At 38.6% G+C, this 143540-nt stretch overlaps 9 protein-coding genes, 2 long non-coding RNA genes, 1 other non-coding gene and 1 pseudogene across 23 annotated transcripts; 7 read left to right on the forward strand and 6 right to left on the reverse strand.

Moving 5' to 3' along the window:
- Positions 1-2946: 2946 nt before the first annotated feature.
- On the reverse strand, positions 2947-3827 carry LOC112172738 (CLAVATA3/ESR (CLE)-related protein 41). The gene has a single exon (XM_024310208.2). It carries the CDS (start codon positions 3646-3648, stop codon positions 3289-3291), a length of 360 nt encoding a protein of 119 aa, XP_024165976.1. The 5' UTR covers positions 3649-3827; the 3' UTR covers positions 2947-3288.
- A 5587-nt stretch (positions 3828-9414) lies between these two features.
- Positions 9415-18204, reverse strand: LOC112174525. 6 transcript variants are annotated; one of them, XR_002926045.2, is made up of 12 exons: positions 18045-18204; positions 17706-17842; positions 17037-17348; positions 16503-16722; positions 15835-15978; positions 15619-15743; positions 13140-13344; positions 12368-12621; positions 11375-11550; positions 11123-11181; positions 10366-10486; positions 9415-9824 (listed from the first exon to the last, which is right to left on the reverse strand). XR_002926045.2 is itself a non-coding variant. In XM_024312307.2 (10 exons), the coding sequence occupies exons 2-9, from the start codon at positions 17810-17812 to the stop codon at positions 11382-11384; spliced, it is 1536 nt and encodes a 511-aa protein (XP_024168075.1). In that variant the 5' UTR covers positions 17813-17842; positions 18045-18204; the 3' UTR covers positions 9415-9824; positions 11375-11381. The 6 variants fall into 6 exon arrangements, 3 of the variants coding, with proteins under 3 accessions (XP_024168075.1, XP_024168074.1, XP_024168076.1); XR_002926044.2 differs by lacking the exon at positions 11123-11181; XR_002926046.2 differs by lacking the exon at positions 10366-10486.
- Positions 18205-31039: 12835 nt separating this feature from the next.
- On the forward strand, positions 31040-31124 carry TRNAM-CAU. The gene is given in 2 exon segments: positions 31040-31077; positions 31089-31124. It is a non-coding gene; the product is annotated as a tRNA-Met (tRNA).
- Positions 31125-31179: 55 nt separating this feature from the next.
- On the forward strand, positions 31180-36260 carry LOC112173946 (guanine nucleotide-binding protein-like NSN1). The gene is made up of 9 exons (XM_024311636.2): positions 31180-31339; positions 31548-31789; positions 31983-32103; positions 32230-32403; positions 33907-34124; positions 34248-34512; positions 34706-34885; positions 35006-35217; positions 35681-36260. Exons 1-9 carry the CDS (start codon positions 31321-31323, stop codon positions 36062-36064), a joined length of 1815 nt encoding a protein of 604 aa, XP_024167404.1. The 5' UTR covers positions 31180-31320; the 3' UTR covers positions 36065-36260.
- Positions 36261-50009: 13749 nt separating this feature from the next.
- LOC112174804 lies at positions 50010-53482 on the forward strand (annotated as a pseudogene).
- A 6583-nt stretch (positions 53483-60065) lies between these two features.
- LOC112174721 lies at positions 60066-63857 on the reverse strand. 4 transcript variants are annotated; one of them, XR_005802330.1, is made up of 6 exons: positions 63428-63857; positions 63070-63220; positions 62530-62610; positions 62269-62393; positions 61827-61944; positions 60066-61735 (listed from the first exon to the last, which is right to left on the reverse strand). It is a non-coding gene; the product is annotated as an uncharacterized LOC112174721 (long non-coding RNA). The 4 variants fall into 4 exon arrangements; XR_005802332.1 differs by lacking the exon at positions 63070-63220; XR_005802331.1 differs by lacking the exon at positions 62269-62393.
- A 1205-nt stretch (positions 63858-65062) lies between these two features.
- Positions 65063-67174, reverse strand: LOC112174775 (uncharacterized protein At4g13200, chloroplastic). Its single transcript, XM_024312585.2, has 3 exons — positions 66871-67174; positions 66325-66479; positions 65063-65592 (listed from the first exon to the last, which is right to left on the reverse strand). Exons 1-3 carry the CDS (start codon positions 67085-67087, stop codon positions 65320-65322), a joined length of 645 nt encoding a protein of 214 aa, XP_024168353.1. The 5' UTR covers positions 67088-67174; the 3' UTR covers positions 65063-65319.
- A 15987-nt stretch (positions 67175-83161) lies between these two features.
- LOC112172513 (vesicle-associated membrane protein 722) lies at positions 83162-86133 on the forward strand. The gene is made up of 5 exons (XM_024309889.2): positions 83162-83558; positions 84936-85077; positions 85173-85293; positions 85377-85439; positions 85712-86133. Exons 1-5 carry the CDS (start codon positions 83369-83371, stop codon positions 85859-85861), a joined length of 666 nt encoding a protein of 221 aa, XP_024165657.1. The 5' UTR covers positions 83162-83368; the 3' UTR covers positions 85862-86133.
- A 2303-nt stretch (positions 86134-88436) lies between these two features.
- Positions 88437-90775, forward strand: LOC112174631. Of its 2 annotated transcripts, none has more exons than XM_040509383.1 (2): positions 88437-89424; positions 89614-90775. In XM_040509383.1, exons 1-2 carry the CDS (start codon positions 88473-88475, stop codon positions 90675-90677), a joined length of 2016 nt encoding a protein of 671 aa, XP_040365317.1. In that variant the 5' UTR covers positions 88437-88472; the 3' UTR covers positions 90678-90775. The 2 variants fall into 2 exon arrangements, with proteins under 2 accessions (XP_040365317.1, XP_024168200.2); XM_024312432.2 differs by having other exon boundaries at positions 89617-90774.
- A 1972-nt stretch (positions 90776-92747) lies between these two features.
- LOC121049831 lies at positions 92748-93283 on the reverse strand. The gene is made up of 3 exons (XR_005801429.1): positions 93144-93283; positions 92927-93058; positions 92748-92823 (listed from the first exon to the last, which is right to left on the reverse strand). It is a non-coding gene; the product is annotated as an uncharacterized LOC121049831 (long non-coding RNA).
- A 4370-nt stretch (positions 93284-97653) lies between these two features.
- On the forward strand, positions 97654-99920 carry LOC112174055 (vesicle-associated membrane protein 721). 2 transcript variants are annotated; one of them, XM_040509557.1, is made up of 5 exons: positions 97654-97690; positions 98627-98768; positions 98863-98983; positions 99087-99149; positions 99406-99920. In XM_040509557.1, exons 1-5 carry the CDS (start codon positions 97669-97671, stop codon positions 99547-99549), a joined length of 492 nt encoding a protein of 163 aa, XP_040365491.1. In that variant the 5' UTR covers positions 97654-97668; the 3' UTR covers positions 99550-99920. The 2 variants fall into 2 exon arrangements, with proteins under 2 accessions (XP_040365491.1, XP_024167523.1); XM_024311755.2 differs by lacking the exon at positions 97654-97690 and adding an exon at positions 98312-98464.
- Positions 99921-116173: 16253 nt separating this feature from the next.
- LOC112172645 (disease resistance protein RPV1) lies at positions 116174-117946 on the forward strand. Its single transcript, XM_024310065.2, has 2 exons — positions 116174-116933; positions 117175-117946. The coding sequence occupies exons 1-2, from the start codon at positions 116443-116445 to the stop codon at positions 117761-117763; spliced, it is 1080 nt and encodes a 359-aa protein (XP_024165833.1). The 5' UTR covers positions 116174-116442; the 3' UTR covers positions 117764-117946.
- A 14670-nt stretch (positions 117947-132616) lies between these two features.
- LOC112172361 (pantoate--beta-alanine ligase) lies at positions 132617-135211 on the reverse strand. Of its 2 annotated transcripts, none has more exons than XM_024309669.2 (4): positions 134488-135202; positions 133932-134045; positions 133051-133182; positions 132617-132926 (listed from the first exon to the last, which is right to left on the reverse strand). In XM_024309669.2, exons 1-4 carry the CDS (start codon positions 135055-135057, stop codon positions 132810-132812), a joined length of 933 nt encoding a protein of 310 aa, XP_024165437.1. In that variant the 5' UTR covers positions 135058-135202; the 3' UTR covers positions 132617-132809. The 2 variants fall into 2 exon arrangements, with proteins under 2 accessions (XP_024165437.1, XP_024165438.1); XM_024309670.2 differs by lacking the exon at positions 132617-132926 and adding an exon at positions 133463-133555 and having other exon boundaries at positions 134488-135211.
- Between the last annotated feature and the right edge of the window lie 8329 nt (positions 135212-143540).

The following is a 143540-nucleotide window of genomic DNA, read 5'->3' on the forward strand; positions in this document are numbered from 1 at the left end:
AAAACAAATCATATTATGACCTAAATCTAAGTTTATCCATTATATTTACAAAAAAAAATGAGCTAGCAATTTATATTTAAATAATTAATCATGAAGTACATAAAATAAACATTAAGAAAAAATTATTAATCTTCATATTTTTTTGCAGAGCTAAAACAGAAAAAAAAAATTAAAAAAAACCACAAAATTCTTGTTGATTAGAAATTAATTTTTAAAACTCAATAGCTTGTGTTTAATTTTTATTATTGAAAAAAAAATTATGCTGTCTGATTAAGGAATGGATATGTAATTAAGATTTATAGAGTAATTAATTCATTGAATTAACTAAGTTTTTTATTTTAAAGATAATAGTTTGTTTGCAAATTATATGAGTGAGGTTATTTGAGAAAATTCAATGAGGTTTAGTGAGTAAATTTAGGATTAGAAAATTTGGTAGGAGGTGTAAAAAGTATAGGAGGTCAAGTGAGTAAATTTGGAGGTTCTAATAGAAAAACTTTTTTTTTTTTAATAAAGGGCTGGTGCAGCTGCCCTCAAGCCTTGATTAATGAAACTACCGAATACAAGGGCGGTACATTGAGCCTAAACTCTTGATTACAATAAGCATCTAGAGTATTTTTCTGAAATAATATCAGAAAGCTCTACAAGAGACTTGTATTCTAACAAATACCAACTAGCAAAGAGTGCACAAGTAGCTACTCCATTTGCTTTAACATTGCAGTGACATAGAGGAAAGATAACTCGATATGTAACCCGATTACAACATAGCATAATTACCAGCTTTAGCACAGCTTTCCTCCTATGTTGCTGCCGAAAATTAAATCTGACGACACTTAGTCTCATCCTGCCACTAGGCGGCAACGTCCATTTGACGAAGCAAATAACTCGCCACCAACCTAGAGCAGACAAGGCACACAGAGTATATGCATACCGGGACAAAGCCAATGTCGTACCACCTAATAGTGGTAGGGACTTATTGCCGGTATAGAGCCACATTTTACTAAAAGCAAATAACAATAAAACAAAGTAGAAAAACAAGTTGGGTCAAGGGTCAAAGCCCAGACCCAAAGTTCACCAGGCCCACTTTGAAGTAATTAGTTGCAGATGTAGCGACCCAACCCTCTCGACGGCGCCTCACCAGCAACAGCTGTGCCACCGTCTCCTACTTCCGCCAGCAAGCCACGCCGTCCTTCCTTAGGTCGAAACCGAAGCACTCAACCCAGATCGGGATCAACCGATCCGATCTAAACACAGTGGGCATCGGCGCTGCTCCCACGCTACCGTCAACAATCAGCGACCTCCGAGCCAGCATAAGCACCTCGAAACACCGAGCAGGCCCTAGCCTCCATGCTCCTCCCAAGGGCAAGGCGACATTGGCTTCACCCTCCTACCATCTTCCCTCCTCTGCCTTACGCCGTCCGGCTCTCTGGTGTGCATCTCCGTCACCCCGCAACCACTACTCCGACCGAACCGCTCTCCTGACACAAGGTCCATTCTGTCCCGTCCGGCAACGACGCCGGGAGGGCGCGCCGCTGGACAGAGATAACTCCCACACGGCGTTTCTCTTTTTTCGGCTAGGGTTTTTCCTCTCTTCTACCCTCTTTTTTTTTTTACCTCTCTTCTACATAGAAAAACTCTTTTAAGGTGTGCAAAATGCTACATAAACAATAATTTTTATTGCAAACTTTATGTTTATTTATGCCATGCAAAAAAGTGAAAAACATGGGGGTAAATGAGAAATGTCACATATGACATTGTGTTTGATGCGTGTATGTGTATTTTTATACCGTACATTATCATCAACAGCCATCCCCACGTGTCATAAAGGACCATTTTTCTTGTAATGCTACATTAATTCGTTGAGTTAAGTATGCTTAATTGCGCAGGTCCTCAACTCGGCCTCCACTATGTATTGCCCCTTTCCTTGAGCTTCCCATACTGCTTGATTCACAATTTGGTACTAAAATAACGGAAAAGTTAACTAATCCTCACAAAATTTGATCGATTGTGCTTTGTTAATTAGGGTTAGACCTAATTGTTTTTTTGGGTGAAAGAACATGTAGCTAGGGTTTACATTTACCTCCACGCTAATGAATGTATAAATTTTGGTCCCTCCACTTCATACACCCACACACACTGATGCGCAAAAACGACATGGGCCCTGATGCAATTGTCCCATCTGCATGCTAAAAGTTGAATGACAATATATGCAGAAATAAATGATGTTGCAGCAGCCTCGATCAGTCTCTCAGTGCATATATATATTTTTAATATACAGACGCAGAGGAATTAGATTAGGAATTTCTTTCGTTTTTTGTTATAGTTTTCAAAAGCAGCATGATAAAGCAAATGATTGATGACGTGCATTTTATTCAACAACAGGCAAATGATACTGTTATGATTATCAAAATCATGACCACCGCTGCAGTAGCTCTGGTTGTTATCAGCTTAGCTTGCTTTCTCGGAATATGTATTTTGACAAGACAAAAGGGAAAGTCCAAATATTAAAAGCTAGCCGATGATGGATCAATGATGCTGGCTCGCTCTCATATAATTTTCCAATCAATACAATTCTCTCAGGCAAAACAAAAGGTCCTCCCTCGCTGGCTGATTAAATGGCCTTCGCTGTATCTATCGCAGTGATAATCTGACAACCACTGCTTCCATTTCATCAGACTAGACTCATCTCTCTCTCTCTCTCTCTCTCTCTCTCTCTCTCTCTCTCTCCATTCATGACCTACCTAGCTAGCTTTTAAGCCCACATGCCAACGTTTCCTTTTCTGATCTTGTATCCATTTCTTTCTTCAATTTGAAGCAGTACTATGTAAACTCTCTTTCAATGCTGTATACTAGTACTATCATGTAATTAAGCTCATCAAAAATTAAGACAGAGATTTGCTGAAGTAAAACATAATTAGACCAAGCAAACAAACATTAATAAAATCCATATAAGAAACAAAAACAAATCCATATATACCACCCAATGAAGTCATATATAGTACCATCATCATCTATATGTGAAACTATATAGATAGATGGATATTACATAATATAATAAAAAGTGTCTCTTGCTATACATGATCTCTAGCCAGAAAAAACAAAAGAGGGGGTAATGCTAATTAATATGATGACCATAACAACAAAGGTAACAAATCTCTCATGAGTGATGGGACAAGGCAGTTTTAACGGCAAACTCAAACAATTAACAACCAGAAAGATCTTGACAAACCATAATAAACTCTTGCCGTTAGGATCTTCATCGAGTCGTGGTAGTCTATCATCTTTGTCTAGCTAGTTTGATATGGGGTTTGGACCACTAGGAACTTCATGAGCTTCAGCTCCAAACTCTGATCTTGCTCTAGTCGAAGTTGAAGAAGTACTCGTGTGCGAGTTCTTGGCTTTCTTTGGCTGCAAATTTGTGGTAGTAGTAGTAGTAGTATCGGCCAAGAGAAGCCTTTTCGATGCCATTGATGATGGGTTTGATAATGGAGTGACAAGAAGGAGCAAAATGAAAACAACGGTAAGAGAGAGAATCAAAGGGTGTAACTTTGTTGATGTTGTGTGGGATTCAGAGATGGATTTAGGTGCTGAGGCCATGCAATTTGGAAGAAGAAACCACCCCCCAAGAGCCCACAAGGGTTCAATATCCATGAACCGGCTCCAGGGCTAGCTAGCTATGAAGGCAGAGAGAGATGAGAGAGACAAAGAGACAGTGATAATGTTCAGAGAGGAAGAGAGAAAGCGAGACAAGGGAAGCTTCAGCAAAAGTGACTGTAAAGTGGGTTTTGAAATATGGAGAAACCAAAGTGAAGGAGAGAGGGGCAAGGCTGCTTAACATGGAAGTATATATGAAACAAATTTAAGGGGTGCTAATTAAGCTTAGCTGAAATGGGTTGATGAATGTACAGAAATATCCTCGTATAATTACATTTAGACAAGGACAGTTTAGTCAGGAGCACAAATCAAATATTAAAGAATATAATTTTTGAAAGGAAAAGGCCAAAGGCACCACCTGTTTCTTCTTTCACTGTGGTGGCTTTTTCTTGTTTGGCGGGTTCCTCAAGAAATCTTTCTTTGACTTGGAGAACCCTAGGAAAGGAAAAATATACTTATTTTGTTCTTTGCATAATATTTCTTTTCAAAGGAGAGAATACAATTCACTCTCTTCCATTCTTGCGTGACCTGCACACTCGAATCCTAGCATGGGCGACTATGAAGCACCATACGTCATAATTTGGAACCCATATGTACTTTTAGGCTAGGAGTCCATATAAGTTCAACTGCAGAAATAAAAAACTGAACATAACACACTAGGGCCAAAGTAAACCTGAAATGGCCTTAAATTTCTTGTGGATACTTTACATGACGACAATGCTTAATTTACGGTGACTTATGGTCACATATTTCATTTCTCTTATTGTGTTTATTGCTTATGTTTAGCTTTCATGGTTAGAGAAAATAAAACTAAATTATAGTGCATTCATAATCATACATCAGGCTAAAACTTAAAATATATCTCTTTATTCTAGGTACAATATGGTAATGCGCGCTTAATGGTATCATTAATTTGATAGATTGTTGATATGACATGTGCCTAATGGTTTATGTATGTTGTCACATTGATTTCTAGCTTTGGCTCGCCCTGGCCTAATCCTTAGAGCTACTCGAAACTAATGCTCTGCAATTTTGTGAAAATGGACAAGGAAGTAAATCAAAGGAGCTCTCCCATCACAGAACCCTAGCAAGAATCTCACATTAATTGATCATGAACTCGCCTCTCTCTTTTGAAAAGACCTCTCCAACCTTACAAATAAACTCTTATTGAAGCAGGTTTTCAACATTAGTAAGCTCTTCCAAAGTTAGAGATTCTTATAGACCTAATGCAATTTAAAGCCAATTAACCTTTGTGCCCTATATGACAATGTGTTCGATGTAATTTTCCAATAATTATGACATCAATATCACAGTGCGCGCATTTACATTGAGATAGCTAGCAAAGGGCTGAGAGTGAGTGGTTTCTTGCGTTGGTGTGAAACAAATTAGGGAAAAGTACACGGAAAGCAAAGCATCGTATTCGATCTCTCTCTTTCTCATATTCATATACGTATTGCTTTGCTAGCTTTCTCTCATGACTACTATGCAATGAGCCAATGAGTCCATGAGTCAGGTATCTATTTCTGTCATTGTGTGCATATATATATTTTATATATGGAGGAGGATCATACTGTAACATTTCAATGGAGGACTGAAAGCGGCCAAAGAGACATGTATGTCTCCCATTATGGGTATTGCATGGGTCCCCATTAGAGAGGGATGGTACGTTAAGGTTTTCTTCGTAATTTTCTGTACATATACATCATCGATCACTGTATATACGTGCCCTAGCTACATTCCCCTTCGGGGACCTAATGAAGTCTGATTGTTTAATCCATGGCCCTTAATTGCTCCATGAAAGAAGCAACCTACTAATTAATTGATCTATAAACATGACATTAATCTAGTTCAAATCCCTAAGCAATGGTGGTTATAAGCGTTAAGACTTAAGACCCGCGATTCATCCCTTTGTGAAACTGTAGTCTCCGCCTTCATTCGTTAATGAAGTTGCCTAATATCAAGTTTAAATCTCTCATTCTCCAATCTCCACTGATATCGGTTATGACATGGTTCATGGTTGATCATCTCATAAAGCCGCCGGAAGGAGGTTCGGCGTATGCTTCATTCGCTGAGCTATTGAGTTTGCAGTTCGAATATCGATCTCCTTCACCAAATGATTTATGAGGTGATCGATGATCCTTAGAGGACAATTCACGTCTCATGCATGCATGGTTCATATAGTCAGTCTAATTGAAAACATATATAATCACGTCAAATTCATGATGTCGTGTCATAGTTGCGGCCTAAATAATTGAATGGTGCAAGCATAGACAATTATTAGGGTAAGCATGTAATGGGAATGACAAAAGCTACTTTTCAAAACCACAATTCTGGCACCAGCAAAGATTGATTGAAATATGAGGATACAAACTTCTCACCCACCTCAATGATCAGTGTAAGTCAAATTTCCAGCTTCTATTGTTTAAGCAAATAAGGAAAAAGAAAAGAGCTAGCTAGCTAGCTAGGAGATAATTGCTTCATCATTTGAGAAAGTAATCCTCAATTTATTTGCTTAATTGGTAAGATTAGGATACATAACACATTGTGATCATGAAGCACCTCATGCTTAATTTCCACAAGGGAAAGTCCAGGTAACTCATGCTTAATCTTAACAAACAAAAATCGGAAGATATTTTATTATTGAAGATGAAAACAACAATTTTATCTCCATCCTTTATACGAAGCAACTCAAATGAGTCAAATATAACCCATGTGCTAATTAGCTGGTGTGTCTAATTATGTATGTACATAACTATGTATATGCTTCCATAACATCTGGGGCCAAAACCCTAAAGTCAATTGGGTGGACCTTTGAAACATTGTTTTAGCATTTAGCTGATGCAAGTTTAAGAACAACCATAAATCTCTGCAAGAATTCCTCTCAATATCTTCAAGGAGAGTAGGAGACAGAGACAAGACAGCCTCTATATATTATTGCAAACTCTTTTCTTTGGGTTAGGTCATAGTAAGATAGCAGCAAACCCAAGACATACCCATACTATTATTTCCTCATGTCAACAAATTGAGGTGCTAACTTATTAGCTCAAAACCCTAATCTAATATCATCTTGTGGACTGTCTTTTTTATATGTTTTTCTAAAGGTAGATATATTACGTAGGCAGTGCCATTTTCGATATTGTTGTCTTCCCTTACCAATAAAGAAGACCCTTCAAGAAATCATTCATCTTATTAACAATAAAAAATGATGAGCTGACTGCTGACCCAAGGAACAACTATGGAAATGCTTAATAAGAAGTCTCTCTTCCTCTTTTTGGCATGAAAAGTCATAATTTAGAGAAAGAGTTTTCTCCAAGCGCTATATGAAGATGGAAAGATTCATAATGTGTGTGGCACCTAGTATATATAATGGCATATAATATGAAGGCAGTCTGCATATAATATGGTAGGGATGTCCGTTTTTATGGATGTGACCCAATTGAAATCACATGCTAAAGCAAAGAATATGAAGGCAGTCTGCATATAATTTTAATATGCTAGCACAAGCTTTATGTATTTGATACTTGGATTAATCTCAACCTTTCTTTACCAATGCCAAATAGTCAAAATATAATTCCCATTTTCAGGTGCGAAGGGATCGAATGTCCAAAGTAACCACTCCTTGATGTAAGGAATCTCTTTTGAAACATATAACTATTAGTTTCTAACATTTATATTTCTAGCTTTTAGCTTATTCTTTTCCCACTTATTTGCAGAGTTGCAGTATGGAATTACTCGCTTATTTCAGATTGAAGGTTCTTAAAAAGACTAATGAATATGACCTGACCTATAATGTGAATCATGCATGTAGTTGCCACTATGTAAAAAAAAACAGTTGTAATGTCATCTATTCAAGTCAGATTAGGTTCTGTATAATGTCAGAACCAGAAACCCTACCCACCATTGCACCATATGTGTTTCAAGCTTTTGATCAGTTTTTTGTTTGTTCAGTTTGGTCCACTTGACTGGTATCCAGTTATCCACTACCCAGCTGTGGGGAATAAGAATCACCGATATTAAATATCAAGTCTTTCACACATTTCTATTAATAATGTCTTCTGTGATAAGTTTTTCAAACCCTCAGGATCGAGTAGAGAGCTCTGAGAAGCCAAGAAATTGGTTGTTCTTTCATCTATCTTTGATCAGGAGCATTTTCAGTTTGGTGCTACATTAGAGTTTGCACTGGTCCTCCCCACCGATCAGAGTCTAGATGATATGAAAAGTCATATTTGAAACGTCTGTTGATCGAAATTGTTTTTACTTTTTTAAAATTTAGCGAGAAATTATTAGATTGTCAGACAAACCTAGTTGTTTAATACTCTCTTTATCTATAAAAAAATAATAATAATAAATAAATAAATAAAAATGGCCTCCATAAAGGAAAAGAAATTGCATAATATCCCTTTGGGAATTGATTCATGAGAGTGCATAGTAAGACGCACATCTTTAAAGAAAAACTAATCAATAGACTAGTTCATCAACTATTCTTTATCTTTAGATTTAGTCGCAAGCGTTATTTGTAGATAATTAAGAAGTGACTAGACCATGAGATGTTGCCATGTAGGTTTTTTTTTTCTATGGCTAAACTCTATAACCAAATAGTACTGGACTGCTGGGTGGTCAATTCAACATTTGAAGGCAGAAGTAATTCAATAACACTTTCTGCCTCCCAAACAGTTGCCCTCATAGTATTTACAGAACTAGTGGAATCCCTTTTTCCAAACTTTAATTTCATAGATAGTGTGTGCATGCTGCTCCCTGATTGCTACTGCTACTTTTTTTTTTTGGATTCAGTTTACTGCCAACCTCATATACTATTGCCTTTAGCTTTTGGATCACAGTCAAACAACTATAGTCAAATATGCAGGGGTTTCTTTTATGGTAGAGATTGGTTAGGTGTAGATGAAGAGCATATGATATAAAATGGCCATTACTTGTTGGAGTCTGCTCACTCTCCATGCAAATAATTATAATATCAGTGATTTTTGCGTATGTAATGCATATTCAATTTGTTCATGGCTATATGGGGTATTTTGGTTCCAATTCCCTCTTTGCCATAAATTTTTTCCTGTTCTCTCCGTCATTGGTAGAAAATGGGAAAATGGGTAAATTTCCGTATATGGGGCATAAACAGAAGTCCTCATTTGCCCATATATTATGCGGGATTAAGAGATTTAGAAACTCCATTTATTGCAAATCAGGTGTGGAGATTCAATATCTTTTTCAGATATTTTAAATAAAATTCTCCACGGGTGATTTTTTCTATTTCAGAAGCTCAAAATGTGGAAAAAACGAAAAATCAAATTTTTATTCTCGGGATTCTCAGGAAAAATGTTTCCTGGCCTTGAGTATATTTTTGAAGGTGCCTTTTCCTAGTTTAGGGTTTAGGACATTAGGATGACATGATCATCGTTGATGATGGACTATTTGGCTAATGGAACTTCTCGAGACTTGTAACGATGTTTGGTTGTGCAACACTCTTCTCCTACCTAGGGTTTATTCCATGTGGTTTACATAAAAAAGCCTAACGAGGCCACTGTTTATACAACTAGAATATTTGATGGGGTTTTCTCCATCTTTCCATAATATTCATCATTTTATCAAAAAATAAAGGTGAACGAAGTAGCTAAACAAAAGTAGGATTCTCATAGTAGAAGAGTGTTATTTGTGTTCCCCTCTTGCATTCTCACCGCTTCTCAGCAAGTGTGCAAATAATAATCACAATAAATAATAGTGCTAGAGATTTGAATAACGGTGTTCATATAATTTAGCCTAGTTTTTGAACATCTCTCCACAATTTCAATCAGATCACTTGCATATCAAGATTCGTAATATACATCAAATCATTGCAGTTCCATTTGCCTGACTAGAGTCTCATGTAAGGTTCTTTTCACCAGGCAACCACACATTAAAGGTTGCAAAGAAGCAAAAGCCAGTGTGGTCCACAGACACATAATGATATCAAATTCCTTTATCATTGTCTAATCATAGCTAATAAAAGGTATTGCCCTATCAAATTCCAAGATAAATAATGGCTCTCCAATCTCTAAACTGTTTTGGTTAGTCATGCTTCCTCAACCCTTTAATCATGCCTCTCTTTCCTCCTCTTGTTTCTTCAACTTCTCTGCCTGCCTTGTCGACTTGGGTACCCATTGCGGGATTTTGTACATCAGGAACTGCATCAGCAGAGGTAAATATGAACACCTACTAAACCCTTTTATGAGGAGACAAAAAGAGAAATCAAAGGGCAGAGGGGAGAAAATTTGAGTACACCCAATCCACACTGTGCCAACACTCACAAAGAATGGATATGAGACCCCATTCAAGTGTGAGAGCACCACAGTGTGTGTTAGGTGACGCAAGTTTTTTGTGAAAAGCTGGATACACGTCACTTCAAAACCATAGTGTATCTGGAACTCAAATGGAGATCCTCTACAAACACCAAATGTGCTAGAGATCCAGAAATCAAGCCAACAAATGCATTGAGTGATGGAGTAGTTCCATTATGCAAGTTTCTAAGACCTGAAATACATTTAATTTGTGCACAGTAACTCTACTAATTCGGCAACAACTAAACAAGTTTTCTCAATAATGTGCCTCCTAATTAGGTCAGTTAAATGGTAAAGGCTCAAAGTGGGAACCATGCTTTATAAAAAGGTGTGGACACAATGAATTGATTAGTGCTAATAAGAAGTTTCTTAGCAAAGAAAAGATTACGGTGTAAAGACGGTAGGGCACAGAGATTATCTTCTGAAAGGAACTTTTGCTTTTGTGATCTTCTGAAAAGTAATATCCTTGTGTGCCCGTCATTTTCTCATGTTCTTCTTCCCACCATTTTCTTCAAACATTAAGGGAGAAATCACACGCAAGTTTAGACATAATATAATATGGTATATATGGAATATAAAGACAGAAACCTTTGAGTTAGATGTATTAGAGAAATTTGTTAATCTTCCAATCTCTATCTAAACTATGATAGTTTTGTACTCAACTATTCACCAACAAACTTTATCTGGAATAGGCGTGTCCTTTCACCAACTATACTGGCAGTAAGTACTGGCTGGCTTATTTAGTAAAATCTATCAACTATTTGCTGTTTTTAAACAGAGACTAAATCCAACCACATACTTGCCACCACATCCGGTTATCTATGATGATGGAGAGGGATTTCAAGATATGCTGAGAAAAAAGATTACTTGCTCTATTCTATTATTCTTTGCTTAAAAGATTTAACAGATCTTAGAACATCAAATGGACTAAAACATAGATGTAAACAAGACAAAAGTAATTCTACATCCAGACAAAGCTAGCATCTCCAATTCCCCCACCCTTTCCCAATATAAAATAGCAAAAAGCACAAGAAAAAATGAGGGTAGAGGGTTGAAGGTAAAGCACGAGTCTGTTACTGAAAGACATATGAAACTCTGCTATTCCAGAATTGCAAGAGTAGTTGCCTGCTTCAATGTATACTTACCAATACATGATATCATACTCTTAAATATCCCACCATATAATTTGCACTTGGGAACAAAGCTGTACCAAAATTAATACTAATTATTATTATAATTTCTCGGATTGTTAATCAATGGGTATAAAGGGTTGCGTCAAATGGCCCAAATAAGAGTACTTCAATATAGCATATGAAATTTACATTCTTAAAATCAAATTGGCCACAGCAAAGAAAAATGATATTATGGGATATTGCAATAAACAATGAAAGAAATACCCGTCAATCACTTCCATCGCAGAGACTGCCTAATTCCAGTATAAATGAGTCCTAATGACCTCCCAATCAAGCAGACTAGAAAAAATGACATAGCCTTGCTGACTTTATCAATGACTGCTCTGACCAATGGCATGCTAATGTCAGATAACTCGAGGAATAGACTGAAGTAGTACCTCCTGCAATAGAAATGAATGTGAAGGCAACTCGGATCAGATATTATTTTGCGAAATATGGCAAAGCAGAATCATATTTGCAAAGCAACTTTTGCATTTTTCCAAATTCAGAGGAGAAATGGTTCATAGATGCAATGAATTGATAGTACCACCAATGGAAAAAAAAAAAAAAAAACTAACTTTTTATTTGTTCATATATTTCTCATGTCTCTGGCCCGAAGTCACCCCCATGGTTTAATAAGGTGTGCTTTTAACATTATCTATATGGTGGGGGAAATATAAGCTGCGATCATCTGTTCTTAGTCAAGGTGACTAAATGAACACACTACCTCAGGTCAACACTCATGGGAAAACAGAAACTATGCTCCCTCAAGCAGTCAACGCCATACATCCTGAAAATGCATAAGCATTAATTCTACAGCACCAAGTTTATCAAGTCATTGACCTTTCTCAAGCACCTAGAAAAACCAACTCAAGTGCGCACTATTATGCTATAATTTTATACATGATCAACCTTTGTAAACTTCTTCACCTAAAGAATTTCTGAATGCTCATTTCTTATAAGCTTTTCTATCCATTTCATAAATGTATCCCAGTAAGTATTCACTAAAGTGATTCACATGACACTAATAAAAATCTGCTCAGTATCCACCTATGTCTAGCCTTATGAAAGCTAGCCAGCTCAATAGTTCTCTCATGGAGGGAATATAGATCAATATTATCTGATTCACATCCCTTTTAACAGGTGAAAGTGAAAGTAAAGTTTTAGGAATGAAAGAAAAGATGAGAAAATTTTGAGATAATGGCAAGAAGATCATACCAGCCTGTAAGGGCTCTCAATTCCTTCGTTCGCTTTACAGGCATAGAAAAGTTACTTATCAAAACATGGTCTAATGTTGATGATGCAGTGTCAGATTTTTTATGGATAAGTCTCTTCCACCAACTGTACTTTTGATTCCAGCTATTGTCTACTTTCTCTATGAGTTGACTCTCAAATGTCCATAAGTCAAATCGATCCTCATACATTGATGCAACTGCTTCCAAATTTTGATACAACCATTGGTACAAAGCCACCTGACAAAAGGGCACGTCTGGGTGAAAAAAAAAAAAAAAACAACAACAACAACTCTGAATTTTATTCCTTTCCGTTAGTCCAAACATCAAATTGAACTATAATAACCACACAACAAGTTACTAAAGGAAGCCTAAGAAACCCAATGAATAACTTCCTCATATGTGACCAGATGAGATTTAGAATAAAGTTCCAGGTAAATAGATGTTATGATCCAATCCATCAGCGTAGCATCGAGATGCAAGAAAATAATAAAACCAAAAACCAACTTAATGTGATAATATTAGCAGTCCAATCGTTCAGTGTTCAGTTAAACAATGTTCTTCGTTTCTCTGTGTGTGTCTGTGCATGTTGGGGGAGAAAATGAGAAAACGCATTAAATGGGAATAATGAAAACTAAAGACCTAAGAATCAATGATCACGCTACCCTGAGGGAATGAGATGACGCATTAAATGGGAAAAAAATAAAACAATCAATGATCACGCTACTAGGCTATATAAATGAATTGTCAGATTGTACCTCATTACGTAATCTTTGTAGTGCTCGTGTTGACAAAGTACACAATGCCAAAGACAAGCCATCCATTTCATCTGAGAAATTGCTGTCAACAGAAATAAGCTCCAAATATATGCTTACTATCCCATCTGACAAAGTTATCACCAAATCTTCCAGTATGGAAACTGCATGCATCATAAACAGGCCACTGTCATAAGAGCAACCCTCCCTGATAAGACAAGTAATGGTAAGTATCTCAATACAAACAAATTACGCAGATTACTTGGAAAATGCAGTGCATAAGAAAGCTGTGATGTTATGTAAATCATATACATCTATTGTCAAACTGTACACAAAAATCATTAACTATTCATCACCGAAGTACCATCATGGTAACTAAAGTAAGGAGATAACCATTCTTTTTAACTAGTTTTCAAATTTCACAATGAGTCTCTTCTTTCTGTGGGAAACTGGGAATCGACATGTAGCTCAGCTAAAAACTTTGTATCCAAATATGGTAAAACAAGTAAACAGTAGTGCTCCTTTTCTGCAACGAAGCTAGTTATATTGTAGGAAGCTGGAGAATCTAACACTAAGATGAGTACTCAATCTTCGAAACATAGCGGAACTCTGATGATTACTTAGCCAGTTCTGAAGAAACATAGCCAAGATCATAGCTAACACAAGGACATCCGAAACTAGTAGAGAGAACCAAAAATATCCTTGTTAACTTACATTAAACAAGAAATTTTGTCATGCATAAATCAAATTGACATCAAAGACTTGAAAGGAGAATATCTTTCCAAAGAAATTGACTCGACTCTTGTCAGTTGTCACATTGTTGGAATTCCATCCATTTTCATTTCAATGTAGACCCTATCGACTTTTGGTGACAGCCTACCAAATGGAATCTCTCTCTTACTGGAAATGACACCAATCAAATTGACATCAAAGATTTGAAAGGAGAATATCTTTCCAAAGAAATTGACTTGACTCTTGTCAGTTGTCACATTGTTGGAATTCCATCCATTTTCATTTCAATGTAGACCCTATCGACTTTTGGTGACAGCCTACCAAATGGAATCTCTCTCTTACTGGACATGCCACCACTTTTCAAGTAAAGCTTCATACCTCTTTAGCAAATTTCCCACATCTAAATCCCATCCCCGCATTAGCTTGTTATCTGCAAAAGCACTAAACTAGATAATCCCTTTCACCTCCAACTCCTTCTGACTATCCTTTTCTTTAACAGATATAGGAATGCAGAAAAGAGACATTGCATATTGGCATGCTGCTTAAGATCAGCTGAATAAAAGTTGGCCTTTCCCCACCCCCACCCTCAGATCTTTACTTCATCTTCCTATCTCTTCTTCTCCAAGACCCAGAAAAGCATCCCTAGAATCTCAACCCCCCGAGACAACCCTAGATACCTCAAAGGCCACTCACACCCAAAAATCTCTACCATTGTTTCTCGGGTATATATCATTCCAACCAAACATATAGCTCTATGTATCTTCAGCCCGGGAATCGATCTAAAATCTTCTAAAACCATCACTAAATGATAGCTGACTAAAGTTACTGGAGTTTGAAGGTTATGAATCAACTAGTTAAAAGGCTGATTGAATAAGACATGTGAACCCTGTAGTTGCCAATGATGTTTCAGCTTATTGGTAATTTTGGTATGAACAGATCTAATATATATATATATATATATATATATATATATATATATATTGTGCCTAGCCTATTATATAGCCTTACATGTACTTACCTAGTTGTACTCCACAGATTAGAATTGGGTGTGTCTAATGCCAGAAAAGAACCTTGCCCACTATGTTTCAAGCTTTTGATTAGTTTTCATTGTTCAGTATCCACTTGACTGATCGTATTTCTAATATTGTATCCACCTGTAGGGATCACCAATATTATATAATAACTTTATTAAGTTTCAAATGTTTCTACTCCACACCCTCTAGGCTACACTTGGAGTATTAAGAATCCCCAAACTTGTTATTTTCTCAGTTTTTGGGGGTAAGCTCTCAACCTGATCTAGTATCATTTTTGGGATGGTCATTAACATATGCTTTAAAGGTAAATATTATAGTTCAGCCAAAAGAAAAAAGGTAAATACTACAGAGATCATATAACCCATGTTCACTCATACCTAGCGAGGCTCCATTCCGGAGTCTATTCTTTGTGTGGAATTGCTTTACTAAAATGATTATTTCATCAAATTACTAGGATGCATTTCCATACCCCATCAATTTCAACCAAAACTTTTGAGCTCAAATGTACTAAAACTAGTAAGCTGTTACTGTTGGTCGATTCAATCGACTGCAACTAAATATTTTGCAAAGCTAGAGAATCTGATTTTGCAGAAAAATGCAGAAACACCAAGATGAGAACCATGGTCATATTTGCAAACATGGCGAGAAGGTGATAATTAGTTAGCCAATTCTGAAGAAACACGACCAAGAGAAAAAACCATTACAACTGAATTTACCTGAGAGAACCAAAACTAAGAAAACACAGCAATTCTGCATAAAGATCTTCCTTGCCAGAATTCCTGATGTTCTGTAAAATAGCGTTGTCTCCATTTAACTTTGCATCCATCAGCAAAACAAGTGCCTGAACAACATAGACAGCAGAATAAGAACACTTTATCTAGAAGTGTAAGATGCAAAAAAATAGGGAGGGAAATATTCACTACCCAAATTACCTTGTTAGGTCTGCTGTTTAAAAGTCCAAGTTCTGTTTCTAGCCAGCTCGTGCATACAGGGAGACAGGATTTTTGTATAATACCGGAAAAATTCTTCAAGCAATAATCCGAGTTAAAAGTTTTAGAATTGGAGATAGTTTTGACCTATAAAACCAATTTTAGAGGAGTATAATCAGCACATCATACTGTAATTGAAGCAACTCAAGAACTATTTGATTCTAATATGTTCATAATCAGCATCCAATAGGGATATGTACGAAAATAGCTCCTTTGTAGAAGTATCTCTTGACTTAGATAGACCCATGCAAACAAAACTTATAAAGGAAATTAGCTTTATTTCTTATCCATTGAATATTGGACAATAAATTATGTTGACGTGAGGACCAACATATTTACTAGTTACATCCCTTCTCTAATGGGGGAAAGTACAGACCACATATAGGAGTGCCAATCTTCAGATTATACATAAAAGAGAGAGAATAGATCTCTTATCCATCTTGCAAGTTCAATGAGAATATGGAAAAGAACAAAAAAAATTCTAGATAGTAATGCCAAATCTCAAGACTGGTTTTGCAATTAAGTGGAAATATATCTCTTAGAAAAGGAAGGGGAAAGAGACAAAGTATAGGAAAGTAACCATAGAAAAGCAGGACAACAGAGGTGCTTACCTCTTCCTCAATTCGCTGCAATGATGCCCATAGCAATCGTAGTCGCGGACCATTAGCAATAGCATTCAAACTTAAGGGTCTCTTTGCATAATACCCTTCAGGTTCAAGGACCCTATTTCCCAGATTGCCTCCTAGTTCAAGAGCTTCAAGAGAATCTAGAAGTTTCTTTTTCACTGCATCCACGGCATAACCTGAATCTGGATCATTGTTCTTTGTAGCACTGCAATTAGAGAAAATGCACTTTGACAAACTGAAACAAACGCACAAACCAACAACATGAAAAAGAAAATAATAATAATAAAAATCAGAAGCAATAACCCTTATTTCTAAGAAAAATGTATCCTCAATTATAAGAAAAAAGAGTTCCATGCCAAAAGATTTTGCACTCGATGGGCACTTACACCCCTTGAGAACAAAGCTGAAGGGTGCGTTCCAGGGGTGCATACCCAGTGGGCCTGTGGGCACTTATTAATCTACCCAGAGAGACATTAGAAATGACAAAAACCTTCAAAATTTTGACATGCTTACCCTTACCTACCAGAAGCGTTTGAGGTCTTAGGAACCGCGTTGTCATTCTGAGAAGGTGGAATAGAGTTGTAACCAGGAATTACTCCAGCCATATATGTGAGAAACACACTGGCCGTCAGGAGTAGTTGATCAACAAGAGGAATCCAATCAGAGGCCGTTGCACCATCAGAGCCTACCAAAGTCCCCAAGCAAGCACATTTTAAAGCAACCTCCCTGGGAAGAGGATTAACTTTCAAATTTGAGAAGCCAGGTGCAGTGAAGTCACACATTTTCCACATTGGAACCAGAACAGTTTTGCAACTTCCATAGGAATGCTTCCTACAGTCACAAATGTATAATAGAATAATGAGAATCCATAAATGTAAGATTAACCATAAGGTGTTAACCTTTAATTGGACATTACTTTTCTGGAAGATATTACTGAATAAGGTGCACGTTAAGAATCCCACTGCCAACTAAACTGCAGCGTCAATTCGCTAGTAGAATCATAACTTCCCCTCTATTAAAAAGTTTACATAGTAATATAAGACAATTGTCGACAACCAACATCAGCATTAGCCCACAATTCGCATTCTTTTTCTCGGTGCATTAATCCCTCTCTTCGGTATAACCTTATACAAATTACAATACTACAACCATAACAAAAAGAAGCAAATAGAAACACAAATAGTCAACCTTTGCAAGATCTTCGAATGTGAACTCCGGGGCTTCCCTGTGGCAAAACTCCTCTGCATTTGCAGCTTCATACATAGTGGTGATACCACACATTCTGCCATTAGCATGAAACCTTCTCACCCCACAATCAGCACATTCTACACACAACATGAGCACATATAATCACTTTTCCAAACACCCAAAACAACAGAGAATCAAAATCAAGAACGCAGTTACTACTAAACACTATCTGCAAAACAAAATCGGAGGAGGTGAGACCACTGTGAACCTAAATCCCAACAATTACATTTCAGATTATGCAATCGAATATGAGAAGAGAGAGAGATATATGAAACGCACCTCAAGAGATTATGCAATCGAATATGAGAATGGGGCAGTGTGAGAGAGTTAGGGTTGTAGTTTTGGGGATTAGAGAGTTGAGGAATTGGACTAATAAGAAAGGGAGTGGAATATGCCAAGATGGTGAAATTGGCCTGGATATATTATTAACGGCTAAAATTCCGAGGGAGCCAACGAAACAAAACAAATATCAATGTATATATGCACTCAAATTTTATTTTATTTTATTTTTATTATTTTTTTTTACAAAATAAGAATTTCATTAATAACTAGATGGATGGATACAACATAAGAGCAATTTTTGGCCTCATTACAAACTTTACTTGATCAGAGCATTGGTAATAAAGATTATCACGCCCTTTGCGTCAATTACACATATTATCTAATAAAATCATATAAATCCAAAATCTCAAACCTAAATCCGTCTCATTCCATTTGTGGCGGTGCAGGTTGAGTTCATAATTATTTTTCAGTGATCGGGATGGCTGCGTCCCGTCCCGAATATAATGGGATCAAAATAATATTGTAATTTTAATCCCGAGATGATCTCGTCCCATCCTGGAATTATTATATTTTTGTAATTTAAATTAAATTTTTAAGTGGTGTGGTAAAGATTCCTACTGTTGTGATACTATGTGGGGTACCTGTATCCATTATTGATCGAGGTAAGTTGTACTTTGAGATGAAGACGTTTCTTGGTTGTTCGAGCATGTCTATCCAAAGTTCAATCTGTAATAAAATTATACTTCGAATGATCAATGATGCTAAATTACATTATACAGTTTATAATTGGATTATTTAGAAACTAGCTGAACCTGAAACTGAAAGAAAAGATCTGAGACGTGATCAATTTTCCAAAAAACCAATCTCATCTCTTCTCGTTGTTAGATCGGGTTTGAGTTTGGTATCATGCCCATCCTGGCCCGTGCCACCCTTAACTAAGAAATGGTTGCCCAAAAGACGTTCCAAGAAAGTCATAGAGCATGTGTATAGAAAAATTGATTTTAGCTATGAATGTTTACCAAGCGAGTAAGCCAAATCATGTTTTTGGCTATTTTGCCAATGGCCACAAAGTGGAAGATATGTCAATTGAACTTTTAGTTATATATGAGCTTGGTCTTAATTATATATGAGCAATGACCACTGCGTAAAAACATTTGTTGACACACTTAAAGGTCGTTCCCCGAGAGTATACACCATCTCGTTCTTGCTGAACATTAGATTTGTAACCGCAAAATCACTTTGAAAGATAATATAACCTAGACCGGGCTCTATCAGAGTCATGTGCTTGATGCGAAATCCCGAGCTGCAGTCTGATAATCTCATAGAAATATTTCAACTCATCATTGTTTGGTACATTAGCTTTTTGACTTTCAGTAAACATTCTATATTAACTTCTATAGAATCAGCCAAATTATTATTTGGCCTATTTTGCCTGTGCATCTTTTCTTCCGACAATATCTAACAAATGCCGAAGTCATTTACCTCAAACTTAGCAGTAATCACCTCCGAGCTTATCAGTCATTCTACCTCATTTATGGATCTAGATAAAATTTGCAATATTATTCAAGCACTGGTCGTATAGAATGCCTACTAGACACAATGCGTCATGTGAGGCGCACCTCATCCACACTCTCCTTCATGAAGAGATAATCTCCACCCAAGAACAGTTTATTGCCTCATCCACACTCTCCTTCATGTTCCTTGGATTATTTACAAGCGGTATTCAAGCTCTTATTTTTGCAACCCTAGTTGCGGCTTATATAGGCGAATCCATGGAAGGTCATCATTGACTAGTTTTAACCCTTAACCCAAGTATTGTATTTGGTTATTTACTCAAATCCCCTTTTGGCGGAGAAGGGTGGATCATTAGTGTGGACGATTTGGAAGATATAATCGGAGGGCATGTGTGGTTAGGTTCCATTTGTATACTTGGTGGAATCTGGCATATCTTAACCAAACCTTTTGCATGGGCTCGTCGTGCACTTGTATGGTCTGGAGAGGCTTACCTGTCTTATAGTTTAGCCGCTTTATCTGTTTTTGGTTTTATTGCTTGTTGCTTTGTTTGGTTCAATAATACCGCCTATCCCAGTGAGTTTTACGGGCCCATTGGACCCGAAGCTTCTCAAGCTCAAGCATTTACTTTTTTGGTTAGAGACCAATGTAGGATCTGCTCAAGGACCTACCAGTTTAGGTAAATATCTAATGCGCTCTCCAACTGGGGAAGTTATTTTTGGAGGAGAAACTATGCGTTTCCGGGACTCTAGGAGATTCCATCTTTGAAAGCTGCGGCTTCTTTTGCCCAATTAGGACAAAGCCTCGGCGAAACAAACGTCACTTCTCCCTAAAAATGGACTTTGCTTTTGCTATTGCCGGTTTGGCAGTTTCTATTGTTTCTTCTTAAGATTGCAACACTACGGCTTGTTAGCCTCAATCACTGATTCAATTTTTCAGGATTTCTCGTAAGACTCACTTCTACTTTGTGTAGTTAGTCCAATCATTAGTTTTCCATTTTTACAATGCATCATAAACATTTTGGGATTACGTTATTCTATATGGCTGTCATTTGGTTTGGTTATTATCGAACCGACCGAATACCAACTGATTTTTTAGATTTGGTAAACCGACTTTTTGGTAATCGAAACCGATAAAACCGAAATCGAATATTACCAAAAAAGTTGATTTGATTTTTGGTAAATACCGAATTTACCGATTATTTAAATATTAACTATATATAGTTATATACTCAATTTTCATAATAGGAAAAAAAATTATTTTCATAAGAGTATATATAGTTAATATTTATGTATTGAAAACTAGAATCTTAGGAAATATATATATATATATATATATATATATATACACTACTAATCTAGTATTAACTATATATACTCTAATTTTCAATACATATATCGACTTTTTGGAAATATAATTATTTTCATAATAGTATTAATAATAGTATTAACATTATTACTAATACTAGATTAGTAGTACATGATTTTAAGTAACTTGGTAAAAAATTCTTAAATAATTGATTTGATTGAATATGACTAAAATTTGATGTCATATATACATAAAAGAGCTATAATCGGATAAGGGAGATGAATACAAAGTTTTCGACAATATATCAAATTAAAAGATTTTTTTTTTTTTGAATAATTAAAAGATATATTTGATAGACTGGGATTTTTGAATTAATTGACCCATTTCGAAAGCATTGAAGGATTGGAACGACTTTTTGAATTAATTGACTCCCATTATGTGCTTGCAACGACTTCAGATTGCAAGCACATAATTCAATTACAAGTTTGGTGCTTTTGTGCTGGTTGATCCTTGTCCACCCAGTCTCCTGCTCAACTTAGGTGACATAGCGAAGGCATGGAGCAATGGGAGGCTCTGTAATGTAAAGCACATAGTCGTATGCAAAGAAACGATGATGGCGAAGGCACAAAAGTCCGGTGCTTTTGTGCCGGTTGATCCTAGGTGACATGGTGAGGACATGGAGCAATGGAAGGCTCAATGTAAAGCACAGAGTCATATGTAAAGAAGCAATGATCGATGCGTATATCAATAGCTTCCTTTTTGTTGGGACCAAAGAAGGAACAAGTTGAAACCCCTCCGGTATTTGTTGATGAAGAGCATCCAAGGCTATACGCCCCAATCAAATATGGTCCCTATAAAGAGCTCAGGCTCTCCAAAGAGATGCAGGTGGGTGATGCTCTAGAGCTGATGAAGCTGTGAGAAGAATTAGATTGGAGCTATAGTTGGCATATGTTTTGCTTTTGTATGTTTTTGTTGTTAGTATTAATTTAATGGTTTTATGTAATTTAACTGCTGAAATTTTAAAAATATGAATTAATTCTGTATATACTAGAATTCAGATTCTTTCTTCTACAACCTTCTTCTTTGAAGTCAAGACAATCTCTCTCTTCTCATCTCAACACCAACCCACACTCTCATACACAAGAAGAAAGAAAACCCCTCAACAATTACAGTGGTTATTGTTACTCGTTTGTAATCAAATGGCTAGCCAATAAGTGACGAAGGCTGTTATACAACAATTCTTAAATTTGCAATTTTCTTTCGATCTTAAACATTTTTTTTTTTGTCTTTTTGTCTTTTTTTTTTTAGAAAATTCATGGATCCTCAACAATGATAATTGTTCTAGAATGATTGTTATGCCTAAGCAATTGTGTTATTAGATTTAATAAAAGCAATCTAAATTTTGACTCTCCTAAAAGAATTTATGGCTACACCATTGCTTCCAGCATTTCGTTCCAATGATAGATAAAACTTCATTTTTTCCAAACCACACTTTTCCATGTGCATATTCATTGGGAAATTATTGAAGGAGGGGGATGTAGTTTGTAATAAAGGGTGCTAATTTCAATCCCCTAGGATATTCTACATTCTTCATTGTGTAGAGACCATTCTAATTTTATTAGTATTGTTCTAGTTTTATCAGAGTTTCTAAGGAACAACCATGTTCCTCATTAGTCCCCAGTTTTTTTTCTTTTTATACACTAAAGAAACTTAGAAAATAAAACCATAATACAACCTTTCCCAGGCAATCCAAATAGGACTCTAGGGACACAGGGAAAAGGAGACAATTGAACCACACCAAAACTTATCTTTCTTCATGACCAAGATCAGTCCCTCGTTCATCTACTTTTTTGACATGTTCCTTATATTGCTGACATGACTCAGACGGGAACCACTTTTCTATGACATGGAATGTATGTGCTGATATGACCGTTGGGACTTGTTCACTGACATGTCACTATTTGATTTGATGAGCAAATCCCACTCATATCTTAATAAGAAAAAATATATAAGAAAACAACTCATTGCCCATATAGTGAATCAAACTTCTTACCAGTTAGGTTAGAAGATATGTGATTAACCATTCCTGCTAAGTGGGTATTGATGCCTATATTATAACAACAACAAAATGGTCATTGACCCACAAGTCCAATTTTAGGAAAAATTTTCCTCATCAACCTACTAAGAGCAACTCTAACAGCTTCCCTATAATTTCTGTATAATAGGGAAGCAAAAGTCAAAACTTTAGCATCTTTTTCTTCTCCAACTCCAACAGATTCTCTATTTTACAGCAATCTTTAAAATCTCCATATTCTTCCTTAAATTTTAGAGATTGCTGTAAATATAGGGAATTTAGTTTTCTCTTTCCTCACTTTCTCTAAAATAGAGATAATTATAGAGAATCTGTTGGAGCAAAAGAGGCTCATTTTTCCCCAAAGTAGAGAAAAATGAAAATATAGGGAAGCTGTTGGAGTTGCTCTAACAAAATTAACTTCTCCATTAGCCCATTTAACCAAAAAAAAAAAAAAAGAGTCAAATGACCATTTTGTAATAAGCTCAATTAATAAATTACAAGACTGTCACTCCCTCATGAGCCAAATGTGAAATGACAGTGTATTTCCTCTACTCCTTCATTAGCTCAGTCGGCAAACCCTCCTCTAATGCTTTGCTCTTTTCAATCTTTGGCTCTTCTTTTTCTGCTCGTGCTGGGGTATATATTTAGCTTTATGAGTTGACAGTGAACTAGTGGATGTATGAGAAGGCTATTTGTGCTAAGTCTTAAGGGAAAGATCTATAGCTGTACGCATTGTCGAACCCATCTGGCTTTTTGTGTAGACATAGTTTCCAAGATTGTCGATCAATTAAAGATTTAAACTTTGACATTTTTTTTTTGTGGTAGTCTCTTGGAATTTCATTTGGATAGTAATGAATTTTTGCCTTCTTTTGGATTTTGTGTTTGGTTTTGGTTTTCTAGTTAGTTGGTATACATGCTATTAGTTTTATGGAATCATGAATAAGATGGATTAGTTTATCTGCTTTTGTGATTGCAAAACAATGTTTTTTTTGCTTGTTTTTGACAACCTTTTTTTTTCCTAACTTTTTTTTTTGAAGGGAAATGATCGTCATATATTCATAAGCTTAATGGGTACAAAAAGAAGCTAAAAAGGTTCGTATAAAAGGAGGGACAAAACCACTCCAACTAGATCAAAATCAAAAGTGAGAGCCGCTAACTTAATTACTCAAATTATGAGCAACTGAATTTACCTCTCTATAAACATGAGAAAGAGAGGAACAAGGCAGGGAAGCCAATAAGTACCCAATGTCTTCAAAAACACGGCCTAGAGGTGAGGAGTCAACTCCTCCAGAGCCAACAGCTGATACCAAAAGGATGACACGCATAAATCAAGAAATGGTCCGAATCTTTTTCTAACTTAAAAGTAAAGGAAGTTAAGTGTGTGTTTTAAATTTTTTTATTAACAGTCAATAATTTTTTTTTATTGAGGGTTGATAAAATTTTTATCAAGGAAGAAGATGAGAAGAAATCACATGTAGAGGTGATTTTGGGGCTTTGGTTATTGACCTTAACAAAAAAAAAATTATTGACGTCCCTCAATAAAGTTGCCTACAACTCTTGCACTTATTATTGACTTTCAATAAAACTCCATACAACTCATAAAAGCAAGATAATGGTTATTTTTTTCCAACAAAAAAAGGAAAGACAATGGTAATTTTGCACTCATTATTGACCCTCAATGAAACTGCATACCACTCTTGACAGTAAGAAAATAATAATTTTGCACTCATTTTGAGTCTCATTAGAACTGTTATAACTCAAAAAAGCTTTCAAATCTACAGTTTGCTCTCATTATCGACTCTCAACAAAACTGACAACAACTCACCAAAACTTTTTTTTTGGGAAAGAAGATGAGAATAAATTAAATTTAGAGCTAATTTTGGGAATTTGGTTATTCACACTCAATAATTTGTTTTTATTGAGGGTCAATTTTAAAATATTTTTTATTAAGTGTTAATAAAAATTTTGGTGAGATCTCCAGGGAAAAGTGTCATTTTTAAGCCCCGTCAGCAACTCAACAGCTAAGTTAACATATTGACTAAGTGCAACTCCAACAACTTCCCCATATTTTGATTTTTTTCTATTTTAGGGGAAAATATGCCTATTTTGCTCCAACAGATTCTCTATTTTAGGGATAGTGAGGAAAGAGAAAATAAAATTACTTGAATTTACAGCAATCTCTAAAATTTTAAGGAAAAATTATGGAGATTTTAAAAATTGCTGTAAAATAGGGAATTTGTTGGAGCTTGAGAAGAAAAAGGGCTAAACCTTTGATTTTTGCTTCCATATAATACAAAAATTATAGGGAATCTGTTGGAGTTTCTCTAACAACTAAAACAAATTTGATTGTTTTTGTAAGCATATGAATGTTAGGGCCAGTTTGGCCTCAAGGTTTAGGCAGCTTAAGCTACTTATTTATTAATTTAAGTCAGATTGGGTGTTTGGTAAAACAATAGGTTGCTGATTATAATTCAATCTCCCACTTCCCAATGTATATTCACAAGCCGCTATATTCCTACTTCTAGATTAAGAGATTTCAGAAGTTGAGATCACTTCTTGGCTTTATCTATATTGCCCTCATCCAATTCCATCAACTTCACAGTTCAACTGGTCTCTTCTTTGGGAAAAATGATGAAGGTTATATTGGCTTTCCAGAAGATTAGGGATAGCCAAACTTTAACAAGAGCATAGCTTTCCTTGAATCTAATTAAGGGTGTAGTCCTAGATCTTCTCTTCGTCTAGAGGAAGGACATCACATAAATTAAGATATTGCACTCATATATATATATATATATATATATATATATATATATATATATATATATATATATATATTGGAATAGGGGTTTGGAACCTAACCTAGCTGGGAGGCTCAGCCCCACGCCCGGTTCCATTTATTGAATTAGACATATGCAACGGGCGGGGAGGACATAAAACTTGAACCCCGTGCTACATAAGAAATACTACAATAATCCTCATAGAGAACATCCGCAATAATAGCAGGAGTCTCATCTAACCAAACATCATCAATATAAAACAGGCTAGCAAGGTGTGCAAGTCTATTTGCAACGCCATTTGCTTCATGGAAAATATGTTGAATCCTAACTGATTGAAAAGCAGTCAAATAATCTTTACAATCATCTAAAATTCGACTTACCTCCGAGAAATTTTCCTCCCCATTCTGAAGTGCAGCAACTAGAAGGGCAGAGTCGCTTTCAATATCTACTTTTGTCCAACCTTGATGAATATCAAGAAGAAGGCCAGCTCTACATGCCTCGGCCTCCATATTAATAGCCGAGTGAGCATGTACAAAAGGCCTAGCAATAGTAGCTATACTCGTGCCCATATCGTCTCTGACTACAACACCAATACCCCCACAACCACTATCAGCTCTGAAAGCCCCATCAACATTAATTTTCAGTCTCCCCCGCAGAGGGTTCTGCCATTTCGTCATAGGCCTCTTCTTTTGCTTACTCACCTTCGGATTGAATTTTTGGTACTCCTCCAAATGTCTAAAGGCCCACTAAATCATATGCATCGGCTGAAAATAGGCACTCCTCCACACCATATTATTCCTCTCCGTCCATATAGTCCACAGGCACATCAACACTAGATCAATCTGGGCTTTGTCCAACATGTCCATCAATTCAAAAATCCACTCCTTCACACATCTTGCTGGATGACTTTTAGCCTGCAATTTCAAAAGCCCCATTTCCCAAAAGCATTGTAAGGCAGAACAATTTTTAAAGACATGTGTACCTGTCTCAATCTCCTTGCAGCAGAAAATACATCTCAAATCAGGAAGGGACACATGGCGCTGTGCTAGTGCAGCTCTAGTGGGAATTATGCCATTCAATAGCCGCCATGCAAAGCTACGTACTTTAGGAGACACCCATGCGGACCAAACCATGTTCCAATATTTTCGTAGTCCATTACCATCTCCATCATTAGAGGACAACGCCCTTTCATTACACTTCAAGGAGTAGAGGTAAACATGATAACCACTTCGAACCGTAAACACACCCTTAGGATTATGGTGCCATATTAATCTGTCTGCAGCACCTCTAATGCTCAAAGGGGTACATGCAATTCTCTTCACCTCCTCATCAGTAAACAACTCTATTAGAATATCAATAAGCCATTCTTTGTTCTCATCATCTATTAGTTCTGCCACAACCATGTCCTCTGTTCCCTCCATCATGGGTGAAAAAGGTTTGAAAGAATAAGGTAGACTGAGCCATGGATCCCTCCAAACAGAAATGTCGCATCCATCCCCAACCTGAAAACGGACACCTTTTTTCAAAACCTCTCTTCCAGCAATGATACTACGCCAAGTATATGAAACTCCATTCTTAAGTTCAGCCTCCATGAACGAGCAATTTGGGAAATATTTCGCCTTCAAAAGTTGTGCAATTAGGGAGTCTGGATGTTGTATCAATCTCCAGCCTTGTTTAGCCAAAAGAGCTAGATTAAAGCAATGCATATTTCTGAACCCCAAACCTCCTTCACTCTTAGGGCGACACATCTTTTCCCATGAAAGCCAATGTATTTTCCTATCCTCCTCAGTCCCACCCCACCAATAACGAGCCATTAATTGCTCCATTGTATTGCACAAGTGCTTCGGTAATTCGAAACATCCCATAACATATAACGGAATAGCCTGAGCCATAGCCTTAATTACCACTTCATTTCCGGCACCACTTAGAGTCTTCTCCCTCCAACCTTGAGTCTGCTCTCTAATCTTTTCGTTCACAAACTCAAACGCTTCCTCCTTCGAGTAACTGATCTCAATGGGCAAACCCAAGGTACTTTTCATGTTTCTCCACTCTAGTCACACCCAGAATACCAGCCAACTCCTCTTGAAACACTAAGCTCACATTTTTGCTAAAAGAAATACTACTCTTCTGATAATTAACCTGCTGCCCTGAGAACTTCTCATACTCTAGTAAAATATTTTTTAATGCTAAACAATCTGGTACCTCAGCCTTGCAGAATATAAAAGAGTCGTTGGCAAAGAACAAATGACTGATCCTTGGAGCTCCCCTACAAATCTCCACCCCATGTAGTGTATCCAACCTTTCAGCCCGTGAAATGAGTCGGGATAAAACCTCGGCACAAATAAGAAACAAGTAAGGTGAGATAGATTTCCCTTGCCTCAGACCTCTCGATGGCAAAATTTTACCTCTAGGTACCCCATTAATAATGAAAGAGTAGGTGACAGTACGAACACACCCCATTATCCACCGAACTCATCCATCACAAAACCCCATTTTTAGCATAACATCCTTTAAGAATGTCCACTCAACTCGATCATATGCCTTACTCATATCCAACTTTAATGCACAATAGCCTTTCTTCCCACCTCTACGTCTTTTTAAACAATGAGCTATCTCGAATGCCATTAATGAATTATCCGAAATCAACCGCCCGGGCAGAAATGCACTCTGAAAAGGAGAGATTAATGAATTAAGAAGAGGCTTCACACAGTTGGCCAAGACCTTCGATCCAATCTTGTAAATCACATTGCAAGGCTTATCGGTCGCAATTGAGACATATACTGCGGAGTTTTCACTTTCGGTACCAACGTAACAAAAGTATCATTCACTAATCTAAAATAGTCTTCAGACCCAACAAAACTTCTCACCGCTGCCACTACATTATTACCCACCAAATCCCAGAAAGAGTGGTAAAAACAGGGAGCAAACCCATTAGGCCCAGGTGCCTTTGATGGGTGCATGTTCTTCACAGCTGCAAACACCTCCTCCTGATCAATGCTGCGCGTCAACATCTAGTTCTCTTCCTCAGTTATAACACATGGTATTGCTTCTAGAATATTTTGGAAGCATATGGGTTGTGAGGACATAAATAACTCCATGAAGTATGACACCACAACCTGCTCTAACTCCTTGTCATCCGTACACCACTTCCCTTCACTATTGAAAAGCCTTTCAATCGAATTCTTCTTTTTTCTGTTTTTGGCTCTCTGATGGAAGAATTTGGTGTTTAAGTCACCATCTGAGAGCCCGAAGATCTTAGCTCTCTACTTCTAAAAGGCTTACTCTTTCTGCAACAATGCATGAAGTTTCAATTCGAGCTCAACTCTAGTAACATCAGGGGGAGCAAAGCACGAGATATCATAGAAGACGGCTAATTTAGCTCTAGTGTTATCAATCTCCTTCTTAAGGCTACCAAAATGCTCCTCACTCCAATCCTCTAAAGCACGTCTAGTAGCATTAATTTTTTTACACAACGTGCTAAAAGGCTCCAACCCAGTAATACTTTCCCAACCCTTCTTAACAACCTCCCTACACTTCTCATCCTGTAACCAAAACTCCTCAAACTTAAATCTCTTCCTCCTTTTTTTTTGCTCTCTCACTACTAATAGGATAGGCAGATGATCAGATGTGCTTGGGATTAAATGTCTCACACATGACGCCGGGTACAGATCCTTCCAACTACCATTCCAAGTAAAACGATCCAATCTGATCTTCACCCCCCTCCCCCCCCCCCCCCCAATACCCCTCCATGTAAACTTCTGGCCTAGAAATTTAATATCCCCAAGATCACAAAACTCAAGAGCAACCTGCATACCCTTCATTTGCGATGCACATCTCATAACACCCCCCAACTTATCTGAGTTTGAAACAATCTCATTGTAATCATCCCTAACTACCCACGACATATTTCCTTGCAAGCTTAACTGACGTAACAAGTTCCATGTACGATACCTTTCCTCTAACTTGGGTTTACCATACAGCCCCGTGAATCTCCACCTCTTAGGATCCCCAACCTCCCTAACTATGACATCAATATGATTATCAGAAAAGGATTGCAATGCTACCACTGTATCATCACTCCAAAAAATACCAAGTCCCCCAGCCCTACTGACGCCCTTACCCTCCTTTTTAACGAATTTACAACTAACTGCAAATGCATTTTTCCAACCCAACTGAGATCTAATATTAGAGACTTCTTCTGTCGTGCACTTAGTTTCACTCAGAAATATTAATTTGGGATGATTGAGGGATAATATCCTTTTAAGCCCTGTAACTGTCCAAGGGTTCCCAATCCCTTGGCAATTCCAATATAAAGCATTCATTGCTCGTGATGGGTCAAAGTCGGACCCATCACGAATGAACAGTTTCGAGCTCGTCCCAAGCTCATTACCTCTTTCTTCAGAGATTTTCACTTCCAGCAGCCCCTTTATACCTACTGCCACCCACTGGGAAACCCTTCTTCATTGCATAACCCTTCGTATTGGTAGGCCTCTGGAATCCCGGGGCCAACCCGGCCAGCTGCTGACCCCTTTCATCAGTCCCCGACGACCCCGTTCCACTAGACCCAGACTTCCCTACACTTTGGGGTTGAAGCGGGGAGGAGTCTCATATATTTGATAGGTGAGTTTGTCTTATTTGGTTATCAGCTCACTATTTGGTCTTTTGTATTAGTGAACATGAACATATTTGGCATTGTATGTTTTTCACTCTTTTAGTCAGTGAGGATTCGGGTGATGAAACAAAAGGTCAAGATCGCACCCGCAATTATTTCTTTTATTCAAAATAAAAAATGTATTTCCCGAACATACAAAATTCATAATAAATAGCTTTAACATCCGAAAGATTTCACGGATATTACTATGGATTGGTTGTGACGCATACTTCTTGAGTCAATAAATTGAAGATTCACTTAAATATAATTAAAAAAAAAAAAAAATCTCAAATGTCGTTACTACTTATCGAGAAATAAAATTAATCTCATCTTAATTCCTTAATTTTTTTCATGTCTTTCTGGTCATTGACTAAACTCACAACACTTTTATACCAAGGTTCACCAAACACTTAAACACTGTTTTTGTACTCACAGCACTGTTAAAAGCAGAATTTACCAAACTAAACAGCTGATTATTTTCACAACACAGCTAAAGTTGCTTTAAAATTAATCACCTCAGGGCTAAACTAGGCCTTAGTGATAAAATTTGAAGAGTAAGGACTAAACTTCTCTTCGGTCCACAGTTAATTTTTTTTTTTTTTAAAGAAAAGAAAATTATAATAAATATTAATATAATAAATATTAATGAAGGGCGGGGTAGTACAACATCGGGGTGGTGGCGCAGTTGGCTAGCGCGTAGGTCTCATAGCTTCTGAGTGATCCTGAGGTCGAGAGTTCGAGCCTCTCTCACCCCAATTGTTTTTGGTTTTTTTTTTTTGCTCTTTCCAGCCTTGCGAAATTCCAAATCTACCCCCTCTACCCTCAACTAGTCTCAGCTCTCCTTAAACCCTAATTCTCCCAAAACCCAGAAGAGCGGCTACTCACTCTGTTTTGCATATGAACCTAAAGCTCATACCCAATTCTGAATCTGAATAGCCAGCACCAGCGAAGATGGTAAAGAGAAGCAAAAGTAAGCCAAACCTGAATTTCACTGCAAAGCATTCATCTTTTTTTGGATTGCTTGGGAATTGGGTTCCTTAATTTCAATGCAAAGCATTCATCTTTTTTTTGTTTTTTGATTGATTGGGAATTGGGTTCCTTAATTTCAATGCAAAGCATTCATCTTTTTTTGTTTTGTGATTGATTGATTGATTGATTTGGGAACTGGGTGATTGCAGAGAGCAAAAGCAAGAGAGTGCCTCTGAAGAAGAAGTACAAGGTGATAAGGAAGGTGAAGGAGCACCACAAGAAGAAGGCCAAGGACGCCAAGAAGCTCGGCTTCCAGCGCAAGAAGGTCGAGAAGGACCCAGGTATCCCTAACGACTGGCCCTTCAAGGAGCAGGAGCTCAAGGCCCTCGAAGCTCGCCGCGCTCGTGTCATCGATGAAATCGAGCAGAAGAAAGCTGCCCGCAAAGAAAGGGTATTCCTTTTTAGCTTTCCTAATTTCTTTTGCCTATTCACATTAGGTCTGAAACTCAAGTTTCTATCATGTGTGTTTGCATTTGATTGTGAGCTTGCGAAACTTTAACTGTTTAGATGGAACAGCTTACCCTGGTTTTAGTACATGGTTGCAGTTTTTATGGTGATAGTGATAATTCTTTGTGCTTATTCAGGCTCAGAAGAGGAAGCTGGGAGAGTTAGAGGAGGACGATGATGAGGACGAGGACTCCAAGTTGGATGAAATACTAGAGGAAAAGAGTACTGATGATTCCATTGGGTTTGCTAAGAATAGGGGTATGTTATTACTTAGTTGTTTCCTGAAGATGCCTTACTGATGGTGAAACTGAGAATTCAGCTTCAGTTTATTGTTACCTTTTCTATATTATAATTGGTGGTTGTTTGGTTTTTCCCTACATACAGATAGCTCAGATAGGGCTTTCTACAAGGAGTTGGTTAAAGTTATTGAAGCATCAGATGTCATTTTGGAGGTTCTTGATGCTCGAGATCCCCTGGGTACACGATGTGTTGATATGGAAAAGATGGTGAGGAAGTCGGGTCCTAATAAGCATCTTGTGTTACTTCTTAACAAAATCGGTAATGCCCTTCTCTCTCTCTCCACACACACACATGTAAAGTGTGCTTTGTCTGTGTGAGCTGATACTCTAATACACAATATATGTGCCTGGTTTCTCTCAGTCTGTAGATACAATAAGTTTCTTATATCCCTACTTTCCTAATTTCTCGGTATATCCTCAGGAACACAAAACCTGGAATTTTCATTTTATTATTTTTTGCACAAAACCAGGACAGTGACAACAAGTCTTTTCAGATGAGAGATTCCATATATCTTTTAGATTTAGTCAAACTTCTTCAAAGGATTATGAAAAAGAACATGGAAACTACTTCAAAGGATTATGAAAAAGAACACGGAAGCTATCATGCTTGAATTTTTCAAGAAGAACCAGGTTTCACCATTTAGAAAAGCCTTTATGAGCAAGAAGCACACTTCTCAAATAGCTTATTATTTATTTATGAAACATAAGTAGTTTAATTTTGGACTTTTTACTCAGTTTAAATGGTTTGCTAAAAATTTTTAGCTTCCTAAATATGAGGAATATTGTTTTGGTCATGAAGGAAAGCATGTTGTCAATCTTTTGACCAGAAATGGTTCATTCTATAGGGTTCAAAGCAAGACCTTAGATTCTTAGAAGCAGGATGCAGAAGGGAATTGGTGCAGGATCAAGTTATAGGGGCCTGTTTAAGCCACCTTAGCTGGCCAAAGGGAAAAGGATAAACAGTTTATGGATGGCCATATGAGCTTATTACTTAAACCCATCTGAGCTTCTTAATAGTAGGTATGATAGATATGAGCTTCTTAATAGTAGGTATGATAGATGAATTAGCTATGTCAGTTTATGTATGAGTTAGTGGTTGAGCTTGAAAAGCTCTCTTAGGACTTGTCTTACAACATGGAAGGAAATTAAAAAACAGGAAGATGTGGTCAACAACCTCCACACTCGAGAGTTACTCGTGAATCTTAGGTGCCTAACCTTATCCAGTTTTAAGTGGTATAAGGATAGTTTTTTAAGTGCGTTTAACAACCTTACCTACAGAAAAAGTTAGAAATAGGCTAAAAGCTAAGCACAGAGGCCAGATACCTTTCTCCCAATGCACCTCTGTAGACACCTTTATCCAATATGGAGGACTGTCCTTTGAAGGTTGTGCAGTAGGAATCGCACTATGCACTATACATATGTGTGTGTGTGTGGTTACATCTGTATTGTATGTACGCACTAACTTAGCTGCAAAAATTATGAGAAAGATGGTAATGGATTTTCTACTTTGAGCAAAATTATTCGGTATGAAGTAATAGGGATGTCTAACACAGGTGTAATGGAAAGTGAAAGTAGGAGAAATTTTAGTGCTCTCAACATGAAATCCACCTTCCCTTATCATCCTCGTATAGACTTTTTGAATGATACAAAACATTAGTTGTGGAGATGGATCTTTATGATCAACCACTATATGATTTTTCAAATGTTTTCCTGCATCTCAACTCGAATCCTTTATTGATTATTATGGTTTCTTGAATCTCAGATCTTATCCCGCGTGAAGCTGTTGAGAAGTGGCTCACTTATCTTAGGGAGGAGTTGCCAGCTGTTGCCTTCAAATGCAGCACCCAAGAACAAAAATCAAACTTAGGGTGGAAATCGTCCTCTAAAAAATCAAAACCTAGCAACCTTTTGCAGACTAGTGACTGTCTAGGAGCTGAAACTCTTCTTAAGTTGTTGAAGAACTATTCAAGAAGTCATGAGGTATATCATTGGTTTCTAATGATTTTCACATCTCTATCTACAATTTGGGCATTTGTCACTTGAACTTGAGTTTTAAAGTTTCAAATTATTTTAAGTATAAATGTGATCCTTTGTCTTTGGCAGATCAAGAAGTCGATTACAGTGGGTATTATTGGCCTACCTAATGTTGGTAAGAGTAGTCTCATTAACAGTTTGAAGAGATGCCGTGTCGTCAATGTTGGTTCCACTCCAGGGTTAACAAGATCACTACAAGAAGTCCAGTTGGATAATAATGTCAAATTGATAGATTGCCCTGGTGTTGTAATGCTCAAATCTACAGAAAATGATGCCTCTATAGCTCTTCGAAATTGCAAAAGAATTGAGAAGTTAGAGGATCCAATTGGTCCAGGTATCTAGCTATTGCCCCATTTTTCATTTAAGCGTATTTAAAAACTTGCTCGAGTTCCATTTGCTGCATATTGCAACCCTCTAGGATTTGGTTTTGCTGCTGCATATTACAAGGCTGTAACCCAGTTGATGCTATGCCTGACAATGCATTTTTATTTTTTTAAAGTTAACACACTGTCACCTTTCTTGAGCAGTGAGGGAAATTTTGAAGCTCTGCCCAGCCAGATTGTTAGTATCTATATACAAGCTCCCAAGCTTTGATACCGTTGATGACTTTCTGCAGAAGGTGGCTACTGTTAGGGGTAAGCTGAAAAAGGGTGGTGTTGTAGATATTGGAGCTGCAGCCAGAATTGTTCTGCACGACTGGAATGAGGGTATGTATTTGTATTCCCTTCATATAGGTGTTAAGGACAAGAGTGACTGGAAATACTAAATTGTAGATAAAAAATATACTGAAACGTCAAATTTGATGCGACATATTCGTCATGTTTCAGGTAAAATTCCGTACTACACTATGCCCCCAGCTAGGAGTCAAGAAGAACCTTCAGAGGCGAAAATTGTTTCGAAGCTGGGCAAAGAGTTGAACATTGACGAAGTATACAATGGAGAATCTTCATTCATTGGAAGCCTCAAATCTGTTAATGATTTCCATCCTGTTGAAGTTCCTCCCAGTTGCCCACTCAGTTTTGATGAGGATATGGAAGAGGTTTGTGATCTGTACTGATGATACCATAAGCTTTGGAATCCTTTTTTAATGACCTGTTCTTGTTTTTTGACAAGAACAGGGCTGCCTTGAACTTCCCAAATAATAGATAGGTTGATCAATGAAAACTGTTTTAAAAGCTACTCCTGTTTTGGACCACTGTTTTGTGGTTATCATATGCTCATCACTGTGCCTTGGAGATATGAGAACACACGGGATGGTAGCATATTCATATTTTGATTTTCTTGGTTCAAAATGAACAGTCTATGCTGGCAAATTGAACTACCTTTGCTGTTCACATTTTGATTTTCTTTGTTCATAGTATGTCAAACTGAACTGTCTTTGCATGGTGTACAAATTTTTTCAATAGCTTCATAGGAAGCCAGCTAATTAGAATTTGGTTTTAAATTATGTGGAGGATTATTGGTTTTAAATTCAACCTGATTTATATGTTGTCATGCATCAGAATAAAAGACCATCAAGTCAAGCTAATGGAAGTCCCAAGGATATGGTTGATGAAGACGATGACCAGTCCATGGCAGTTGAAGAGGATGATTCAGGCAAGGCAAAAGAAAAGACGGCTACCAAAACTAGCAGGCAGAATGAGAAATTGTATGCAGCTGAAGGTATGCTTAATACAAAGAAGAAGAAAGCAGAGAAGAAGATGAGGAAAAAGGCCAAATCAGCTTCTGCGGATGCTATGGAAGATGATTATGATTTTAAAGTTGATTACATCAAGAAGGGATCTGCCATGGATGTTGGTGATGGCATTGGGGGAAAAGATGACGGTCAAATTATTGGAAAGGTACCTATGTCTGGTATTGGATTTGATGAACCAGAGGAAGAATGAACTGTATTTTTCCAAGTGCCGTTTAAGTAAAATCCTGATGTTGCCTGCCTTTTTTTTTTTTTAACGTATATTTTTTAATTATGCTTTAAGTTTCTTCTTTCACAAAATATGTTCTGTATGATCACGCCCAGACTTTGTGCGGACAAGATTTACAATTACCTATTAATCAAATCCTGATTATTTTTTCTTCTGCTTATTTCTGCTTCATTAAACTGTTTCTCTGTTCGAAAGCAACACTTATTTCTCCCAGGCCATCAGAATGTTGGGAATTTATCAACATATAAAAGATGGATGCATACTTCCATACCACAGGAATGCTTATTCTTTTTTTTTTTTTGGTTACAAGGAAGCCCGAAAGGGCCAAGAAAGAAAGAAACTAACTAGGGAACAAGAAGTTAGAGCCTACAACTCTAGTATGGCCACTGCCAGCAACATCATCAAGGAGGTTGATCCCAGAAAATTGTTCCTCTAGAGAAGTTGATACTATCCTTTGCCAAAATATCCGCTGTAAAGTTCCTTTCCCTATGGATATGGTGGATAGAACAAAGATCAAACTCTTGTATCATGTCTTTGCAATTGGCAATAAGAGTCCCAAGAGGGTGACTATCAATATTTCCAGAATTTATGAGATTAACCACAATGGCCGAATCACTTTTAACTTCCAATCTTTTAATGTGGAGATCAAGGGGAAGCTTTAAGCCAATGTAAAGGCCCCAAGCTTCAGCTTCGACAATCTCACCAACTCCCATACTGTGAGTGAACCCTTTAATCCAAACACCAGAGCTGTTCCTAATGAGACCACCACCTCCAATCACTCCTGCATAAGATCTGGAACCATCAATATTCAATTTGAAATTGTTTGCAGCAGGTTTCATCCATTGAAGGGTTACAAACTGATGGGGTCTATTATCAATACTAGGCTTGGAAGCAATAGAAATCTTGGTAGCATACTGAAGAATAATTTCTTTAGGATTATGAGGAAAAGTGAAATGAACCTCAAAGATGCCTTTGTTCCTCCATTTCCAAATGTACCAGCAAACAAGGATGAAGAATTCATTCCAATCAAAGGAAAGCCATTTACATCCTTTCTGGAGAAGATTAGCAGCAATCCAAGGCAAAGAAAGATTGTTGGTCTACTATGTACAGGAATGCTTAGAAAGATTTCATATTTTTGCGCATGTAATTTAGAAGCTGAAGCTGAAATATTTAGTTGAATAAATCTACTATGGGACTGATGGAGTGATATCATATCTTTGAGCTTGGCTAAAATTATACAAACTCAGTGTGCTCTCTCTTTTTTTTTTTTTTTTTTTTTTTAAGCCTGAAATTAGACCATTATGCGCGAAGTGGATGCATGGTCTCTCTCTGTCACCACCCCCCCTCCCCATCGATTTGTATGTTCATTATGTTGATGGTTGAGTTTGACTTTTTATTTTTCGTTTGTTTAGTATGATGAGTTCTTTTGTTTGGATTTTATCATCTAAATTAGATGCGGTGACCCATGAGAACCAAGTATTTTGGTTATATTTTCAAAATACCAAAGAATATGCTTCTTATATCAACCAATATATTAAACTTAGCATACTAAATCCTTCTCTATCTATCTTTATTTATTTATTTCAATCTTAGAATTGAATTAGGATAGTATGCTCATCCTGTTTTTACATTATTGGAGGTATTGTATCACTTCATTTCCAACCTTTGGCAAGACAAGGAAAGAGAAAACGATTGATAAAAGGGACAACAAATATGACTTTCATGCCAGCTACGAAAGAACGACATGAATTGGAAGAATAGAAAGAGAAAAGAAGACAAAACTTGTCAACATAGATATAATCAAAGAATAATATAGGATAATATAGGATAGAACGAGTTCTATACGTTCTTCTTTTTTCTAATTATAGTCATGAGTTCACTGATTTGCGGTTCAATTTATTTGGAGGTGAGGGGTGAAATTGACAACCTATTTTTAAAAAATCACACTCTGCTCCATGTACTTGTCCATTAAAATATTACTCATAAAAATAGGTGTGATTTGTAAAAACAAGTGTGATTTGTACATGTCCAGTACAGAGCGAGTTATATATGTTCTTCTTTTTTCTAATTATAGTCATGAGTTCAATGATTTGCGGTTCAATTTATTAGGAGGTGGGGGGTGAAATTTACAACCTGTTTTTAAAAAATCACACTCTGTTACATGTACATGTCCATTAGAATATTACTTATAAAAATAGGTGTGATTTGTTAAAAAAAAAAAAAAATATTGTCAATTTCAATCCTTATTATTATATTTTAAATTTTTACATTACGGATGTTATGCTTTATTTAAGGCCCCTTAGTATTTCCCTCAATTTTTGTTTTAATATATATGAGGGTTTTATACATGGTACGTATATACATTGTATCTAGCTAAAAAACCAACTAATTTTTTTTTTTCGGTCAAATAATTAGTTGGTATGAACCTCACTCTTTCTCCGTACATATTTGGGTGGTATGGACCACTTACTCTTTCTCCGTACATATTATGCACATGTCTGACGTAATAAATAATGATTCACGCATCACACGGTACTGTTAATTGCATGGACATTACGTACGGTATGATTTTCCACAAATTAAATTAACAACATCTATATGCTAGCTTACTTAAGTAATTAAAGAAAAAAATAATTAAAATTAGCTAGCACTAACAATATCAATTTCTAGAGTTTTTCTATTGGAACCTCATAATTTACTCACTTGACTTCCTATGCTTTTTACACCCTCCTAATAACCTCATTCATATAATTTGCAAACAAACTATTATGTTTAAAATAAAAAACTTAGTCATCAGTATTAATTAAGCAAACAACCCTTAAGGTTAAATTTTCAAAATACCTGAAATTGCCCCTTCTTTTATTAAATTTTAAAATCTGTTGTTTAATGTATATAGGCTATAATAGTAACTTGATAAGTATAAAAAACAGAAAATGAAAAAAAAAAAAAACACACACACAACGTGAGAGGCTTGGAGCAGTTCTTTCCCAACTGCATTAGAACTACAATTGCAGTTTGGAAAGAGCATTCTTATTTGAAAACAAAAAAAAAAATCAGATTAATATTACATAAATATATAACAAAAAGAAAAAGAAAATTGACACAGGCGTTAGCGTGTGTTAAGAGGATAGTTTCAATGATTTAATTACTCTATAAATCATAATTACATATCCATTCCTTAATCAGATAATATAAATCTCTTTTTCAATAAAAGCAAATCAAACACAAGGTATTGAGTTTCAAAAATTAATTTCTAATCAATAAGAAAATAACATGAACTATTATGCGGTTTTTTTTTGTTTTAGCAGTGCAAAAAAAAAAAAGATTAATCTTTTTTCTTAATGTTTGTTTTATTTTCAATATTTTTTGTATCTCATGATTAATTATTTAAATATTTATTTAGTTTTCTTTTAGTTAATAGCTCATTTTTTATTTTTTACAAATATAATGGATAGACTTAGATTTAGGTCATAATATGATTTATTTTGTTTTCCCTCACTAATATGAGTTCAATATGTATATCATACATTTTTTTGTCACATGATCTTAATCATAGTTTTAATTCTTATTAAATATATATGAATACTTTAATGAGTATGTAGTGAAATTGGAAAATGAAAATAGATAAGGAGAATAATAAAGAATACAATCTAATGTTATTGAATTGGAAAGTCTAGAGAAAATTAATATAATATTTCTTTGGTATAATTATTGTCCTTAGTAGTCATTTGATAGTAGGTTATATATGTCATTTAATAATTCAAAATAGAGTCAGGTCAAGTGAGAAAATTTGGAGGTCCCAATAGAAACACTCCAATTTCTATTCCCAGAAAGAAAAAGAAAAAAAAGGAAGATGCTCAAATATCCTAATTTTAGGAAAATTATTCTCACTTCTCTCACCAAATTTATGGATTTCCCCATTACTCATAATCTTATTGATAATTTGTTTCTAATCTCCAATTAAGCTCTTTTTTATTGTTTTTTTGTATATTTTTGGGACTATTTTCCTCTCTCCCAATTTCTCACGTTGAGATAAAGTTGGGGAGAGAGAGAGAGTGGGGTCACCTAAGAGTTTGTTGGAACCTCACCGAATTTTTCCAAAACCTCAATCGAGGTCTTCGGACTTTACCGAAATCTCACCGGAAGTCTGCGGGGTCATCGCCGGAAGTCACTGAGAGGTCGCTGGAGGTCCGCGGGGAGGTCATCGAAGATCTCATAAAAGTCTTAGGAGGTTTATTGACCCCCAATAAAAGTTGTTATTGCCCTAAAAAAAAGCCAATAAAATTTTTATTTCCTCCTAAAGAAAGTTTATTGTTTCCCAATCATCAATGAAAAATGAAGATGTTCTTGATTTTGAAAGTTTTAAGAGGTTTATTCCCCAATAAATGTTTATTACCTCCCAATCATAAGTGAAAAATGAAGATGTTCTTGATTTTGAAAGTTTTAGGAAGTTTATTGACCCCTAATAAAGGTTTAATTGAGGGTCAGTAATCACTAATTTGTATTTTCCTCTTCACTGAAATGATTCTTTGTTTTAAAATAAAATTTAGTACCTTGTGGTATAGGTCCAACTTCAATTCAGTCCCTCGACTTTCAATTTCATCAAAAACACCCCCGTAGTGTCATCTTCTCGTCCAACAGGTCCCTCCAACTCAATTCCGTCAATTTCAGACGTTAAGTGCTGACATGACATTTCTAACTTAGCAAAAGTGGGGCCCACACGGAAGTGAAATTTCCAAAATAATCCTGGCTCTTTAATATCTTATTCTCACTCCCTCACGATCTTGTCTCCCTTCTTTTCTTCTCTTCTTCTTCTTCTTCTTCTTCTTCGTTTCTGCTCAGGCTCGTAGATGGCTTCTCAACCCACCTCCGCCACTCCCCACTGACAGTTCGCAGTGCGACCTTGTCTACAAAGCCACCCAATTCATCCTCGTCTGCTCTGCCTCCGATCCTCAAATTCCTAAACGTTGACGCCGACCTCACCCTCCCAATTTCCCAAACGACTCCAACTCAGATTGGTAATCAGACCCCCACTTCTGTTCTCCACTTCTAGAGATGGATGAGGAGGTGAGGGGAGGGCTGGTGTGGGTGTTCTTGGAGGGTTGGTTTAGGTGTTCTTGAAGTCATGCCAATCTTTGGAAAATTTTGGGTCTGTGATCTAAGTTAGAATAGGGGTTGGGTTTGATTTGGGTTGAAAATTTTGGTTTCATGCATTCTGTTTCTATATTGGGTTTGTTTTTACTGCTACTGTGACCAAATTTGAACTGTGGCAACATTACAAGAATGGGGGTTTGGATTTATGTTACAGAAATGGGTTAGATTCTTTTTACTTTTCTCTTTTCAAGATATACTATATTCTGGTTTAGATTTGCATAAACGCATCTAGATGTGCAGAGTCGGGTGGGTTTGTGCTCTGGCAGATGAATCTGGACATGTGGTATGTAGTTTTCAGGGTTCGAATTGAGAAGGGCTTCGGTGGCGGGAGCGTATAGAACAGGAAGCTGTCGGCGTCGAGGCCGGCCATGAGCTCCCAAGAGTTGATGACTTCGGGTCAGACTAGAGTGATCTGGGCTCTGAGAGGGAGGTGGGAAAGATGGAACCCAATGTGATTCGAGAAGGTGGGTGGTGGGTGGGGGTGGGGGGTCGAGGGTGAGGAGGCCGTAGGTGGAAGAGGTGAGGGAGACGATGTGGTGGCTTAAGGCGGAGCTGCCGAGCTGGGAGAAGTCATCGTCGTGGTTGAATTGGAAGAAACGCAACCCATGGTTGTTGGTTGCTTGTCTCGAACTCTGAGCTCAAAGTATGGAGGAGTGAGAGTGAAGCAACAGAAGAAGAAGAAGAAAGGAGGAAGAGACAAGAGGTTGGGACATACAACGAGGGCTTTAATTCAATAATTTGAATTAATAAAAAATTGTGAGGAATTGGGGGTTCAATTTTGAGTTAGAATAGGGCTAGGGTTATTTTGGGAATTACACTTCCGTGTGGGCCCCACTTTTGCTGAGTTGGAAATGTCATGTCAGCACTTAACGTCTGAAATTGACGGAATTGAGTCGGAGGGACCTATTGGACGAGAAGATGATACTGCGGGGGTGTTTTTGATGAAATTGAAAGTCGAGGGACTGAATTGATGTTGGACCTATACCATAGGGTACTAAACAGTATTTAGCCCTAAAATTTACTTAGGGTCTATAAGACTTTTATTGAGATCAATAAAACTTTTATTTTGGTAAATAAAAATAAGTAACAAAGGAAAACAAAATAAGAAGAAGGAAAAAACAACTACCAACCAAAAACTCAGTCAACCAAAAACAATATAAGTAGTCTATTAGATTAACTCAATTGAATATAGTTCAATAGACTCTCAATAACTCTAGACATGAATAGTATACTCATAATATGACTCAACTGTTAGACTAACTTTAAATAGTTAGAGCAACTCAATAGTTTTTCTATAATTTTTGTATTATGGGGAAGCAAAAGTCAAAACTTTAGCCTCTTTTTCTTCTCCAACTCCAACAGATTCTCTATTTTACAACAATCTCTAAAATCTCCATAATTCTTTCTTAAAATTTTAGAGATTGCTGTAAATTTAAGGAATTTTGGTTTCTATTTCCTCACTATCCCTAAAATAGAGATAATTATAGGAAATTTGTTGGAGCAAAAGAGACACATTTTTTCCTAAAATAGAAAAAATTAAAATATGAGGAATCTGTTGGAGTTGCTCTTACTGATTTAGACTCTTAGAGAACAGTGGAGACTTGACTTAGTCTTAGTCTTCCAAGGAGGCTGTTTTTTTTTTTTTTTTTTTTTTCATGCAACTTGCAGTCATGCTCTCATACAGCTTCTAGAATAACTTATCTTTGATATTCCCAGATGTAGTGCAAACCAACAATACGTTCCATACTACAATTTCGGAACCAAATTACTGTTCGGATTGCCACCGGAGCTGCCGCTGCCCAGGGGCAGATCCACATAGAGCCCAGCTTGGGCACTTGCCTAGACTGAATTTTTGATTTTACATTGATTTGGTGTAGGCAAGGGATGTGAAAATGGCAAAAATAGGGCAAAACAAGGTGAATTGGTGAAGAAATGACAGAAATTAGGCAAAATCAAGGCAAAAACAGGGCAAAACCAAGGCAAAATCTTTACAATTGCCTCCAAAATATGAGCTTCTCTCTAATTTTCCTCCATTCCCCTCCTGCCATTGACTTGCCTTACCTGAAAAAAACTTCTAGATCCACCCCTGCCGCCGCCTCCACTCCACTCTCTTCCTTGACATTGGCCTCACCTTCTAAAGCACCAGACGACATCGTTTTGTCGACAACTCCTCCTCTAGTGCCAACATTAACAGTCCTCTCCCTCAATTCTGGCTTGATTATTCTGGCGCCGACCTCCGTTGTGATGGAGCACAACACCGTCTGGCTGTAATTGAATTCCAATCTATTACGTCGTTCTCATCGGCATCGTCATCCGCAGCAGTTGGACTCTATGGAGCAGTTCGCGACGGCCCTCTTCTTCTTTGCGTGGCGGCAAGCTTGTAATCGTTGGCGGCGTTGAAAACGTTTAACCATTTAATTAGCCCTTCATTTTAATTTTATTTAACAGACTACATTTGTTTACACAATTTTGAATGATCAAATTATTATGTATTTGGTTGATTTTTTTTATAAACAAATCATTAAATTAGGTCATATACTAGTGTAAACGAGTAAAAATTCTCGTTTTATAAAAATTCTTGCATAGAAATATAAAGGATTAACGGTTGAAATCATTAAATTAGGTCATATACTAGTGTAAACGAGTAAAAATTCTCAAATTCTTAAAATAAGGAGATCCTCTCTAAAATGGGTCTTTAGACACACACACACACACATATATATATATAATACATTAAAAGGGAATTGCATTAGTCTTCCTTATACTAACTCCAAGAGCAGTTTCCTATCCTCTTCCTTTTTTCTTTCTTTCTTTTTCGAAAAAGAAGTAACTCTCTATTCTGACTTCAAGAGAACAGGATCTCATCATAGACTCATAGTCATATGTATCGCAGAATGGGACAAAGGTAGAGGCAGAAAAGAAGTCAGCAGAGGCACTATGCTGTAGAGTAGCCATGGATTTCACCATTCAGATCACTGTAGCGGCACTTTTTTGGTAGGCGTGCGCCTTTGTCACCTTATTAGACAACGGTTTATGCGCTTTTCTCGCCTTATTTTGTGCCTTTCACGCATCATCCTTGGAATCAAAACCGACTCAATTTAAGGGGAATTTGCGCTTTTCACGTCTCATTTTAAAACATTGTTTCATATTAAAGAATTTCTTCAAGATTCTTGGAATGCTAATAAGATTGTCTTATGAAAATTTAAAAATCGTCACAAGTAATTGATTGGTTGGAACCCACCTAATGATTAATTAATTTTGATGGCTTAGTATTTGTTGTTGGAAAAGCTTTTGTAAGGTTTGTGATTTGCGATAGCAATGGATCCTTTATTATTGCAGATGCTCTTCCCATTGGTTATTTCCATGTTCTCAATGCTGAAGTAATAAGTTCAAAGGCAGGTTTGTTGTGGGCTAAACTACTTGGTATTCATCAGCTTCAATTCGAAGGCGGTTCTCTTTTCCTTGTCTAGATGGTCATGGATTTTTTTCAGCATTCATTGGAGAGTTTCTTTGATTGTTAACAATATTAAGCATATTCAGGCTAGTTTTTCCAAATGATTCTTTCTAATATATCTTCCAAGAGGCCAATATGGTAGCTGAAAAAAAGAAAAAGAAAAAAAAAAGATCCTAATGGGATATTCTTTGTAATATTATTTTTCACGATTAAAAAAATTATATATGTATATAGAGGAAGGATTTAGAGAGGACATTCTTAAACTTAAAATATGAGGATGTTTTTATTTTTAGCATGTACTTTAATAATCTAAACCATTCATTCTCTATTTTCATACACATATATGAATCCTACAAAAATTAGCCAAATTGAAACACGTTTAACCATTTGATCAGCACAATATTTGTTTTAATTTTGTCTAACGGATTACATTTGTTTGCACAATTTTGAATCACCAAATGATACGAATGTGGTTGATTTTTTATAGACATAATTCTTGCATAAGAATCTAACGGATCAAAAGTTGAAATCATTAAATTAGGTCATATACTAGTGTAAAATAATAAAAATTCTCAAATTCTTAAAGTAAGGAGGTTTTCTCTAAAACGGTGTGTGTGTGTGTGTGTGTGTTACATTAAAAAAAGGGAATTGCATTAAAGGAAAATTGAAACCTTTTTTTGAGTTGAATGAGGTTAAAAATTTATTGGAAATTGAGCACAAACTCAGGGTACATGCTTTTCAACATCAATTATAGTATGAATAAAAGAAGGAACAGAAAGGAAAGAGAAATTCTGATCTTGTGCCGAAGCATAGGCTGCCAAAGCATGCGCAGCCTTTTTTGCCTCCCTTCTGACATGAGCAATTCTTGAATTGACCATAAGTGCTAAATCTTCACCTATATCCTCACAAAGCCTCCCAAGGAATGAGGTATTCGGAGTTCTAGCTTGAGTCAACTGTTGCTGCAAAACTAAGCGATCTGTCTAAAAAATAACAAGTTGTAAAGATTGTTCCAGAGAAAATGTTACAGCTCCCCTACAGGCCAATAGCTCGACATGTTCAGCAGATTGAACATGGTCTATTACCTTCCCAACTGCACTGACAAAATTACCATTGGCATCTCTAACCAGAAATCCAATAGCCGCTATGCCATTCCCACCATTATATGCACCATCAAAATTCAATTTTACCCAACCTTGAGGAGGTGCTTTCCATTTCAATTGTCTCCTCACATTCTGAACTCGCTGTAACTTTGAGTTATGAAAGATGAAATTACTAAGTCTGCTAGAAGACATGAGAGCTATATCACAAGCTGAAGTGATTTTGTTTTCCCACACTCTAACATTCCGTTCTTTCCAGATTCCCCAAATCAAAAATAAAAGCTGAGCAAAGGCAGTCTTTGACAATTTCTCAGAGCAAAATGTCAACCAACTCAAGGCATCCAAATCATCAGAATCAGTCCCTAGACAACAACCCTTGATGCTAACATTGGTACTAAACACATCCCTTGTAAAAGTACAATTATGACACATATGAATAACTGTCTCTGCATCAGCATTGCACAGAACACAAATCTGAGACTCCAACTCCACATGTCTAGAAGCTAATCGGTCCCTAGTAGGTAAGATATTATGACACATTTTCCATGCAGTAACCTTAGCAGAACTAGGCATCTTAGCATTCCAAATTTTTTTCCAAACTCGCTGATTAGCCACAACAGAAGAAGGAAGAGTAGAAGCATTTTTTGAGAAGGCAAAACGATAAGCCGATTTGACAGTGAACATACCTTTTCTCTCAAAATTCCATGTTAACCTGTCTTCTGGTTGTCTAGAGCTCAAAGGAATAGCAAGTATTGCTTCTGCATCCTCAGGAGTAAAAATGGAACGCACCTTGCTCTCATTCCAATTACTTGGAGGAGTAATCAGTTCATCCACCATATTCACATTATGTTGACTCACTAAAGCACCAAAAGGCTTATGAGCAGGTAACTTGGGTATCCAGGCATCGTTCCACACAGAGACATTATGTCCATTACCCACCTGCCAAAAAGCACCAGTCTAGATAAAATCCTTTGTAGCAAAAATACTACGCCAAGAATAAGAAGGTGAAGCATGCGCAGTCTCATTCCAAAAATCACCCTCAGGATAATAACGCGCCTTATATAATTGTGCCACCAAAGACTCTAGATTAGAGACCACCCCCCATGCTTGCTTAGCAAGCATAGACATATTAAAATCAGACAAGCTTCTGAACCCCAATCCTCCCACTTCTTTGGCATGACATAAATCATCCCACTTTTTCCAGTGAATTTTACGCTTATCTGAGGTACTGCCCCACCAGAACCTTGCACACATCTGTTCCAAATCCTCACAAAAATTCTTTGTAAGTTGGAAGACACTCATAGCATGGTTAGGAAGAGCCTGAGCCACAACTCGAATTAAGATATCCTTACCAGCACCACTAAGTAATTTGCCTTACCAAAGCTTCAACTTCTCACCAAGCCTCTCCTTAATATACTCGAATGTAGTAGTCTTCTTGCGTCCCACATAAGTAGGCAAACCAAGATACCTTTCAAGTGAATCCACAATCTCTATGCCAAGCAAATGAGTCACATAATTTTGAACAGTTTCACCAACATTCTTACTAAAGACAACTGAGCTTTTTTAGAAATTTACCACTTGACCAGAAGCTCTTCTATACACTTCAATCACCTCCTTAATTTGAAAGCAAGCCTCAGGAGTAGCTTGGGCATAAAGCACGCTGTCATCAGGAGTAGCTTGGAAAAATTGAAACCTTGATCTAATCTAATCCAATCCTAACTCAATTCTCTACCCTCTCCCATAGAGACAAAAACATAAAGAAAAGTAATATATTATTATTTGATGAAGATCTTTTGGCTCATGGTAGCTTACTCTGGTTCCCTCACAAAATTTTCGTTATTGGGTTAGCTATACACTTTACTTTTTTTTTATTTTTTAGATGATACAAGTCTTGGATAAGAATCTACATCGCACTAGAACACCGTTATTAGCGATCTTCTACATCGCTTTAGAGTTCCTCAAACAATGTGATATGTCCCACCTGGTAAATCTTTAACCCTTCCCGCTCTTACTAAGACTACAAAGTGTTCTTGTAAATTATGGCCATATGCTTAAGCAGTGATTTCAAATTCAAAGGTTAAGCATATTTTGGCAACTTTATTGAGTAGTGATTTCAAATCTAGAGGTTAAGCATGCTTTGCCAACTTTACGAGCGTAAGGTAGAGTGTGGTAGTGGAAAAGTTGACAAATAAGTCACCCTTATTACCATTCTACAGAATCGTAAAATTTTCACCTCATACGGTTCCTCGTTCAATTCTTTTGGAGTCATTAGTTGGATCATTTTCCTTGTTCGAGAATATAGGTGAAAAATTTATCAAATCAGAATGTGTAAAGCATTATCATAAGAGAAGATTTGTCGATCTCCTGATATATATGGTTGAATGACAAACTTTTGAATCCCGTTGTGTAGGTAAAGAGGTTCATTGAACTTGAATTATTTTTGCACTTAAAATCGTTTATACTCAAAGTATATATAGACTATAAAAGTATTTTTTAGGTAGAAGTATTTAACTAGAGTGGTTGTGTTATTATTATTATTTGGGAGAATTCCACAAATGGTCACTCAACTATGACTCATTCAACACCTTGGTCACTGAAGTTTCAAATATATCACTTTGGTCACTCAACTATTACACTGTCAATCACTTAAGTCACCCAAAAAGTATTTTTTATAATTTTTTTAATGAAAAAATTTAACAAAATGACTTAAGTGATTGACAGTGTAATAGTTGAGTGACCAAAGTGATATATTTGAAACTTCAGTGACCAAAGTGTCGAATGAGTCATAGTTAAGTGACCATTTGTGAAATTTTTTCTAATTATTTTTTTACATGAGAGTTATTGCATCTCGGAGAGTGCAATCCAACATTGGTGGATCGCACCATTGCATTATCCCCCAAATATCAATATCACGGACCACTGTGGGTGGAGTGATTCAGTATTGAACACTAATTCATAAGGACTTGGCTAAATCAAAAGAATGGTAGGGGCCGACAGCTATCACATGTAAAGTGCATGTTTACTAATTTAGTTAATTAGGCAGTGTTTGATGGGTTCCTAAACGGAAGGAAAAAAAAAAAAACTAGGAATTTGAGTGGATGGATCTCCATGACTCCATATCGATTTTTTTTGTTTTTTTGTTTTGGCAAAGGGGAATATCATTAAAAAAGACAAGGACAAAAAGAACCCTCGAGAGAAACAACAGACAAAAAGAAACTAACAACAGCCCCTACAAGTGAGGAGGACCAGGTAAACCATCAAATACAAGAACTTCCTAATGTAGATGCTGAACCCAGTTAATATGCTTAACCTTTGAATTTGAAATCACTACTCCTTTGAAATCACTACTCCTTCTCAAAGGAGGATGCTGAACCCAGTTAGGAGGACACCTCCTAATGTAGACTAACGAAGCAACAATATGTGCTGCTCTAGAGTCTAGAAATTTGTGCGTTATCGATTTCAGCAATCCTTTCTTGCAGTGCTATGTCTAGAGTCTAGAAATTTGTGCGTTATAAATAATAGCTATTGGTGTAAAAAACTGTTTTGATTAAGAAACTACCCACTTCCTTACCAAAATAAATAAAACATCCACAGTCCCACACACAGAGTGTGGACACATGCTAGTATATATATAGATAACGTACATATACATGTACTATATACATCAATAGTAATTTTCCAAGCCTTGTCGGAAAAAAAAAAAAAAGAAGAAGTAATTTTCGAAGGGTCTATTTAACTGCTCTCTTGAGCGGTCCCATAGAAGCAAAGCATGTTACCCTTTCAGCATAGATGGGAAGGGGGGCCAAGCAAAAACTGAAACATTAGTCGTATTCTCTGAAGATTTATTATAGGGGCCACGGGCACCAACAGAAAATAAAAAGATGAAGGGTCAACATCAATGGTGAGTCAATCTGTGGTCGTACGAGGTCTGCGACCAATAAAGAAAACTTTAAGGGTTCCTGAAGGCGATATTGCATGTCATGCACTGCTAAACCGGATCCTGATTGGCCCAAACTCGTCCGCGACCTTTTTTTCTTTTCTTTTCTTTTTTCTTTACAAGAATTACATTCAAAAAAAGTATTCGGCACTACTTCCTTACTAAAGTGTAGAAATTTTACACCGTTAGCTAGGTGTTAGATCTTCTCAAGCTTATAACTTAATAATCATATCTACTTGAGGGCATGTACATTGGCAAAATAAGTTACAATCATCAGTATCTATGCAATTCGTTTTTACAATAGAGACTGGGTTGGAGAAAAAAACAATAAAAGGGTATGCACACAAAGTGAATCAAAAAGAGACGATCGTCACGTATGAGAGTGTGCTGACGATCCCAGTGGGTTTCGGGGATATCAGAGCGGTTCAGGTTGAGAATGAGCACCACGAGGAGGCTTACATCAAGAGTATCGAGATCTCTGGCTTCCCAAATGGCACCTCTGTTAGTGTTCCATGTAATTCATGGACTCATTCCAAGTATGACAATAACCAGAAGAGAATCTTTTTCACCAACAAGGTACATATGACTAGTTTCGCTTACACCAACATTAATGTCTCGTGCATTCTAATGATGATGTGCTAATGTCGTCGGCAATGAAACAGTCTTACTTACCATCAGAGACACCAAGTGGGATCAAGAGGCTAAGAGAAGAGGAGCTGCAACTTCTGCGAGGAAATGGCGAGGGTGAAAGGAAAGCATCTGAAGGGATTTATGATTATGATACATACAATGATCTAGGAGACCCAAATAGCAAAGACAAGTTGGCTAGGCCTGTCCTTGGTGGCAAAGACCACCCGTACCCTAGGCGCTGCAGAACTGGACGACCACGCACTAAAAAGGGTAACCACCACTAACCAATAGCAACACTATATATAAGACCTATATATGTGATTATTTCTTATCATATTATTGTGTGAATGCAGATCCATTATCAGAGGAAAGAAGCAGCAGCGTGTATGTGCCAAGAGATGAAGCGTTTTCAGAGTTGAAACAGCTCACATTCTCTGCAAAGACCCTGAAATCTGTGCTGCATGCATTGCTTCCTCAACTTGAGATAACACTTGTTGATCCAGAGCTAGGATTTCCCTACTTCACAGCCATAGATTCATTGTTCAATGAAGGAGTCACATTGCCTAAGCCAAAAGCTAGTGGCTTTATTCAGTCAATCATCCCAAGGCTAGTCAAGGCAATTAGCGATGGACAAGATGATCTCTTGCTCTTTGAGACCCCTGAAATACTTGATCGTACGCCTCTAGCTACCTCTTTATATATCTATGCACAACTAATAAACAAGAATTAATTCTCTTATGAAAACCTTATTGTTGGCCTCATGTCCCATTTGTATGCTGCCTTGATATTGATAGCTCTCAAATTATGCAGGTGATAAATTTTCTTGGTTCAAAGATGAAGAATTTTCTAGGCAAACTCTAGTTGGTCTTAATCCATATAGCATAGAGCTAGTTACGGTATGCTTTCTTCGTGAATTTTCTGTTACCAAAAGAACTCTTTCACTTCAATTAGAAAACCAAACATGTGCATTTTGCTTTTTCCTCTATCTCTTGAAAAACGAAACTAGACTATCTGTGGTTTGGTTGATCAACTTCCCTCTTTTGCTCTAATGGCACTAAATTTGTAATGACGTATCAGGAATGGCCATTGAAAAGTAAACTTGACCCCGAGATTTATGGCCCAGCTGAATCATTGATCACCACAAAACTGGTGGAGAAGGAAATCAGAGGCTTTATGACTGTCAATGAGGTATAGCATATATATAAATTCCATTATCATTATCATAGTTTATCGTTTGTGTTGTCATTTTTGTGTGAAGGGGAAAAATTCGTTTAAATTGAAATGCAGGCCTTAAAAAGAAAGAAGCTCTTTATTTTGGATTATCATGATCTGCTCATGCCTTATGTGAGCAAAGTGAGAGAGGTTGAAGGAACCACACTGTATGGTTCTCGAACACTTTTCTTCCTCACTGAGAATGGCACACTAAGGCCTGTTGTTATTGAACTCACTCGACCACCCATTGATGACAAGCCCCAATGGAAGGAAGTGTCTACCCCAACATGGGGCCACTGGTTGCTGGCTTTGGAGACTTGCTAAAGCCCATGTTTGTGCTCATGATTCGGGCTATCATCAACTTGTCATCCACTGGTAAGTATTTGGACCCCAAAAATTGCTCAAAACCTTTTTCATAGTGTCAATTAGTTACCAAATTAGTCTTTTATATTTGATTATGAAATCGTGATGAAAATATAAAATGACTAATCCTCAAGCCTCTATCTCAAGCATGGATATGGGGCAATTAGCAAATGCGTGTCTTTCATGGTTGTAACTACTTTTTATTGTCATATTTTCACAGGCTGAGGACTCATTGTTGTACAGAACCATACATAATTGCAGCTAATCAACAACTAAGTGCAATGCATCCCATCTATAGGCTTCTACATCCTCATTTCCGTTATACAATGGAAATCAATGCTCTGGCTCGAGAAAGCCTCATTAATGCAGGTGGAGCCATTGAGACCTGCTTCTCACCAGCAAAGTACTCAATTGAGCTCAGTTCTGCTGCTTACAATAAGCTTTGGCACTTTGACATGGAAGCTTTGCTTGCAGATCTAATCAGAAGGTCTTTTATATGATGAAACTACTATAAGATTTATTCACATTGTTTGATGCAGGAACTTGATTGAAAGTTTCAAAAAAGAACAAAAAATTTAAATAAGACTCCATAGAATTTCAGCTACTAATTGACTTGTTTGCATTACTTTCAGGGGAATGGCAGTTGAGGATTCTACAGCTGAGCATGGTGTGAAGCTAACAATTGAAGACTACCCATTTGCAAATGATGGTCTCATTTTGTGGGATGCCATTAAGGAGTGGGTGGGTGACTATGTGAACCACTATTATCCAGTCCCAACCCTTGTTGAATCTGATAACGAGCTTCAAGCTTGGTGGACAGAAGTTAGAACGGAAGGCCATGCAGACAAAAAAGATGAACCATAGTGGCCTGTTTTGAAAACCCCAGAAGATCTCATTCATATTTTGACAACTATAATTTGGGTTACAGCTGGACATCATGCTGCAGTGAACTTTGGTCAGTACATGTATGCTGGATACTTCCCGAACCGGCCTACAATAGCTCGAAGCAACATGCCAACTGAAGATCCAAACGACGATCTTTTCAAGGTATTTTTGAAGAAACCAGAAGCTGCATTGCTGAGGTGCTTCCCCTAACAGATTCAAGCAACAAAAGTGATGGCTCTCTTGGATGTATTATCGAACCATTCACCTGATGAGGAGTACATTGGTGGGAATGTGGAGTCATCTTGGGCTGAAAACCCGGTGATAAACGCAGCTTTCGAGCGGTTCAATGGCAATTTGAAGAAGCTAGAAGGAATTATCGATGAGAGGAACACCAATATGAAGCTGAAAAACAGAGTCGGAGCAGGGGTTGTTCCATATGAGCTTTTGAAGCCATTCTCAGAATCAGGGGTCACAGGCAAGGGAGTTCCCAACAGCATCTCCAACTAAATGTGTTGATGCGCGCTTTATTAATTGTATTAGTAATTAACGCTTAATTAATATGCATCCGTCAGTGATAACTGATAATGTGAAGCCTTAATATTTAGATGAAAAATGGTTTCATTTCACTCTCATTATTTCTTTGAGCTAAAGATTGTAGCTTCACTTAATTATTGTCTATGAAACAATCTAGGAAATATAATCCCTTTGGCATTATTAGACCTGCTGAAGTCAGTTGGTCAACAAATCTGTGATAAATTGATTTCCAAGAGACCTACCTCGATCATGTGTTACAAGCACTTGCATACAAAGTTTGTTCACAAAATATATATTAAAAAGAAAAGAGAAAAATAAAAAAGACTTTTGGGATTGTATGAGGACTTACATCAATTGTGTGGAGGATTCTGGCGGGGAGACTCTGAACATAAGCAAAAAATTCATCGGAGGTCATGTGATAGATTAATTATGTGACCCTAAGGAACAATTCTTAGGTTCACCCCTAGGATAAACGAGCATATTCACCCCCATTGTCGATTAACATACTTTTACTTAATAAATTCATAATCCAATGGTCCATATCTTAAATAAGCCTTTAAAGATCATCTCTGTAAAAAATCAATCGAATCAGAAATCGTTTAGTTATCTAAGTGAATCAAACAAATAGATGGTTCTAACAACACTTACTACTATTATGATGAACCGTCCATGTATTTCATAGAAATGAATAACTAAAAGGTCTTCAATTTGATTGGTTTTTTACAGAGCTAATATTTGTATTACGTTATACAACATGCATCGTCAGATTAGAAAATTATAAAGTTATTATGCTTAATCGCAAAAGATGGTGAATATACTCATTCACCTAAGGGGTGAACCTAATAACTATCCTAACCCTAAGATGGAAGGTATGTTGATCCATGGGTTTAACCTTGCAATGCTTTGACCCCAAATCACTTATGTTAGAGTGAGTCAAGGTATCCTATTAAAAATATTCGCATCCTACTAGGAATATACTTATTGTATTTTATTAGGAATGTAATTACCACTTTAATTGTAATTAGTCCTTACCTAGTCAGTCTACCTAATCTTAGGGGGGGGGGGGTGTATTGTATATGGAATTGGTGGAACTTTTTAAGAAATCTATGGAATTTAAAAGTCTAGGTGTATTCAATGTAGACTTTTAACAGTCCATGAAAGTCTTGAGGTATTCAATTAGGATTTTGAAAGACTTCATGAATTCCACCAAAATCTAGGGGTATTCAATTAGGACTTTTAAAAATGAATAAAAGTACAGAGGTATTCAAAATATCATTCATACTTATGGAATTAGAAAATCATGGATAATCATGGACTTTGTAGTGTTAACTACACATACCAAACTCCAATAATTTTCTAGCCTCCAGACCAAAGATTTCAAAAAGTCTATCAAAGTTTCCTCTTCAAAAAAAAAAAAAAAAGGTCTATCAAAGTTCTTCTCTCTACGCACGAAGAAGTTTGTCCTTTATAATCTCTCTTTCTTAATTTTTTTTCTTTTCTCTAATCTTTTATGATATCAACCTTTTTTGATACCCAACATGTTCATTGTAGTTGTTGAATGTGATTTTTATTTTTTTTTTTCAATTGTGATACTTCGAACCCTAATAGCAATAAAAATGATTTATGAAACCCTAAAACTTAAATATTGTGGTCTAACCCTAAGACCTTGAACCATACTAAATTTTATCTTATTAATTAATTATTCTCATTAATTTGAATTTATATTATGGTTCAAAAAAATGTTGAACAATTGAATTTCAATTGATTGATTATAGATCAAGACATTGACCAAATATTGCTACAATATATATGTTAATCGGCGAAAACAAAATTGATGAGAATAATTAACCATAAACATCAAGTAATCTATATTGTATATTTATGTTGTTGGAAAATTATGAATGAGAACAAACTCGCTAGACAGACTAACAATCATTTATTTGAGTCAATTTCTATTAGAAGATACTGGAGCATTGAAGAGAGAACAAGTTATTATTTTGTTTTGTGTTTGGGCTGCATTTGATTTATTTATTTATTTATTTTTTATTATTTTTATATTTTTTATATTTTGTACATCCTAGAAAATCTGTATAAGTCATTCATAATAAAGTATATAGATTGAGAGTTTCTATTGGGACCTCTAAATCTGCTCACTTGACCTCACTCTATTTTGAATTATTAAATGACATATATAACCTACTCTAAAATGACTATTAAGGACAACAATTATACCAAAAAAATATTACATTTATTTTATGTAGACTTTCCAATTCAATAATATTATATTGTATTCCTTATTATTTTCCTTATCTTTTTTCATTTTCCAATTTCACTACATACTCATTAAAGCATTCATATATATTTAATAAGAATTAAATATTTATTCATATATATTTAATAAGAATTAAATATATAAAAATGTATTAAGATCATGTGACATAAAAATGTATGACATATATGTTGAACGCATATTGGTGAGGGAAAACAAAATAATTCCTCTTATGATTTATGACCTAAATCTAAGTCAATCCATTATATTTGCAAAATATATATATATATATATAAATAATTAATCATGTGGTACAAAAAATACAGAAAAAAAATAAACATAAAAAAATCGAATGATTTTTTTTTTTGAGAATAAAAACAAATGATTACTTCATTTTTTAAATTTTGCACAGCTAAAATATAATTTTAAAAAAAAAAAAAAACATAATAGTTCATGGCATGTTCTTATTGATTAGACATTAATTTTTGAAACTCAAGTTTGATTAAGAAATGTATATTTAGTTAAGATTTATAGAGTGATTAAATTATTGAAATGACTAAATTTTTTATTTTAAAGATAATAATTTGTTTCCAAATTATATGAGTGAGGTTATTTGAGGAAGTTTAGTGAGGTTTAGTGAGCAAATTTAGTATTTGAAAATTTGATAAGAGGTGTAAAAAGCATAGAGGTCAAGTGAGTAAATTTGGAGGTTCCAATAGAAAAACTCATATAGATTTTCATGAATCAATAAAAGTCTGTTGCTAAAATCAATGGTTTTAAGAAATCCATAACAGTTTATCAACTTTTTAAAGAATCTGTGGACTTTTCAAAAAGTCTGTCATTTAAAAAAAGTTTGCACAAATCCAAATACAATACACCCCCTTAGTGTATAAATACTCCCGTGTGAGAAGAATAAAATTATCTAATCCTAAGGTTGATTTTAGTATTGCAGAGTACAGGGATAGCCCTAAACCCTTCATTCCCTTGGAGGAGCATTTGGGAAGTTAGCGAGTTGTTTTCTTATGTTATGGACTTATGGGGACTCAGATGGCAGATTGGTAATAGGGAGTTTGTTGATATTTGGCATGATAGTTGGCTTCCAAATTTTTTTCCCAAATGTCCTTCATCTCCCCCTCGAAGGAATGTCTCAAGGAAGGTTGCAGAATTAATTGATCCTTCTACAAGAAAGTGGGATGTTGACTATTGTTGAGAAACTGAATCAATGGTTCACTCCGGCTATTAGAGATCTAATCTTGAGTATACCTTTGGAGTTGTAGAGCTTCAAATGATAGGTTAATATGGCATTTTCATAAGAAAGGTTTTTTCACTACCAAAGTACCAATAGTGCCTACTATGTAGCACGGGATATTGCTTTAGGGTTAGTCTTGGCTCCCCCAACACTAATACACCCTTGTAAAAAAATTATGGGCAGCAATTTCTCATAAATTTTTTGCCACTTTTTCCTCTTGTCCTTCCTCTTTTACTGCTTTCTCTCTCTTTCCTCCTTTTACTCTCTCCCCTGACTGCGGATCAAAGGAAAGCGCCATGGTAGAAGGCAAAGAATTATAGGGGAATATAGCTAATTAATCTCTCAATGTGGATTAACGAGGAGTTTTTGGTTGCTCATGGATTGACTTAAAATCTAATTCAAGTTGACCATTAGAAGTGTCTTAGATTTGCTCGCAAGACTTGAAGTTTTGAAAAATCAAGTTGCTAGGTTGTAATAGAGGTAGATTTTTGGAGTTAATAATTACATATCAATGATATGATATAAGCCTAAAGTTACATTACTGCAATTCCCTCCCTTCTATAATTTGACTCTCCCTCTCTCTGGCTTCATTCCTTAGATAGAAGGTAATTATGGTGCGATCAAGATAAATAGAGCAAAATAATCAAAAACAGATAAATAAATAGCAGCACTGATTACATCATCAAAAATAGCATAGTTAAGAAACCCTAACTTATCAATCACCTCCAGAGCTTCAGACGCACTAATTCTAGGTCATATCACATTATCAATACCATAAATCCTTTAAGATCAATTTCAATACCAGAGGAAACTCTTAGAACCACCCCAAACTCCCATGACAGAATCTTTGTTAAAAAGAAATTTGGGGAATGGATAATCCAAGGGACAAATCTGTTTCTAAATTGTCTGAGATTGAAGCACCACATTAAAGTTATATAAGAGAACAATAATTTTAGATTTCTAGCATTATCATTCACTATATATTTTAATAGGCAGTCATGATTCTCAGATTTTTTTGCAACTTTATATGTGCTGAAGACCAGAATGTTTTGAGAATTTTAAGTTTTCACAATGTACACAGACACAGACACACACACACACATATTATGATTTTCAGAATCTAGGACGTCAACATCAGCAATAACAGAAGACATAAAGTTAAGGGCACAGAGTTGATATCTATACATACAGATGAACATAATTCATACAGGATAGCACTCATGAGTCATGACATTCCAATCACTGAGGAATGCCAATCGATCACCATGTCCATGAGGTTTGGTTTAAAACCAGAGAAGGGGAGTAGAAATTCCCTGAGATCTTCATTACCTATATGACTAATTGTACCTGAATGCGATACTTGTTGCATGGTGTACTGCAAGGCTGGCATCATTAGAAAGTGATCAAGCATGGAACTTTTCTCTGTAAGAAACAAAACTTTCAACATAATATAAAATCCATCTGACATCTACAAAGAAGTATCTCAATTAGGCATAGATGTCTCCAATTCAAGACAATCAACGCACAACTGCTATATATATTCAACTAGTGTATAATGTGGTTAGCAGTAGTAATTAATTAGCAATCGACAGCTACTTGTGCTTGGCACACGCAAGTTATATAACCACAGAAAATTTTGTAAAAGTTGTACCGTATGGGATACTGATTAGTGTTATGGGAATATTTTTGTTTGGAACTAAGTCCATATGAGAACAAAGAACACCTCGAGATTACAAAAGATAGATGAGCCAAAATACATTAAATGACAGAATAAATTGCAAATTCATATAAAGAAGAAAACACGAGTCCACAGAGAGGGAAATGAATTAAATAATCCAATTAGGTGAGGGCGGATTAAGGGGTCAGAAGTAACTGGTATAAAGATCATGTATGATACAGATATCTTGCTGGTAAAAATCACATATAAATTCTTATAAATTGTGCTGCTGACCCTGGCTTCCCAGTAGTAGACATCAGAGTGATGAAGTGAGGGTATTCGATCTTGACTATCACTTCCATAGCCTGGGATGGAGCATCATCCGCCTATCTATCTTCCCAATGGCTTCCCTGCTTCCCATCAACAGCTGCTGCAATATAAGAACAGAAAACTCCCATATTTCAGCAAAATCAGAAATCTAATCCAATTCAATAAGCAAAACCCAAAAGATAACCAATAAAGTGAAAGAAGCTTAAAACTAAAGAGGAACTTCTCTTTGGTAAATTTTAAAGTTCTGGATTTTGAAGCAAATTTTTGTGTGCATTTAAGAGGCTTTTAGATCATCACTGTATACTAAAGTTCCAAACCTCCTATGCATTACTATATAAATTTATTAAGGTGTACAAAACACTGTGTTTAACTCAAGAACTGCCAATTGGGTACCACAGATGGTGTATGCACGCTCAACTTATAAGAGCAACTCCAAGAGTTAGTTATCCTAACACTATGCCATTTTGGAGAGGTTGTTGAGAAATATATCTCTAACAGAAGACAAATGGACTAGTCAAATGTGGTTACAAGGAGAGAGACAATGAGGCCTCTATTCTGAAACATACAATCTCAAAGTGCATGGGTTGCAACCTTCACTATCTGCTTGTTCTACAAAAGTTTGCCACATGCCAGGAATAGGGATGGTAAAATTACTAATAGCAAAATTTAACAAAAAGAGTAAATCTCCAGTGTGAGAACTTTTCCAAAGTCATGGACTTTAAATCAGCTTACATCTAACAATAATGTGGTTAATTGAGTGCATCTTAAACCAGGTTTGAATTGACTACATTTTAATATCCTGCCTTGAGTGTGACTATTCTATATCCCCATCTCTGTGATACAAACAGTGGAGTTCTGTGCAGATAAAAAAGAATTAAAAATGATCTAGAACACACATATTGCTAGTGCACTTTATGCATCTGGCCCCATTTGTCTTCTCAGCAATAATCTGTTAAGTTCAGAGACAAATTTAGGAGGTTGGATATAAATATGAGCTATATATGAAGAATTAGGTAGGAAACATGGAATAGGAAATTGAGAACAGTTTTGCACCTCCTGCGCTGAAATGTCATGGTTGCTTGGACTCACAAAATCATTCACTCTAACTTCGAAACCACCCTACAAGAGGATTCAATTAACAAGAATCATGAATACATTTCTCAAACCTCATTAGATTGAAGTCAACCACAAATATCCTTGACGCCCCAGAACTTTTGCACCTTCAGCAGCCTAGAAAAACACACATAATAATACAAACAGAAAAGGAAACAAAAATAATTGTCCAAAAACAGCAACTGAATTGGTTTTGCTACTTCCAGACTATAAGAAATGATGTAGACAGATGCTTTGTACGTGGCTGAGTTAGTAAATAAACTGAAAGGTTAAAAGTATCGAAGTCAGCCCTGTGTCTGAAGGAGGCAAAACATAAGGAAAGAAAGATAACCACAATTAATATAAAAGTGAAAGCTTTATTTGACAACCATTTCATTTGCTAAAGCGTAGATTTGCTCCTAGAAGTTTGTATCTGAACAAAGTAACAATACATATACTCCACTCTTTGTAAGGAACCATAGTATGTATTCACCAACCACAGCCCACAGGCATGTAATATTGCAATAATAAAACTACACATGAAATTATATTAAAATCTAGCAGACCTTGAAACCAATTAATATATTGTCAGTTAAAGATAGAAAAAGTGAATGCATTGCTGCACTCCTAATTGTCCTAAACCTTAGCTAGCTTTCAGGCAGCCGCCTCTGCCTCCCTGATTTGTTTCTGTGGAGGTATTAGGCTTTTTTGGAGGAAGAGCAAGTGCAGCTTGAAGTGGTGTTTCTTCATGAGCAAGCTGTAACTCATGTGAAGAAAATCTTTTCCTCGAGCTAATGTGAAGCACTTTTGTCTGAATCTGGTTTTGATCATTGCCTTCTCCTTTCCTGAAGCCTATTCCATACCTTTTAGGCTGGAGCAAGGTGGATGCAATATAATGGCTCTGGGGGTGTAAATGGTGAGTCAGAGCCTTTCTCTCCTGCTAGAACATCTATTTTCTAGTGTAAATTTGTAACACGTCGATATTTATAGCCTTTAATTCAGGTGACCACAACAATCTAACAAAAAGGAAACATAACAGACAAAAGAAGGAGAACTAAAGGTAAGCAGAGAACCTCAGCTAACTATATAGGTCAAGTACGATAAGCATATCAAACTATCAAAACCATAAATCCTTTTAGGATGAATAACAATTCCTACAGGAAACGCTTAGAACCAGTGCCTCGAAAATCCCATGAAAGACCCTTCATTAAAAAACAATTTGAGATATGGGAAATCCAAAGGATAAGCCTGTTTATTTCTAAGATTGAAGCACCACATTAAAGTTAGAAAAAAGAACAAAGATTTTAGACGCCTAGCATATTCATTATATATGCGCGCGCGCGCGGGCGTGTATATTAATAACTAGTCATCATTGTCTGATTATTTGCAACTTTATGTGACAAGAATGTTGTGAAAGTTTTCAGTTTTCACAATGAATAGACATCCATATAATATACATATGTAGATATACTGATTTTCAGAATCTAGGACTTCAACATCAGCAATACCCAGGCACAGAGATGATCTCTATACACTTGAACAGATTTTATACTTTACGTAAGCATTCATGGCATACCAATCAGTGAGGAATGCCCATCGATCACCATGCCCGCGAGGTTTGCTCTAAAACTAGGGAAGGAGAGTAGAAGTTTCCTGAAATGTTCATTACATGACACTTATGTGAGTAATTGTACCTGAATCTGGTACTTGTTGCAGCATCAGTGTACTGCAAGGCTGGCATCCTTATCAGTGATCAAGCATGCAACATTTTCCTGTAAGAAACAAAAGCCTTTTCACGTTCTGAAGAAACCATATACATCCACCGACAAGCCACATAACCAGGCAATAATGACCATTATGAACCTGCTTTTGAAGCATTGCTCGAGTAAGTTCCATTTCCAAAATAAGAATTCAACAGTAAAAGCTCTACTGTACAAGAATGGAGGAAGTTTTTTGGTTGTCTCGCTAGGAAGAAAACCACCTGCAAAATGTAAACAGAAAAATAATAGGTTAAACATATCTGCCCCATTAAATGTTGAAGTTTTTCACAAAAGGTCACTAGCATCTATCCAACGAAGAAAATGATTGAAAACTAGCTTAGATAAAAACCATGGAAAGTTAGTATGAGGTTGATGATATGGCAATATTTGGTTAAGAATATTGATTGGTGTTGAGGGAATATTTGATTAAAGAAATATGTTCATATGAGAAGATAAAACACCTCAAAATTACAAAAGAGATATAGATGAGTGATGAATGAGTCATGTAATACATTAAATGACAGAATAAGACGCAAATGCATTACTTGAAATTTAAAGTACATGGCACCAACATGCAAATGATTTAACAGGCTAATCTGACCATCTTCAATGAAAACCAGAGGCCTTTGGGATCCTTGAGTTACAAGAGATTTGGTTCAGAAGGAAGATGCTACATGGAAAATAATCAAAACATGAAAGTATATAAGAAAATATTTTAAGTCCACAGGAAAAGAATGAAATGAGCCAATTAGGAGGACGAATTAAGGGCAAAAAGTTATTGAAAACTTAGAAGAATATGATGTTACTTTCAGAGTCCTTCCATAATCGGCTTGGTCAGAAAGATTGCTTTCTTGTTCAACCCTCCTACAAGGCACAGCACCCCATCCCTGTGATAAAAGTAGGTTCAGCAGTGTAGATATAACACTAATGTCAAAAATATAGCCAGAGACAAATATTGATTTCACTTAACAAGATTAGGTTCATAACAATGCAACATAATCAAATATCGGTGTGCAATGAATTCTTAATTTCAAGTCTTGAACAACAGAAGTCTTTATCCTAACCTAAAACAAACCTTGTCAAACAGACCTAATTGTAGCTCCAGTATTAAAATTGAAAAATCGCATGCTGTAAACCAGAAAAATACATGAGGGACACAACCAAAAGCATAGATCATCACACTAACACTCTGTATATGCTTCTGGCTACTGCACCTATTGTCTTCTCAGCAATAACCTATTGAGTTCAACAACTGATTTAGGAGGTTCAATATAAAAGTGAGCTGTATATGAAGATTTAGGTGGGAAACTTGAAAGAGGAAAATAGAAGATCTTTTGACCTCTTACATTGGACTGTCATGGTCTCTTGGACTCACAAATTCCTTCAGTACCTTCTTCTCCAAAACCAGGACAAAAAGGTTGTTTCCTCAAACCTCAGTATTTTCGAGTTAACCCCAAAAATCCTTGATGCCAAAGCAACACTTGCAGCTTCGGCAGCCTAGAATTTAATAACAGACAGGAAAGGAAATAAAAACAAAGTCTAAGGATTACTGGTATCAACAAAGTTTTCTCAAGACATAAGACCCAAGTCCAAAAACAACAATTGGTTATCCCTCCTCTGGTTTTGCTACATTCAGAATGGCACCCATCCCTACATTACACAAACTATTACATAAATCATATCTCTTTGAATGTAACAAATAACCTGTTGACATGACACAAATGAGAATGCAGACTATCCAAAGGCACCGACGGATTGATCTTGGTAAGGCAGCCTGAATGTATGTTGGTACCTCCTCAAACCTAGGACAGGGTAAATAACTTCAAAGCAACACTGCTCTTTGTGGCCAAAGAGGCGTGGGAAATAGTTGTCTGTCCCTGAAGTCCTACAACGCAGAGATATATGAAACTAGTAAATAAGCTGAAAGCTTAAAAGGGTGGAAGTTAACCTCATGTCTAAGGAGGAAAAACATAAGAAAACTGACCATAAGAGCAAAAGCATTATTCAAAGACTATTTCATTTTGTAAAATGAAGATGTGCTACAGAACTTTGTATAGATACAAAGTCACAAAAAAATGCATTATTCAGTCTTTGTAAAGGACCATTTTTGTGAATTTACAAACTATAGGCATTCTATTCCAACACTACAAATGAACTGACATTAAAATCTAGCAGGCCTTGAATCCAGTTAATTGTCAGTTAAAATACAAAAGAGAGTCTAGTGTATGCGCAACACGCCATGCCCCTAACTTTCCTAAACTCTAGGTTTCACGCAGCCACCTTCCTGGTTTTTTGGCTTCTTTGGAGGAAGAGTGAGTGCATAGGTGGTGTTTATTCATGAGAAAGGTGTTACTGATCAAACAACAGTGTTTATATTAGGCTTGATATATAGGCGTATTTTTAAGGCCAATAAAGAAATTATTTTCCTCAAGCTAATGTGAAGCAGTACTTTTGCCAAACTGCTTTTGATCATAGCCCTCTCCTTCACTGATGCATATCCGAGACCATTAATTAGGTTTGAGGCAATGTGGATGCAACAAGATAGCTTTGGGGGGTGTGATTCGAAGTATCTAATTTTCGAGTGTTCCCTTCTGTTTCGCTCAAAGCTTTGTAACTTGTAAAAGGGGTGACCTCCCGAGTCTCTCTTACTAGAGGTTATTTTGACCAAGGCTGTTATACTGTTAGTCTTCTATTCGCATATAAATGCAAACTGTGCAGCTACCTATGGCTGTAGGATTTCTCAGAATTTGAACAACTTTAAACTGAATTTTATTTTCATGGGAAGCTATGACGGATCAGTCAAGGTCCATTTGGTTAAAATAAGCAAGCAAACAGGATTACAGACACCATTTGATCCCTTATCAATCAATCCCGGAGCATCAATAATTTGTTTTAAAGAGAGAAGCCATACAGCCCTTTGGCAAAATCGATCACTATTATGAGCGATTCTCCGAGCAGGTCGATTTAGCAAGCAAAGCACCACCTCTCATGTCTCTAGCTCTTCTCGAACCAACGCCACTCAAGCTCTCTCTCTCCCTCTGTGTATTGATAGGGGCTAAGAAGGGTTTTGGTTTAATGTCTTTCTCCTCTCTCACTGTGCTTTAATAAAATTTTGCTCATCTTTTGAGCTTCTACTTGAATACAAAATTATAATAACAATAATAAATAGATAAAAATTGTTGATTAAACTTCAACTGTTTCTCCAAGTCAGAAGTTTTTCTTCTCTTCGGTATTTAGACCACACAGGTTATATTAGGTCATCAGAAGTTAGCCAGGCACCTAATGCAAAACTTCGCTGATAAATAGAAAAATGTCTTGCTCTTTGGATGCTGAATACCATTGTGAAACTTTTTGAAAGAAAATAATGGATTGTTCAATGTGAAAACAAAGGATTTCTAAGGAAGCAAATTATGTCATCTATGCACTTTAAGAGACCAAATTTATGCAATTACGCCATATATATGGAGAACCATATGCCTCCAAAGACTATAATAGCTTATTATCGAAACGATAAGTGGTGATGTACACCACAATGAAACCAACTTTACTGGCTCAAAAGTGTAAGATTTCTAAATCAACTGGTGGATGTCAATCACTCAATCATCAATTGGCACCTCTAAAGATGTATCCTCGTTGGCAGGACCCGGTTCATTCTCAGCTATTGTGGGGGTTGGCTCAGACGATGAAGGTTGACTGACAGCAGGAGTGTCAACAGTGGTGGCGGTTGTTGGAGTTATTGGCGAAACACCATTGGTGACGGTGACTGGTGTTACATTTTCTGTGGTAGATTTTGAAACAATTCCTCGTGCCTCTGCAGCCTCACGTGCTGCTTTCTCTTTAGCTTTCTTGGCTCTGTCCAGTACGTCTGCCTGTGTATAATCAGTAATGAATGAATAGGCTTCTTTAATATTCTGAGGTAAATGCACAAATGATGTATAGCAACTAATTTCCGCTATGATCAATATCACTGCCAAACAAAATCTATGACAACCAGTAAGAGAATTGTTTAACTGACAATCCAACACTATATGGTATATATGCCTTATGATATGGTCAGTCATCTGTTGCAGTGTAGAACTGTAGATCAAAGTGACTGTGAAATTGAGTGAAATCAAGTATAGAAGCAAAGGGATTTTAACTTGGTTTGCATTTAAGCTTCAGCCCCTCAAAATTGGAACATGGAAAGGTAGTTTTTGTTTTGAAGAAGCACAGCAACAAATTCATAAAGCAGAATGGTGTAAAAAGAAAATGCAAGAGTTACTGTATGGAAAGGAAAAAGAGTAGCGATTGTGAAGAGAGATTGAGAAATTAAGTAGTGCATCAAGAATAGGAACAAAGGATCTAAACTTGATTTCAGGTTTAGCATCAACCCCTCAAATTGGGATCATGATAGACGTTTCTGTTTCAAGACAAACAACAATTTAGTAATGAAAAGAAAGAGCAACACCAAATGTATGAATGTATGGAAAGGAACAAAACTAGTACTGATGTAAATTTAGGAAACAAGCTTGAAAGAAACTATCCAAAATTTATTGAAACCAACAGATGAGAGAGAGGAGTTCATGAATAATTTCAAACACAAGCAACTTTTATTTGCTCACCTGAAACTCCTCTACTTGCTTTTGTTGCTCAGCTTGCAGCCTACCAATTGTACTCAAAAACTCGCCGACACTGGACTCAATTCGCTCATTTAGCGCTTCCGCTAGAGCTCTCCCCAAGAAAAAGGCATCCAGAACACTCTTGCTATCACCCTCACCTGCAACACCACACATATACTTCCTCAATTCCCTTGCTATCTCCAATAAAAAATGACAAAGAATGAAGAAAATTCTCTTCCTTTTTCCAATCCATCCATGAAATAGACAGTATTTACAAGCCACAACCCAACTCACTCCACTTTGAAATGAAACCTACAGTTATAGCGATCCAAGACTCTAAATTTTCATTTCTCACCTCAACAAAAATACCAAAGCAACAAAATTTCCAACTTTCAATTCCAAACCAACCAATCTCAGCCATATGAACACCAAATCACAGAACAAGATTTGAACCAACTTGTTCTTGATTTCCCCAAGTTTAACAAAGAACCCAGTTCAGACAAGCCAGTTTCAAGTCAAGAAAAAGTTTGAGAACAGAGTTAACCATACCAGGTCCGGTAGTGCAGTGAACTCTGCTGCCTCTCCTCGACCCCTTTACTCCAAAAAGTCCAAAGCTTTCAAGCTTCAGATCCAAGAAGCTTAGCCTGGCAACACTGACAGAGGCGGAAGCATAGCTGTAACAGCTGGTTTTGGGTTTAGATACGAGAGATGATGATGAAGAAGAAAAAGTTTGTGGGGAAGCTGAAGCCAAAGCCCCACTAATCATTTTGAGTTGAGTTCAGGGTGCGGTCTCCGTCTCTTTCTTTTCTCTCTGTTTTCTCGCTTTTTTGCTTTGTCAAAATCTGAGACCGAATAAAAGAATCTATGGGGGTTCGGACATGGGAAGAGTAGGAAAACGTGGGTCGGGTCGAGATAGATAGGTCTGACATGCCCGACATTGGGGCCCACTGTAGAGGTGTATCAATTGTTTTCCAGGAGAGAAAGTGGTTCAAGATTTTTCCACAAATAGGCGAAACATAAAAGGAACAACACCTCTGCAGGGTGACCATCCACCTTAAAAAGGTAAGGTGGATATCATTCCATTGTTCAGGGATGTGTAAAAATCAAAGTCGTTATCACAATGAATTTGATGATCTTACTCAGAGTAAATTGTAATCTAATTATTTAGAAAATAAAAAAAATATAATACGATAGTAACTTTGAATGATTGTAACAATATAAGGATCATTTTAATGCAGAATAATGATTTTTTTTCGTGAGTTGGATTTACGATTGATCATTCTCCATCAAAATGAAGAAAAAAGAGTCCCTTCCGATTTTCATGTAAGCTGTATGTAAATTAGATTGTCCTTTATGCTAGGTCGTAGAAGGTTGAGGGCGAATTTGAGGTTTTAATAGAAATTGGTTATGTATGAGAAGGTCCAACTCTCTGAGGTTATATGTATTAGGGTTCTTCATAAAGTCTCAACTCGAATGTGGAAGAAGCGATCCTTCGCTCTCTTGCATATTTCGAAGTGGATGTATTTTTTTTTTGTCTATCGTCGTGGACTGATGCTCCAAGTGTGAGTTGTTGGAACATACTTCTGGTAGTTGCCCATGAACTGCTAGATTAGTTCATCTATAGCCATTCCTTGTAGTTCTTGATTTTGACGGCTAGAGTGTTAGGTATGTCAAACCCTACATCCGACCCTACATCCGATCTTAGTGTTTCGGTTGCACTTTTAAAAACTACCTCATAACTATTTTTCTAGCAAGGCCTTGTATTTGATTTAGTGAAAGTCTGGTATTCAAGTGGTTGTGGTAGAGAAATGAGCATTCACAAGTAGATTTTAGGCTTGTATTCCACGTTTTAGGATGTATTCTGCCTTTGGCTACTTTCGTGTCTAGTTCTCTTGGGGAGGATTTAGTGCACCGACGTGCACTTGCATCAACATAAATGAATGGTTAGATTATATTAAATACACTTTTGGGTTATTAATAAAAATATCAATTATAAATATCAAGAGTTGAGATTATCTTATAAGTGTTGGGTCATTTGTACCGTCAGTACATAAAATAATTTCCACTAGTTTGCTTAAGAATTAGGTCGAAACATTATTTTTTGATCTCCAACCTCTATTGCAAATGGTAGGTCATCGCTAGTGTACATACATGTCCATTTGCAAGCATAATTAGCTATAATGAGCCACGCTCATGGTACCACCAGGGGTACCAACGCCCACCATATGAGTGACTGGCGTAAAGACAGTTAGCCGGGTTACCGCCTGAGCCCCGGATCAACCCCAAAGCACCGCCGACGCGCCGCCACGCGCCGTGTCAAAATGGCATCAGAAGCTACTGAAACTGGGAACTGAAGCACCATCAGTCCCACATCGAAAACAAAGAGAAGATCATCCTCTTCCTCACCTATAAAAGGTTCTCTCCTCTCTCCTCATTAATGACGCATTCAATACTTACCTACTGTTACTTTGTCAACATAAATACATTGACTAACTTAGGCATCGGAGAGTTGAAGACCGCCCGGCGCGGTCTCCCTCTGACACCCATTGTATTTTATTTGACAGGTAACGGGAACCACTCACAACAAAGGTATCGATCCGCCCGCCGGATCAGCGTTAACTAAGGTCCAGCTACCGCTAGACTTTTAGACATTAACATTGGCGCCGTCTGTGGGAATCCTTGAACAGAAGGTCATCCCATCACAATTACCATGACTAACGGTAGCGGGGGAAATATCGGGGAGCAGGCAGACCAGTCCGCCGTTCCCCAACCCGCCCGCCCAGCGGTAAGCATCAACCGCGCACTATTCAACACCCCGGTCAACCCAGGCGGTGAAACAAATCCAAGCAGCAGCCGTCCCCCAGGTCAGGACCTCACCGCCTTGTATGAGCTGGCGCTGGCGGACCTCCACAAAGCAAACAGAGAGCGCGAGCAGGAACGCAAGGAGAAGGCGGAGGCCCAAAACCAAGTGGCCACGCTGATGACACGTTTCGACGAGCTAAGGCGAACGCTGGACGCAAACGCCAACCCTGCACGAAGTGAGCAGTCACACAGCACCAGACACAGCCGGCCTACCGCTGGTATAGGACCCATCGTGCAAATGCAGGTACCGCTAAGCCCACCTGAGCTGGCAGGAATGGGACCACCCCCTATCCCACAACTGCCGGAGCAGGAGGCGGAGTCATCGCTGCGCACCCACCACTCGAGGACTAGAACAAGGACTGAGGGTAATCTACCCATTCCCGGGCGGGGGTTCGCTCCGCGGAACGCCCGAGCGGGCCCCTCTGGCGACGCAACCACCCAAATTTTGGAGAGGATGCAGCAGTTAGAACGGAGATTAATCCTGGCGGAGGCAGGCACCCCGGCGCCAGCCCCAAACCCACTCTTCGCGTCCAGGCCAGGCCCATTCACCGCCACAATTTTGCAAGCCGTCAGACCAGCGTTTGCAAAGACCCCAAAAATGTCACATTATAGCGGTAAGACCGATCCCTTCGTCCACATGGACACGTTCAAGAAGGTCACCAACAACAAGGGATTTGATGACGCCACCCTGTGCCACTTGTTCAGCGAAACGCTGGATAGTGAGGCAATGAGTTGGTTTTTCGAGTGTCCGCCAGGGTCCATCGACTCATTCCACGCATTATCTCATGCTTTCCTCTCTCGATTCATCTTGTTGTCCGCCGGTCATCACAACACGAGCCAGTTGTTTGGCGTCAGACAGGGAGGGGACGAATCATTGAAGGCATTCGTCACAAGATGGCGAGCGGCAGCATCTCAGTGCCGCGATCTCGACAAAACAATGGCTTCGGCGGCTTTCAAGCAGGGACTCCTCAAGGGACCATTCCTCTATCACCTCAACTACAATCATCCAAATGCGGCGTATGATCACCTTATGAGTGAGGCGGTCATTCATGCCCAGGCAGAGTTTATCACATATGGAGAAACCCCACCGCCACCAGCAACACCAACAAAGTCATCTCAACCCTCCTCCAGCCATCAAGAGACCGCCAGCAAAGCCCCCACTGCACCGCCAGCCGACAAGAAGAGGGAGTGGCAGCAGGGCGGTTACCAAAGCAAGAGGCAGAAAGACAACCACTACAAGGGCAACCGCCAATCCCATGGGGACAATCGCAACAAGCAGACGGAATCCTCTCAGCGGTATGCAGTGTTCACCGTCCTCACAGCCTCGTACGAGGAGATTTACAATCAGTGCAAGGATCAGATACCACCGCCACCCTCACCGAGATTCCCCAAAAAGGGTAAGCCAAGAAACACCGGCATGTGGTGCAAGTACCACGAGGACAGCGGTCACAATACCAACAGTTGCAACGCTCTCAAAACAACCATTGAGACCCTATACCGTGACGGCAAGATGGATCAGTTCAAGGTGCGCCAACCGCCACCTGTGATTGCCAACATTGAGCCACTGGGCCGCATCAACACCATCGACGGCGGGGCTCCAATCACCAACATGTCTCACAGGGCAAGAAAGCGTTACGCACGCGCCAATCACCCAAAGGAAGTCTGTAACATCCGCTACGAGAGATCCACCAAACTCCCAAAGTCTGGTTGGGAGCCCATCACCTTCTCAGAGGAGGAGGAGCGCGGAGTACATCTACCCCATGACGACCCATTCCTGATCGATGCCATTCTCGACAGATGGTCAGTAGGAAGAATCTTGGTGGATAGCGGATCTGCTGTCAATGTCATATTCAGCGGTTGTTACAACAACCTTAAGCGGAACAAGAAACTACTACAAGACCATGAGCCATTGCTTAGCTTCTCCGGCGATATCACTCAGCCGCTGGGTTCTGACTACATGCGGTTAACCATCGGCTCCAGTCCATGTATGGCGGAGGTACATACCGAATTTATAATTGTGGACTATTTCAGTTCATATAACGCCATCATAGGACGGCCGGCACTCAACAAGCTCAAATGCATCATCGCCGGATACATGCTTCTCATGAAGTTCCCCACACCCAACGGCACGGGCTGTGTCAGGGGAAGTCAGCAACTGGCACGAGAATGCTACTCTACCACCATTGCGCGGTCAACCCGCCGCCACGAAATCCTAACGGTAGGAAATCAGGCACCGCCACCAGATATCTTCGAGGATCCTAGGGATGAGGAGGAGAAATACGTAAGGAAGGAACCGGTCAATCCTGAAACATCGTTGAAGGTCATCAGCATCTCTGACGAGCACCCAGAGCGGACAGTCCGCATAGGAGCTCAGCTAGACCCAGAAGTAGCCGCAGAACTCACTCAATTCCTGCGGGACAACGCCGCCGTTTTCGCATGGTCATATGCGGACATGCCAGGTATCTCTCCCGAAATCATCACACACAAACTAACCATTAAGCCATCCTTCCATCCCATCAAGCAGAGGCGAAGGGTCTTCGACGAGGAGAAATACCGCGCCATAGGAGAAGAGGTCGCCAAACTCCAGGGCATTGGATTCATCCGCCAGGTAATCTATCCCCAATGGATCTCCAACCTGGTCATGGTCAAGAAGCCTAGCGGCAAGTGGCGGATGTGTGTCGACTTCAAAAATCTCAACAAGGCGTGCCCAAAGGACAGTTTCCCTCTCCCACGCATTGATCAGCTGGTTGACGCAACCGCCGGGCATGAACTCCTCAGCATGATGGACGCTTTCTCCGGCTACAATCAGATCAAGATGCATCCCAGCGATCAGGAGTGTACCACCTTCACCACCGACAAGGGCCTCTACTGCTACAATGTTATGCCTTTCGGTCTGAAGAACGCCGGAGCAACTTATCAGCGGCTGATGAATGCTATGTTCGCTGAACATTTGGGCAAGATAATCGAGGTCTACGTGGACGACATGTTGGTCAAGAGTATAAAGGCCAGCGGACACGTGGCAAACCTCAAGATCATAGTTACCATCCTCCTGGCCTATGGCATGCGCCTCAACCCAGAAAAATGCTTCTTTGGCGTCACCGCCAGCAAATTTCTGGGTTATATCGTCAGTGAACGAGGCATCGAGGCTAACCCGGACAAGGTGCAGGCCATACTCGACCTGGCAGACCCTGAGTATAAGGTACACGTCCAATGCCTCCAAGGCAAGTTAACCGCCCTCTCTCGATTCATCTCCAGGCTCACTGACAGGTGTGCCCCATTTTTCAAACTCCTCAAAACAACTCACAAGAAAGTCATCAACTGGAACCCAGAATGTCAGGCGGCGTTTCGGGGCTTGAAGGATTATCTGGCGGCAGTCCCACTACTCTCTATCCCTGTGCAAGGAGAGACACTGTTCATATACCTAGCGGTATCGGTATCAGCGGTGAGTTGCGCCATTGTCCGGCGGGAGGGACAGGACGAGCTCCCAGTTTTCTACGCCGGCAGGGGCATGAACGGGGCAGAAACAAGGTATCCACCCTTAGAGCAGCTAGCTCTTGCACTCATCGTTGCCGCCAGGCGCCTCCGCCAGTATTTTCAAGCGCACACAATCCACGTGCTGACCAATCAACCACTGAGACAGGTGATGCAGAACCCTGAACATTCAGGGCGCCTCAGCAAGTGGGCCATCGAGCTCAGTGAATTTGACATAGACTACAAGCCAAGAACCGCCATGAAGGGTCAGGCGGTAGCGGACTTCATCGCCGAGCTCACTGAGCGTCAGCCCAGTCCCAGCACGGAGAATGAGCCCGGGACGGAAATGGTCACCGCTAAGGAGCCAGCTCCCCTACAATCAGATTGGAACCTGCATGTGGACGGCTCCGCCAGCGCCAAGGCCAGCGGCGCAGGAGTCATCCTCACAGGCCCTGGGGGGCTGAATGTGGAATACGCACTAAAATTCAACTTCAAAGCCTCCAACAACATGGCGGAATACGAAGCACTCATTGCCGGCCTACTCCTCGCCATCGATTCAGGGGCTGACAGCGTCAACATCTTCAGTGATTCCCAGTTGGTCGTTAATCAGGTCAATGACAGCTTCCAGGCCAAGGACCAACAGTTAGCGGCATACTTGGGGTACGTTAAGACACTCCTCAAGAAATTCAAATTTCATAACATCACACAAATCCCCAGGGAAAAGAACGCCAAGGCTGATTCACTGGCAAGGCTAGCAACCGCCCAGCCACATCAGAGTCCAGCGGACACAAGAGTGGAATGTCTTGACAAGCCAAGTATCACAAAAACCCTGGCGGAGATCTTCAACATTGAGGTCAATACCAGCTGGATGGACGAAGTCATTCAGTACAAGCGCAACGGCACATTGCCGGACGACAAAGTTAAGGCGCGACAACTCCAGCGGAGGGCAACCCGCTACAACATCCAGAACGGCAAGCTGTACCGCCAGGGACTCACCCATCCCAACCTCCGCTGCCTAACCCCAGAGGAGGGAAAGGTCGTTCTGGCAGCAATTCATAGTGGAGAATGCGGAAACCATTCAGGCGCCAGATCCTTAGCCAATCGCACAATGCGACAAGGCTATTTTTGGCCTACTCTCGGCGACGATGCCCGCCAGGTATCAAGATCATGCCACAAGTGCCAACAATTTGCTGACATCCCGCATGCACCGGCGGAACCACTATCGGTCATCGTCGCCCCATGGATCCACTCAACTTGGGGCCTGGATCTGATGGGAAAATTTCAAACCGCCAAGGGCCAGTTCAAGTACATCATAGTGGCTATCGACTACGACAGCAAGTGGATAGAGGCGGAACCACTAACAGCAATAACTACCGCCAAGGTAATTCACTTCCTCTGGAAGAACATCTACTGCCGTTACGGTGTCCCACACACGATAATCACCGACAATGGCACACAATTCAACAACAAGGAGCTCATCTCTTTCACCGCCAACTTGGGTACTAAGATGAGTTTTGCATCTGTCGCCCACCCCCAGACCAACGGTCAGGTCGAAGCAGCAAACAAGATAATCAAAAGGCTGCTGAAGAAAAAACTCGACAAAGCAAAGGGTCTATGGGCGGAGAAACTCCCGGAAGTTCTATGGGCCATCAGAACAACCCCAACTTCCGCAACTGGTGAAACTCCCTTCTGCATGATGTTCGGAACGGAGGCTGTCCTGCCCATTGAGGTCTCTCAACCTACCGCCAGAGTCGAGGGCTACCGCCCAGAGACCAACACTGACGGCATCAACCTGGACAAGGACCTCCTGGAGGAAAAGCGACACAGGGCCCACCTATGCAACCTGCAAAACAAGCAGCGGGTATCGCGTTTCTACAACGCCAGAGTCAAGGCCCGGAACCTCCAACTGGGGGACTGGGTAATGAAGGAAGTCATTCCACCGCCAACAAAGCTTCGCCCAACTTGGGAAGGTCCATACAAAATTGTGGAAGTCGTTAGCCCAGGCACCTTCTACTTAATGGACAAGGATGGCGTCACAACGACCCACCCTTGGAATACCGAACACCTTTGGTATTATTACAAATAGTCATGCCGCTACCCAAGAGCATCTTGACTTAGCTAAATTTTTGTTCAATATTTAGCTAAGGGAAGCTACCCAACGGGTACTACCCCTCTTTTGTAAACGCTGATCAGTCAGCTATCAATGAAACGAGGAATTATTCAAACCATTGTTACCAAGTCTAGCACTGAGGGCAACTGGCAACGCCAGGAATCGTCAGCGGACCACGTCCGCTACGTGGTGCACTTGGACCAATTTTAATTCCTTTAATGTTTCATTGCTTGGCAAAAGAAAAATCTCTACGTCAAAACTCTAGCGGTACAAACACATCATGACAAACGTCAAACTCTGAAATTTCATTTCAGGGCTGGGACTCCCCACCCAAAATAGTTCATTATTACAGTGTAAAAAAAAAAACCTATGGAAGTCTCAGCTAGCTTCAGCGGTTGTCTTCGGCTTCTCCGGCTTCAACTGGCGGCGGCACGACCGATCGGCTCGCCTGATCGGACCCTCGAGCTGTCGGACTGGGAGTCTCCATTGTACCATCTGCCCGGGTGTGTGCCTCCAGAAAGCCGGCACGTGACACCTCCGACGGGGTCTGCTGGGGAGTCTGCTGGGACCTTTCCGGCGGATGGGAGCCACTTTCCCCGCTGCCCGAATGAGTACCTGCCGCAGTGGGAGGCACGACTTCTGTCTCCGGCGGGACACCCTCGACCACCGGCACGTCGGGCTGTGACGCCTTTACAAAGTCAATGGCGCCCTTCCGCTTCAACATGTCTATATTGGCCCGGGCCCCAGACTTCGCCGCTTCGGTCAATGTCTTTTTATACTCCGCCGACATCTTGAACGCTTCAACGGCGGCGGCTGCAGAAGAACTCTGTTCATTTTTCAGGCGGTTGACCTCCCCGTCCAGCCGCTGCATCTCACCCAGTCTGGCGGCAGACTCCCGCTGCACAATAATGAGCTTCTTATCTTTAGCGGCTATCCGCTCCTGCAGCAATGCGATCTCTTGCTCCAACTGGGAGACGCGTTCATTCCTCTCCAGGTCCCGCCTTATGGCCGCATTAAGCTTGCCGCGGGCGTCCGCATAGTCACACTCCGCCTTGGCCAGCCCCCGCTCGGCCTCCGCCAATCTCTCCTTGGCCTCCGCCAGCTCCCTCTGGAGACCTCCGATCTCTCCCCTGAGCTCTTCCTCAATCCGGGGCTGCTTAGACGCCGCCTCGAACATATCATGTAACCCCGCAGATATTTGACCAAACGCCGAGCTGAAGGGCGATTGGTCAATTGCCGTCGGGCGCGATATGCCCGCCAGACCCCCGAACCCCAGCCGCTCGCACAGATGGAAAAGGAATGCCCGCTCCCCTTCTGTCATGAATGGCGCATACTCGGCAAAGGAGTCCAGATCACTGACGGCTGCTGCCTCTCCCTCCGCCACTGCACCCTTCGACGCAGCTTGTCGAGCCTTCTTTTGTTGGCGGACTCCGATCACCACCTCTTCTTCCTCTTCCTCGACGGGGGAGTCAGGCTGCCGGCGTTTTTTCTCCAACGCCCGTTGTGTCCCAGCAGCGGTCCTCGTCACCCGCACCGGCGGCTCACCCCGGGACTCGGTGGCAGTCTCCGTCGGCTGCACCGTCTTCTTTTGAGGACCGCGCCGGGTGGTAGGCATCCGCTCCCGCGGCCTTGTGCCAACAATCCCCTCTCCCCGCCACCCACTTGGGTGTCCGCCTGCACTACCGGCAGGCCATCCTCACCCAGATGGGAGTGGTGCGGCATCGGCAGCTCCACCGCAACCTCAGACTGGCTCAGCACCAGCGTCTCCGGGTTCACCACCGTCTGAGGGGCTGTCCGGATCACTAAGAAAAACACAAACACCCGTCAGTCCGGATCACTAACAAAAAAAAAAAAAAAAAATAGGTGTGGCGGAATGGCTCTCACCAATAGAGCGAGTTAGCCCCAGGTCGACCAGCAATTCCCAACCGGTCAGAAGACGGAAGTCAAGCAAATTGCGGTTCCGCCAGCAGCCGCGGATCCTCGCCACGCGACACTCCTCTTCGCGCGTCAGAATGTACCTTAGTCCCGCTGCACAAACACAATAATCATTAGCAAAAACCGCAGGTTTGCAAAAGTTTGAAACCGCCAGTTAGTTTTAGCGGAAACCAGTTGCCAACCTCGGATGGGCTGGAATTCCGACTTAGTCTTAAACGTCGGCCCCTCCACATTCGACCTAGTGTGGTACTCCCAGCCATCTGTGGCGACGCAGAAGGTCCCCCGCCAGTAGGACATTGAGTCCCTTAGATTCTCAATCAACTTGGGCGCTCCCTGGCGGCGGCTCAGGTTCACGCACCCTCTGCAACCTCGGCGCTTCACATACACTAGCTCGTAGAAGTGAAGCACTTCCGCCACGGTAGGCCCCTCGCACCCCGACAAGTGCCACAAGGAGTTCATCGCCAACATCAACCGCCACATGTTGGGACAGATCTGCCCAAAGGCAAGGCCAAACTCGCACACAAGAATTTGGAGATTGGGCACTAGCGGGAATGTCACTCCTTGGCGGAATATGGCCTCGTGCACGGCAGCACATCCCGCTGGGAGCATCGAGGCCTTCTCATCCGCTGTCGGGGGGCGCAGCTTCACCGAGCCCGGCAACCGGAACGTCCGCTTCATCCGGTTAACAGCGGCGGCATCCATCCGCCCACCTGCCTCGTCGACGGCGGTGCCATCTGAGAGGTACCACGCCGACTCGACGTTTTGGCCCGGCGCTTCCCCTTCGCCAGCGGAGCCGCTGGCAGCACTATTGCTCGCCAAGCGCTCGTCGCGCCTAGCAACCTCACCCGCCCTAGAGCTCTCTGGACGCGAACCACGATCCATAGCTATTTCCCAGGGGATGGTCCGAAGTGGCTTAACTTCAAGCGGTTCTGGCAGTGAGGTTCCTGCATGGGCAGACGGACGCAACGAGTCAATAAAGGTCATATCCGCCACGCTGAACGACACGTCAGACCCGGAATCCTCACTGCTCGAAATATCTATGACGTTGGCCATCCCAAACCCTAAAACCCACATCAGTTAGCACAAATACAGATCTAACCTACTCTCACATCAGATATAGCTAAAGATGCCAAGAACAACTACCCACAAAAATACCAAAACAAAAACAACCGCACGCTCAACCCAGATTAGACCGTCTAGCAAAACCCAAAACCCCAACTTTCTGTCAAACACCATAACCTCCCTCAAATCTCTCCCTACACCCTCCGAGAACAACACAGAAGCAATATCATACCATTAACAGAAATACCAAAACCCAGAAACCACCATTGCAGATTCAATGAAACAGGAAGAGGATCCGAAATACCAACCTCACGTCGAAGACTTTGGAGTGCAGCTCGTCTTCACTAACAGATTTCGTCCTCTCCAGCCCGACTACTCCACGCAAACCCGGGGATCTCCTTCGCAATTCGCAGGCGAACAAGGCTCGAAGCAGGCAACTCAGATTTGAAGATTTTCCAGAAATGTCGAAACTCGCTCAGTTCCCCCCTTTTTTATGTCAACATCAAATAATCCTGAGCCGTCCGCTACAAAACTACATCACGTACCAACCGTACACGTGTCCCACGTCTTCATTAACTCCCTGGATTAGCCGAGGCGTCGCCTCGGTTACGAAATCCATCATTACTCGCATTAATGACGAGGAGACGGCTAGGCTTAGGAGACAAGCCTCCAGACGCTAACCCTCTCAGAGTTAGCCACGTGTCAACCGTCATCATTCTTTGGCTTCCAAGGGAAGTCACCACCTGACAAGTAAACCCCCAACCATGGCAAGTCTCCGCTGAGCGAAACCCCGCCAGCGGATCCTCACTTGCATCTCCCAAGTGACGGAGTCTCCGCTGAGCGAAACCCCGCCAGCGGATCCTCACTTGTCATCTTCCAAGTGACGGAGTCTCCGCTGAGCGAAACCCCGCCAGCGGATCCTCACTTGCATCTCCCAAGTGACGGAGTCTCCGCTGAGCGAAACCCCGCCAGCGGATCCTCACTTGCATCTCCCAAGTGACGGAGTCTCCGCTGAGCGAAACCCCGCCAGCGGATCCTCACTTGCATCTCCCAAGTGACGGAGTCTCCGCTGAGCGAAACCCCGCCAGCGGATCCTCACTTGTCATCTTCCAAGTGACGGAGTCTCCGCTGAGCGAAACCCCGCCAGCGGATCCTCACTTGCATCTCCCAAGTGACGGAGTCTCCGCTGAGCGAAACCCCGCCAGCGGATCCTCACTTGCATCTCCCAAGTGACGGAGTCTCCGCTGAGCGAAACCCCGCCAGCGGATCCTCACTTGCATCTCCCAAGTGACGGAGTCTCCGCTGAGCGAAACCCCGCCAGCGGATCCTCACTTGTCATCTTCCAAGTGACGGAGTCTCCGCTGAGCGAAACCCCGCCGGCGGAGCTTCTCTCCTCATTTGGTAAACGGGGCGTCCTCCGCTACACAGCGCACCGCTGGCTGACCCCATTTCTCATCTGACAAGCTGCGTACTTTATTCAGCGCAACACCGCTCAATAAAATACCAAGCACGTCTACTTGACACTGCTTCCTGCTACATCTAGCGGGGGGACTTCCGCCAGCGGCGGATCCCGAGGCCACGCCTCTCTGACAACGCCGCCACGCGGGGTTACGGTCAGAATGTCCCTACGGGACACGGGGACTAGTCAACAGTCTACGACAGCCCTGATCAGGTACGTTGACCCCCGTCACCTGGGTGCTAAGATTGGGCTCGCAACCCAACACCCTCTGCTCCGTGCAGCGCTGCTCCGTGCAGCTCCCCCTCAACAAACAATAACAACGACCATCCGGAGGTCCATCTTAGCCGGGGAGTGGGGGACTCCCTGGGGGGCCTAGCAGGGGCCCACCCGAAAGGGCACAAAGCGTTTGCTCAGTAAATCCATGGTTGACAACGCACTGACGCTAATTATGCTTCTGCAAAGTCTAGCGGGAGAAACGCTTCAAACCGCCGATCAACTCCCCAACCAAGATTGCCCTCCTTGACTGGGGATTTGGGGGACTTGTACATACATGTCCATTTGCAAGCATAATTAGCTATAATGAGCCACGCTCATGGTACCACCAGGGGTACCAACGCCCACCATATGAGTGACTGGCGTAAAGACAGTTAGCCGGGTTACCGCCTGAGCCCCGGATCAACCCCAAAGCACCGCCGACGCGCCGCCACGCGCCGTGTCAAAATGGCATCAGAAGCTACTGAAACTGGGAACTGAAGCACCATCAGTCCCACATCGAAAACAAAGAGAAGATCATCCTCTTCCTCACCTATAAAAGGTTCTCTCCTCTCTCCTCATTAATGACGCATTCAATACTTACCTACTGTTACTTTGTCAACATAAATACATTGACTAACTTAGGCATCGGAGAGTTGAAGACCGCCCGGCGCGGTCTCCCTTTGACACCCATTGTATTTTATTTGACAGGTAACGGGAACCACTCACAACAAAGGTATCGATCCGCCCGCCGGATCAGCGTTAACTAAGGTCCAGCTACCGCTAGACTTTTAGACATTAACAGCTAGTATGCATCCGCCAAGGAGCCGGGTTTCTCCAATGTGAAGTTGTTGTGTACTAGGTTGACCCAAAACATTGAATTTGGTGAGAGTACATGTTTCACCGTAAGCCTTAGCTCGATTTATGATGCTTGGGGACAATGAATCCAAAGTAATGATGGAACTGAGGGGGCGTTTACTAAACTTGAATGAGCTTGAGAATAAATCGGAGAGAAAAAAAATGGGAGAGATAAGGAGAATAAAAATCACTACCAACAAGAGAAATCATTCTAAATTTTGGTGTGGATCCCATACAAATTTGATTCATCCTCATTATTAGTAAACACAAGATTATAGGAGAATGAGAATGACTCCTCCTGGTTTCATTCCCATCACTTGTTAGTAAGCGACCCTGAAACCATTGCCCTATTATCCCTAAGATGATAATTTATTGATGTGGTTTAAGAAAAGAAGATGTGAAGGTTGGTTATGAAAAACCCTTGCCCCAAGTCCTAAAGTTTCCAATTTAGCATTTGCTAAAGGCTTTCTTGATCATGCATTGATGTCTCGTACCATCATTACATGCTTTGGAGAGAGCTTTTTTTTTTTAATCACTTTAATGATGTTGTTGCTCTTGATTGAGGTGTCATTTAATTTTTTCGTTTTGCTTTTCAAATAAGCGAGCTTACAATGTAATCAAATGGTATTGGGCGCGCATTTGGTAATTGTTGTTATATTATTTTTTTTCTAAAATAACCTTTTACATTTCTTATCTTAAAATAAAAATAAAAATAAAAATAAACCATGGTGCTTTGAGTTTATTTAACTTATTATCATCATCATCATCCATGTATTTCATTCATCTAGGTTTGCCTCTAAATTTTGCTTGAAGCTAAAGACATACGGTGGTAAAAGATGTAGTGCATTCTATTATTTTCATTCATAGCAGCCTCAAGTTGAAGTGATTGCCAACTCTGACCCCGAATTCGCACCAGTGACTGCCATGCACAACGCCCCAAATTAACATTCATCTAACTGCAGGAAACAATAAAAGCCTCTCACTGTACCCCCCCCCCCCCCCCCCCCCCCCCCCAACCATTTGGAGCAGCAGCCTCAATTGTAAGTACTTGCAACAAGTCTCATCATCAATGAAACTTCTGTTCTTTATGAGGGTACTGGGCAAGCAAAGCACCCCATGTTTTGCATATCTTGCTCATCAATTCATCATGAATCACCAAACCTTCCCCCAAGAATAGTAATACGTCGAAATACGCGCGAGGGAATCATGAGCATGAAAGTGGCTATAAACTCTTACATCTCAGATTCAAACTTTCATAACAGTTAATCATAACACGGGTGACTTGGAATTTGGATTGATCAAAGTCTTACCCCAATGAAGAAGAAGTCTGTTACCCTAGACAATAAATCTTTTCCAACAACCGGCAATGTAGAAAAATAGAAACAAAAAGGATACCCTTGCGGAAATTCCGATTCATTGACAATGATCTATGCTATTTAATTTTATTTTAGTAGTTGCAATTGGTCGATTGCTCACGCAACATTAGATTAGCCAGTCAATTTCTAGCATGTTTTAAATAAAACGAACAATACTAGTTTTTGTTTAGTATAAAACTTTAAATATGATAGAGGCCGGGGACAAATTATTTCTTAGGTGCATCTTGGTTGGATAAATTTTTGAATCTTGAGGATCATGCTGGGAAACCACTCTGGCGCCAGTTAACTCTTAAAATATTATATGTGTACTTTTCACACAAACAAAGCTAGACCATGATAATTGTTGAGCCACACTTCCTTGCTTTCATAGGTTTAGGCATGATTATCTACTTATCCCATTTAGTTCGTAATAAAAAAATAAATTTATATTGTTCAATAACACTTGCATCATGTTTTATGTGGCAGTTGATATAACACAATCATATCGTTTGATAAAATTGTCGGATATAAACTTTGTGCTACATCAGTTGCTACATGTGAAAGGAAATGCAAAAATTATATCTTCACAATAATTTACAGGACAATAGATAAGATTGCAAATAACACAAAGAGAAAGAGAATCAAATTACGATTATGATTTCAGAGAAATGTTGTAGAGAGGAATTATCTTAGAGATATTCTGGAGTTACATAGTTTATTAATTTTACATTCAATTTTTGTAATTTGTCCTATTTACATAGGTGTTGGTGAATTGTGACATACTAGTTTGTTGACCTAATTAACATTGAGAAAATCAAAGTTTTGAATCTCAATTAAAAAAGGCAAAGACCCTTGAATTTGTGACTGACCCGAAGAAGAAAAAAAATCACACATTCCATTAGCAAAGGCATCCCGGATACGAGCTCAGTGGGTATAAGCTTTCTCAATTAAGAATCTAAGTTCCGACATTGCACACTTATAAAACACAACTATGTGACAACTACAGCTATAAAATAAAAACTATCATTATTGAATAAGAAAGTCTTTAGTGAGGCTGTCGTGACATATAACTTGCCAAATATACCTAAATCAAACTAGCACACATTTGATCGATAATGAAACAAACGTGTTATTGTTAGCAGTAGAATCCAGAACCTCATCGACGGAAAGAAGATCGGAACATCAGTAGTGTTTCCAAAAAACTTATCCTTTGGGTAAATAATTTTCAACGCGGCCGAACAAAAATAAGTTTTCAACGCTTTTAACCAAAAACTCGGGCGGCGCTTTTGAATCAGTTTTCCCGTTTCCACTTTCTAGACTCTGCGCGTCTCCTTGACTATTGCTTTGAAACAATTTCAAAAATTTCAAATTGGGACCACAAAACCCAAAGCCAGCGTGGCATTTCCGTTATTTCCACGAAGCTCGAGGGCACCTTTAATACCCCAAAACAAAGACCATCTTCGCTACCTAGCTTCCCATCTAAGCAAAAAAAAGAAAGGAAAAAAAAAGAAAGAAGGAGCTAAACCCAACAACACCCCCATTTCCTCTCTCTCTCTCTCTCTCTCTCACAATCACCAAACCCCTCCGCCTCCTCCTTCTCCGCCCCTCTGTGAAACTCGAAAGCTCCACCGTCTCGTCTCTTCTCTCTCCTAGGGTTAGGGCTTTCGCGGCAATCGGAATCCGATGGGGCAGCAGTCGTTGATCTACAGCTTCGTGGCGCGTGGGACGGTGATTCTCGCCGAGTTCACCGAATTCACCGGCAACTTCACCAGCATAGCTGCTCAGTGCCTCCAGAAGCTTCCCGCCACTAACAACAAGTTCACCTACAACTGCGACGGCCACACCTTCAACTACCTCGTCGATAATGGCTTCAGTAATTCCCTCTCTCTCCCTCTCCGATCTCCTATTCGTACCTTTCGCTACTGCTTTGCTCCGATCCACGACTCGATCGTGTTCTTTGATTTGGTCTTTTGATTGATTTGAATTGTCAAAGTCGTTTCTCTGCTGAGTCTCTGCTATTTTTTTATGAAGTCGTTGAATTTTTTTTTTTTCGATTGGTTTCGTGTGCGATTTTGTGGTGGTGTAGCTGTAAAAACGTTTGATTATTCTTTCTCATTGAAGAAATTTGTGTTTGGTGGATTTTATTGATTAAATGTGTAAGTATTGTAAGTTTACTAAATTTAGCTGAAGTTTTCACAATTGAAATAAGTGAAATAAAGATAAACTTCATAATCGGTTAGCTGTATTTATAATTAGTTTTTCGTTTGATCCGAGTCAGTGACTTGAATCCTCATAAGACAAGAAAATGAATGATATATTGAATTTAGGTAAAGCGTTAGATTTCATGATGATTAGCTGGAGTGGGTTTTGATTTTCTTATTGCAGTTTGTCAAACCTATGCTATCCAATTTTAGGTTCCTCATAGATTGCTTGAAAAATTTTCCTGCAGCCAAATGAACATAGTTTCTATTATGTTTGTCACAGCTAGTGATACTTGTGCATTTCAGTGGCTTGAGAATCTTGTGCTGTTTGTTTTCTGTTCAATTATAAGGTACTTAAAGTTCCTTATATTCATTGCTTCCATATTAAGGTTTAAGAATTGTGCAAGGGTAAACTAATGTTTTTCATGGTCTTAGACACTAAATTAATTGAACTGAGGTTTATTTACGAGCATTTATATGATTATTGCAGCTGGTTGTGAAATTAACGTTTCACAATTTCATATGCAAACCAGAGATACTTTTTCCTTTTTTGATTTAGTCCTATGTAACTCGCATCTATAGTGTTGTCGCTAGTTGCTTTCTTGTCACCAAATTGGTCAAAAGGGTGACAGCACTGATTATTCATTTTAAAGCAGTCGATAAAAGATTGTGTCATTTTAAGGAGCCTGTGAAATTGAGATGTAATGATAGAGTACTGAGAATAGCGGTTATTGACTAAACTTGTTTCTGAAGTCGTCGTCTGATGCATGGCCTTGAACCTTACTTTTATGAAGTGCAAATTTTAAAGAAAAGGACTACCTAAAGCTACTAGTTATAGATAGTTTCAGCTTATTGACCACAAAAACAAGAAGACAATTTCCTGTTGGGTAATTATTTGTGATGATATGTGGTATTTATAATGTAAGAAATTGATCACTGTAAATGCATGATTAGGTAATAGGATCTCTTTATTGTTTTGCTCACTGCTTTGATCTTTACTACATTTAGTGTGTATGAGTTGAACTAACTTCAGCCTTTGAATGCCACAGCGTACTGTGTAGTTGCAGTTGAGGCTCTTGGTCGACAAGTTCCTATTGCCTTCCTTGAGCGAATCAAGGAGGATTTTACCAATAGATATGGTGGAGGAAAAGCTGCAACGGCAGTTGCAAATAGTCTGAACAAGGAATTTGGGTAGGAGTTGTTTTATCTTTTCATTCTTCAAATGGAATGTGCCTTTCCTTTGCTATTAAGTTTTCTAATGCACAATGTTGGTGGCAATTATGTAGGCCCAAGCTGAAGGAGCATATGCAATATTGTGTGGATCACCCCGAGGAGATCAGCAAACTTGCTAAAGTGAAAGCTCAGGTCTCGGAAGTGAAAGGAGTTATGATGGAAAATATTGAGAAGGTAAGGCTTTGATATCTCTTTCCATGTGATCAAGTTGGTGGTGTAATGTCTGTCGACATGTGATTGATGGTTTTCCCTTGCAGGTTCTTGATCGTGGGGAAAAGATAGAACTTCTGGTAGACAAAACAGAGAACCTTCGCTCACAGGTCAGGAATTGATATTGTTGCTTATTTTGGCTGAAAGTTGAGTTATTTTATTGTACAGTCTAATGGTATAAATAGAGCAATGCTCTGAATCTAAATTGGAATCGAGTAGTACACATTTAGACTTCTCAAATGTGTATAATTTATGGTAGTGTAATATGTCAGATGTCAATAGCCAATTCAATTACGTATAATCAGCTGAACCTTTTCTATGGTATTTGTGATCCTAATTATTCTATCATTGCTGTATTGCTGACTGTGATGGTGTGATGCAGGCACAAGATTTCAGGCAGCAGGGAACCCAGATGAGGAGGAAGATGTGGTTGCAGAACATGAAGATCAAGCTGATAGTTTTGGGAATCTTAATCGCCTTGATTCTCATCATTGTTCTATCTGTTTGCAAAGGTTTCAACTGTGGTGGATGAATCTGTAGACTCTTTTGAGGAATTTGGTGGAGTTTCTACTGCTGTTATCTACAGCGCCGGTCTACATCTTATTATTTTTGGTTACACACTCCACCTTCTGGCATAATTCCTATATTGAAAGACAAGCTTGTATAGTTTGTATCCGTGAATTCTTTTCTATATTAGTCTCTTGGATGTGTGAATGGTTTTTGATTCCCTTTGTTCCATTGAACTTGCGTTGTAGCAGAGAGAAATGGCAAATCATTATGATTGGTTTCAGATTTGTTATTCAACCATAGCCAGGTGGATCATAGGAAGTTTCAGTTGCATCTTTTGTGCTTTCTAAAACCCCAAAAACAGGTGTAAGTCACGAAACGGGGGTTTCTCAACTCCTAAACAAAATTTCCTGTATGCATTTATGCCAAAACCAAAAGGTACATCGATGAAAAGTCATGAAAATATTACGACTTGTGTTCTTATTCGTCAACGATCAAAATAGGTCACTTGTTCATTCCGGGTAAAAAGTCTAAAGCAGAATAGTGGAAGTTGTTCCATTCTCACCATATTCATCTCTTGGATGAACAAGTCTCTTGTTTCTTCTTGTCTAATATGTCATCATCTCGTATAATCTTGATTGTTTTTCAAAGAGAAATTTCTCCAAGTGAACAAGCTAAAAACTCCTTGATCTTGACAAGATAACTACGGAAAACTCGATGTGCACCATTGTATGAATTTTCCTTCAGTTGCTAGCACCAGCTCCAATACTTTTCACTTCAGTCTATTCACTCGTAGCATGCTAATGTAGAGTAAGTTGTAGACATTTGCTTACCATGACCTGCAACCCGGCACCAGAAGCATTTGTATGTGTTCTGATTTAGTTGTGAATCCAGTAGTCAACACATCAGGTGTAAATGTTGTGGCTTAAAACTATAGGAACGATGTGCTTCATAACAGCTAGAGGGACCTGGTGATTGAAGCAATGAAATATGTGGTTGGAAGCAAAAGTTCTAGGGGTTTATATGTTGAGTTTTTAGAAGAGGTACACTCTAATGTGTGTCAGGAGCAAGCATTATGCTGCTCAAGAATTAGGTGTCAACAAAAGGCTTTTAACATCTTATTACAACTTGTACGATCCAATTACCTAGTCGGAAAAGGCCTATATACCAACCAGAAACAAAGCTTTACCAATTGGACTAATCAACCGATTCAATTACTTCATTATATAGAAAATTACAAAGAAGTGTCACTTTGAGACTTATATAACTCATAAGGCCACCTAAATTGTTTTGTACACATAAGGCCATTTTAGGGCCCAAAACTATCAGCTCCCTTTTATGCTATACCTATTTTACCCTCACCTACCTAATATTTAAATTTCTGTTTCAGATTCAGTTACTCAGTCTCTCTCTCTCTACCGCGATGAAACTCTCTCTCTCTAGCAAACCGTGAAGCGCTCTCTCTCTCTCTCTAGCTCGCTCAAGAACTCTTTCTCTCTCTAGCAAACCGTGAAGCGCTCTCTCTCTCTCTCTAGCTCGCTCAGGAAGACGACGCTCTCTCTCTAGCAAACCGTGAAGCTCTCTCTCTCTCTCTCTAGCTCGCTCAGGAAGACGACGCTCTCTCTCTAGCTCCGAAACGAAGATGAAGCTCTCCCTCTAGTTCGCAACAGTCTAATCGATCATTGAGGTTTAATTCCATATCTCTGCACTCTGTTTAGCTTGATTTTTACTTCGATTTCATCACTGTAATTTCATTTTTGTTTTGATTCGATCTCAGCCTTCTCTCTCTACAATTTGTATAGCTTGATTTGTATTTCAAATTTCATCAATGCGATTTCATTTTTGTTTTGCTAAACCTAAATTGTGCGTAGCTTATAGTTTAATTAGCTGTTAAATCATGCGTAGTTGTTGTGATTTCATCACTGTATCAATGTGTTTTTGTTGAAAGTTGATTGCACAATGAAACTGTTGTGCAAGTTGATTGTTCATAGCTATCTCTGTTAACTAATGCAGGTTTTAGCTGATTTGTACAGTTAAAGTTACGAATGCAGTTTGTAAATGCTACTGATACAGTTCAGAAAAGTAACTAACAGAATAAAATAATTCTACATTTGCTGTTTTGTTATATATTCTTTGTTTTTTCCTCTTGCCTTTTAATTCATAGCAAAACTAGAAGCTGATTGATAGACTGATAGGTTCGCGGTGCAGCGGCACGCTGCTGTCTTCATTTTTCATTATAATACCAATTTTTGTCATGTCTTCATTTTTCCTTTTTGATTACATATAGTAGCTTTGTATAACTATTATAGTGCCTTTATCTTTCTGTGGTAGTAGCTTTCTTTTCCTCTGCTAGTATTCATTTTCAATCTGATTCCAGTAGCTTTTCTGTTTGATATTGCGAATAGAAGCTAATTATTCTTCCTCTAATGTGTAATTGCAGTAACTTAGCCATGGATGCAGAACCTTATGCGAGGTGCACGTATATGTTTGAGACGATCATGTTCGTTCTTGATATGAAGCATACGTTTAATGATATTGTGAGGGAGGTCTCTATGGGTTTTAATAATTTGAATCTTGGTTCATTCTACTTGAGGTATTCTTTCCCTGGATATAAAAGCTGTGTGTTATCAAGTGATATGGATGTGAAATTGATGTTTAGGTGTATGTTTGATTTTAAATTGAATTCTGTTGATATTTTGGTGAGGGATTCTAATGGGAGCACCATTTTGGTGCCTTATTGTGGTGAGAGTAGTAGTTTTACTTCTGCAACAACATCTTTGGATGATTTTTCATGTGCTTCTTCATGTTTGTCAGTGGGTTCAAGCAATATTATTGATGCAAGTGAATACTTGGGGTGTTATAGGCCAGAGGCTCCAAAGAGTTATCTCACTCATGAGTGGCAGGGCTTTATAAGGCATGAGGATCAAAAGTTCGAAGGGGGAGTGTTAGAATTTAGGGAAAAGTTGACCAAGTTTGCTATTGAAACTGGTTTTCTTTTCAAGTACACACGGAATACCTCAAGTCGTGTTATTGCAGAGTGTGCTAAGAGATATTCTGATGGTTGTCAATGGTCTATTCGCGCTTTGAAGAACACGGTGAATGGATTTTTCTACATAAAGAAGTTGAATAATGTTCACACATGCAAAGGAGTTCTTAGGCAGCAAAAGAGTAAGCTTTTGGGGTCTCATGTTGTGAAATCGGAGATTGCTAATGAGTTGAAGTCCAATCCTCAACTCAAGCCTAAAGAGATTGTGTCTCATTTCAAGCATTCTTTTGGTTTAGATGTGTCTTATAGGACTGCTTGGTATGGGAAGGAGTTGGCTAGAAAAGCTGTCCATGGTCATGATGGTGACTCATATTCTCAGCTGCTTTGGTATCGTGATGCTATTTTATCTAGTAATCCGGGCTCTTATTGCATATTGGAAACTGATCCTTCAAGTAATCGTTTCGAACGTTTCTTCATTTGTTTTTCTGGTTGCATTGAGGGTTTTAAGTCATGCATTCCGCTTCTGTTCGTGGATGCGGCTCATTTGAAGAGTAAGTATAAGGGATACATGCTCTGTGCTACTGGAAAGAATGGAAACCAAGGTATGTTTTATTTTGTGTCCTCTGCTCTGTGCTCAGTATCTTGGACGGTAGCTTTATATACCTGTGATAGTATATATCTATGCCTATGACAGCATCTTTCTGTACCTATATCAGTAACTTTTAAAGGGTCAGTAGCTTCTGTTTCAGTTTCCATTTTCAAATACTAATTATTTGTTTTATCTTTTTTTGCAGAGTTCTTCCCCTTTGCATTTGCAGTTGTAGATTCTGAAAATCATGCGAATTGGGATTGGTTTTTTGATCATCTATATAACATCTTGTCTCCACAAGGTAGAAATGTGACTTCTGTTACTGATCGACACAGCGGACTGTTGAATGCTGTTTCCAGGGTATTTCCAGATTCTCCTCATTCATACTGCTACTACCACCGTAAGGAGAATGTTAGAGGTGTGTACCGAAAGCAATCTGGAAATTATTTTGTTGACAAGATTGTGGAGGAATTTATGAAAGTTGCTTATTCACCTACATTAGCAAGCTATAACTTCAACTTGCACAACTTGAAGAAAGAAGGTGGTCCGCCTATTGAAGAGTTTCTGCGATCTTTGCCGTTGGAAAAGTGGTGCAATGCGTTTTTCAAAGGAAACAGGTATGGTGAAATGGCAAATAGTGTTGCCGAGTCATTTAACAATTGGACTAGAGATTTGCGTGAGCTTCCTATATTTGAGATGTTTGAAGGCTTAAGGGTTAAGGTTATGGAGAATATGTCTGAGAGGAAGGTTGCATGCAAGAGGTGGACCACTATTTTGTGTCCTCCAATGGAGGCTTTGTTGAAGAAATCAATGGATATTGGGCGGCATTGGGCTGTTAGTATGTCTAGTGAGACTGTTTTTGAAGTTCATTCTGATAAATCAGTGGCTGTTGATCTTGGGAACAGCACTTGCTCTTGCCGTCAATGGCAAATTAATTCATTCCCATGTTCACATGCTCTTGCTGCAGTCCAAAAGGTTGGAGTGGAACCTGTGTATAGTTACATTGAGCCGTTTTACACCTGTCAAAGCTACATGGATTCCTACACGCATGGTATTCATCCTATACCAAATATGGAGAAGTTTTATGAAGATGCAGCTAGTTCAACTTCTGTTGTTAAGCCTCCATTGGTTAGGAGGCCATCCGGCAGGCCAAAATCTGTTCGAATGAAGTCTGCAGCAGAAGGAGGCACGAGGAGGCGTATCAAGTGTGGCCGATGTGGTGAGTTAGGGCGCCACAACAAGATAACGTGTACTGCGCCAATCTGAAAGCTGGCAGTAGTACATGAACAGATGGTGTATCTTTTTACAACATTAACAGTAGTTTTATATAACAATTTGAGTGTCTTTCCATACCATTTGGAGTAGCTGTTACTATACTGTCATTCTTTTACAGAGCAGAGCTTTTACTTGTGTTGGCAACTGTAAATGAACAGAGTATCTTTATACAACATTAACAGTATCTTTTGATCACCCTTGCAGTATCTGTTTATATGATTGGGAGTGGCTTTTAGTGATGATGTAATAGCTTTTACCATATTGGCATTTTTTAACATTGAGAATAGCTTTTGAGATTGATGTGTAACTTATGAGTGTCAATCCATGAAACTTAAAAAATTTCTACATCCACAGAAATTTTGTCTAATGGTTTTGACATAACTTTCAAATCAAACCTGGAAATGGACATTAAAGAAGAAAACTAATGCTGAAAGTAACAAAATAGACATCAATTTCCATCCAACATTAAACCTGAAAATTAAACATAAGGCTACTGTTAACAGTTCTTAAAGCCACTGTCAGTACTTCAAAATACTACTGTCAGCCCGACGTCATTTTCATAGCCTAAAAAAAAATCTATGTCAACGTAAAGGTACTGTCCACATATGAAAATCTACTTTCATTGCCTAAAAAATCTACTGTCAGCACTGCATAAAGCTATTGTTTCCGATTATCATCTAACGCCTCTTGCCGCTCCTTGTTCTTTTAGTGGTGTACGTGAACTCCTTGTCTTCAGTAGCCTTCCTTTTTTTGTTCTTGATTCGATCCACCATTGAATTTCTCTTTACAGATTGCTTCTTCCCTTTCTTCATCTTTTTAATTGGTTCTGCTTCAGGTTCTGCTTCTTCATTAGCAGCTTCTTCTTCAGCAGCAGCTTTTTTCACCCTTTCCATTCTCCTTGATCGTTTCTTTGTTTCCTGTTTCTGAGAAGACCTGCCTTCTTTATCTTTTCTTATTGATGTGTGCTTCTTTCTGGTTGTTCTCACCTCAGGTTCTTCTTCTTTGTCTTCATCATCATCTCCACCATCTTCTGCATCAACTCCTTCTCCACCCTCTTCCTCACCATCTTCACCATCGGCTCCTTCTCCACCTTCCTCACCATCTTCACCATCAGCTCCTTCTCCACCCTCTTCCTCACCATCCTCACCATCACTGTTACTGTTTTCTACATCATCTTTCCGTAAATCCTCTTGAGAATCCAACATATCTTTCTCCAGTAGCTTTCTTTCCATTTCCAGCAATTCATTTTCCAGATTGTGTATCATTTCTCTCTGCTGCTCAATGACGTCCTCCAAGTTCTTTTTTTCCTTCTCAATGGTTGTAAAAACTTTCCACTTCTTCAACAATTTGTTCTGCAAGATCTGCATCTTCCTTGTTGCTATATTGTCTTCCTCAAAGGCTTTGTCCAACATCTCCCAAAATCTATCATTCTGCCTTGCTAGCTTTTCATTCTCTTTGGTCAACTTCTTCAACAAGCCTTGAGTTTTCTGGTTTTCTTCTTGTGAGAGACTCATCTGAGTTGTTGCTTCTTCCAACGAGCCTATTAAGTCCTTCATTCTCTTCTGACTTTCTGCTTCTTCTTTTCGCCGTTCTTGGGTGGTTTTCTGGTGCTGTATCAAAAAAAAAAAAAAAAACACATTAAAAAGCTACTGAGGTGGTTATAAAAATCTACTAACATAGCTATACAAAGATACAAACTTGCTCAGAATTGATTAAACGAAACTGAAAGTTTGTTAGCTACTGATTTGAATACAAAAAGATACTCAAAAATGGTAAAAGAACTGACATAATCATACGAATCTACTAACTCATCCATGAAACTGAAAGCTTCTAAAATTTTTAAAAAGCAACTGATGAGCTTAAAAGAAGCTACTCAAACAGTTACAGAAAACTACTAAAATTTTCAAAGAAAATTAATTGGGTATACATCACATAGGCAGAGAAAGCTACTAATTAACCTAGGCAGAGAAAGCTAGTAACCTAGGCAAAGAAAGCTACTTACCCAATCTCCAAAAGTTGGAGTTACAAAGTCTTCCTCCCTCAGCTCTTCATCAGATGCTACTCCTCTGTTTCTTCCTCTGATGTCATTCATTGCCACTTCCAAGTCTTCATCTGTCAGCTTTCGGTCAAACATTTCCTATTTTTCATCAAACAAAGTACACACAATGTTAAAGACTAGAACAATATATTTCTAAACTGATTTCTTATTGCAAATTTATTCTTTATTTTTCTTTCTTTACCTCTATCTGCTCGTTGGTTAGTTTCTCCATTTCTTTGTGCAGCTCGACGAGTGACCATCTTATGAAATTTGGCGACCCTAATTCATTTCTCTTGATTGCTCCTCCCATCTTTGTCTTCTCAGCTAACCAATACTGTTACACAACAATAAGAAAAACATTAATTTTGAGGGCTAAATCTACTGATATGTTAATGAAACTAACAGTAGTCGTTACTTACCATGATTAGCGGCAAACAACCTGACAAATTGACATCTTTGTCTTCCTGCTTCTTACTTAGACCATTGTGCAGGTGGTCTAATACTAAGGTTGCCCATGAATATCGTCGCCAAGAATTCCATTCGGTACAAATTTCTACCAACTTCCAGGACAATGTAGAACCTGAGGTGCAGAACAAGAAGGATACGAACAGACTCATGACGATTAGCGATGCCACCTCACTTGCGACTTGATTCCTTGTGTCTTTCAAAGATTCGGCAAGTGCACTATCGACCATCGCTTTTGTCACTTTCTTTGCATCTCCAAAATACTTGTCGATGATGAGATTCTTCGTTGGCTTCTGGTGATGCTTGTTTAGCTCGAATGTGACACCTTCCAATCGCATTCCAAGGCAGATAGCTACATCTTCACGGGTTATTTTCAGTATCCTTTCCCCAAGCAGAAACCCTTTCTGATTGATGTCGTATGTCTTGACCATTCTATGAATGTCCTCATCTACTTTTCTGCATTCATTGTCTTTTAAAAGCCCATGATGGAAGACATAAATGATCTCCCAGAATGGTGTCCTATTCAACCTCAACATTACATCTGGACTGATCATCCCTTTGTAGGTTTTCATCTTGTCATTGAATGACTGTAGACTTGCTCTATACTGTGGTGTTCGGTCTCTATGTTCAGCCATTTTTCCTTCTGCAAGTAGATACCAACAAAGCTACTGAGGCTACAAGCAGAAAATTACAAACAACAAAAATGCTATGTTACTGCGAAAGACTATGAAACCTACTAGCAACGAACACAAAAGCTACTACCATAAACTATGAAACTTACTAGCAACAATCACAGAATATACTAGATATACTACCATAAACTATGAAACTTACTAGCAACAATCACAAAATCTACTACCAGAAACTATGAAACTTACTAGCAACAATCACAAAATCTACTACCAGAAACTATGAAACCTACTAGCAACGAACACAAAAGCTATTACCAGAAACTATGAAACCTACTAGCAACAATCACAAAATCTACTACCAGAAACTATGAAACCTACTAGCAATAAACAAAGCTACTAAGGCTACAAAAGATACAATAACAACAAAAAAAGCTATGAAATGTTACTGCAAAAGCCCACTAGCAACAAACACAAAATCTACTATCATAAACTATGAAACTTACTAGCAACAATCATAGAATATACTACCAAAAACTATGAAACCTACTAGCAACAATCACAAAATCTACTACCAGAAACTACGAAACCTACTAGCAACAAACAAAGCCACTAAGGCTACAGAGAGAAAAAAGCACAAGAAATGTTACTACCAGAGAGAAAGCGCCGACGGAGTTGAGATCGAGATAGAGAGAGGCGCCGACGGAGAAAGCTACTGAGAGAGCCTACGGAGAAAGCTACTGAGAGATCTGACGGAGAAAGCTACTGAGAGAGAGAGGCGCCGACGGAGAAAGCTACTGAGAGAGAGAAGCGCCGAAGGAGAGAGCTACTGAGAGAGCGCCACCGACGGAGAGAGCGCCACCGACGGAGAGAGCGCCACCGACGGAGAGAGCGCCGGCGATGGAGAGAGCGCCGCAGTGACAAGTCGAGTCGATATCGGGATCGAGAGAGAGAGAGAGAGAGAGAGAGGCGGTTTCTGATTCCAAATGTCCTAGAATGTGAAATTGGGTCTGTTTAGATAGCAGTGGCAGAGCTGTAATTTCTTTTAATTTTAATGTTTAGAATTTAACACCAATTCTAACCTAGTGGCCTTAAGAGAAAAAAAATATTTAGTGGCCTTAAAGATAAACAAACATTGAAATATTCACTTATCTGTAATTTTCTCTTCATTATATGGGTTTTTGTCCCTTTACCCTAATTTCAAGTTTTTTAATTTTAATTTTATAATACTTATTTATATAACTAAAAATACATAAAGACTTAAAAGAATAATAAATTTTAATATAGAATATTTAATAGTCCTAAAAAATCATAACATGCAAACTGGAACCATCGTTGCCCCTGTGAATATGTAGATGGAACTATCTAAACTGATGCATCACTGTCAATATGTAAATTGTGTGCATCATTGTGAATATGTAAACTATGTAAACGAGCTACTGTCCTAACTTTCTAACATAATGAATAAACATGACTGCATGAAACATGTTACTTTCTTCCATCCCTTCATTGCTTATTAACAATACCTGTATATTCAACGAAGGCTCGGCGGCTTTAAACTAATGATACGATATTCAATGATCATATTAGAAGCCCAGAATTAGAAGCAGTTTACCAAATTCACGATCCAACCTAGTGAGGATGGGAAAAAGTTATGATCAAAGATGAAACTTTTGTTGAATGTTTCCTTCTTCTTTCTAATTTAAGTACGGTGCAATTAGTTTTTGCTACTGGATTTGATTGTTGACATTATTTATTTACATTCTGGAATCAATGGTGAAACAGGGAAATTGCACTGAATGATGTGTTGGCTAGAATAAAGGCTCTGAAAAAATCAAGAAAAACGAAAGAGTACTTGAGGAAAAGAGTTGTTAGTTTTGAAACTAAAGGATCTGGATCCTCTCCCTAGCACTAGGTCGTCGTTGTTTATCCTTGACTTCTAATCTTAGTCGTTCAAATGAAATCTAACAGCTAGTAATTTGGCAGCTCAGTTAAAACCATTACATTCTTATTAAATATTATCTTTTAGAGAAACACCACTACTACAATAATATTAATAGACATCACGTCGATTAAATAGCTTGAGATTTCACGCAATGCAAAAAAATGTTCTAAAAATGGTTTGTGAAATTCTGATTTTGATTTGTATAATTAACATCGTCTTTTTACTGTTGGATTTGATTGTTGAAATTATTTGTCTACATTATGGAATCAATGGTAAAACAGGGAAACTGCACTGAATGATGTGCTGGATAGAATAAAAGCTCTGAAACAATCAACAAAGAAAACGAAGGAGTGTTTGAGGAAAAGAATTGTTCGTTCTGAAACTAAAGGATCCGAATCCTTTCCCTGGCACTAGGTCATCCTTGTTTATCCTTGACTTCTAATCTTAGCCGTTCAAAGTTCAAACAAAATCTAATGGTTCATAATTTGACAGCTAAGCAAAATTAAAACACTACATTCTCATTAAATATTATATTTTAGAGAAACGTGCCCCATGATATATTAAGTCTCTCTCTCTAAAAAAGAACTTGTTGAGAGTGAGAGAGGATGAGTGATCTTGTAAAGATTCAATGCAATGTTCTCTAAAAAATTAATATTTAATGAAATTACAATGTCTCGCTAAGCTGTCAAATTATTATGCATTAGATTTTGTTTGAATGACCTAGATCAATAATCAAGGATAAACAAGGTCATCTTCATGCCAAGGAGTGGATCCGGATCCGGATCCACTCAAGTTTTGTTTGTCACTAGAAATGAGGTTCTGTTTTTGGTTTTTCCATGTTTTATCTAGCATATTTCATTTATAACTAAAAAGAATTACAACTCAAGGAGCATAATAAGGCCCCATGAAAACCACCACAACCGGATAAGGAAAAAATAGTACCTCCCTCAATTTGAGTCAACTGCAAAGACGGATGGAGCCAATATGTAGAAAAAGGAAAAGACAATGTAATCATTGCCACACAATGGGCGGCTTTATTGCGCATTACATACTCTAGGAATAAACACAAGATTGAAAAATGATTAATTATCTCACAGGCTTTATCTAGAAAAGCTCCTTCATCTCTTAGGGCAACTCCAACCATAGGGTTTAAAACTAGATTTTGTTGAATTATAAGACTTGTTATCTCCAACAATGTTTTTTAGGGGGAGTTGGTCCTAAAATTATAGGACTTGGGCTCATTCTCAAGTCTCATATTTGAGACTTTTCCAAGACCAAGACTCGGATACTGTTCATGAGGCCCAACAAATGGGTTATTATTTGCTTTTACTCAAATTGACCTTATTTAATCTGATGGCTCAGATTTGAGGAAAAAAAGTGATCAATACCTCTTATTAAATCAAGGGTTATTATTTCTATTTTGTTCCAAAAAAATTTAAAAAATTACCAGAAAATTGAGGGGAAAAAAAATACCTATTGGAACAGTAAATTGTGGGAAGATAAACCCATTCTTTTTTATTTCCTCACACCAAATATCATCCGTCTCCTTCACAATTGTTTACCTTATTTAACTATATTAACATACTTTTGATATAATATTTATCAACATTACACTCATATTATATTTTAATCAAGAATAGTGAAAATAGCACCCATATAGCACCTTATTGTTAGAGATGAGAATTAAGTCATATATGAATAGTGCAACAAGGGGGTGCTAAAATGACAATAGCACCCCCAAATAGAGCCTATGGTTGGAGTTGCCCTTAGATCCACTGATTGACGGGGTATCAAACCCCGGAATAAGCGAAATAAAGATAAACTTCATAATTTAACTGATTATTTATAATAAGTGTTTCGTTTGATCCGAGTCATTGACTTGAATAATCCTCATATGAGAAGAAAATGAATGATATATTGATTTTAGGTAAAGCGTATTAGATTTCATGATGATTAGCTGGAGTGGGTTTTGATTTTCTTATTGCAGTTTGTCAAACCTATGCTATCCAATTTTAGGTTCCTTATAGATGGCTTGAAAAATTTTCTGCAGCCAAATGAGCATAGTTTCTATTATGTTTGTCACAGCTAGTAATACTTGTGCATTTCAGTGGCTTGAGAATCTTGTGCTGTTTGTTTTCTGTTCAATTATAAGGTACTTAAAGGTCGTACGATATTATATTTTTTGGTCATTGCTTACATATTTGAGGTTTAAGAATTATGCAAGGGTGAACTAATGTTTTTCATGATCATAGACACTAAATTATTGAACTGAGGTTTATTTATGGGCATTTATATGATTATTGCAGCTGGTTGTGAAATTAACGTTTCACAAATTCATATGCAAACCAGAGATGCTTTTTCCTTTTTTGATTTAGTCTTATGTAACTCGCATCTATAGTGTTGTGACTGTTGTCGCTAGTTGCTTTCTTGTCACCAAATTGGTCAAAAGCTTACCACCACTAATTATTCATTGTAAAGCAGTCAGTGTCATTTTAAGAAGCCGGTGAAATTGAGATGTAATGATAGAGTACTGAGAATAGCGGTTTAGACTAATCTTGTTTCTGAAGAAGTTGTCTGATGCATGGCCTTGAACCGTAGTTTTATGAAGTGCAAATTCTAAAGAAAAGGACTACCTAAAGCTAGTAGTTATAGATGGTTTCAGCTTATTGGTCACGAAAACAAGAAGACAATTTCATGTTGGGTAATTATTTGTGATGATATGTGGTATTTATAATATAAGAAATTGATCACTGTAAATGCATGATTAGGTAATAGGATCTCTTTATCGTTTTGCTCACCTCTTTGATCTTTACTACATTTACTGTATATGAGTTGAACTAACTTCAGCCTTTGAATGCCACAGCGTACTGTGTAGTTGCAGTTGAGGCTCTTGGTCGACAAGTTCCTATTGCCTTCCTTGAGCGAATCAAGGAGGATTTTACCAATAGATATGGTGGAGGAAAAGCTGCAACAGCAGTTGCAAATAGTCTGAACAAGGAATTTGGGTACTGTTGTTTTATCTTTTCATTCATCAAATGGAATGTGCCTCTCCTTTGCTATAAAGTTTCCAATGTCACAATTTTGGTCCCAATTATATAGGTCTAAGCTGAAGGAGCATATGCAATATTGTGTGGATCACCCCGAGGAGATCAGCAAACTTGCTAAAGTGAAAGCTCAGGTCTCGGAAGTGAAAGGAGTTATGATGGAAAATATTGAAAAGGTATGGCTTTGATATCTCTTTCCATAGTTAGGTAACAACCTAGAAGTAGGGATCAATTTGGTGTTATGTGTGTAGACATTTGATTGATGGTGTTCCCTTGCAGGTTCTTGATCGTGGGGAAAAGATAGAACTTCTGGTGGACAAAACAGAGAACCTCCGCTCACAGGTCAGAAATTGACATCTTTACTTATTTTGGGGGAAAGTTGAGTTATTTTATTGAAGACTCTAATGGTACAAACAGAGCAACGCTCTCAAAGTAAATTGGAATCAAGTAGTACAAGTTTAGACTTATCATATGTGTAATATATCAGATGTCAATAGCCAATTCAATAACGTATGATCAGCTGAACTTTTTCAATGGTATTTGTAATCCTAATTCTTCTATCATATGCTGTGTTGCTGATTGCGATGGTGTGATGCAGGCACAAGATTTCAGGCAGCAGGGAACCCAGATGAGGAGGAAGATGTGGTTACAGAACATGAAGATCAAGCTGATAGTTTTGGGAATCTTAATCGCCTTGATTCTCATTATTGTTCTATCTGTTTGCAATGGTTTCAAGTGTTGATGAATGCTTAGGACTCTTTTGAGGAATTTGGTGGAGTTTCTACTGCTGTTATCTACAGTGCCGGTCTATGTCTTACTATTTTTGGTTACACACTCCACCGTCTGGCATAATTCCTATTTTAAAAGACAGCTTGTATAGTTTGTATCCGTGAATTCTTTTCTATATTAGTCTCTTGGATGTGTGAATGGTTTTCGATTCCCTTTGTTCCTTTGAACTTGTGTTGTAGCAAAAAGAAATGGTAAATCATTGTGATTGGTTTCAGATTTGTTATTCAACCATAGCAGGTTGATCATAGGAAGTTTCAGTTGCATCACTTGTGCTTTGTAAAACCCCAAAAAGAGGTGTAAGTCACCAAACGGGGTTTTTCAACTCCTAAATAAAATTTCCTATATGCATTTATGCCAAAACCAAAGAGTACATCAATGAAAAGTCATGAAAATATTACAACTTGTGTTTTTGTTTGTCAACGATCAAAATAGGTCACTTTTTCATTCCATGTAAAATTTCCGAAGTCAAGGTAAGTTGTTCCATGCTCAACTCAGTGCCGGCTTTGTTCATCGCTTGGACGAACAAGTCTCTTATATCTTCATGTCTAATTGTTAAATCTACATGATGCAACAACCAACACATCAAACACAAGATCATATCATACAACACATATACAATATCAATTAAACCAGCTGCACAACATCCATACAGAAACTGCAGAATAGCTTTTATAGTGGTACTAGGACTCCACCTGGATCATTGACGCTCTGTATCCCTGCAGAAACAACTTGACCAAAGTTAGACATCTTGAGCAACTGGAACTGAGAATGAATAGCAATAGAACTAGAGCAGAAAGCCTTCTGTATGTCAACACCAAAAGCTTCAGAATGGGGCTGAACAATATGCTTAACAACGGGTGATGAATACAGGGACTTTGCTCCCTTTATATATTGGCCAAAACCACGAGTTAGACTCATCCCATAAGGAGTCCAACACTTCTTCATGTTTATCGAGATAGGAGACTTAGAGTTTATCACAAACACTTAATGTAATTCAGGTTGATTACAAATGAGTTTCCTACTTCTACTAGGAGATATACACCCACGTAGATAACTGGAATTAGAGTTATATTCATGTACTTCTTGTTATTTACATAAGATTAAATCAGCTGGTTTTATCTCAATGTGATTAAGATAATGTTGAGTCCACATATTCTAGCATTCTCCCACTTGGACTAACATTGTCTGTACACAACACAACTGAACTAATAACCCCATATAGACAACAAACTGAAGTGTGCACTGAAATACACAAAAACTCATAGCTCATTCAGCTTGGTCAATTTGCAGAAAATAACGCAGAACCTCAAACCAATTTTGATTAAATAACCAGATTGATTAAAGATCACTAACATCAAATACTGCAATCACATAAGCTCAAAGTGATAATAAGAGCAAAATTTGGATAAGTATATCTACCTGCAAAAATCCAATGCTCATAGTCCAACAGAATGATTTTGACAACTCAAAATCTTAACAGCAAAACTGAAAACACTAGTGAACTGATATTTGCTTAACTGAAAACTGAAGCTACAAAATTACTCAATGCAGAAAAGTTCACTTGATAACACACACTGATATTTTAAAGTTCAAAAAACTGTAATTTGCAAGACTGCAGAAAATAAAATAATGCTGAAACCAAAAGAAACACATATATGAAATACCTCATTTTATTCAGAAACTGCAGTATCAAAATTACAAGCAAAAACAAAACGACAATAACTGGAGCAAGAATCCTATTACACAAAATAAAATTCTAAAAATTAAAATTGGCTCCCACTGAACTCAAGCCTCCAATTCAGATAGAATTCCCATGTTCTTGGTGTGCTTCTGAAAACTTGTAACTGATAACGCTTTAGTGAAGGGATCTGCTAGCTGTGACTCTGTATTTATGTTCAAGACATTTATCTCACCATGCTTCACTCTTTCTCTAACACTATAGAATTTTAAATCTATGTGTTTAGAGTTGTTGGACCTCTTACTGTTTTTACAAAAAAATACTGCAGCCTCATTATCACAAAATATTTTCAATGCATCTGAAACAATTGAACTTAATACTTTAGTATGCAATAGAAAATTTTTGATCCACAAGCCTTCACAGACTCCTTCATAAATGGCTATGAACTCAGCCTGCATAGTGGAGGTTGAAATCAATGACTGTTTCATGGTTTTCCATGCAACAGCCCCTCCTGCAAGCATGAAGACATAACCAGATGTGGACCTTTTAGAATCTGGATAATGGCCTGCAAAGTCTGAATCAGTATAGCCAACTAGTTCAAGCTTCTTAACTTGTCTGTAAACTAACATGTGAGATTTGGTTTTCTGCAGATATCTAAGTACTTTCTTTCCTGCAACCCAGTGTTCATGGGTAGGATTAAACTAAAACCTAGATAAAATTCCAACTGCAAATGACAAATCAGGTCTAGTGCAGACCTGTGCATACATTAGGCTACCAATTAACCTAGCATAAGGTTTGCTTTCCATATCAGACATCTTCCCCCCATTTTTAGAATTTTTGTTTTTGGACAGTTTGTCACCCTTTGTCATAGGTGCATCACCTGAAGCACAAGATTCCATACCAAATCTCTTCAACACTTTTGTGATGTAATTGTGTTGAGATAAGCCTAATAAGCCTTGTGACCTGTCTCTCTTAATTTCAATTCCTAAAACATAGGATGCCTCACCCAAATCTTTCATGTCGAAAATTTTAGACAGAAAGGCTTTGGTATCTCTAAGCAATTTAAAGTCAGTACTAGCTAAGAGAATATCATCCACATACAGTATAAGAAAAATAAAATTACTTCCAACTATCTTAATGTATACACATTCATCCACAATATTTTCTGAAAAACCAAAAGATGAAATTACTGAATCAAACTTCTTATACCATTGTCTAGAAGCCTGCTTAAGTCCATAAATTGATCTTTTCAGTTTGCATACATGATCTTCTTTTCCTGTTTTCACAAAACCTTCAGGTTGTTTCATATAGATGACCTCATCTAATTCCCCATTCAAAAAAGCTGTTTTCACATCCATTTGATGCAGCTCCATGTTATAATGAGCTACTAGAGCCATTATAATCCTAAATGAGTCTTTAGTTGAAACTGGAGAGAATGTTTCTGTATAGTCTATCCCTTTCTTTTGTGTGAAACCCTTAGCTACTAGCCTGGCTTTGTGCCTTTCTACATTTCCATTTGCATCTCTCTTTGTCTTAAACACCCACTTGCAGCCTATTGGTTTTTGGCTTGGGTTTGGTTTAACCAATTCCCATACTGAATTCTGCTGCATTGACTCAATCTCAGCCTTCATAGCCTTCTGCCATTCTTCAACTTCATGGCTCTCAACAGCTTGCTTGAAGCTTGAAGGATCATTATCTTCACTTAGAATATCAGTTTCTTGCAGGTACACTACAAAATCACTATCTTCCCCATATACTGGTCTTCTCTCTCTTTGGGATCTCCTAGGCTGAGGTGGATTTTGTTCTTCTGCAGGGTTATTTTCTAAATGGACATTATCCGTAGGTTCATCTATATGAGGTTCTAAGCCTACTGGTTCTTCTAAAGCTTGATTTTGGCTTGGAGTTTCTGTATCTGCATTATTTGCATTGTTTGACTGAATTAAAGGTAAGATATTCTGTAAATTTTGGTTTTCAGTAATTTCTTCTAACTCCAAGGACAAGTCTTCAAAGTTAGTATTACTAAATCCTTCATCCAGAAATTTTGCTTGATGAGTTTCAAAAGTTCTGGTAAAATTTTGAGCTGCATAGAACCTATAGCCTTTAGATTTCTCACAGTAGCCAATAAAATGGCAACTGACTGTTTTGGATTCAAGTTTCTGTGTCTATGCATTTGGCAATTTTGCCTAAGCCTTGCATCCCCACACATGACAATGATGCAAGCTAGGTTGCCTTCCACACCACAACTCAAAAGGTGTTTTTTCTACTGATTTACTAGGTGATCTGTTGCAAATATAATTTGCAGTCTTAAGAGCCTCACCCCATAAAAATATAGGTAGACCTGTAGTGCACATCATACTTCTCACCATGTTTAATAAAGTCCTATTTTTCCTTTCTGCTACTCCATTTTGTGTAGGATTATAGGGAGTTGTGTACTGAGCCTTAATGCCATTTTCCTGTAAATATAGTGCAAAAGGACCCTTCTGCTGGCCTGCTTCAGTGTGTTTCCCATAGAACTCCCCTCCCCTATCAAATCTCACTAGCTTAATTTTATTCTCTAGTTGCAATTCAACTTCAGTTTTATAAATTTTGAATGCATCTAGAGCTTGTGATTTTTCTGACAGTAAATAGATATAGCAGTACCTGAAAAAATCGTCTATGAATGTGATGAAGTAAAAATTTCCACAGATAGTTTTGTGTTTAAATGGACCACATATGTCTGTATGTATTAGTTCTAATAGGTTTTGACTTCTTAAGGCCTTTTTCTTTCTGTAGTTTGTCAATTTCCCTTTAAAACACTCAATGCAGTCATTTAAATCTGTATAATCTAATGCAGGTAAAATTTTATTTTTCTCGAGTGTTTTCAGTCTTTCTTTGGATATATGGCCTAATCTTCTATGCCACATATTTGCAGACTTATTATTGAACAATGTTCTCTTTGTACCTGTGACAGTGTTATTTTTTATAGTGTTTTGATTATTTTCAATCAACATAATTTCCTGTTGAGCAACAGAACAATCTAATTTCAAATAATCATGCACAAACACACCACAGCCAAGATAATTTGAACCCTGAAATAACTTTATTCCACTGAAATCAATAATGAGTTTGCAACCAATTTTAACTAAAAGACCTACTGAAATCAAATTCCTTTTCAAGGAAGGAATATAATAAACACTATCTAGAAAAAGAAAATTTCCTAAGCCTAAATCAATCTTCAGAGTCCCGATGGCCTTAACTGCTACTCTCGAACCATTTCCCACACAAACTTGGACCTCACTTTTCTTTGGTGTCCTCCTGTTTGTTAAACCCTGCAAGGAATTCGTAATGTGTATAGGTGAGCCTGAGTCTAACCAGTAAGAGTGAGATGCTATATTAACAAAATTAACTTCTAGAGAAAAGACAGAATTTGGAAAAGACTCACCCTTCTTTATCATCCAAGCCTTGAAACCACTGCAGTCTCTCTTCATGTGCCCTATTTTCTTGTAAAAATAGCACTTAAACTTAAAAGGTTTGTCAGCTTTATGTTCTGCAGGTTTGCCAGGTACTTTAGTGGTGGTAGTCTTCTTGGCCTTAAGTATGTTCTGTTTCTTCCACTTAGGCTTCTCAACTAGGTTGACTGCAGTAGCTGGTCTGCCTTCCTTCCTGATTCTTTCTTCCTCTACTACACAGATAGAAATTAACTTGTTCAAATCCCAGTTAGACTCTTGGGCATGGTAGGAGGTTCTCAGGTTACTGTAGGTGTTAGGCAATGACTGAAGTGCCACATGCACTACCTGAGAGTCTTTAACTCCCATGTCTAAATCCCTTAGCCTCGAGTTGAGGTCAATTAGCTCCATAATGTGGTCCCTCACACTTCCTTTTCCTGAAAACTCCAGCTCATTAAATCTTTTGGATAGCCTAGCTGCCTCAGCTTTGTCACTCTCCTGATATTTATCTCCTATGGCTTCTAGAAAATCCATGGCAAGCTCTGGCTCAATGATCGAGCCCCTAACTGTGTCAGACATAGAAGTTCTTATCACATTTTTGGCTTTCCTATTGGCGCTATACCACTCCTTATAGTATTTTCTATCTTCTTCTGTGCTCTCAGTGTCTAGCTCTAATGGCTGTTCCTCAATCAAGCAAAGATCCATATTTTGATGCATAGACAGATAAAATTCAACTTGGTTTCTCCACTTCTTATAATTCCATCCATTAAGCAACTGAATTTGGCCTATAGTGACCACATTTAGACCTAAAAACACAGAAAAATAAAGAAAATAAGATTTCTGCAGTAAAAGATTTTATCTGTGTGTTAATCTTTAAAACAAAATCATGTATTTGAATAACACAAGCAAAAGACATAAAATTTAAAAGTAGTCATGAGCTTTAAAATTTTAGCAGATACATGATTAGTTTTCCATAAAACCCCATAACTAAAATAACATCAAGTAACACCTTTGTGGCATAAAACTCAACATTCTAAAGTTCTAAATCACCATACTGCATTTAACAAAAATCAATCATTCCTTGAACCAGTCAAAATCTTTGGATAAGAAAAGCTTCAAGGTATCTAAATAGATAGTTGTGATTACATATGATGTTGTTCTGCATTTAGAATTACACAGTGAACAACTTCTTTGGAAGACAAAATATAAGTGCAATTTTAAATGCAGAAACACAAGTTCCAGTTTTGTTAAAACTTAAAATCCTTGAAGAGTGATAATGAAAACTTGCTTTGTGCAAAAAGACCAACACAATCTTTCAAGAATATCAAAACTAGAATTAATAACCATATGCTCAGTTTCTGTATGAACTTATTAATTTTATGCCATGAAAATAACAATACTGCAAATTTTATGTTGGGAGATATATTCCTAATTGTCAGCTAAAAACCATGGCATACTTAAAACAACCAATACTCAATCAAAATCATCAAATCATACCATCACAGTAATCATATAGTTCTCAAAACCAAAACTTCATATCACACGATTACAGTAAGTCATTCAACCATATATGCAGAATTCCTTCAATATGCATGATCAAGCATTCCAAATATGATTATGACAACCCTTTCCATATGCTAAACAGTAATCCATATGACAACCCTTTCCATATGCAGAAATTGAAATACAAGTTCTGGGATTCCCAATGAACATACCTTGGCCTCTGCTACAGCGCTGCAACAAAAATTTTATAGCGGAAGCAAAAGAAAACAAGCAGCAATTTCAACCCTTCCACATGATCCAATCAATTCTAAAGAGGGGTCTTGAATCCCATAACCGAGAATTTATCTCAGTGAGCCCTAATTCAATCCGATCCCTAAAGCAAAAGTGACCGTTATGTTCCAACGGTAATATTCTTAAATTTATATATTAATTTTGGACTCGGGTTTGGGCTTATTTGCTTAATGAATTGGATTAGTATTAAAGTCGGGTTAAAACCACTTAAGGCCTGCTTTTAGTCTAAACAGAAAATAGTTTTCACAATATGAATTTTCTGAACCAAAACAAAAAACGCATGATATGTGTTTTATGAAGTTCCTAAGCTCTGATACCAATTGTTAAATCTACATGATGCAACAACCAACACATCAAACACAAGATCATATCATACAACACATATACAATATCAATTAAACCAGCTGCACAACATCCACACAGAAACTGCAGAATAGCTTTTCTAGTGGTACTAGGACTCCACCTGGATCATTGACGCTCTGGATCCCTGCAGAAACAACTTGACCAAAGTTAGACATCTTGAGCAACTGGAACTGAGAATGAATAGCAATAGAACTAGAGCAGAAAGCCTTCTGTATGTCAACACCAAAAGCTTCAGAATGGGGCTGAACAATATGCTTAACAACAGGTGATGAATACAGGGACTTTGCTCCCTTTATATATTGGCCAAAACCACGAGTTAGACTCATCCCATAAGGAGTCCAACACTTCTTCATGTTTATCGAGATAGGAGACTTAGAGTTTATCACAAACACTTAATGTAATTCAGGTTGATTACAAATGAGTTTCCTACTTCTACTAGGAGATATACACCCATGTAGATAACTGGAATTAGAGTTATATTCATGTACTTCTTGTTATTTACATAGGATTAAATCAGCTGGTTTGATCTCAATGTGATTAAGATAATGTTGAGTCCACATATTCTAACACTAATTTGTCATCAACTCGTATAATCTTGCTTGAAAAACGTGTAAGAGAAATTTCTCCAGGTGAACAAGCTAAAAACTCCTTGATCTTGACAAAGATATATATAGTTGGAAAACTCGATGTGCGCGATTGTATGAATTTTCCTTCAGTTGCTAGCTCCAGCTCCAAAACTTTTCACTTCAATCTATTTACTCGTAGCATGCTGATGTAGAGTCGATTGTAGACTCGGGACTAGAAATATTTGTATGTGTTCCGATTTAGTTGTGAATCCAGTAGTCAAGACATCTGGTGTAATTATTGTGGCTTAAAACTGTAGGAATGATGTGTTTCATAACAGCTAGACTCACCTGGTGGAATGCTGAAGCCAGACTTTTTGTACCAAGCTAAAGCCACTGAAGAGATTAAGAGAACATATGTAAATGGTGAAGAGGATGCTATCAGTAGCATTATATTATTTTATCATCTCAACGAAGGACAGCTGGAAACAACCTATTTGCCCCAGTGAGTTATACCACCTGGATAGCTTAGTTTTGGATAGGCTTTTTTCTACAGATGATTGGATTAAAAAGAGGGGTAATTGGGAAATGAAGATGCAGCAAATCCCTTCGAAACATACTCCGGTACAGAACTACTGAAGTTCAAGTTGATCAAGTATATATATATGGTTAGTTTGTAACATACATATCTACAACCCAAAAGTTCTTCAAGTATGGTTGAAGCTGAACAAGTGAGTGTATCAAGGAACGCATATGGGCAGGTTGATCAAGGAAAGAATAAACATACTAAACGAATACCTTTATCTTATCAATTCTCTTGGCAAGGTATAAGTGTATAACTGAAGACTACATCCATTCTTCAAGGGAGCATCTGTCATTTTTCACAAGCAATAACCAAAAGGGAAGTGATATTCACATTTTTTTTTTTGCCCTAAAATTACCATGCACACTCCGGTTCTGTTTAAATTTGAACACACTTCTTTGTGTGAGTAGTAATCCAAAACACAAAAGTGAGTGTGAGTATTACTTCTCATAGCTTCATCCCAAATAAATCATCCCACATACACGTGCTGTCGTCAAATTGCAAATTTGAGTGATTGATTTTTTTTTTTTTTGGCTAAAATTTGATTGGAGAGAGCAGAGCCTTCCAACCTGAATTAATAAGAGCTGGATGTTACAAACAAAGGAAGGGAGGACAACGCCCATACCCCTAGTCAAAAAACAGAAAAACTAAAGAGGTTCTAACCTCTAGTCTAACAGATTAAAAGCGATAAGAAAACTGCAACTCAAATAAATTAAAAATTGGGAAGACCAAGTGAGTCTCGTTGACCAAGTGAGTCTCAATGCAAATTTGAGTGATTGTACTTGGGTCTAAGGTTTAAAGTTTTCGAAATTATTGTATTTAAAAAAAAAAATTGATTCTATTGATATTTGAGCGAAGTCCTAATCAGCTACTTCCAGGGACATCCTAAGATCACCTTCGGTAATTCTCTATCTCTCTTTTTGCAAAGAGGGAAAACAAATAAAGAAAAGGGCATAAAATACCTTCCCAGATTCATGAAACCTTGCATTGAGTTTGTTTATAACAATAAATGTGCAGGCAAGCTAGTAGATTTCAATCCCAGGAATTATGTTTTTGGTCACTACTATATTGATTTGGGAGTAGAAAATAAGAATTCGATGTGTTTGTTATGCTTCGATACAATACAATTCATCTCCAAAATAGGAGGATTATAAAGAGATACAAGAGAAATCCTAAAAGGAAAATATCTCCTATAACTATACAGAAAACGTAATCTAGACCTACAAGGAAAGTAAATATTTACAAAATATTCTACACTCCCCCTCAAGTTGGTGCATAGATGTTGATCATGCCCAACTTGCCAATTGAGTTGTCAAACACTTTCCTTGACACTCCTTTTGTAAGAACATCTGCTAATTGATCTTCTGTATGCACAAAAGGGAAACGGATAATCTTCCTGTCCAGGTTTTCCTTAATGAAATGTCGATCTACTTCCACGTGCTTAGTCCGGTCATGCTGAACTGGATTATGAGCAATTGCAATAGCAGAAGTGCTATCACAATGTAAGTCCATAGGTTTCTGGAGTTTAAAACCCAAATCTTTCAACACGTTACGAATCCACAACATCTCACAAACTCCATGTGCCATACCTCGAAACTCAGCTTCAGCACTTGACCTAGCGACAACCTTCTGTTTCTTGCTGCGCCAAGTTACAAGGTTTCCTCCAACAAATGTAAAATATCCAGATGTGGATCGTCTGTCTGTCTTATCACCAGCCCAGTCTGCATCCGTGTACCCCACAACTTCCAACTCATTCTTTTTTTCAAACAACAAACCTCTTCTAGGTGCCATCTTAAGATATCTCAAAATACGATACACTGCATCCATATGCTCTTCACTGGGACAATGCATAAACTGACTAACCACACTCACAGCATAAGCAATATCAGGCCTAGTATGAGAAAGATAAATAAGCCTCCCTACTAGACGTTGATACATTCCTTTATCAGTTGGAACCTGATCCGGATAGATAGCAAGGTTGTGGTTCATCTCGATCGGTGTCTCAATAGGGTTGCAGTCAAGCATCCCAGTCTCAGCTAACAAGTCAAGTACATACTTACATTGGGACAAAGAAATTCCCTTCTTAGATCTTGCGACTTCAATTCCAAGAAAGTATTTCAATTGCCCAAGGTCCTTCATCTCAAATTCCTTAGAAAGATACTTTTGTAGGGCCTCCATCTCTTTTAGATCATCCCCTATGACAATTATATCATCAACATATACTATCAGAGCAGTAATCTTACCCTGACTACGCTTGATGAACAAGGTATGATCCGAGTTGCTTTGTCTATATCCGAACATCCTCATAGACTTGGAGAATCTTCCAAACCAAGCTCTAGGAGACTGTTTCAAACCATACAGAGATTTCTTCAACTTACAAACCTTGCCAGTATCGCAAGGAAAATTTTTGACTCCTGGCGGTATGTCCATATACACTTCTTCCTCCAAATTTCCATTGAGGAAAGCATTCTTCACATCAAATTGATGTAGAGGCCAATCTTTAGTCGCTGCAAGTGAAATCAAGATTCGAACAGTATTGATGTTTGCTACAGGGGCAAATGTCTCTTCATAATCAATTCCATAGCGCTGAGTGTATCCTTTGGCAACTAATCTGGCTTTGTACCTGTCAATGCTCCCATAAGCTTTCAGTTTTACTGTAAACACCCATCGACATCCAACAGTCTTCTTCCCAGCAGGCATAGTCACAATATCCTAAGTCAAGTTTTTCTGCAAAGCCTCTAGTTCTTCATTCATCGCTTGAGTCCATTTAGGATCCGCCAAAGCCTCATGTACACTACTAGGAATAGATACAGTGGATAATTGATCAACAACAAGTGCATGTGACCCAGACAACCTATGGTTAGACATGTAATTAGCTATAGGATACTTGGCTTTAGTTTTGATGTCTGGTTCATATTGTTTCTTAGGAATACCCTTGGTAACCCTCTGTGACTTCCTAGACTCAATATTACCTACCCCATATGATTCATTCGAAATTAAAGGTACCTGTGGAGAAGCATTCGCAGCGGATTCTTCAGTTGACGATGTAGAGAGGGGGAAGAACTCTGATAGATGAGAACTCTAAGTTATAATTTCTTCATTAGGCGAATCACGGCTGGGTTGTTCAACGGGTAACTCGGCAGTTTGTGATGTTTCATATATTCCAGGACGCATTGAGGCGTCGTTGTCAACCTCAAGAGGAGTGCCAATTCCCTGGCGTGTAGCATGTTCTCGGTTCAACAGGTGGAGGTCACTTTGGGAATGCATATTAAAGTCTTGGGGTGTTGCGTCAGTTTCTTTTGACAATTGGCTGGTCACATCAATGCTAGTCAGCTGGTAAGGTTGTCGGCTGGACCCCACTGTTCTGCTGCAACTTCTATCCTCACTGACCGAGCCGACAAGGACTGGGCCCCCACTGATTGGCAAGACAAGGACTGGGCCGACACCGACTGGGCTGACATCAGCTCTGTCTTCGCAGGTTACGGACCCCACTGGTCCAATGACTGGGCCAATTAGTCCACCTTCGCAAGATTTCGTTTCGTTTCCTACTGCCCCATCCTTTTCTTTTCCTACTGCCCCATCTTTTGTGGCGTCTTATTTTGGTATTTGAGAATTCCCAATGCCAAATCTTGACTCCAAAGCTTCTAATTCTTTGAATTCTTCAAATGCAAATAAATCCTGAGGATTTCCTTCACAATTTCTCTCCCCCTGAAGGGAAGACTTGGAAACTCCCCCTGACTAATAAGGCTCAGATTCGCGAAACGCAACATCAAGAGAAACATACATAGTACCAGTAAGAGGATCATAACATCGATAACCCTTTTTGAATTCCGCATAACCAACAAATATACACTTACGGGCACGGGGATCAAGCTTGCTGTGTTGAGGCTTGGGAATATGAACATAGGCTACACATCCAAACACGCGAGGTTCAAGATTTGGTAGTGACGGAAGTGACAGAAGTTTCTGAAGTTTCTGTTGAGGATTTTGAAATTCAATTACCCGAGAAGGAGTACGATTAATGAGGTAAGTGGCGGACTTCATAGCTTCTCCCCAATATTCACGAGGTACATGCATGCCAAATAAAGAGGCACGGACGACTTCAAGTAACTGTCGATTCTTCCTTTTTGCCAATCCATTCTGTTGAGGAGTATATGAGTTAGAAGTCTGATGTCGAATTCCATGAGATTGCATAAACTCCTGCATAGGACCATTAATATATTCTCCGCCATTGTCAGATTGGAAAACTCGAATATTCTGTTGGTACTGTGTAGACACCATCTTGTGAAACTCTCTGAACATGGAACACACATCACTCTTGTTCTTCAATAAAGATACCCACGTCATACGAGTACAATCATCAATAAAAGTCACATAATATCGAGCTCCAGAGAAAGACGGGATCTTGGCAGGACCCCAAACATCAGAATGAATTTTCATAAACGGAATGGGACTTCTATTGAGACTAGGTGAATATGAGATTCGATGACTTTTAGCCAGTTCACATACATCACAATGAAAATCTGAATCACTAACAACCGAAAATAAATGAGGTTGTAGTTTCTTAAGATAACCAAAAGACAGATGACCCAAACGATGATGCCACAGCCACATTGTTTCCTTAGCATTCTCTACTCCATTGACCTGATTCACTTATCCTAACAGCTGTCGCTCTCCACTTGCTGTCAGATCCAAGTAGTAGAGTTTCCCTCTTCTAACACCATAACCAAGAATCCGCCGAGTCAGAATGTCCTGAAACACATAGAAAGAGGGATAAAACGTCACAATACATGCTAGTGCTAGGATAATCTGGCTAACAGATAGAAGATTATATGCTAATGAAGGGACAACCAATACAGAGTGAAGGGTTAACGTGTCAGATAGGACAACAGAGCCTTCTCCGGTTACCGGAGTTGGAGTACCATCAGCAGTAGAAACAATATTTTGAGAGGAGGGTTTCAGCTTTTTCAAGAGGCTAGGATCATTAGTCATATGGTCAGATGCACCTGTATCAATTATCCAAGAACTATTCATAGATACCTTACCCTTCATACCTGACTGTGCTACGTTAGCGGAAGCATTAGATGGTTGCTCTTCCTCTGCAGTAGCCACGGTAGCTTTTCCAATGTTCTTTCGCGGTTTCTTGGTGAAATTCCACCAACCAGGGTAGGCAATTACTTCATAACACCGTTACTTGCTATGACCCAAAACTCCACAGAGCGGACACTCTATATTTGCATATGGATTTATTCTACCTGGAGTTAAGAGGCCTGAGAAAGGACCCATTGAGCAGAAAGTAAGGGCCTGCACGTGACCAAACAGTTGGTGTAGCAAGACTTTAATCAAACACTTTAATCAAATAGCAAGAGGTCTTGTCAGCTAGTATTCAATCAACCAAAGGTGTGCAGCAACTTTTAATTAAATAAAGGTGTGCGGCAATTTCAATGTGGTGATGATGACTTCAAAAGTTTGGAATGCTTCAAATCAAACTGCAGGAGATGGTTGACTAGGCCTAATTAACAAAGATGGTTGACTAGGCTTAATTAACAAAGATGTGCAGCAGTTTCAATACAATGATGATGACTTCCAAGAATTCAATGCGGCGATGATGACTTCTGAGAATGATTTCGAACTTCAGTGGTTTGTGATGTTTTTTTTCGGTATTCGGGTTTCGGGTTTCAACGAAGAATATAGTGCAAGTTCAAAGGATTGAACCTGCTCTGATACCAAGTAGAAAATAAGAATTCGATGTGTTTGTTATGCTTCGATATAATACAATTCATCTCCAAAATAGGAGGATTATAAAGAGATACAAGAGAAATCCTAAAAGGAAAATATCTCCTATAACTATACAGAAAACGTAATCTAGATCTACAAGGAAAGTAAATATTTACAAAATATTCTACATTGGGTCTCTCTTATATGGTTCAATTGAAGTGTGGGTTTCGCAAATTTATTTGCATGTCTACTGTACATAGCTTCACAAAGTCATGGGCATCTCTTAAAAAAAGTTTTTATTTTCTTTGCTGTTTGATTTTTCTTTGTGGTTCAGTTCGGGTTAGATTTCATTTATTCTTTAGATGATCTAGCAGCACATGTGTTATAGAGCTTATAACCAAAAAGAAATTTTATTGGGTGGGGAGAAGCCTCAGCGCAAATGTTGTTGCGCATGAAGAGACGACATCGATGTAAAAGAAATATTGATGCTTTCAATGATATATATACAGATCCTATCTAGAGTGAGGCCTCGCTTTGAAATTTCAGAGTGAGGTTAGGGTTTAGGGTCATTTTTCAGTCACATATCCACATCTCAACCGTTCAGTTTTTAGGTACTAATGCATAGATCATCTCTGCAAAATTTTAGCCAAATTGATGATCGTTAAGGCATTGATAACTGCCTCTTAAAGCTAGTACGGTTCAGGTTGGACATATTCAGTTCGTCCACTGGTTTAAGCGTGTTGATACCTTAAAGATCATCAATTTAGCTGAAACTTTGCAGAGATGGTCTATGCATTAGTACCTAAAAACTGAACAGACGAGATGTGGATATGAGACCAAAAAGTGACCCTAAACTCTAACCTCGCTCTGGATAAAATATATATATATATATATATATATATATATATATATATATACATATCCTATCCAGAGCGAGGCATCGCTTTGAAATTTCAGAGCGAGGTTAGGGTTTAGGGTCACTTTTCGGTCTCATATCCACATCTCAACCGTTCAGTTTTTAAGTACTAATGTATAGATCATCTCTGCAAAATTTCAACGAAATTGATGGTCTTTAAGGTATCTAACTCGCTTAAACCAATGGACGAACTGAATCTGTCCAACCTGAACCGTACTAGCTTTAAGGCAGTTATCAACGCCTTAACGACCATCAATTTGGCTGCAATTTTGTAGAGATGATCTATACATTAGTACCTAGAAACTGAACGGTTGAGATGTGGATATGCGACCGAAAAGTGACCCTAAACCCTAACCTCACTCTAAAATTTCAAAGCGATGCCTCGCTCTGGATAGGATCTGTATATATATATATATATATATATATATATATATATATATATATAGGGCTATTTTAGTAAGGGATCTTTTTTTGATCTTTTATAGGGATAGGGCATTTGACCAACTTTTCAATCATATTTTAGCATCTCAACCGTTCAGTTTTTAGTTCATAATGTGTAGATCATTTCTGCAAATTTTCAGCCAAATTGATTATAGTTAAGGCATCCAAAATGGTGATTTAAGATTATAAGTATGAACGGTTCAAGTTTGACAGATTTGGTTTGTCTATTAATTTAATTTAGTTTAATATCTTAACGATCACCAATTTGGCTGAAAATTTGCAGAAATGATTTACACATTATGACCTAAAAACTGAACGGTTGAGATGACGAAATGTGATCGAGAAGTTGGTCTAATGCCCTATCCTTAGAAAAGACCAAGACCCTTTTCACTGAGGAAGAGTCATTTATATATATGGATCTAGATCCTCTATCCTTATTTGTCCTTAACTTTTTATTTCAACCATTGATTTTAAAATCTAATGGTTCCTAATGATCCACGTCGGCAAATGACTCTTAAGGGCTTAATTTTTGGTTTTTCCCATACTGACGGTGTTATTCACTGCTTCTCTCTCCGTTAGTCCTCTCCCATTCCCAGTACATAACTCATTGAGATTTTTTCTCAACTTTTTTAGTCTTCCTCTGAATTGGTTGAAGCTCAGTTTCGATGGGGCAACCGATGCTTCTTCTAATATGGCTGCTGCACATGGAATTAGGTGTTGACGGACCCGGTCCGTCGCCGCAATGTGCAGTGTTTTCCCACTAGTTCCATCTCTTTCACTACTTGCAACACGCCAAGACCAATTAAGTAGTTCCCTCGTCATGCAATTTACCATCGATCTTCCGTTTAGGCTTTTAATTAATCATCAGTTTGGAGATATAAAATTTGGCAAATTGCATTATATCTTCCCACTAGTTGACTAGTTCCATCTCTTCCCCAAAGTCAAGCATCTCTGTCTATTATACTTTCAACACGCAAGACCAAGTACTTCCCACGTCTTCTCTTTCCATGCAATTTACCATCTTCCTTATATATTTTTTAGTTTATTATACTATAAAAAGCATTATATTAGTGGCAAAATGCATAACCCACTAGTTCCATCCCTTTCAGCAATATCAGAAGCATCTCTGTCTATTATAACACCCAAAGACGTCCAAGCACTTCCCTCGTCTTCTCTTTCCCTGCAATTTACTATATATCTTCCTTTTATGTTTAATATATATCAGTTTGGAGTTATAAAATTCGGGAAATTATATGTATGAGCGTATTCTCCAAACGTACACGTGTACTCGATTGATTACTTATAGCTCGCCACTGTGTGTTTGGAGGAACAAATTTGTAAATTTGGATCACCATAAAATTTCCAATGGCTTTGAGCAACAAAAAGGTCTCCACCTCAGCTCCTCGATGGAAATATCATGTGTTCTTGAGTTTTAGGGGTGAAGACACCCGCAAGGGTTTTACAGATCATCTCTTCAAGGAATTGAAGGAGCGAGCAATCAGTGCTTACAGGGATGACCCGAATCTTGAAAGAGGGACTACTATCGATACAGAGCTCATGCTGGCAATTGAACAGTCGAGGTTTTCAATTGTCATCATTTCGAAAAACTATGCTTCTTCTGATTGGTGCTTGCTTGAACTTGCACATATTTTTCGATGCATGAAAGAGGATGGTAGGATCATGCCAATCTTTTATGGCGTAGAACCTAGAGATGTACGTCATCAAACGGGAACTTTTTCAGAACATTTCACCGAGCATGAAAAGAAGTTGGGAAAAGATGGAGAGAAAGTGCGCGAGTGGAGAGATGCATTGACAAAAGTGGGTAAACTTGCTGGCTGGAATTCAGAGAATTATAGGTAAACATGAATGAACAACTAGTACACATATATAGTTTTGCTTAACAACAATAAGATCTAATGCTTGAATTTTGTATTTCGTTCTATTTTTATTAGCTACATATAAGTTATTTACTCATTTTTATACAGGTTATACTTTTAGCTAGACTATTCTATATATATATTGGCCTGGAAGAAAAAAAAAAGGTAATGTCTAACATTATCACATGATCGATTTTCTTTTCTTGTCTTTCTTTTGTAGGTACGACACAGCGCTTATCAAAGAAATTGTTGATGTAGTGTGGAAGAAAGTTAATCCTACATTTCCAGGGGAAGATCCTACACAGAAATCGGTCGGACTTGGTAAAGTCAACAAAATAGTTTCGCTTTTGAATCTAGACTCAAATGATATTCGGCTCGTAGGAATATGGGGAGCGGATGAGATAGCCATTAAAACAACTGCTGACTTAGTCCATAATAGTATTTCTGATCATTTTGAAGTAAGCAGCTTTCTTAGAGAAATCAGAAAGGTTTCCAAAAGTAAGAGTTTAGTTTATCTTCAAGCTCGGCTTCTGGAACAACTAAACGGAAGGTACGTACCAGTTTCAGATGTTTATGAGGGAAAGAATATGACAAAGAATTGTGTACGAAATAAAAAGGTTCTTCGCATTCTCGATGATGTGGATCAATCAGACCAAATAGAAATCCTGGGTGGAGAGAAGGACTGGTATGGCAATGGTAGCAGAATCATCATTACATCTATGAATCGAAATCTGCTAGTAGAACATGGCATAGAAGAACCATATTTGGTGGAGGGATTGAACAAAGATGAAGCTCTTCAGCTCTTCTAAGTTCTAACTGAAGACTTTCCAGAAAGATCAACTATATTACTATATTATGTCGTATATACGCTCATAACAATGTTGAAGTACCTTTACTATAATGTTGGTACTTTATAATGTACTATCACTTTTTAAATCATGTATTGTTCTGTGGAATGGCATTTTGTTAATAAGTGCTTCTATTCAGACTCCTAACATTTATACTTGGATTTTCTCTAATTTTTGTAAAAATCTAATTCTCATTATGCTCTCTGAAAAAAAAAATAATAATAAATAAATAAATTTAAAAAAAAAAAAATATATATATATATATATATAGGCCCTTCCATTAAGGGATCATTTTTTTTTGTCTTTTATAGAGATAGGGCATTAGATAACTTTTTGATCATATTTTGACATCTCAACCGTTCAGTTTTTATGTCATAATCTTTAGATCATTTCTGTAAATTTTTAACCAAATCGGTGATTGTTAAGATATTAAACTAGAATAAACCAATAGACGAACATGGATGGCAATGGGGAGGGTAGGGTAAGGGTATTAAATTACCATCCTCATACCCGACTTCATTCTTCATCCCCATACCCGCCCCAATCCCCATTAACAATATTACCAATTTATTATATAAAAATTTATACAAACAATTATGGATTGTAAAATATGAAGTTAAAATTGAACATCAAAATAAAATAAATTTCTTATTTCAATCAAGGAAAATTAACATGTTGATAAAGATCTTTTATTAAAAGAATCTTCCTTTTTTTGAACATATTTATTAACAGAATTTAAATATTGACAAAAAGATGAAGTTTACATAAATATTTATTTATAAATAATATCAAAAATATATATAATAAATATATATATATATATATATATGTGTGTGTGTGTGTGTGTGTGTGAGTGTGTGTGTGTGTATTTCGTATAATTCTTATTGGGTGGGGATGGGGATCAAAATACCATCCCCGCCCCGTACCCGATTTCAGAATTCGAATATTGGGGATTCCCATCCCCGTTACCCGATTTTCCCCGAATTTCTCCCCATTAGGATCGAATACCCTATGGGTACCCTACCCGATGGGGTTTTTTGCCATCCCTAGACGAACCAAATCTATCAAACTTGAACCGTTCATACTTATAATCATAACTCACCATTTTGAATGCCTTAACAATTACCGATTTGGTTGAAAATTTACAGAAATGATCCATACATTAGGACCTAATAACTGAAAGGTTGAGATGTCGAAATGTGATCGAAAAGTTGGTTTAATCCCCTATCCCTGGAAAAGACCAAAAAAAGATATCCCTCACTAGAAGGGCCTACACACACACACAAACACACACAAATTTTATCCAGAGCGAGGCCTCATTTTGAAATTTCAGAGCGAGGTTAGAGTTTAGGGTCACTTTTTGGTCTCATATCCACATCTCGACTATTCAGTTTTTAGGTACTAATGCATAGACCATCTCTGCAAAGTTTCAGCTAAATTGATGATCTTTAAGGTATCAACACGCTTAAACCAGTAGACGAACTGAATATGTCCAGCCTGAACCGTACTAGCTTTAAGAGGCAGTTATCAATGCCTTAACGATCATCAATTTGGCTGAAATTTTGCAGAGATGATCTATGCATTAGTACCTAAAAACTGAACGGTTGAGATGTGGATATGTTACTGAAAAATGACCCTAAACCCTAACCTCACTCTAGATAGGATCTGTATATATATATATATATATATATATAGGAGAAATGATAGAAAAGGTCAAAATGACCTATTTATCACTTTGTCACTTGATAAAAAAATTCATAATGAGATGTTAGTAATGTTAATTTAATTTAATTTTTTTTTAGAGTAAATGAAGATTTCATTGATAATCGCAGACCAGAACAACACTTACAAATTTCTCAGAAATTAGAATCATGCACCATTTACTTAAGACATCGAAGCTTACTTAATCAAGGACCCTAACAAACTACAACATTACCCTACAAAGAGATAATTTTGTGTGAAAACTTCTTTTGCCAATGCGCTCAATTGCAGTGCTCCAGAAACTTCCATTATCAAGATATAAAAAGAAATATCATAATCTGCAGGCTAAAAACCCACCTAACTACACTTGTTAGCGCTAATTAAGGAACTAACAAGTATAGCCTCCTAAAAAAATAGGGAATTATTGGAAATAAATAGCAAAAAAAAAACTATTTAAAACCATAGTAGCCCAAAGTAGCCCAAAAGCCACCCAAGGCCCTATAAAACCAAATGGCCCAAGCCCAAGTCGTAGGTTGCCCAGTCCATGACACCACCACCCTGCTTGCTCCTCCTATGCTGTCTCACCACCGTCAGCAGCACCTCCTCCACCTACCTCACACTGGCTAGACGCGATGCCCTTCCCCAAAACAAAACCAGACCACCCAAACCCACTCGGATCAATTTGATCCGATCTAAGCATAGTAACCTGACGCTGCCACTCCAAGCGAGCTTCGCTTCCACTACAACGCCAAGAGCCACCAACCAAGGCGTTCGTGCTTCTCTCTAGGTCTAAGTGACACTAGCCCTCGACATTGTGCCATCTCGCTACTGCTTTTTCCCGTAAGAAAACTCCATGCCCCCAGGATGGTGATGTCGTCAACCTGCAATCTTTACTCTGGTCAGACCTTTAGTAGTTAGAAATAATGATTTGACGTTAAAAAAGGTCAATTTTTATTTTTTCTGATTCCCATTTTGCCCTTAAAACCAAATACACATTTATAACTTTACATTTAAAAATCCCAGAGCTCATTCTCTCCAGTTTGATCAGAAATCCCAAAACAGAGGCCTGATTAGAAATCCAAAAGGTTTAAAGCCAAAAAATCCTAGAGCTCATTCTCTCCATTTTGATCAGAAATCCAAAAACAGATGTCTGATTAGAAATCCAAAAGGTTTAAAGCCAAATACACATTTATAACTTTACATTTAAAAAGCCCAGAGCTCATTCTCTCCATTTTGATCAGAAATCCCAAAACAGAGGTCTGATAAAAAATCCAAAAGGTAGAAGACGAAGATGAGGGTCATCGAACTTCTGACGAGAGTTGGGGCAATCTGAAACAAGTACGACCAATACGACATCAACAAGTAGAAGGACTCTAATGTATCAGGCGATGATGGCTTCGCTCGCCTCTACTCCACCGTCGAGTCCGCTTTTGGACTGATGAACCCCGTTCGTATATGTTATGATCGATGTCATTAAACTGTAAAGGAATTATGATATCGAATTCCTATCCTGATGTAATAAGGAAATGAGTGATCAGTACAAATGGAGCTCAGTTAGCGTTGTTACTTGTTTTTACTCTTTATTTTTGTTTTTGTCTTAAAATATATTTAAAGCTTGTTCATTCAAATTTCAATCCTAACGAAAATGAATTATTAATCCCAACATTAAATAATAATTTTATGTTGCTTTAAATCTTGTAACCGCTAATGATATTCATACTCTCTTTTCCATTAAAAATACTATTATAAAAAAAAATTGATAATAGCAAAGTATAAAAAAGTCAATGACAACATTTGAAACACGAGAATTGATGGAAGCTTTTAATTTGTTCTTGTTGTAAAGAAATTGAAATTGAGAGGAAATCACTGTGTATTCTCATTGATAATAGGGACCTCTTTATATAGAGGATTACAATGTATAGAATCTCAATCATACAAGAAAAGTAATCGTACATTGAATAGGAATCTAGATCCTTCTAATTTAACCATATTACAACTAGGTCAAGTAACCTAGAGTTTGGGCCAAACACAAATTAGGGTTTACTTGAACACTCCCCCTTATGTTGCCCAAACGCGGTGCTTCTCTCGTTGCCTCGTTAAAAACCTTGCCGAGTAACAAAAACCCAGTGGGACAAAAATAACCTCGGTCGAAGGGGAAAAAGAGCACAACACACCCTTCACGTTTCGAGGTGAACATGTAGACATCTCCCCCTGATGTCTGCGTCTCCCCCTGATGACTACGATCATGGGAGTTCAGATAATTTCCGCAAGCTAATTTTTGCCACATGTTTCTCGAACGTGGATTTGGGCAATGACTTAGTAAACAAGTCTGCCATATTATCCTCAGATCGAACCTAGTTCACTTTGGTATTTGAGGAGAGTATGTTGTTGCTGGTTATGCTTGGTGTTGTCGCTTTTGATGTAGCCTTGCTTCATTTTTTCAAAACGAACAGCATTATCCTAAATGCTCATAGGCTCATCTTGTGGTAGACTTCAAACCACAATTGTTCGAACATGCGTGATTATGGATCCAATCCATAAACATTCACGAATCATTTAGTGAAGAGCAATAATCTCTACATGGTTTGAAGATATAGCGACTACGGTATGTTCTGTAGACCTCCAAGATATCACTGTCTTTTCCCATGGTGAACACTTAACCAGTTTGGGAGCGACATTTGTGTGGGTCAGAGAGGTACCCAGCATCAGCAAAACCTTCCAAAACACTTATATCGTTTTGGGATGGGGATAGAGAACGCAGGCCATCGTTGGAGTCGTTTCTGGTGTGTGATGGGTCTGAATCCATCTTCTCTCTGTGGGGATAGAGCAAGCCCATATCAATCGTACATCTTAAGTACTGAAAGATATCTTTTACACCAATCAAAATGACGTCGCGTTGGCGCAGAGCTATACCTTAGCTAACAAGTTCACTGCAAACGAGATGTCCGGTCCTGTGCATTGAGCTAAGTACAATAATGCACCTATTGTACTCAAATAAGGCACTTCTGCCTCTAGCACATCTTCGTCATCATCCTTCAGACGAAGAGGATCCTTTTCAGGATTAAGACTATGGACGATCATGGGGGTGCTTGAAGGTTTGACCTTGTCAAAATGCCTAAGCATCTATCGACACGATGCTCAAGTTCCAAACTGAGACATAATCGTGTTCTCCCATAATCCTTCATCTCAAAATCAGATTTCAAGTGTTCAGCGGTTTCCCTTAACTCTTTAAGGGCTTCTAATGAAGATCATGTCCAACATGAACCGCGATGGGATCCGAAACTTGTTATGGAAACGCATGGGCATATCCCGTCCCAATCAAGTAGTTATTTTAGCGAGCGTTTCAACCTCTTTGTAAATGCGCTCCATGGTCTAGAGCCACTTAACTTTGGTAAATGAAGTTCACCATGAACCTTCATGTATATTCTGTATCTGGATCCCTATAGAGATACGTAGTGACCACATTTGTAAACTGCATATTCAGTTATTCGGAAACTACCAAACTGACAGGATAGTGGAGTGCAATGACATCCATTACGAGAGAATATGTCTCATCGTAGTCGATTTCAGGGCGTTTTATGAGAAGCCTTGCGCCATAAGGCGAGATTACCATCTCTTTTTCTTACTACGCTTTCTAACGAAGACCTATTAGTCAACAAGTTTTATGTTGACATCACTAGCTTGAAAACCTTCCTCTTCGTTAGAGAATCCATCTTAACCTGGATTGCATCTTTCCATTTAGGCCAAATTTCTCTACGTTGGCATTCATTCATCAACGGAGCGTGGTTCGATATCATCTGACTCAACAAACTTATGCGCAACGAAATGCGCAACTACATCATCAATTATGATGGAGTTTCTATCCCACGTCTCATGTACACTAGTGTAAGTTTCATAGAGCTCTATATTCTCGGGAATAGGTTCTGACGTTGAGGCGTCCCCCAACGATAACCCTAACCTGGAAGATTCTCATGAGATGGATTTTGAGTCTTGATGATCAAAGGATTGGAATGTGCCAAAGTGTCATTCGAACCTACGGGCCTCCCACGCATCCTAGCTGGGGCCATGACTTGTAACGCCAGAGTGCCACTCTAATTGGCGTTGGCGCCATGCCTACCTCTGTGTAGGGTGGCGCTACGTCATCTCGTAGGGACGTCCTTCCTTGCAGGCATGTTTGCAGCATATTTGTGTGATCTCGTCACTTTAGTAGGGATCGAGATGAGACATAGTAGGGACAAGCCACGACAATTTCTGTCGTTCCTGCTGAACATCCGTGTTCTTATCTCCCCCTAACGACGGGAAGACTGTCTCATCAAAGTGACATCCGCAAATCTAGCGGTAAGGAGATCGCCATGCAAGAGCATTAAGTGGCGGACGATTATTGGAGTCTCAAGTCCAACGTAGTTGCCCGTTCGTCTATAAGGACTTGTCATAGTGCGTTGTGGCGGCGCAATTGGCACATAAATGGCTCACTCAAATGTGCGTAAGTACGATACTCATACTCAGTCACTACCTGTAACGCAGAGGTAGATTGAGTGGCGGTAGAACGTAGATGAATTAGCGTAGCTGCATGCGATATTGCATCACCCTAAGTGAATATAAGGAAATTGGTGCGCATTACCAATGTCCGAGCTACCATCGTAGTAGTTTCCGCAAGACCATTTGGGTGTGTACATGGGAATATGATGTCCAACATCAGTCCCATTGCAATATCCATCGAAAGTCTTTCGATGTAAACTCTCTAGCATAGTCAAATCCAATTGACTGAATAAGATGATCTGGGGAGTGAGCCCGTTGTCATATGATATGTGCTAGGAGTGTAGCATAAGCAGCATTTATAGGTGGACAATGGCACAACACGTGACCAGCGTGTTTGCCTGTCAACCAACATCATGAAATATTTAAGTGTCCGCAAGTTGGTTGAATCAATCCACATAATCCCCATGGATTCTATGTAAGAACATAATGAGTATTTTCATATCCTTTGCATACGACGGTCTCAGTCCTAATTTCCCTAAGGAACGGGCTTTGTAAAACGAGTGAGAGGCTTTAGAAGCAACCAATGAGAATTTTGGTTGCGCCTAAGCGTTTGAAACGCTATTTGAAGTAAGTTGGTGATTGCAGCATCACCTAGGGCGCCATCACCATGATGGACGCTATCCATGGCGTTATGGATAGGGACTGTGCCAGCCCTAGGCTGGTGGTGGACGGAGGCGGTGCCCTAGGTCGCTGCGTGGGTCACACTTAGTCCAGAAATGAACTTTTGATTCATGCTTCGTTTCGCTTGAAAGAAATGATGTCCATGTGAAGTCTTTAGTAGACGGATCATCATATCATGGCTAGGATGATCTATCCTGTCATGACAAAGCCAATATGTGTCTAAATCCAAGAGATCTTCTCTCATAACTATATTGATTGAATAGCTCGAACAGTGACATAGAGTCCGCTCGAGAGACACATAAACTTCTCTAAGATGCGCCTTTGTTCGCAATCATTAGAGGTATTGCAAAGGAACTCATTTCCATTCTCTACATGAGTTTTCGCATGGAATCCGTTGGTTATTCATAGGTGTGATTCGCCCTAGAAGCGTAGAGAGTTTCTGTGACAGTAATCAGGGTGCCATTTGGCAAGTGGAACTTGGGCTATTCTATGTCCTTGAATTAATACTGATGACCCAGCCATCGTAGTCACAAAGTAATCTACTCAGAATCAAAATTGAGTCATAATGAAAAAAACTCGAAATTTTATTCATAAGCCAACAGAGTTACATCATTGTCTCTTTGACTAAACAAAATCTAATCCAAAATGATAGCTAATGCAAAACAATGGTAGTCGTCTAACTTCTTTCTGTAATTCCAAAATAAATGTGACCAGGTGAGTAGAGAGATGTCGGTGGAGCAAAGGCTCGCTTAAGTACCACTAATCTCAGGACCTTCCTAGACATCACACTTACTTTGGGTGAGCCTACTTTGAAGAAAGACTAAGCCATTGGCATTTACTACAAAGATATATGGCAATTGCCTATTACATCTCTTGGAAAAATAAAGACTTAAACAGAATTGGCGATCTATTGATCCCAGCTAGATTTGTAGTCTTCAACCCTTCATTCTAGATCATCTTCTTGATCTTCTTGTTCCATATAGTGAGCTTCTCTTGCTTCACAATATGCTTTGTTGGCGGTGACAATTTCTTCACGAGCTCTACAAATGTGTGCCCAATGATCAGATACTCCACATCGAGAACATCTCTTTGCTCAAACTCCATTGATTGAGGTGCTTTGAAAGCATCATTTAGATGGCTCTTAGTGTTGGTGGCGCCACCAACATGGCCAGAGGAGTTACCTCTCTCTCTCTCTCTCTCTCCACGTTTACCTCTTCGATTCCGTGTTCTCCTATTTTGGCAGTTACCTTCCCAAGTAGAGTGATTATATGGACCAGAACGTCCAAATGTGTCCCTAAGATTAGGGTTTCGCTCTTGGCGCCCTCTCTTTGGAGCACGACTATAATTGGATTCCGGAGTATCCTCTGTTCCCACAGATCTCGAATTATAGTTCTTCACAAGGATGTTGTTATGCTTTTCAGCGACATTCATAGCTCCAATGAGCTCATGAAACCTTATGATCCGTCTTGCAGTAACATCAATTTGATAGTTCTCAGCAACCATCAATGCAAAGACGGGGAAGGTAGAGAGAGTATTCTCAATCAACATCGCATTTGTGATCTCTTTACCACAGAATTCCATTAAGGATTTAATGCGAAGGGCTTCCGAGTTTTAGTCAAGAACTGACTTGAAATCACAGAAGCGAAGGCTATGCCATCTGACTTCTAGGTCAGGAAGCAGGGAGTCACGAACGTTGCCAAATCTATCTTCGAGTGAGACCCACAGCCTTCTAGGGTCTTCTTCATTCATACACTTGTACTTGAGCGAATCATCCATATGACGAGTCATTAGGATGATGGCTTTCGCCTTATTTGCCTCTAAGGCTGCTCTATTTGCTTCCAAAGCTTGAGCTTGCTCAACAGTTAGCACGTCCTGGCTAGGCTCAGAATCGTATCCAAGATTCCATTGGCCTTGAGATGCTAGCGGATATCACAAACCCACCTGTGATATTCAGAGCCAGTTGTTCCCAATGGAGCAAAGTCTAATTTGTTCAGGTTACTCATCCTGAAAGAGAACAAGAAATTAGGGTTAGTTTCGGAGCGAAAAAGGCTACCACGAAAACAAATAAAATTTCTTAGCGTAGTCGCTTCTAAGAAATTAGGAACTTCCGAGCATAGTCGCTTCCAAGAAATTCGATTCCAAGAGGGGTTAGATTAGATCGAAACAATGATATTTGCGGTCGATCGTTTTATCTCAACAAACTCTAAGTTTGGAGAACTCTACAAGCTCCAAGCTTGGAGCGAGCACGAACCCCCACAGTTCGGCTTAATTTGGTCTCCCCTATGATAAAGAAAGGGGGGTAGAAGAAGGGAGGTTGCAAGTCCCTGAAAAAGAAAAGAAATTAAATTTAAAAACTTTAAAAAAATGGGAACGTTTAGTAAAAAATACCTCGAAATAGGCCGTCGGAAAATTTGGTAGGAAAAAGTCGCCTGAAAAGTGACCGGAAAGTTGACCGGCGCTGACCGTCGCTGAAGTGGCAGTGGGGTCTTGATGCTGACGCGGCAGTGGGTCCCTGTGTGCTGACGTGGCAATGGGGTCCAGTGATGACGTGGCTGTTGACGTGGTTTGTCTGTGGGCTCGGCTTGATCTCGGCTTAGGCTAGGATTGGGCTCGGCTTGGGCCTCTGGGCTGCAGCTTCTCTTCCTCCTTTTTTTTTCTTTTTTTCTTTTCCTTCTACCGGTTTTCTGCCGAACTTTCAGTAGGCCGGTTCAGCAATGTTTTGGCCAGTTTTTGTGATATTTCTTTCGGTTCCTAAATCTTCAGGTGGAGGAGCTTCTTGTGACAAAATTTGGTGGAAATTGGAGGTCCGGAAGATGGTGAACCGGTGGAATATTTGCTGCGAGTTGTATAGAGCTTCTGGTGGCCGGTTCGGTGGGTTTTCGGTTGGTTCTTTGGGTGGGGCAGCCGGTTCTGGACTCCTGGGATCGAGTTCTTCAATGTGTGAGGTGGAGGCAGAAAAGGCTTCAAGGTTTTGTATTCGGATTCAAGGTTTTTAGCTTCTTGAATCAGGGTTTGGCTATTTGTTTCAGGGTTAGGGTTTCGTGCTGATAACGTGTTGTAGAGAAACTGAAATTGAGAGGAAATCGCTGTGTATTCTCATTGATAATAGGGGTCTCTTTATATAGAGGATTACAATGTATAGAATCTCAATCATACAAGGAAAGTAATCATACATTGAATAGGAATCTAGATCCTTCTAATTTAACCCTATTACCACTAGGTCAAGTAATCTAGAGTTTGAGCCAAACACAAATTAGGGTTTACTTGAACAGTTCTAAATATGTAATTGTTATTAATGATAATAATAAGAAAGATTACAACTTATAGATGTAGAGACTACATCAAAATGAAAAATAACAAAAATAATACTAGATGCAACAAGGCATCGAAAATAAACCTAACGAGGATAGTAAGGGATGCTAAAAAGTATTTGATGAAGCACTGGGCAAACCCAGGGCTATGTAAAACAGTACCAATAGTATGGTCGACCATATTTCCACACAAAAATATGCGTCGAATAGAGGGTAACCTTCTATCAAGGTAACTGGCGGTAGTATGACCGATCCTGCCCATTCCACCCAAAATAATACGTCAAGTAGAGAGAAATTTTCTACCTAAGTAGCCAAAATTCCAATTCCAAAGTGTAGCAGAAAAAAGAGCCCATAAAAAGTCTCCTGCATTCCAAATGTGAATCTAAACCGAAGACAAGACCTAAGAAAAAGCCCATCTTGAGTGGCCCAAACAAGAAGAAATCCAGGTCCACAGTTGGGCACCCAAAAACTCTTTGCTCTAACCTCCACCCAAGCCACTGCTCTGCCATCCCTTGCCGGAGAGATCCCGTCCCTGTCTCTTTCCCTCGAATCAAAGCGCCGCTGCCTGGCCCACTAGTCTTGGGGCGGTTCCCATGTAGAAATGAAGGTGAGTTGGTTCTCTGCTCGACCCAACCCCCTCTGATCAAACCTGTGGGAGACGAACACCAAAGCCAAGGTTGCTAGGTTTTGGGCTTGACGGACTGGGGCTAGGATTGGAGTGTCTTGGAAGCTCTTGCCACTGCATGGTGCCTGCGGGACTGATGCACTCATGGCAGTTTGTCTCTAACCACGACGACGATATGGTGGTGTGCTGCCAGATTGATGAGTGGGGTGCTCAAAGCAGTTGGGGTGCTCGGGGAAGTTGGGTACCCAAAGAGATTTGCAAGGCCAAGCCAATGTGATTGCCCAAATCTGTTAGGGAGTTTTGGGTTCCCAAAACATTTGGAATGTTTCTTGGATTGGGGCTCACAAATTTATGGGCTCTTGCTCTATGGAATTTCATTTTTGGGATCCTAGAGGCTAACCCTTGTAAATCTCCTAACCCTAATTTTATGGGCAAGGAGAAAATTTAAGTTTTTGCCTTATTTAGACTAGACTTATCTACTATGTTTTCTTTTCATAGTGCATATGCTCGCTTTTGAATAAGTGAGCACTCGTTGTCTAATGAGTGGTGTTAGCATGCCACATCCTAGACTGGCCCATAGAGTTGGCAAGGGAAGGTATGTATCAATGCCATTCTGACTTGAGTTCAATGAAAATTGATTTTATTGATTTGAAAAAAAAAAAAAAAACTAGGTTTTAACGAAAAGAGAATTGAGTGATTATACATCTTATTTAACTTCATTTATTGATATTTGGAGCACCAAGCCAAGGCTGTTAGGTTTTGGAACCCCGTAGAGGCGATCATAAACAATATGTTAAAACCTAGCTTAGAAATTCATCAACCATCTTCTACTTGCAATGATTAAAAAAATATATATATAAAAAAAAATCGTAGCTGTTCTCTGGATGCTTAGTTTCTTTTGATTCTATTATGATGATATCCATAGTCTAAGTTGTTCTCTAATCAAAAATGTATATTTTTTCGTCAAACCCTAAAGGCCTAAACCTATCAAACATATATAAACTGATCAATTTTTATGATAGTTCATAAAAGAGATGTTGAGTTTTGTTTTACGTTTTAAGAATTAATTCGCAATGATTGTGTTCATTCCTTTAATTAAAGTGGTAAGTAGTATCAAGCATCATCACTCCCAAACTAAATCCTCAATTATTTGGCTCTGTTTCTGCTTAAATTGATTCCAATGCTTTTACATTTAATATTTATAAAATGCTTCCTAAGGTTTTAGGGTTTTCCTTTTAGATCGAGACTTTTTGTATAGACATTAAGAATAATGTCAGTAACATTGAGAAAAAATGTCAGAATATTTTTATTTTTTGGAGTTCTATTCATACCTCCACATTTGGTATGAAGACCTACCTTAATTTTTGTAAATCGTTGTTTCCTATTATGCCTCTTTAGAAATTCACGAAGTTCAATCGATAACTGACATGGCCTTAAGGAATTCATAAAACTGAAACAAAAATTAAGAAATAGTTATGACATATAAAAGTGACCTCACATTATGATTTGAAGTATCTTTGATGGAGTGCATACTAAAGTAAGAGTTGTAATAAGATCATGTTGTAACTAAGATAAAATAAATGAATTATTATGATTCTAGCTACATTTTTTGGTCTAAAGTAAAGCTGATGTCCTGAAAATTCATGATCCAACCTAACGAGGATGGGAAAAAGTTATGATTAAAGATGAAACTTTTGTTGAATGTTTTCTTCTTCTTTCTAATTTAAGTACGATGCAATTAGTTTTTGCTGTTGGATTTGATTGTTGACATTATTTGTTTACATTCTGGAATCAATGGTGAAACAAGGAAATTGCACTGAATGATGTGTTAGCTAGAATAAAGGATCTGAAAAAATCAAGAAAAACGAAAGATTGCTTCAGGAAAGGAATTGTTCGTTTCAAAACTAAGGATCCGGATCGTCTCCCTGGCACTAAGTCGTCATTGTTTGTCCTTGACTTCTAATCTTAGCCATTCAAATAAAATCTAATAGCTAGTAATTTGACAACTCAGCTAAAACCATTACATTCTCTTTAAATATTATCTTTTAGAGAAATGCCACTACTACAATAATGTTAATAGACATCGCATCAATTAAATAGCTCGAGATTTCACGCGATGTAAAAAAATGTTCTAAAATTGGTTTGTGAAATTCCGATTTTGATTTGTATAATTAACATTGTCTTTTTGCTGCTCGATTTGATTGTTGAAATTATTTGTTTACATTCTGGAATCAATGGTGAAACAAGGAAACTGCACTGAATGATGTGCTGTCTAGAATAAAGGCTTTGAAAAAAATAAAGAAAGAAAACGAAGGAGTGCTTGAGGAAAAGAATTGTTCATTCCGAAACTAAAGGATCCGGGTCCTCTACCTGGCACTAGGTCATCCTTGTTTATCCTTGACTTCTAATCTTAGCCGTTCAAAGTTCAAACAAAATATAATGGTTAGTAATTTGACAGTTAAGCTAAAACCACTACATTCTCATTAAAATATTAGATTTTAGAGAAACATGCGCCATGAAATATTAACTCTCTCTCTCTCTCTCAAAAAGAACTCGTTGAGAGTGAGAGAGGATGAGTGATCCTGTAAAGATTCAATGCAATGTTCTCTAAAAAATTAATATTTAATGAAAATATAATGTCTCGCTGAGTTGTCAAATTATTAGGCATTAGATTTTGTTTGAATGACCTAGATCAAAAGTCAAGGATAACCAAGATCATCTTAGTGCCAAGGCTCCGGATCCGCTCAAGTTTTGTCTGTCACTAGAAATGAGGTTCTGTTTTTTATTTTTCCATGTTTTATCTAATATTTCATTTATAACTAATAAGAATTACAACTCAAGGAGCATAGTAAGGCCCCATGAAAACCACCACAACCGGATAAGGAGAAAACAGTACCTCCCTCAATTTCATTCAACTCAAATCCACTGCAAAGAACCGGACGGAGCCAATATGGCTCATACTCGAGCCAATATGTAGAAAAAGGAAAAGACAATGTAATCATTGCCACACAATGGCTTTATTGGACATTACATACTTTAGGAATAAACACAAGATTGAAAAATGATTAATTATCTCACAGGCTTCATCTAGAAAAGCTCCTTCATCTCTTGGATTCACTGATTGACGGGGTATCAAATCCCGGAATAACGTTCTGGACATCACCTTTTCCACCCTTGAAAAACCAACCTGCCAACAAAAATGTAACCATGTACTTCACATGCTTTAGGACTTAAACACTCCATTAATGGAAGGCTGCCAAAAAATTCCTAGCGCTGATTGTTAGATCGTACTACAGATCAACTGTATCACTAATGCCCTTGTGAACATCCAAACTAACTACCATCAAAATTCATCGTTACACTTCCCACAGCTGGACTAACACACTTTGCGTAAGTTGATATAGAAAATTGTTTATAAAGTTCGTACTCAGCTGATGATATAGAAAAGTCTTATCAAGTTAGAGCTATTTAGCAACAGATTTTGAAACACATCTAGTTAGCTGTTAAGGGAAAAGAATGATCCTTTTTTTCTTTAGTTCAAAATGAAATGATCGCTGGATCAGAAAGAAAATTTTTCCCTAGTGGTGCCAGGAGCTTCCTTGCCAAGATGATATCAAATTGCTGGCTGCAGTTCACCTCTTTACTCTGCTGACCATAAAATGTCTCTTGTTTAAGATTAAAAAAAAAGCCAAGAGTGGATTAATATTGAAGGTGTTGTACATGATAGCAAAATGTAGTTTGCCCTCTTTCTATAATACTCAATACACATGGAAGATCACTGTGATTGATTTTAATTTTGTTATTCAAACATCCAAGAAAAAGTTTGTTGTTTGGCTGCTGTTGGTTCTGTTTCTTTGGTTCCTTTTGATTTTTAGATGTTTTATTGTCAAAAAATAATAATAATAATAAAATCCTAGAAGAAGTTGCAGTAGGACTATAGGACAACAATGCTCAAGAAGAAACTCATGTTTTAACCCCTCCAAGAACCCTGAAATACAATTACCCAAAAACAATAAATTACCTGAAAATGAAATAGAGATTGATAAAATGTTGCAAGTGAACGTACGACATCTGTACTGTAATTTACAACATAAGAAACTGTTCCCTTGAAAATATAGTGAAAAAAATGGCTTGGCCAGAGAGAATATAAAAATAAAAAATAAAAACTCCAACATGAGGAACTATTCCCTAGAAGTGTAGGACACCGGATTCATATGTTGATCTCCATGTTATCTATCAATCTGACCTTTCCAAACCAAGCAGCAACACAGAACACAACAGGACTTCTTATTTCTTCAACTGGCTCCAGACTTTCTTCGTCTACAATCTGCCAAGAAAATACACATAAGCGATAAGATTCAACTAACGAAATATGTTGAGAAGTCTAAATAAAGTAATATTTCAAGTAAACATCAAAAGCAGTGAAACAAGGAAGTTGTTTCCGTGCTCACCTCTGCATAATCAACCCTTCCGCCAGCTTCATTGATCGCTTGGATGACTGAATTTGTTAATTCTTTACATCTAATTAGACCCTTTTCTGCAGAAAACCTAGCTCTTGACAGTGACTTGTTTATAGACAGTGCCTGTAGATAAAAAGAACAAATTTCTAAATGTACAGAAGAAATTGTAGCAGTACAAAGAAGCAAAACATCTTTGAAGCGTAAAAGACCCTGTATGAGCAAAATTTGTAACTAGCGAGTCCCAACAATCAAGCATTCACACTGAACAAGATAGGGTAAATGCAGAGCTTAAAAGTTCAGAAACCTGGTGGAAGAGGTAACAAGTGAAATCTGCTGCAATGTAGTTTTACAAATAGCAGCAGTGAGTTGTGAGTAGGGGTTGTTTCCGTTGATTGGATTATACCTTGCAGTGGTTTCTTAATCTTGGTTATTTGGTAATGACTGTCTCAAAGACATGAAGAATTTCATAATCAAAATTAGACAGCAGAGTGGGACCCTATATGCAATAAAAGATGAGATTGTTATTCCCCTTCTTCTGCTAGTTGTTGTTCTTTTTTTTAATTTATGTTTACTATGTGGCATGCTTATATTTCACTTTTCTGTGATTGATCAAGAGTGTTCTCGGACCTGTACTTAGGTTGTGGTTAAATGAGGATGCCATAGAGATCACAATGAAAAACAAGTTGCCAAAGTTGTTGTGCCTGCAACTGATGTCATGTTTCAAGCCTTAAGGTTTTCACATTGAGATTTCTTTTCTGCAAAGCTAGGTATCAATTTATTAACTTGTTTTTCAAAACTGGTACATATTATTAATCTGCTGTAAAAGTGAACTTGGAGAATAAGCAAGTTTAATGAGCATGTATATATAGTACCTTTTCCCGTTCTTCAGGTGAGAGGCGCACATTTCGCGAACTCATTGCCAGGCCATCGTTTTCACGCACTACCTCAGAACCAATGACTCTAATGGAAAAATCAAGATCCCGAACCTGTACAAATTCAATGAGACAATTGAGATACAACTCGCATCATTTCATTTCATCACCAATTCAAAAAGACTAATTGAGATACAACTTGAACCTGTATAAACAGAACTACAACTCACATCATTTCATTTCACCAACATTTGCAAATATACTAGAGCAAATTAGGCACAATCGGTCAATCACCAAGGTGAGAAATAAACCATAGACTAGTTTTGTAACTGTTCCAAACTCTGAACCATAACCCCAATTCATTTACCAGCAAGAAACACTTCAATTCTATTACAGCAAGTACCAGCTTATTAAATCATATCCTCCCACTATAACCATGGGAAAGACAAAAATTGGGTTCCATATGTCCCAAGTTTACTAAACACAACAGCAATAACAATCATTTTTCCTCCAAAAACATTCATAATCGTATCAGATGAACACTAAAAACACTTACCAGTCGCTGAATAATCCGCCATTGCTGATAATCCTTCTTCCCAAACAGAGCAACATCAGGGTCGACTATGTTAAACAACTTGGTGACAACAGTCGCAACCCCTCTGAAAAACACAGGCCTACTCTTGCCACACATACCATTCTCCAATGTCTCAACTCTAACCCATGTCTCATGCCCCAACCCCTTCTCCTCCACACAAGAAACCGATTTTCCCGCTTCACCATTACTCACCGACGACCTCCTGTTGGTTCCATAGTCGTAGAGATTGTGAGGATTGAAAACAACATCAACGCCACCAGGAACAGCCTTCAGCTTTTGGATATCGCCGTGGAAATCAGATGGGTATGTGGAGAGGTCTTCGGTGGGAGAGAACTGACCTGGGTTTACGTAGATGGAGACGACGATGACGTCGGAGTGGTCGTGGGCTTCTCTGATGAGCGAAAGGTGGCCGTCGTGGAGGTAGCCCATGGTGGGTACTAGGCCTATGGTTTTGCCTTGGGATCTCATGGCCCTCGACCAGTTCCTCATCTGGTCCTTGTCTCTGATGATCTCTGGTTCTTTGGCTGCCATTGGAAACTGGGTTGTTCAAAGTTGCAGACTTGGAGTGAAACTGTGGAACAGGATTGAGGTTAGTGATGAAATGGTGGAAACGAATTTGGTTTGGTTTGGTTTGGTTTTATATAAACAAGGAAAACGAGGCAACTAAATATGTGCGCGGCGGGTTGGTTGGGTCGCGCCTCCCGAGGTTGACTACTAGATATATATCCACGCATTTTCCTTATTTCCCAGATTTGAAAATCCAAAGTGACCCAGATTTGTTCGAGCATTTTGACTGAAAAAAAAAAATTTCTATAAGAGTATTCACAGCAAAATTGCTTCTTGGAAAATGCGGTTGAATGCAATAGAAGAAAAAGAACTGGTTATGCATCTCATATCGTGGGCGATGATTTTTCAATGAGAGTGCTACACCAGCCTAGAACACAGTAGATGATTAGTTGCAAGTGTCCTTTAACTAGAATATGACGCTGGTCTTTGAATCAAGCTTTGATGAAGCTATACGTAATGTTTTAGCTTCAAGCAAGCGGAACATTGGTTTTGACCATTTTTTTTTCTTGTGTTAGAGACAACAAGAAGACCAAGATTATCTTTGATGATGAGGCCAGTAGTGTTAGAAAGTGTAGCAGAATATGTTAGAATAGCTGTCAATATCTTTAGCATTCATTCTGTATCATTCAACATCAATCACCTAGGATAGTTTTTCTTATTTGTCTCCTAGCTTTGTGGAGACTCTTCAATGTAATTGCTGTATATATTTCACACTACTGAATAGAAGAATTCATTCTAGCAAACTCTCTTTTCCTTTCATTGCTTTCATGGTATCAGAGCAGGACTGAGATCCTGACTCTTCCCTAATCTCTCGTGTAACATCTCCTCTGATTTACAGCCATCATGGTCATCGATAATCCTCCTGGTTCTGGCAAGTCAACTGTCAACTCTTATTCATCTAAGTCAGAGACTGCATCAGATGTTTCAAAATTTGACATCTCAAATCCTTACTTCACTCATCACTCAGATCATCCCGGATTGGTTCTAGTCTCTAAATCCTTGAATGGAGATAACTACTCCGGTTGGAAAAGGGCTATGACCCTCGCTTTGAATTCCAAGAACAAGCTCGGTTTTGTCAACGACTCAATCAAGGCTCCTTCGGAAGAGGCTGATCCTGAAGGTTTTGTGACTTGGTCCGAACCCCTTGACTTCAGTTTTGACCCAGAGCCTAGAACCCCTTGACTTTAGTTTTGACAATCCCCCCATCCTTCGGCCTCTCCTTCCTCTCCCAACCCAGACCCCGATCTCACCCAGACTCCTATCTGTCCCCGATCTGTCCCTCCTCCTCCCGTGCCTCCACCTCCTCCTCGCCCCACCATCCTTCGCACTTACTCCCGCCATCTTCCCAACCCAGCCCCATCGGCCCCCTCTCCTTCCCCTGCTCTCCAAACCGATTCTCCGTCTTCCGCACCGGACTCCCCACAGCATCCGTCTCTGCCTCCACCACCGTCACTTGACCCCGCTCCTCCTCTCGTCGAACCCGCAGTCACTCCCGAACCCTCTCCCCTTCGTCGCTCCGGCCGTTAGACTGGTCCCCCGGCCAAACTCAGTGATTATGTCTGCTCCCATGTTTGCTCCGACCAATCGCTCTCTGGTCCCGGGTCCGACCAAAGGTACAGGCTATCCACTAGCCCATTATGTTTCCTATCATCAATATAGGCCTGTGTATCGTTCCTTTATTGCTCAAGTTAGTGTTGTCACAAAACCTCAGTCCTATATGGAGGCTGTTACTCTCCCAAAATGGCGTGCTGCTATGCAATCTGAATTAGAGGCATTGCAGGCTAATGGCACTTGGTCCCTTACCTCTCTTCCCACCGGCAAGACACCCATTAGCTACCGCTGGGTCTATAAAATCAAGCACAAGTTAGATGGTTATATCGAACGGTACAAAGCACGGTTAGTGGTGAAGGGTTTCACACAATTGGAGGGTGTTGATTATCAGGACACCTTCTCCTTTACTGCTACGATCATTTCAGTCCGTCGCCTGCTTGCATTGGCTACTTCTCGTGGTTGGTCACTTCACCTGCTCGACATCAACAATGCTTTCCTTCATGGAGACCTCGATGAGGAAATTTATATGTCTCCGCCGCCAGGACTTCAAAGACAAAGGGAGGAACATTTGGTTTGCCAGTTACATAAATCTTTATTCGGTTTAAAACAGGCTTCACGACAGTGGTTTTCCAAATTCTCCAAAGCGATTCGTTCAGCTGGTTATGTGCAATCCCGAGCTGACTACTCACTCTTCATCAAAAAGCAAGGCAAGTCTTTTACTGCCAGTTTGATATATGTTGATGATATTTTAATTACTGGAAATGATCCTGTGAGTATAGCTGATCTCAAGAAGTTTTTGCATAATAAATTTCGCCTTAAAGACCTTGGTAGCTTGAAATATTTCCTTGGCATTGAGATTTCTGCATCTAGGACAGGCATTTTTATTTCTCAACGCAAATATGCTTTGGAAATCATTAAGGATGCATGGTTATTAGAGCTAGCTACCATCGATACACCCATGGAACGTGGGTTGAAATTATCTGATAAAAGTGAGCCACTCAATGATCCAGGGCGATATAGGCGATTAGTTAGGAGGTTGATATATCTCACAGTTTCAAGGCCGGATATTACGTACTCTGTACACATATTGAGCAGGTTTATGCACCAGCCTCGAAAGGAACATTGGGAGGTAGCTTTACGAGTTGTGCGTTATCTGAAATCTGCTCCAGGCCAAGGCTTATTCTTCTCTTCAACCAGTGATTTGCGGCTGCGAGCATTCTGTGACTCAGATCCGGCAGGATGCCCTCTTACAAGAAGGTCTACTACAGGAAACTGTGTGTTCTTAGGTCCTTCATTGATTTCATGGCGGTCAAAGCGCCAGAAAACAATCTTTCTTTCTTCAGCTGAAGCAGAGTATCGTGCAATGACAGGAGCTTGTTGTGAATTGACTTGGCTTCGTTATGAACTTAGAGACTTGGGGGTTTTGCATCAAGAAACTGCATTGCTATATTGTGACAATAAGGCTGCATTACACATCGCAGCAAATCCAGTGTTTCATGAACGTACAAGGCATATAGAGATGGATTGTCACTAGGGCTGGGATTTTAGACCCGAAAAACCGAGGAACCGGTCTAAACCGATCCGAATTGGTCGGTTCGGTTCGGTTTTCTCTTTTTATTTAGTTGTTTTTCTTCGGTTCGGTTCCCTATGATAATAGTCAGTTCGGTTTCAGTTCCTATATTTAATTTTTATCTGGAACCGATGTATACTTCTTTTGTCTTTCAGTATCAGTTTTTAAGTGGGAAACCACCTCTAAGATTGTGCCCATGTGCTGCCATGATTTCTCTACCTTACGTACTCACCCCATCCATATGTGTCATGTGCTATGATTTCTTTATTTTATTTTTTTGAGAACCTACCTACCCTCATGATATATGTCTACATCCACATAAATAACTCTTTCTTTTTCTCTGCCACACAAACCCACTTTCTTCTTTAATTAAACAGCTCAAACTCATTCTCCATTCCTCATTTCCTCCCATTCCACCAACCTCCTGCTCCTCTTCGTCTCTCAAAGTAAGGACTGGGAGGAGCTCAGCTTTTTCTTCCTCCTTGTTGTGTCTCGACTTGTTTTCCTTGCAGTTCTAATCCCAATTCCAAAACTCACTTCATCATTTTTATTCTTCGGCTCTTTCTAGCTCATACTAGTACCACACTGAGACCAACAACCAATTCTCCATTTATTTTCATCGCTCCTCGGCGAGCTTTCCCAGTTTCCCACCTGTTCTCCCACCTCCTCCACCTCCTTTCTATATAATCAAATCCCTTCCTACCTTTCTCCGTCTAAACCCTCCTCTCCTCCCTTTCAAACCCAAACTGTAGTTGAATTTGTTTTCTGGTACTGGTGGAGCTACTTCATTAATTCTCTACTTTTGTATATGTACTGCTATTTGCTTTTGTATATTTGCTGGAGTGTGGAATTAGGCCTGAAAAACTGTAAATCTGGGGCTGTGATATGCTGTGTATAGGAACCGAAAACGATGCATAACCGAACCGACAAAAACGGTTCCGGTTCTGAAACGGTTCCAGCAATGAAAACTCAAGTAACCGAACCGGTAAAAACAACAAGGTTTCGGTTCCGGTTCCGACAAAAAATGCCAAAATGAGAACCGATCCCAGACCTAATTGTCACTATATCAGAGACAAGATTCAAGATGGTTCAGTGGAGACAAGGTTTGTTAGTTCTGCAAATCAGCTTGCTGACATTTTAACCAAAGCTTTTGGCAAGGAAATCTTCATACCTATGATTCGCCAGTTGGGAGTGCAAGACATCCACTCTCCAACTTGAGGGGGAGTGTTAGAAAGTGTAGCAGAATATGTTAGAATAGCTGTCAATATCTTTAGCATTCATTCTGTATCATTCAACATCAATCACCTAGGATAGTTTTCCTTATTTGTCTCCTAACTTTGTGGAGACTCTTCAATGTAATTGCTATATATATTTCACACTGTTGAATAGAAGAATTCATTCCAGCAAACTCTCTTTTCCTTTCTTTGTTTTCAAGTAGCAGCAGCTCCACAATTTTGAGTCATTCAACCATCACTGTTAATCTTGAAGACGTTGTGAGGAGATGAATGTCATTTGATGTGAGAGCTAGGAGAGAAGTTCCTATTTGCAGTTAGATTATGATTAGAAATGCCTTGATCAAGTCCTTATTTTTCTATCACTTTTGGTTGTTGAAGTTTTGTTTTCACGAGTAGACATGTCTGTATGTCCAATGTCCAAATTGTTTTTAGGGGTTATTATCACAAATGGTACCTGAACTTATCTTCTATTTTATCGATGGTACCTGAACTTCAATTTTGATCACAACTAGTACCTGAACTTTTCGATTTCATTTTAAATGGTACCTAAGGCTAACTTCGGTCACTATTCCGGCCAAAAAACAAGTTCAAGGCAAGTCTATTACCAAAAAATCATCACTATACATGATTGCAACCCTTGAAATCATCAAAAATCATCACTATGATTGCCTCCCATGCCGTTTTTAGTCGGAATAGTGACCGGATGTGGCTTTAGGTACCATTTAAAATGAAATAGAAAAGTTCGGGTACTGGTTATGATCAAAATTGAAGTTCAGGTACCATCGATAAGATTAAGGTATAGTTCAGGTACCATTTGTGATAATAACCCTTGTTTTTAGTGAATAATTTATATTACCAACAAAAGAATTAGTTTTGAAAATTCACGTTATCGGGTGGATAAACTTCATAGTTAAACAAAAATAACATTAACGTGCTTGAATCTTTTTATTTTTCACTTTATTGGATGTACAATTTTTGAGAAGACTATCTAGGATTTGACTATAATATAATTCAAAATGTTTTGTTTAACTTTTTGCATGGTTGCACCAACATAAATGGATGGCTAGATAACATCAAGTTGTTTTTTTTATTATTAAAAAAATGTTAATTAAAGATATCAAGAACTGAGATCATTTAATAGATGCTAAGTCACTTGCATTGTCAGTGCATAAAAGAATTTTCACTCGAGAGTGTATTCGATGCAATGTCAGTGCTTGGACACTGCCAGCGTGCTAGTCACGTGTTGTTAAATAAGTGACCTCTGTTAGTCCATATGGTTAGTCAAGGTGTATCATTTCAAAATTTTAGATTATTGCATGGTAACCACATGGCTCGAGCCTGAACATGTAGAGTTGCTTTAAAAATTCAATATACTTTCTGAATCTTTAAGAATTTCCTCAACTTGGTCACAAAAATAAAACCCTTTTTTTTTGTTACAGAAATAAAACCTTCTTTTGATCATTCTCTTTCAGGATTTCTCCTGAACTATTTCACGGCAATTCTAGGCCTCTTCTCACTTTATTGTGAATTTGGTATGCGGATGAAGGTGTCCCCGAATAGCTTGACTTTCATCTTGATGAATTTTTTCTTCCCGTTAATAGAAAATTTTATGGGGAAGAATATATATACCGCTGCATCGCTAGCTCCACCACTGAGACAACCAGCGTCAATGATAGGTTTTTTATTTTTTTTTGAAATATAACCACTGCGCCGACCACCCAAACCCATGATTTCTCATCTCGTTCTAGTTCTTCGTTCGAATCCATCATCGTTCAAGAAGCAACACCCCTTAGCAACCGCAGGAGAATTTTTCTTAATTTTTTGAATCAGTTACATACTTACATACATGGCATAGCACGTCTTCTTTATAATTGCGATCCGGGAATTATGATATTGCTGTGAACTTTGATTTGTGTATTGTTTTGGTGAAATTCGTCTTCAAAAATTAAGACCCACAAAAATTTTGTTTAATTTAAAACTATTCCCATTAACAAATAACAAGTTTGGTCGCCGATCCGATTCAAGTTGGAAATTTGTTAATTTTGCATCTCTATCCTACGTCTTATTCTTCAACCCACTGATACCGTACTTCACCATAATCAAGGGCATTGATCAAAGCCACACTCCGGCAGCTGGGTCGTCGATCTTTACGCCTCTAAGCAACGCGTTCACCTGAATCCGCACCATCGATCTGCTTGTCGTCGTTCCTATATGCAAAAGAGGAAAAATTTACCTCACAATTAGGAGAAATAGAGCAAGACCAAGCCTCTCCCTCCTCAATTTCGACATCTCATGCCAGACAGCCCAGACTATTCTTCTTCCAGATCTGACGATGAGAGATTCTTACGTAGGACAAATGTAACACGTGGCTGGTAGGGCTGCCTAATCAGTGAACATACAAGAGAGTGTTTTGGGTATTTCATTTTAATAAGTAAGGATAAATTCGAAACACACTTAAAATTTTATGAGTTTTGATTGGGTTGCCCCACCGCCACGTTGTACGTTTACTCTACGTAAGAATCTCTCTCTTACGATTATCCATCTCATGCATTTCTACCTCATGTAACAATTTTTTTTGTTTGGTCAAACTTAGCATTCACGTTGACCGTTAATATGAAGTTAGTATGAATAGACAGCCAAATGATATGGGATTCAAATTTGCTCATTATTTTTATTTTGTGGTGATATCATCACTCAATTAAAACTTGCCACGTCATGTAGAATTAATTTAATACTTAAAATTTATTTGTTTAATAAAACATTATAATTAACTATAATTATGTTTTATAAAATATGACAGTTTTATATTGAGTGGTGGTATCACCACCAATACTATCACCACCAAAGTATTGGTGGTGAGCAAATTTGAATCCAATGATATGATAGGTTGAGAATGCACTTCAGTATTAAAATAATAGGAGCGTGTTTCTCACTCGTGTCGTAAAAACACTATTGGTGCATAGAATCTGTTTCCTTGAGGATGAAGGTTACGATCCATAACCTGTAACCATAACCATGTACTTGATTTAACTAAAGTTTTTCCATTAGCAGAGACCCACACAAATTCATCGTACATACCTATCATTAAAAGCTAAGGAGCTAGCAATAATTTTTTGAACAATAGCATAATGATAATCACATTGTTGAACTCATCTAGATTTCAAAAATTGTTATCAACAAAAGTGCTAGTAATAAGGTTTCAATTCCATTGATCCTCATAAATAAGGTTCTACAATGGAAATGGGAGAACCCAATTAAAAATTGATCAATTTATTATATATTTCCTACTGTTCATCTCATATCCATGACGAATCTAAATAAAGAGCTAACCCAAAAGGCCAAAATTCTTGGAATAGTTTACATAATATGAGTGTGCTTATCATGAATTCGTCTTTGGTCAAATTGGCAAAGTAATTGTCGAACTAAGCTGAGATTGTTGAGAAATTAATTTACGATCTCGGTAATTAATATATAAATGATTTTATGCACCGACGGTCATCTCCCGTAATTAGAAATTATTCTATGCACCGACGATGTAAGTAACCCAACACTTATAAAATAATCTCAACCCTTGATAATTATTATCAACCTTATTTTTAAAAAACAAAAGGTTTATTTAATGCAATCTAACCATCCATTCATGTTGGTGCAAGTGCACGTCGGTGTTCTAAATCATCTCCCGTAATTAATAAAGGTGTTCAAGATTATTTATCAAAATTTTTTGCAAGGTGAAATCTGCAAAATTTGGACTCTATAAAGTACACAACACGACGAGTCCGTGAGAATTTTTCAGAAATTTTTAGAACACCCAAAGTATTTATTATGAATTTCCGAAGTTTGGAAATTTTGGAAATTCATTAAATAAAAAGAAATTGTCCTGAGGCGATCAGAGCCATTGAATTAACCACCGCTTGATCAGTATTGTTGAAATCCACTATATAAAGGCTGAGATGGAGTCAACGCAACATATCGATCCAACGAATACCAGAAATTTGCATTGTTGGGATACCATGCTATCTTAACAGTAACGAGATAGTGGATATTGGTGGCATTCCATATTTAATTGGACGCCAAGGTTTGTACAGAGAAGT

The sequence above is a fragment of the Rosa chinensis genome, chromosome 6 (genome assembly GCF_002994745.2).
Source record: "Rosa chinensis cultivar Old Blush chromosome 6, RchiOBHm-V2, whole genome shotgun sequence".
NCBI classification, from domain to species: domain Eukaryota; kingdom Viridiplantae; phylum Streptophyta; class Magnoliopsida; order Rosales; family Rosaceae; genus Rosa; species Rosa chinensis.

Bases quoted from the DNA above. Each gene is read 5' to 3' on its own strand.
- LOC112172738 (XM_024310208.2), bottom strand. From the start codon at position 3,648: ATGGATATTGAACCCTTGTGGGCTCTTGGGGGGTGGTTTCTTCTTCCA.
- LOC112174525 (XM_024312307.2), bottom strand. From the start codon at position 17,812: ATGCTAATGGCAGAATGTGTGGTATCACCACTATGTATGAAGCTGCAA. The intron at 15,744-15,834 runs GTAATTTGGGTA...TATGTTGTTCAG, and splicing joins TAAACAGCAGACCTAACAAG to GCACTTGTTTTGCTGATGGA. The intron at 11,551-12,367 runs GTATGATCTTCT...TTTCTATTGCAG, and splicing joins TTGAGAGCCCTTACAGGCTG to GAGGTACTACTTCAGTCTAT.
- LOC112173946 (XM_024311636.2), top strand. The intron at 32,104-32,229 runs GTATGTTATTAC...CCCTACATACAG, and splicing joins TGGGTTTGCTAAGAATAGGG to ATAGCTCAGATAGGGCTTTC. The intron at 34,125-34,247 runs GTATATCATTGG...TGTCTTTGGCAG, and splicing joins ACTATTCAAGAAGTCATGAG to ATCAAGAAGTCGATTACAGT.
- LOC112174775 (XM_024312585.2), bottom strand. From the start codon at position 67,087: ATGATTAGTGGGGCTTTGGCTTCAGCTTCCCCACAAACTTTTTCTTCT. The intron at 66,480-66,870 runs GTATGGTTAACT...GTGGTGTTGCAG, and splicing joins TCACTGCACTACCGGACCTG to GTGAGGGTGATAGCAAGAGT. The intron at 65,593-66,324 runs GTGAGCAAATAA...GATTATACACAG, and splicing joins AGCAAGTAGAGGAGTTTCAG to GCAGACGTACTGGACAGAGC.
- LOC112172513 (XM_024309889.2), top strand. From the start codon at position 83,369: ATGGGGCAGCAGTCGTTGATCTACAGCTTCGTGGCGCGTGGGACGGTG. The intron at 83,559-84,935 runs GTAATTCCCTCT...TGAATGCCACAG, and splicing joins CCTCGTCGATAATGGCTTCA to CGTACTGTGTAGTTGCAGTT. The intron at 85,294-85,376 runs GTAAGGCTTTGA...TTTCCCTTGCAG, and splicing joins TGATGGAAAATATTGAGAAG to GTTCTTGATCGTGGGGAAAA.
- LOC112174631 (XM_040509383.1), top strand. From the start codon at position 88,473: ATGGATGTGAAATTGATGTTTAGGTGTATGTTTGATTTTAAATTGAAT. The intron at 89,425-89,613 runs GTATGTTTTATT...TATCTTTTTTTG, and splicing joins TGGAAAGAATGGAAACCAAG to CAGAGTTCTTCCCCTTTGCA.
- LOC112174055 (XM_024311755.2), top strand. From the start codon at position 98,416: ATGGTTTCAGCTTATTGGTCACGAAAACAAGAAGACAATTTCATGTTG. The intron at 98,465-98,626 runs GTAATTATTTGT...TGAATGCCACAG, and splicing joins AGAAGACAATTTCATGTTGG to CGTACTGTGTAGTTGCAGTT. The intron at 99,150-99,405 runs GTCAGAAATTGA...GGTGTGATGCAG, and splicing joins CAGAGAACCTCCGCTCACAG to GCACAAGATTTCAGGCAGCA.
- LOC112172645 (XM_024310065.2), top strand. From the start codon at position 116,443: ATGGCTTTGAGCAACAAAAAGGTCTCCACCTCAGCTCCTCGATGGAAA. The intron at 116,934-117,174 runs GTAAACATGAAT...TTTCTTTTGTAG, and splicing joins TGGAATTCAGAGAATTATAG to GTACGACACAGCGCTTATCA.
- LOC112172361 (XM_024309669.2), bottom strand. From the start codon at position 135,057: ATGGCAGCCAAAGAACCAGAGATCATCAGAGACAAGGACCAGATGAGG. The intron at 134,046-134,487 runs GTAAGTGTTTTT...GAATTTGTACAG, and splicing joins GGCGGATTATTCAGCGACTG to GTTCGGGATCTTGATTTTTC. The intron at 132,927-133,050 runs GTGAGCACGGAA...TTTTCTTGGCAG, and splicing joins GAAGGGTTGATTATGCAGAG to ATTGTAGACGAAGAAAGTCT.